The sequence below is a fragment of the Ammospiza caudacuta genome, chromosome 16, assembly GCF_027887145.1.
Source record: "Ammospiza caudacuta isolate bAmmCau1 chromosome 16, bAmmCau1.pri, whole genome shotgun sequence".
NCBI classification, from domain to species: domain Eukaryota; kingdom Metazoa; phylum Chordata; class Aves; order Passeriformes; family Passerellidae; genus Ammospiza; species Ammospiza caudacuta.
The window spans coordinates 1,160,539-1,302,069 of NC_080608.1; the positions used below are offsets into that span (position 1 = coordinate 1,160,539).

The 141,531-nt window shown below is 47.5% G+C and overlaps 3 protein-coding genes across 3 annotated transcripts in view; 1 reads left to right on the top strand and 2 right to left on the bottom strand.

Moving 5' to 3' along the window:
* The first annotated feature begins 1,971 nt into the window (after window positions 1–1,971).
* CTNNA1 (catenin alpha 1) lies at window positions 1,972–118,323 on the top strand. The gene is made up of 18 exons (XM_058815646.1): window positions 1,972–2,056; window positions 18,458–18,564; window positions 20,401–20,596; window positions 26,781–26,947; window positions 27,696–27,815; window positions 29,617–29,883; window positions 32,810–33,013; window positions 70,155–70,235; window positions 71,008–71,160; window positions 87,168–87,260; window positions 97,723–97,879; window positions 102,965–103,165; window positions 104,206–104,357; window positions 106,954–107,064; window positions 108,501–108,682; window positions 109,418–109,523; window positions 114,623–114,757; window positions 117,204–118,323. Exons 2-18 carry the CDS (start codon window positions 18,460–18,462, stop codon window positions 117,489–117,491), a joined length of 2,718 nt encoding a protein of 905 aa, XP_058671629.1. The 5' UTR covers window positions 1,972–2,056; window positions 18,458–18,459; the 3' UTR covers window positions 117,492–118,323.
* Window positions 59,671–62,733, bottom strand: LRRTM2 (leucine rich repeat transmembrane neuronal 2). Its single transcript, XM_058815647.1, has 2 exons — window positions 62,432–62,733; window positions 59,671–61,647 (listed from the first exon to the last, which is right to left on the bottom strand). Exons 1-2 carry the CDS (start codon window positions 62,459–62,461, stop codon window positions 60,547–60,549), a joined length of 1,131 nt encoding a protein of 376 aa, XP_058671630.1. The 5' UTR covers window positions 62,462–62,733; the 3' UTR covers window positions 59,671–60,546.
* Window positions 118,324–122,748: 4,425 nt separating the features above from the next.
* The window catches only part of SIL1 (SIL1 nucleotide exchange factor), a 311,506-nt gene continuing 292,723 nt past the window's right edge, over window positions 122,749–141,531 (bottom strand). The window contains exons 8-10 of the mRNA XM_058815385.1: window positions 127,079–127,175; window positions 124,884–125,048; window positions 122,749–123,190 (exon numbers count right to left, since the gene is read on the bottom strand). Coding sequence (XP_058671368.1) covers window positions 122,840–123,190; window positions 124,884–125,048; window positions 127,079–127,175 — 613 coding nt within the window. The 3' untranslated portion in view covers window positions 122,749–122,839. The remainder of the gene's footprint in view (window positions 123,191–124,883; window positions 125,049–127,078; window positions 127,176–141,531) is intronic.

Consider the following 141,531-nt stretch of genomic DNA (forward strand, 5'->3'; position numbering starts at 1 on the left):
TTTACTGAGAGTATGCTACAGACAGAAATGAGTAGTTTGGATCCCTGGTGCAATTGACACCAAATATTAATGGTTTGGTATAAGCAGGAAATACAATAAGGTTTAAAAAATCTGTTTTCCATGTCTTTCCATAGGAGAGTCTGTTTGTTGAGGCACTGAAGACCTGTATTTTTTTTTAATAACCTGTATCTCAGTTTCATAATTACAGATCTCACATTCTTTAGACTAATTTCACTCACTGACAAGGCTGGGCTCTTGATCCCTATTTTCTTCTTGGATTATAAAACAACAGTACTCTACTTCCTTGTCTTGGATCCCTTTCTTGGATTAAACCTGCAGGAAGGAAAAATGCAATCTAATTCCCTGCAGGATACAGTGTTCCTGCAGGAAAGGGTTGTAGGAATGTGGCAAAGATGGGAAACAGCCCTGCAAATGCCATTGAACCAGGATCTGGTTGAGGATCTGGAGGAAAGTCACAGTCCTGACCATGGTGTGGTCACCTGTGCTGTGACACTGACCTCGGGCCAGCCCCTCACTCGGTTACATACCTTGAATGAATCTTCCTTGTAGCTTACTCAATCTCTCTATTTTTTGCTTAATAACAAAGGATGGAGTGTGTAGATTAAGGTATCTCAGAACTGCTGGCAAATGAGTCATGAAATGCATTCAATTTATTCAGTTGTCTTTACAATCCAGTACAAGTGTAAGTTCTGTGGAGAGATTTGTATTAAAAACCATCTCAAAACACACCACAGAAAGTCCCAGAGTAATTTGTTGCAGTGTAAAAAATCACTCACTCTCACAACAGGCTCACTGAGACTTTTCAAAGAAAACTTTGAAACAAATTACCACATAAAGACAAGTTTCTCCACCTGCAGACCTGCCTCCGAAGGTCAAGGTTGGGTTCCCAAATCCTTCCTCTCTTCTTAGCGGGTTTCCTGTGGCCCTGCTTGTACCCCAGGATTTCCTCTCACCTGTAGTCTTGTTATTAGAGACATTCGGATGAAAACAAGGTTTTTCCTAAAAGCAGCAGCTCTCAGGAGGGTGAAAATATCTGGGTTTTCAAAACAAAACACCAATTCACAAACCCAGGGGGAACCCAGCTATAACTTTTCCTCTGTTTCCTTCAAACCCCTGCATCCATCACCTCCCTTCTCTCCAAAGACCCTCGGTATGCTGCGCTTCAGAGGACAAAGACAGATTTTAAGGTCGAATTTGTTGATTCTACCTCAAAAGCGGCATCCTAAGAGCCTGGGCTGGGGGCGGCCGGTGGAGGGCTGTAAAGGGAGGCTGCCCATGAAGCGAGGGGCCGAGCGGGACAGGGAGCTGTGCCGGGCTCCGCTGTGGGGCCTGGGCGGTTTCAGGGTGCCCTGCCCGGGCTGAGGGGGCCCCCCGGTCGTGCCCGGGGTGCGGGGTTCCGGCCGTGCCCGGTCCCGTTTCCGCCGTGCCCGGTCCCGTTCGGGGTGCGGGATTCCGGCCGTGCCCGGTCCCGTTCGGGGTGCGGGATTCCGGCCGTGCCCGGTCCCGTTCCCGCCGGGCCCGGTCCTGCCCGGGGTGCGGGGTTCCCGCCGTGCCCTGTGCCGTTCGGGGTGCGGGGTTCCGGCCGTGTCCGGTGCCGTTCGGGGTGCGGGGTTCCCGCCGTGCCCTGTGCCGTTCGGGGTGCGGGGTTCCGGCCGTGTCCGGTCCCGTTCGGGGTGCAGGGTTCCGGCCGTGCCCGGTCCCGTTCGGGGTGCAGGGTTCCGGCCGTGCCCGGTCCCGTTCGGGGTGCGGGGTTCCCGCCGTGCCCTGTGCCGTTCGGGGTGCAGGGTTCCGGCCGTGCCCGGTCCCGTTCGGGGTGCGGGGTTCCCGCCGTGCCCGGCCCTGTCCCCGCCGTCCCTCACCTGCGGGCGGGCGGTGCCGGCAGGGCGCGGGGGCGGCGCGGCGGGCGGTGCCGGGAAGAGCGGCCGGGCCGGGCGGGGAGGCGCCGGAAGAGCCCATTTCCTCCGCGGGACGGGACAAAGCGGCGGGGCCGAGCGCAGCCAGAGCGGCCGCCACCATCCAGCCCAGCTCTGCCCCGGTAAAGTTGCGGCTCTCGCACTTGGAAACTTTTGAGCGCCGGGCTGGGCCGTGGGCCGGGGCGGGGGGCGGAGGATGAGAGCGGAGCGGAGCGGGCCGCGCGTGGGGAGGGAGCCGGGCCCGGCCGGGGAGGCTGTGCTGCCCCGAGCGGCGGGGCCCGCGTGGGAGCGGGGCGGGCCCGCGGTGTTCGGGGCGGCCGAGCGCGTTCTGCCGGGGGAGCAGTGCGGCCGGGCCGCTCCCGGCGAAGTTTCGGTGCGGCGGGGCGGTGTCCAGGCCCCTCCCCGCGCGGCCGGGGCCGCCCCGGCGCCGCTCCCCGGCTGCGGGCAGGGCCGGGAGCCCCCTCTGAGCCCCCTGGGAGCGCTCCGTGCCTTTCGGACCCGCGGTCTGTCCGGGCGGCGCAGCCGGAGCCAGTCCCCCTCCAGCCCCGGCCGTGCTGCTGATCCCGTACACGGACAGCCGGGAGCACCCTGCCGCCCCGTCTGGCTCCGCCACGTTTTCTTACGCCCACCGCTAATCCCCTCCTGTGCTGGAAGGCGAGAGCCTCTCCTTCGCTGACAGAAAGTTTCGTGCTACTTTTCCCAAACAAAAAGCAGGGAGAGCGCATCCGCTCCTGGGTTCTGTACTCCCCCTGTGTCTGCTGCCTGTGGGCCTGGGGTCCCTGGGCAGCGTGGGTCTCCCGCCTGTTATTCATTGCTCCTACCAGTTCAGAACGCCTGAAATCTTTCAGGCGGAAAGTTTGCAGGAAAGTGTGTGTTCCAGTTGCGTTTAGTGAAGGATCAGATGCGCTCAAGGCACGGCTCCCTGTCTGTGTGCCCTTGGCTGCCAGCCGGGCCCAGGAGGAGTTTTCTGACGAGGGCCATCGATCGCCCCTCGCCCTGCGAGCGCGGCCTCAGCCCGGCTCTCGGGGCTGTGACCCCAGGCGTGTCTGGGCTATCTGTATTGAACTAGTCTGGAGCTCTCTGCTGCCCTTCCCCCTTTGTTTGGCTTTACCTATTGTTTTTTTGGGATGGGAGTTGAGCAGAAGGTGTTTTCTGGGTGCTTCAGTCACTTGTGCTCTGGTTACTGGTTTCCTGTGTTTTTCCTGCACTGGGAGTGGGAGAGGCTGCGCTCCTCAGTCCTGCTGGGGCTACAGCGGCTCTGGGGTTGTGTATTTCAGTCTCTGGGTTGGTTTGTAGGTAGGATTGTGTTGATGAAGGTTAAAGCCCAGCTCATTTTACACTAGGTGCAGCCTTTGCTCTGTCTTGGGGCACCAAGGCCACATTAAGTGTTTTGTTGTACTTATTTCACCCTTCTGAATCGAAACATGTTTAAAAGGACATACTTTGATGTTGAGTCACTGTTCATCATTTTCAAAGAAGCAGTTTCTTAAACATGAGGAAATGTTTTGACTTTTTGCAGCAGAAACAGACAAAGGTTTGGTAGGTTTTGTTTTTGGAAAGGCTTTGCCCTAACCTTTTCCATAACAAACAATGTGCCTTCATTCTTTACGTTTTTTTTCAGCCAGCTCTAATAATAGGCCTCTGCATCGGAGATTTAAAGTTTATACAAGGTGGCCGGGGGGAGTGCAGTGGGCAGAGATTAGAAATCCTGTGCTCAAATCGATGCTTTAAAATACAAATGTAAATACTTTCCTCAAATTGATTTTCAGGGTTTGAAACATCAGCATTTCTGTGCTGATATGTGTAAGGACAGACATTAATGTGTAGCTTCTTCGTAGGGCTTCTGTTGGTCTGATAAATTTAACTGGGAGATGTAATAGAAGAGTAATTTGTGGTTTTTTTCAGCAGCATGAATATCTTTTTCTGCAGCTGTAAGATCCAGAAACTGATCTTGCAAAGGAATCCACATTAAGTAGAAATGTTTATCAGTTGGAAATACATTTTTGTGGGACTTCAGGCCTACCTTGAGTTTACACCTGCTGTTACTGTTTAATTTCTAGATGACCTTTCTTATGCAGAGAATTATTTAAGATCACAGAAATACCCAGTGGCCAAACCAGCCTGCTGGTCATAGGTGGGCTGCTCTGGAGTGAGGGCCCTCGTGGTGCTTCTGTTCACCACTTGCTGGGTTCTGATTTACTGGTGCCTCTCAGCTCTGCTGGACACCAAAGGAAACATGATGAATAAAAGAGGACTGAGTGTCACTTGGTTAGGACAGTACTTCATGAGACAGTCACTCAGCATGATGATGAGTCACAGACTGGCTTGGGTTGAAAGAGACCTTAAAGCACTGGTTCCACTCTGCTGCCATGGGCAGGGACCCCTTTCCTGCCCCAACCCTGCACCTGCTCCCAGCCCTTCCACCCTGGCCTTGAATGCTTCCTGGGATGGGGCTTCCTGCGGCTGTGCCTCAGCTGACCTCACTCCAAAGCTTGTGCTGCTCAACTTGAGTGCTGAAAGTATGACCTTGAGGAGTGGGATCTGTTACTGCTCTGGGAATTCACCCGAACTGTTCTCCAGCTAGTCTGGAATAGCTCCATTCAGTGACTTTATAGCTCGTGTGTTGGTTAAACAGCATTGCAGCTTTAGAGAAAGTGCAGATGTTTGATAATTACTACTTTTAACTCCATACTATTTTAATCCAGCAAACGAGATTTAAAATAGAGCTACCACAAAATTGTATGCTAGCACCCTGACTGGATGAGCTCCTCTGGAAAGACGAGCACAGAGAGTGGCCTGCAAGCAGAACTGGCTGCAGATGGATTTACTGAGGAAATTTTGCACTAGGTGCAGCCTTTGCTCTGTCTCGGGGCCCAATTATTTGGTGAGGTGAAGGAGTGGCAGGAGGAATGAGGTCACTGCAACTGGAAGTGGGATTGTTCTCCATAAACTGAGACTCCTTATCTGGTAGTCAGGGTGAGATTGGGTGTAACTGATTTCTGGTGTGCAGAAGGTTAGTCCAGGCAAATCTGATACTTGAATATGATTCATAATTCCTTCTGACTGATGGATTTAAAGAGCCAGCTACCTTTTCTCTCAATATGATTACATATTTTTACTTGTTAATCCCAATGTACTACAGAAAACATCTGTTAGTCCTTTAATATGTGTTTATAAATATCTCTGGTGGAATTAGAGGAGTAACCTTTTTTTCTCCATGCTTTGTGAAGTGACAGAAATTATTCCATACACAGATCTAAACTAACACAGTTTGCAAAGTGCAATTCTCCCCTGGTCTGGAGTTCCCTTCTGATACAATTTCTCTAATTTATGAGACAACTACTTATTAATCAGTTAGACTCCCAAGAGCCTCTTCTGAAAGATTTTAAATTCAGGGATCAATGCCTGTATCCTGGGCTTACCCGAAGCTCTGTGGGCAGCAGACCAAGGGCAGGGATTCTCCACCTGCTCTCAGGTGAGACCCCACCTGCAGAGCTGCCCCAGCACAGGCAGGAGCTGGAGCTGCTGGGGCCAGGCCAGAGGAGGCTCCAGGATGATCCCAGGGATGGAGCAGCTCTGCTGGGAGGAAAGGCTGGCACAGCTGCCATTGTTCACCTGCACAGGAGAAAGCTCCAGGGAGAGCTCAAAGCTCCTTCCAGGGCCTAAAGGGACTCCAAGAGAGCTGGAGAGGGACTGGGGACAAAGGATGGAGGGACAAGACAAGGGAGAATGGCTTCATGCTGCCAGAGGGCAGGGATAGATGGGATATTGGGAAAAATTCTTGGCTGTGAGAGTGGGCAGGCCCTGGCACAGGGTGCCCAGAGCAGCTGTGGCTGCCCCTGGATCCCTGGCAGTGCCCAAGGCCAGGTTGGACATTGGGGCTTGGAGCAGCCTGGGACAGTGGAAGGTGTCCCTGCCATGGCAGGGGTGGAATGAGATGAGCTTTAAGGTCCCTCCCAAGCCAAACCATTCTCTGATAAACTCAGGGATAGAAAAACCAAACATGAGGCCAGCTATAGCTAAGGGAATAACCATTACCAAGGCAGAGAGTGGAACAGTGCCCATGAAGCCAAGCTGGAGGCCAGCTGGTTCTCTACTAGCTGTGTTTTAGTGCATGCAGTGGCACAAGAACAGATAAATGTTGATGTTACAGTCTGAGTGAGTGAAACTTCTGGTAGTCAGGGGCTTGAAGCAGACAGGGAACTGGCACCAGTGTGGCAGGTGGGATTGCACTGGGCATGGTGTGGGATCATCAGCTTGTGGTGTGCTGTTTTTCCCAAAGAACACCCAGTTTCTCAGCAATCAGTGCCCTATTATGGAATAGATCTGCATATGACTGCATATGCTAAAGAAGAATTTCTGTGTGGAGCTGATGTTGAGCAAATGAGAAGTTGATGTGGAGCAAATGAGATTGTGGTGCAAATTAGGGTAGAAGAGGGAGTTGGTTCACCCTGTTCTAAAGTAGCCGTCAATAGCTAGTTTAAGGAAGAGGCTGAAATTAATGAGCTTGGTAGGTGGGTGGGTGCTGAAGGATCAGGAGAAGAAAAATATAATGGGATTTTTTTTACCTGGATATTAACTGAGGGGAGATTGTAGGCCTTATAGTTCTGTCATTACCTTGTTCAGCAGAAGGTCGAGAGGACATTTAGGTAAATAATAAATTTGTGGCTTTTCATTTAAGTCAGTAGGGGTCAATGCTATGGGGAACATGTGGCCTTGGTGGCTTGTGTGGTTTTCTGTGCTCTGCCTTCCACTGCTGTTCCCACTTCTTCAAGGGCTCAGAGTTTTCATTCACTTTATTCTGGGCACTTGTAGAGGTGATATCTATGCAGATCTAAGGCTCTAGGGGGAAGATTCTTTTTCTATATCTTTCTCTGGTTGATACAACCCGAGCACAGGAGATCCACTTAAATAAATGGTCTGCACAAGGGCTGCACTAGCAATGTAGCTTTACAGAGCCTCAAAGGTCAGTTGAATTTTTCATGTAAACAGGGCTGAGCTGTGTGCCTATAAAACGGTGTTTAACCTGCGTAACACTGAGCAGGTCAGTATTCATCTTGGCAAAGTGCTCTTGAGATCTCCAGCTGAAGCTATAGGTGGGTAAATGTTTTTTTTAATTGACTGGAATATTGAATTCAGAGCCTGTGTTGTTGAACAGCAGAGGACAGAGCTGTGGTGTGCTCAGAAGCAAGAAGGTGAAAGTGGGTGTGAGTGCAACTAATCAAGATGTACAAGCTGCCAGTTTTTGCCCTCTTTCTTGCAAGTATGTCCTTGTAATGTACACTTGTAAAACTAATCTCTTTTAGCATGACTTAAAGACCTAGACAGTCTCACTGCTCAATGCTGAGGAGTTGCTTCTAGCCCTGGATAATTCATGATGGGCTGTGGATGTGTGTGCAAGTGACACATCTCATAATAACTACACTTACAAACCATAGCATTCATGCCAACCAGTACCTGTGTCCAGGTGTTTTGGAGTCTGTGCATCCTGAAATTTCAATTATTTATTGATTTCAAAGGTGAAAAGTAGAACAATGAGCTGTAAGTGGTGCACAGAGGGCTTGATGTGTTCTGATTGCTGTAGCTGAGAGGTCTGTCCTGCCGTGACCCTCATCAGGAGGTTTTGGTTGTACTGGTCCCATCAACTTTTTTTTAGCCTAGCCTTTGTCTAAGGCCCTAAGTTACGATCCCTTCTCCTGGTCTTGGCTGAGCTGACTGGTAGCAACAGCTGAACGAGGGAGTACAGCAGGAGCTCTGTTTGTTGCACTCTTGAGCAGCATCCTCTGGCTCTTGGATGCCTTTGTGGAGTGATGAATGTGCTAGGATGGGGTTTGGTGTCTCCCTCTGGTTCTCTGGTCATAATTACTAACCCCTGCCACTTTTCTTTTTACTGATCCCTGCAGTCATTTATCATCATTTATTTTCCCTCCCTCTTATCCTTCCCCACCTTTTTCCTGGGTCGTGGCAGTGTGTAAAGCCATCCCTAAAAGAGAAAGCAACAGGCAGGCAGTAAAACAAGCAATAAAACCACGAGAGAAGAGCAAACAAGTAGCATTGCTTCCCCAAGGTTCTCTGCCAGGGTCCAGCAGTTCCAGGAGCTTCCTGAGGCAGCAGCTGGAGCCTGGACTGGCTGTTGTGCCAATGTGCCAGGAGCCCACATGGCCTCTGGCTCTGGCAGTCCTGGCTGCAGGTGCAGAGCAGCTCTCCCATCATCGTGTTCAGCTGATGACTTCATGGCTTTTAAATTAGAAGCCTTGTGAGTTAAACAACTTCATACAAGCTACAAGTAAAATGAAAGATTTTTTTGGACTATTTCTTGAGTGAAAAGCAGGAATCTGGTTTGGCTCTGTGAGAGGCTCTGGAGTGGTTTAAATGCTTGTACAAAGTATGGCTTTGTAGTTCCTGCCGCTTCCACTCTTTGGAAGATGTGTTTAATTAGAAACCACTGCCCTTGCAGCTGGAAACACATTTCCTGAGTAATATTCAACAGTGCATCCTGAAAGTGGAGATGTAGAGAAGCCTTTTTGGACAGTGGGCACAGCCTGTGTTTGTTACTCCATGACACTTCACTGCTGCTGGAGTCCTCAGTCACAGCCCTCTGGCTTTGTACAGGTGTAGAGAAGAGTGCAGTAGGATTGTGAGCAGGGGATTTTCCCCTCTCTCCTAGCTGGGGTTTAGGGAGAAAAAATAATTACATAAAATCCAATAAGAGTAGCACAAAAAATAAAAAAGCTAGAGGGTTTATATGTAGCCAAACAGAATAATGTAGATTACTTGTGCAGGGTTCAAAGCTTATAACCTCAAGGAGAAAAAGTTAATTTCTGGTCTTTATGCATCAGTACTTTAGTGTCAGGTGTTCTCAGCTGGTTGTCTTAACCAGTTCTGTAAACTAAGTAAATTTGAATATGATTATTTGATTAACAGACTGTTATTGTGGACTTAGGGAAAAGTCAGTGGCTGTCAGTGAAAGATGCAGTGTTCAGCAGAACCAGAGGCAAAGTGCTGGTGCAAAGCCAATGGAACAGGATTTTTTAGCTCATCTGGTTTTTGTTCTGTAGGTTTGTCATGTTTCCTATTCCTGGGGGTGAAAAGAAAGGGTGGAGAGAGAAAAACGTGTCTTTAATCAGATGCGAGTTATACTTAGTAAATGGCTGTGTAACTACATTGTTTTTTTTTTCCCCAACAAGACTATCTAAGCAGTGACTCCTTTTTCTCAAACCTAGTTCCTTCTTGTTGCTTCTATGGAATGTGGGTGGGACAGTGTGGTTTTTTTTTTTTTTTAAACAGAAGTGGCTTTAATTGGTGATCTATCTGTGAAGGCAGTGACTCAAAAGGATTCCTGCCCAGGCAGGTCATGGTTAGCTCTGGCTACCATGCACAGTGGTGCACCCTTAGTGAGTTTGTGCTTGGCAGAAGTACAGGAACTCTGGGAAGCCTCCAAAAATGCATCACACCACTGTGTTTAATTTTACTATGACTTGCTTTGCTCTCCTGGAGAGGCTGTGAGGTTCTCACCAGTCAGTGCCCCAGCGTTCCAGTGTCTGCAGCCCTGAGGGGATGGGGTGTGGGAGCATCCTGCCTTAGTGCAGGCACTGAGAGGTGCTTCCCTCCTCCAGGCCATGCTTGTGCAGCCCATTCATGGACACTCTTTCTTTTGGGGTGTGTTTTTGTGAATTTCCCCTTCCCCCTCCCAAAGTCACAGCCGGAGCTGCAAGTTGAGAGTTGTCTGCGGGTGTGTGTGATGGTGCAACTCTTCTGTCAGAGGAACTCATTGTTTATAGCTGAGAGATGCTGCTGAAGGCTGCCCTGAGCATGAAGTGAACATCTCAGCCTCGTCACCTGTGGGTATTGTTACTTTTTTCTTTAAAAAAAACCTGCTTTGTAATTTTTATCTTAGACTGACAGCGTGTTCCTGAATCAAAGTGGAAGACTGCAAAAGGATTTCTGAAGTTTTCATAGGAAACTTAGAAAACATTTTACTTTGAAGAGTCTTCACACTCGTGTTCTCCTTTTGCTTCAGTGGGTGCTTGTAGTAAGTTTTGCAAAAGGAGAAAACTGGGAAACTTTTTCTATTCTTAAAATAGAGAAGTTTTCGTTACGTAGTCCTTAGTTGCTGCTGTGCTGAGCATGCAACTGAGAAAGAATATAGTATTTGGTCTCTAGTAATACAAGGGTGTCCATTTGCTCAATTTTAAAGTAAATTTTCATCAATCCCCTAATTATAGGCAGTCTTTTTTATTTCTTTTTTTTTCAGAACACGTGTGTCGGCTCCCACAGCTCCATTATTTGTGGACTCCTGACAGTTTTAAATTGCTAATGAAGGTGTAGATTTCGAAGATGTGGTCAGCTAAAAGCACTGAAGGGTATTGCATAACAACATATCAATTTAGGAATGAAAATGCAGTTTGAGTGGGGTCACATTCTGGTTATTTCTGACTCTTTAGCATAAACAGCACTTTTTATTACAGGTTGAGTGCTGAAGAAGATCAGAACAAAAATCCCTGGGTTTTCTTTTCCCTTTATTGCCAGCCATCAGTGAGGTTTTGCAGGCTAAGCAAGAATCAATTTTGCAGCTGTGGCAAATTCTTCTGCCAGCTGATAAAGTGGACTAATTTATAACAACCTTTTCCTTATTTAATGTGTAGTTGTGGCAAAAATTATCTTGTTAAAAGGTTGCCCCTTCTTGCATTCATTGTTAGCTTAAGGTTGGTAATTGGAACCTGTGCTGGTGTAGTTTGGGGTTTGAAGAGCCTTGCTCTGAAGCCACAGCCTAGTTATTATATCTGCACTGACTGTGTGTCCCTAGGGTCTGAAATGTGTGCTGTGGTTCAGAGAGTGCCAGAAAGCTGTTCTTTAGTTCTTTCTCAGTGATTTCAGGGAAGCTTCACGGAGTTTTCTGCCTCAAGAGTGGTGGAAAGAGGCACTGAGATTGGAAGGACTCCTGGTAGTTGAATTCAAGTGGTCCAGCAGATGCACAAGACCCTCTTGGGTTCTGACCTCCTGTCTCCAGGCTGAGCCCCCTTGTTGTGCTTCAGTGTGAACCTGCAGTGTGAGCCTACAGCTTCAGTGTGAGGGATGTGGCTGAGTAAGGGCTGGCTTTGGGAGGTTGAAGCTGCCATCACTGCAGGGATAAGCTCAGGAGAGATGTTGCTGTTTGCTTAAAATGCAGGTGTGGTGTCCTTCTGCATGGCCAGAGCCTTGCAGTGCTCACCCACAGAGCAGCTGAATACAGCAGGTACAGATCCCCTTGTTCTGATTTGGGAACTTATCTTTCATGGTGTTAGTGCAGGCCTTCAGCACAAAATGCACAAACATCCATGTGAAAGCAAAGTGAGTGGTTATTATTCACAACAGTAATAGCTTGCTGGTCATGGTACATCCTTTTTTTCCAAACGCCAAGTTTTGCAGCCAGAATATAAAAATTAATCTTACTGATAGAGGAGATTCTCTTTTTTAGAAAGAGCATGTGTCTTTCAAAGCACTGTTGATTCCCTGACAGTCTTCTTTATGGAGTTGGGATCATGCATGAGTTTGGAAACTGAAAACTGCGGAAATGAATTGAAAGTCTGGGATGAACCAGGCTATCCATTTGAATAGCCAAGTGGGTATAAGGCTGAGTTTGGCTCCTGTATTCTTTCAGGGTGTCATCCATGAACTGGAGCCTTAGTGTGACATAAATAAGTCACTAATTGCTTGTGCTGCCTGTGATTTGTCTTCCATGCACCTCCTTTCTAGATCCTTTGTAGTAAAACAATTCTATCAGGAAGGAAACGATCAGAGCTGAACACTTGCATAACTGGAGGCAAGAAGCTGCTGTTGGCACCAGCATCTCCCAAGCAAACATCATATTTGCCATTGTGCAATCTCTGCTGGGGTCCCAGGACCAGCAGTGAAGCTGTTTGTGCACAATGTGCCTTCATCCCTTAAGCAGCAGCTGAACCTGAGTGAAGGAGTGAAAACCTGGAGGGACAGAGCTTGTTCCTGGTTCTGACTGAAGATGAATGGCCTGAATCCCCAGCACTGTGACAGTCTGGAAGCTGCTAGGAGAGTGAGGCATCTTCATCTGCTGCTGTGCCCTCTGCCCACTCCCGTGTGGGCTGGGCTGGGCACTGCTGCCACAGGGAAAAGGTGAGGAGCTCCCTGTGGCTGCTGGCTCTGCTCAGAGACAGCACCCACACAGGAGAGAAAACAGCCAAGAATTTCATGGATTTTTGTAGGAGCACTGGATCAGGGTTCATCTCTCAATTCAGTAGCAAGTTCTAAGTGAGTGGAGACTAGAGAAGCATTTGTTTGTTTCTGGCTGTGTCAAGCTGTCTGATGAGTGTTTCAGATGCCTCTGTGGGTCTTCTCCACAAGAGCAGCAGAGAAAAATTTATGAAAGCAGATTTAGAGTCCTGGAACTGGGATGGCACTTGTGAAGAACAGGCTTATCTGAACCTGAATATTGTCTTTTTTCTTGGGTGATTACTGCAGTTTGTGGGGAAAAAACCCTAAACAAACCTGTAGCAAAGTTGAATATACTTGAGTGGAAGGAAATTCCATCAAGGAAAATGGTAATTGGTTTCTACAGAAGGTTGCTTTACTCAGTAAATTATTTCCCACTTCTTTTTCCATTATTTATATAGATACCACAATGGAAAGTTTAGTAAAATTGTATTCAATGAAAGCCAAGAGTTTGGGATGAGGTGGAGATGATCTTACCTTGACACCAAGCTGGACAAGGGCAGTGTATCTACTCACACTCAGAATGTGGAGGCACTCCAAAGTTTAGTGACACGGACACAAGCATTGCATCCCATCCCATCCCACCTGTGTCACCAAGACCTGGCTCTCATGAGACAGGTTCAACTCAAACTCATCCTGCACATACAAATAGGAGCTTTGCCACAATGTGACGCCTGAATTTGTATTAATACTTCAGACTGTGAAATTCTAGCAGTAAGGATTTCTCATGAGGTAGTACCTGCATGGTGTTTATGGTGGGGGACAGGATTTGGTAGCTGAGCAGATGGAGTGTAAGGTTGAAGACTATGTTAGAAGAGTGTCTCTGTTTTTCTTGTGTGTACTTGATGTTAAATAAAACCAGCTTAAATAAAGCCTGCTTAAATCCTTCTTGGAAAGCATCGCATACACCAAACATCCTTGACTTGCAGCTATTTGGCTGCTGAGTGTTGCTTTATTTGTGGAACAGGGCAGACAAATTAATTTGGAGACTGTGAAGGGAAAGAATGGAACTTTTTATTTTATGGATACTCCTAGTTATATGAAAAACCAGTTTTGAGTTGTCATTGGGCCATATGAAGTCCCAGCATGTGAGCTGAGTTTTACTGAAGTGTGCCTTAATCTCTTTGAAACCAAAACTGTTCTGAAGATTTGTGTTAATGGTATGTGTTAGATACCCAGCTCCTGAAGGTCTTTGCTCTCTCGTCTACCACCTTCAGCAGGGGTCAGGGATCCCTGCTGGTTGTCAGCTGGGTTGGGTATTTGGGTAACATGCCAAGCAAAAGGATTCCATTGGGAGCAAGGGGTCTGGTTCTCTTTCTGTCTGGAAGATAAAGCTGGGTCATTGTGTTGTGAATCCCACCAAGTTCCATCCCCAGGAGCTGGGTGATAGAGTCATTATGCAGCACAGAGTATCTAGAGATGGTCTGGAAGCATGGTAGCAGACCAGATTATCATTCAAAATGAGTGAGACATATGAGAGAAAGAAGCTGCAAAAAACTGCAGTGAAATGTCTCTTGGTGCTCCTGGGCACATCAGCCCTGCAGAATGGGGAACAGCTGAGGAGTCCAGGAAGGATGTTCAGATAGGGAATGTCCTCCCAGGTATAAAATGTTCCTGTCCCATGTTCTGTGTTAGGCATTTTGGCTAGCTCAGTGCTGGAATTCAGCATGTGGTCTGTTGTACCTGGCAAGGTCAGCTCCTCTCTGTGCCATTCAGACCATTCCTTGAATCCTGGCTTCTCTGAGAAATACCAAGACATCAGAGAGTGCAGCTAAAAGCTTTTAGAAAGCAGCCTGGCAGGAGAGATAAAATGTGAAGACTGACAGCAGATGTTATGTTACAGACTTTCAGGTAGCACAAGGTGGTGGGACTGAAGAACAGGAGATGGACAGTTACTTTTTGCTGTGTAACCCAAGAGATTTACCCCTGCCTGGAGGTAGGGTTACTGCAGGATGGTTTGGTACTGGGCAGATGGAATGGCCTCACTCAGTAATGCCTGAGATACAGCCAGCACTGCCTTCAGGTGTGTGTGGGAGTGCAACCTGGAAAAACAGGACCTGAGCACTCAGGCCTTTTTGTGATTCGTTGGGGTGCAGAGCTTGCTGTTCAAACTGTGCTCCTTCACGGGCTTTTGGAAAAGCCTTGGGTGCCTTCAGGGCATTTCTGCAAAGCAGCTGCAGAGCTGCATTCCTCTGCTTGCCAATATCTAAAAATTATTGCACGCCACTATTATGGAATTATGGCATCTGAAATTATTCCTAAAACTTGAATTACCAGTTTTTGAGAACATGCAGACCTACAGTTGTGGCTTTTGGAAGGAGCACTGTGTGCATCACCCTTGGTGTGCTCCTGGCAGCCCCAGCAGCTCAGAGGTCCCTCTGCTCATCCTTCTCTCCAAGCAGGGCTGGGGCCTGCCCTGGGGGGCACTTCAGAAGCAGAGCTCATCTCCATGCTGCTCCCTCCCTGTGCAGTCCCACTCCTCCATCAGGACAGGAACCTGGGAAGGGAAGTTTTAGTTACCAGCTCACTCTGAGACCAAGCTCCCTGCAGTGGCTCCTGCCTCTGCCACTGTGGGTCTGTTTGGGCAGGGAGAGGAGCAGTTGGATAGCAACAGTGGCTGGTTGAAGCAGAATGGAGACCTGTCCTTAATCTTTAGCTGTTGAGATCTTGACTGTAGAAAGCAAGCAAGAGCTGTCCAGGGGTGACTGTACTTGCAGATCATTGGCTGGAGCAGAGCTCTGAATGTGGCTCCTTTAAATCCCTGTGCTTCCCCTGCCCTCATGTCCTTGCCAGTGCCCTAAGCCCCCGGAAGACCCTGCATTACTACTGAAATCTCTATTGCAATAATGGGCACCATCATGAACAGGAAAATAACTCAAGGGGTTTGCAGTTAAAGGGCTGGGCTGGTGAGCATGGCTGGAGGTTGGAGCTTCACATGTCTGAGCATCAGATGTGTGGGGAGGGCATTCCTGCTCCTGCAGAAGCTCTGCTTCATTCTCAGTTTTCAGTGGCTCCTGGCTCAGCTTGACTGTGGCATCCAGCTTTGCCCTGTGTTCCCACTGCAGTGGCTTTGCCAAGGGTGCCAGCTGATGGTGCCATCTCCCTTGCCATAGTGGTGTGTGTGGTGGCACAGGGAGCCAGATGGGCATCTCAGCCCACCTTGCAAAAATGGATTTCTTTCCCTTCAGCCAAATCAGTCCTTCCCCATCTGGTTAATCGCTCAGGCGTGGGGAAAGCTGTGCCAGTACGGAGGGGGTGTGATGTGCAAACGGGAATGAGTTCCTGGAGGGGTGTGGGAGGATGAACGTTGGTCCTTAAGCAGCTTTTCTGCTGCTTATGAAACCACAGGCTGGGCAACCACAACTCCCTGTGCAGTGGTGTTGTTCTATATATTCCTGCACTTGAGATTCAGCGCCGCTCACTCTTCTGCCGTGTGGTCCGTGCTGCTTGGTCCCTGAAATTAGTGGGGCTGGGGCATGGGGAACATGTTCCACGTCAGTTGGGCTGTCCCAGCTGTCAAACCAGTGCTGCACTGCTCTGCTGCGGGTTCCTCTTGCAGAGGATGTCCTCTTTCCCTGTAGGTGTTGGAGTGACTGCACGGGGGTTGTGGTGTGCTCTCCAGGAGCTAAGGATTGAGCACTCTGCCCCACCATCCCATGAGGTGCTTTGCTACCTGTTCCATATTTCAATGCACTGAGGGAGAGCTTGAGCAGTCACAGGAAGAGTCAAATTCCAGAGAACTAGAGACAGTCACAGCCATGCTGTACCATGGCCCTGACAGTTGTCCTTTTATCCCCTAAACCCATCTCACCCCTGTGTTAGTAACCTATAGCCTGTTCCTGTGTTCTCCACAGGTTTAATTTCATTGAATAAACATATTTATTGCAATGTACAAGTGATATCCAAGCCCTTGCTGCCAACCAGGCTATTTGATACCAAGCTTTGCTTTTTAGATAAATTTCAATAGCACTGCTACTAAGTGGTTTTTATAGACCATTACTTTTGGCCAATTCATGAACTATCATACTAACGTGTTTTCAGATGAATTGCCTTTATTATCCTACTAATACAATTAGTGTATCTTCTCATGGTTACTTCATCCTGCACATTGTTTCTGCAAGAGGTGTAACAGCATTAACTTCATAGAAAAAGCCTTTCTTTAGAAACCTGTTGGGCTTTCCAGAGCCCTGGCTCTGTTTCTCAGAAACCACAAAGGTTGTCAGTGTATTTTTCTCGGCTTCTTACGTAGGAAGCATTTGTGCTGAGCTAATGGGGAGGGAATAAACCAGTGAAATTCCTTGTGAGGGGTGGGAAGCTACCTGGGGGTTAAGGGCATTTCACAGCATGCCCTGTGGCACAAGCCAGTAGGTGAGTGAAATAAAAAGAGGAGATGATTGAGAGAGGAGGTTAATTAGTGAGTTCACAGTGCTTAGGGGTTTCTGTCAGAGGTAGGGGAGGACAGGAGATGACCACCTTCCACCATCCTGTGGCTCCTTGGGGACTCTGGAGCTGCGAGCCTTGCCCTGCACCCACTGCTTTTTCAGTGCAAACCATCAGAAGGGTTACATGTATGCCAGCCTTGGTGGGCTCATTCTAGGCTCTCTCTTTTTAAGCTTTCAGCTTTTTAAGTTTTTCTCTCCCAGCAGTGTGGGCACTTGGAGTGTGGGTGTGGTGGAGAGCTGAGTGCAGCTGGGTGAATATTCCTGCCTTGCACCTTGTGAAGTTGTACTTCAGTGTGTCAGCTTTGGCCAGCAGTGCTGGAGTGAGTTCTCAGTCTGTGCTCTGATGCCCGTGGTGTGGGAGCCCTGGGCTGGCTGGGGAGCAGCTCTGAGCTCCTCCAGTGCCCCAGAGCTCTCATTGTGCCCTGGGAAACAAGCAGCCCCCCTGTGCACAATTAGCTCTTGGGGTCGGGAGAGAGCAGTTGGTTGTTGGTACGTGTTGTAAACATTGTTGGTTACCAAAATTAGTGCCTTGCCTCCTGCTTTTTAAAAATAACGGGATGTTGTGCTCGTCTGGCAGCTTGGGGACATCTGGTGCTGTCAGAGCAACGTGACTGCTGAGATGCTGTGCAGGCAATGCCCTGGCCAGAGAAGATTAAAAATATCAGCAAATAAGCTTTAAAATTATCTCAACAGTAGGTGTTTAGGAAGATGGGTGGACGGAGATTTAGGAAATCTATTTATCTTCCTGACTTTTTTAAAAATAAAGAGTTACAAATGTAGGTTTAGTCTAATCTTGAATTTTGAGGTTAGCCCAAAGCAGGAAGAGCTAGAATCTATTATGTCTGAAGTGATATGAATTGGTTTTATGGATTTCCAGTACTCTAAATCCATTTTTTAAACTGAAATTATTGTTCACTTTATTCTTTTGTTGTAATGTGCAGCATCATAGTGTTAATCCAGTGATTTGTTGTAGTTCCTTATTTTTAGTTCTATTTTTTTAGGCTGCTGGTTTCAACAGCTGAGCTATTTTAGTAGTTTCACTCAACTTTTCCCATAAGTATGTTTGCTGTTCCGTTGGGATGTTGATATAAAACTGTAACGGGAAGGAACGGCTCAGTGACAGCTTTGAACAGATCTCTTCATGCAAATCTGCTTTTCCCTCCTATGCAAATGTTAAGGAGAAGTGTAATAGATATGTAAGCTGTTAAGTATGAACCAGCTGGATTTTCTGGCTTTGTGAGGCTTATATTCACTCCTTTACCTTTGTATTCCCCAAAGGTGAGCTGGGTGAAAGGGGAGGGAGTGTGGGTTGGGTTAAACCTGGCTGCTGCTTTGCTAGGGCCTTTGGGCAGTGACTGGTGGAGCTGAGGAGGTGGGCAGCATCCAGAGCTGCTGGAGTCAGGGCTCCCTTCTGCTCCCCCAGGCCTTGGGCTGTGTCTGAGAGCTGGCCCTGGGAGGGAGGGGGTGCAAACTGAGCAGGGGCACCCAGATTCATGGGCAAAGTGCCCCCACTGCCTGTGGTGCTTCTTCATTGCTCAGGGAGCACCAGTGAGTGGCCCAGGCACTGCTGATCTTGCCATTGCTCTGATGAAACAGTGTGCCTTTGGGTAGGTTTGTGTGTGGGTTTATTTGCTTTTGGTTTTACTTTCTGACCAAAATGTGCAGGTAATATCTGTATATTGTAATAACATTTCCTCATGCTCATACCATTTGAATCAAAGCTGATGTTTCTGGAGATGCTGTAACTTACACTTACACTAAGTGGATGTTTTGTGCTTAACAGGTTGCATTTTAATTTATTTTTAAGATACATTAATACAAATTTTTATTGTTAATGCATCTCTTTTCTTCTGGCAGAAATGACTGCTGTCACTGCAGCCAACGTGAACTTCAAATGGGACCCCAAAAGCCTGGAGATAAGGACACTGGCAGTTGAAAGGCTGCTTGAGCCTCTTGTCACACAGGTAGGAACAAGATGGGGCAAAAAAACCAGTCATAAACATGATTGCCTGTTTTGGTGTTTTAATTAACTCACAAAGCTTAAATTCTAGGTGTACAAACTAAAAAGAAAAAAGTTTACAAGCAGTTTCTTTGCTCAGTTTCATTGCTCAGTTTACATGGCCATGAGTCCAGGGAGACTGTGCTGCTTCAGCACCTGATAAGACACAGTAGTTACTAACAGGCATTTCTGCACTTCTGATTGAAATAATGTTCCATGCCTATACTTTGTGCTGGATTTGTGAATAAAAACTTCTTTCTGTGTGGTATACATGCTGCAGTGGAAAGCACTGAAGAGCCCAGGAAGGCTGGAGTAAGTCTTGTAAATGGGAGTTGTGTGTTTTGGGTGTTTTGGAAATTTTTGGAAGAGACTTTCTAGGAGGTCTGGAAGAAAAGGTACACAAGAGACAGTTCACTTGTTGTCTTCAGCATTGTTTTCCTGGAATGTGAAATTTCTGAAATGACAGAACGAGCTGGACACAATTCCTGCTAAGTACATATGGGAATGATCAAATTTTGTTTCCAGTATTATCCCCTTTAGTCACCAAGCTGCTGTCTGTACCTGTGACTTGTTCCCTCTGGGTCCTCAAGTGGGCAGTTATCCAACTGATGAGGCTTTTTAGCTGAAGTTACTGATGGAGTCTTTGCTTAAGAGAAATGATCTTAATTTGGCAAACTTAACTGAGCAAACTTGTTCACAGGACCTTTTTCACCCATTGCAGTGTCTGTAACTTAGTCCTCAAGGAATAAGCACAACAGGCTGTACTGGCAATCCCCTGAATGATGTGACTGGCAAAATACAGAAGGAACTGGAGCAAATTGCCTTGTTGCAACTTGTTCTTTATTTGTAGAACACGATGAACTGAGAGTACCCAGTACAAATGCTCCCCATTAACCAACCACGATATTCCCAGCTGAAGGCTTTCCCTCTCTGCATCAGCCAGCTGGGAAGATGGATTCAGCTCTGAGGACCTTTATGTCAGCAGTCCTTGGGCTTTCCAGAGTAGTAATTTTTTTAGTGTTGTAATTTAATGTCCCTCTGTAGCAGCTTTGTGTGCATTTTCCAAGGCTTTCCAAAAGGGAGAGGAAAGAATAAGGCAAATGGAAGAAGGGTGTGTGGATATTGTGACATAAAGGGGATGGATCCTGATCCTGAGCTCAGGGAGTACCTGGGGGTCTCCTGGCCTCTGGTGATGACTCTGCTCCCTCCAGGGTTTCAGTCTAAGATGGACAGCTTGGAAATATTTGTTGATTGCAGGATGATTGTGAGAGTTCAGTTGGGTTTTTTTTAAGGAAATAATGAGCTCTACCAAGTCCTTTGCTCTGCTTTCAGCCCTTTGGCTATAGCACTGTTTGGACTGCAAAGATACTGTGTCTGTACATTTCTACTGGCACAGAATTCAATCTTGTCTGGGATCTCTTATGACTGGAGAGTTATCCCAAATTAATTATCCCCACCTTGGTTTCTTTTATGTGGTGCCAAAGAGCTCTGGCCTGTTACTGAGACTGCAGTTTATCAAAAATACAAATAGATCTCCATTCTTAAAGTCAACTTTTGAGGAGTGCTGCTTGTAAGAGAAATCTCTGAGCTGTTTAGTTGCATTTATTTTGCTCATCTAAAGAATCGAGAAGCACGGTAGTGTTTAAATGTGAAAAAACAGTCATTAGGTTAACTTCTGGAGCTGGCAATAGTGCAGGTATTAGCAATACACTGTCTAGGAAAAAATACATGTGGCCTTACTATCAAATGGCTAAACATTAAATTTGCTGTTGGGTTTTTTCCCTTCCATCTATTCCTTTAGGTAACAACACTGGTTAACACCAGCAACAAGGGCCCCTCCAATAAAAAGCGAGGCCGTTCTAAAAAGGCTCATGTCTTGGCTGCTTCAGTTGAACAAGCAACAGAGAATTTCCTGGAGAAAGGAGATAAAATTGCAAAGGAGAGCCAGTTCCTGAAGGAGGAGCTGGTGGCAGCTGTGGAAGATGTTCGCAAGCAAGGTAAGAGTGTGGATCTGGTGGCCTCTCAAACTGTGGCTCTTCAGAGCAAGTGGAACCATTCCCATTTCCCTTTGCTGCTCTTTCTAATGACTGTGCCTCTCAACTTGTGGGTTCTCAGCTTGCCTGGCTGGCATCCCTGAGCAGTAATGTAACTGCATAGGTCTGGAAACTGGATGGCCCAAGCAGAGATTAAGAAGAGAAGCAGAAGGGCTAATTCTTTGACGAGCATTTAAAAACTTCAGTTTAGGCTCAAAAGCGAATGTGCTCCCTGCAGCTCTGAATTTTATGGGACTACATCTGAAATATGTCAATAACTTCTTCAATATCTGACTGTATACAGACCAGCACTGTAGGAGGAAGAGCCAAGTGTTGACTCAACAAAGATGTGTTTCTTTGAATATGTAAAATGTAAACAACACCAAACAGAATGTGAAGACCTTGATTAAATATTCCAGGCTTCCTTCCTCACATCTAATGTTGATTTTTATAATTTTCTTTTTTACTTTCTTGGAGCAGACCTGCAAGAAAAGCCTATGGAGCTGACTTACTCTAAAATATGCACTAGTAAATATTGTTGCTCATAAATCATTTATCATTCTTCCAGTCATGAGTCTTTTCTATGCTTCAGTGAAACCCAGTCAACTGGTATTAATGGTGACGGCTGCTGCTGCAAAAAGGGGAAAACTCATTAGCATTAATTACTTGTTTGTAGCTGAAGTTGCAGAGTGGTGAAATATTAGTTGGAAATGGTTCTAAGTTCTGGATGAGGCTGGCTGATAGACCAAAGAAAGATCAAGGTAAGAAGGCTGCAATATAAGGGGCTAATTGAGTTGGCTTAATTTAACAACAACAAACAGCAGGAGAGCTCCCTTTGACTCCAGGCTTTAATTGCTGGTGCTCGACTGCTGCTCAGTTGAGAGTTTGTGCTCATCTGTGGGTGCCTCCAAATGGCTCAGTGGTGCTGGTGAGAGAGGGAACTCTGCTCAGCCCTTGGGACTGAGAACTTCCCTGAGCTGCATTGTAGCTGAATATTGCAGAGAGAGGCTGAGGGGAAGAGACTGATAAAAACCTTCCAGATGACCCATGTTTCTTGGCTCCTTCTTGGTTCTGAGACTGCACATAGGCTTGATGCCAAAACCTCCTTGCTCTGTTGGCTTTGACAGAGGAGGTGAAGCTCATAACTGAGAGGTGCTGGAGTGAAATAACTTCCCATCTAAATGTTGCTTCACTTCTTCCTCCCTTTTTGCTGTTTGCAGCTTGTGTGGATTCTGTGCCTGTTTCCTCAGGCTGGTGGGTCAATCTCCTGGACACAGGTGGTGCCCACCATCCTCTGTGGGGACACCATTGCAACACAGCCCAGGGTCAGAGCTGTGCCCCATCATGGGGTCAGGTTTAGCAGAGCAGCTTTTGGTGAGGAAATTCAAAGTCAAACCAGCCTTTGAGGAAAGGAGAAGCAAGTGGTAAAAATGAGCTGGAACAGAGGGGAGCGTTATTGCTGCCAGTGCCCAGGAGGATTGCAGTTCTCAGCAGTGCTAGTAACAGCAGGGAGATACAACCTCCCAAGGCATGTGGTTGTGTACACTCTGTGCACATCAGGAGCCTCCCCATATTGTGTCAGACCAGTTGAATCTGTGAACTGGAGAAACAAGGAAAGTGGGATGCAAAGCTTGTACGTGTGCTCAGCAAACATTTTGCAAAAAGGGCATGAGTGGAGAGGAGAATTTGGGTGTTGTGGTCAGCAGCAGGATGATGATGAGCTGGCAGTGGGATTATGGATATAGAGCACAATTAATCTTCAGTGGAGGACAGGAAAATAGCATTAATAATGCCTCTATTTAGAGTAGGGAGTGGTTTAGTTACCATAATAAAAAAAGATGAATGAATGTAGACAGGGATTATGAAGATGATTAGGACAATAGATAACTTGTCTCATCAGAGAAAATTAAAAAAAAATTTTTTAGCCTAGCGAGCAGAAGATTGAGAGAGTACATGATTTTAGTGAGCATGCTTGTTCATAAAATCCCATTTGTTTGGGGTAAAAACAAAGAACTGAAAAGAGCTATTTTGAATGAATAATAGCATGGCTGCCTACTAAATCAATGTAAGTGGATCTTCAAAGTCTTCTTGTTTTTTACAATGGAAGAATAAATTACAGCAAGCAAGTTAAAGAAATATCTTACAGTAAGATTCCTGGCCCTTTAAAGCTTTGTACTTTTGATTCCTTATAAAGTAATGAGGGTTTTGAGCAGAAAAGTGGAGATAAGGAATCAAAGTGTTCTTCAAAATAGATCCTGCTGTGGTTATTGAAAAGACTTAGTATTTGGAAAGCATTTGATGTGAACATCTTGAATTTCGGCATTGCTGTAGTGTTTGTTGAAGGCATTTCTGCCATCAGAGGTTTGCTGGGTAACAGAAGGTGCAGCACTGGTCCTGCCCAGCTCCTCTGGTGCTGTTGGGAGGGGTTTTGGGAGCTTCAGCCAGTCCCTTACCCAGGTACTTGGCACTGAGGCAGCTTCCAAACTGGGCTCAAGAGGAGATTTCTTGTGGGTCAGACTGGCAAGGCTGTTCCTGGTTCCCTGGAATGCTGATGGCTACAGCTCTTTGTCTCTGCATGTGAGCATGGGAATCCAGGGAATTCACTGTGCTCTCCTGCTGTTGTCTTCTATGGCAACTTTACATAACATACTAAAAATTAACACTTAACATTGAAAAGTCTAAGCCTGTGTTTAGGGTTTGAGGTAAGAGAAGGAATGAAGGCTTGGATGACTGAGGTTGCAAGTGCAGGGGAATGAACCAACTGATTCAGTTCTGTGTTCTTCTGCTTGGTTCTTCTAAGTGAAGGGTTCTTCAAAACTGAACAGTGAGATGAATTATGAAAGGGGAAAACAGTTTCTTCAATGTACATCATGGAGGATGTCTGGCTTAAGGATTTCCAAGGAGCAGGAGGAGGCCAGTTGTGGAACATCTTGAAGTTAAATACTGAATTCTTCTTGGAAAATTCAACTTCAGAATTCTGTTGTGACCAGTTAGCTAAATTTCTTAGAAAGGCACAATGAGTTCAGTTGGTTTCCTGCAACAAAGCTTTAGGAGTGTGCCACTTTGAAAAGCCATACCCTGAGGGAGCTCTGAGGTGGCTGTTGGCAAACTGTAGACGTGTTGTAGGCAGTGTATGGATTTGATTGAAGGCAAGATTAAGGAATTATCAGAAGCTTTTGTTGCCATGAGTATCAACTCCTGTGTTGATATGGCAAAAATTGGTGTGGGAGCAGAGTTAATGGTGCTGCCTGGAAGTGTTGTCACACCCTGTGGGCATGGGGGAAAGAGACTAGAAAATGGGAATTTTCTTTTGATGGATTGGAGTCTGACCATTTCTGAAATAGGCTTTGTTCCATTAGATTTAAGTGAATTGTTGGTGCTTTATTGACATGATCACAGGATGGCTATTGTTGCCTCTTCTTTTCTCAACTCTGTTTTATTTTCTTTCCCTTCTAATATCTAATGAAGATCTAAGGTTGTATTGGAAAAACAGACTACTCATGCAAGAATTTGTACCAGCTTTATAATCCAAGTCTCACAGTTGAAATCTTCTCCACTTTGTTACTTTAACTCTTAAAATCTTTCTTCCAGAGTGGTTGTGTTACCTGTGTTCAGTGTTGAAAAAGGGAAGATTGTGCTGGATCCCCTTGGAATTGCTGATGTGCACACACTATGCAGTTCCTGCATATTGAGGCCAGGCCAGAGTGCTCTCTTGCCCTTTGAATCCAGCTAAAAGAGCTACCCCAGGGTGCTTTCCCTTTATAAAAGAAGCCTGAAAGTCAGCTTCCCTTAATTGGCAGAAATGTATATATATGCAACAACTTTAAATATAATCTGCTTTTAATTTTGGGAAGCTGGTTATCTTTTGACACCCTGACAAGCTGTTTGAAACTCACTAAATCTTTAAAAATCTCATGTTAAAATAAAAGGGAATAGCATTTTATTTTAGGACTGGCTTGAAAGGTTGCAATTTAAGAGCTGGGTAGAGGATAATTTTGGCTTTTAACTTTGTTAGCAATTTCTGAGATTCACGTGAAGAAGTCGCCTCTTCAATAAGTTGTTTTAAATAGAAAATAAATGAAAACAATTATTTGGGAATTGAAAATGTGGTTATTTTATATATAAGTAAATAAGGAAGGAAAAATTTGTACTCTGTTTTGGTTCTGGCATATCACAGAATGGCCTGGATTGGAAGGGACCTTAAATCCACCCAGTCCCACCCCCTGCCATAGGCAGGGACACCTTCCACTATCCCAGGGTGCCCCAAGCCCCAGTGTCCAACCTGGCCTTAGATATTCCAGGGATCCAGGGGCAGCCACAGCTGCTCTGGGCACCCTGTGCCAGGGCCTGTCCACCCTCACAGGGAGGAATTCCCTCCCAATATCTCATCTAACCCTACTCTGTTTGAAGCCATTCCCTTTTATTGTGTTGCTTCATGCTTTTGTAAATAAATATCCTTAAATCCTGAGGTTGTCACTGTATTTCATACTTGTGGTGATGACTTTTATTATTAGCCTGTTCCAGAAGGAATAAAGAAAGGCTCATGTCAGCTGTGTTGGGGTTTTGTAATCTCCTGACTGTTTGAAGCTCACAGCATTGGTGGTACATCATCTCTCACCCACCTGGAAATCTGGAGTTCTTAACCTGTATTAAAGTAATGAGTTGTGTTCCCCAGAGCTGGGTAGGGGATACCTTTGGGTTGATACTCAGAGCTGGCCTGTATTTGGACAGAAGCTCTTTTGCTGTGTCCCAGTACAGAAGTAGCATATTTTTATCTTAAAATGTTATGTGGCACTTTTGGTTGTATTATTTAAGATGATAGAAGGGTGTTACATAGGGGGGAGCATTTGAACAAAGTTGAGTATCTTGGTGTGGTTGCTTGGGCAGGCTGGCAGCTGTGCTTGGGCTGAATTTAGCTGTGAAGGTGTAGAGTGCCTGGGTGGGGAGAACTTCCTGGGAAGATACTATGTATGGGCATGGTTAACCCCAGGCTCTCCAGCTGTTGGCATTTCTGAGCAGTTAAAAGTAAGCTGTTAAATAAGTGGAGCTTCCTGGGACTGCATCAGGCAGAGATTTTGGTGCAGCCCTTGCCCTGTTTGGTGTGGGGGGCTCCATGGGACTCACTGTCAGCTGTCACTTGTCAAGCGCTGGTGGAGGTTTTTTAGTCTCATCTGAGACAGGCTATTTTTATTTTGGCATTTGGCCACGTGGACACTTTCTCATACAGGTTTTTGGGAAGCCTCTGAAACAGCACCTAGCATCTGCTTTCTGGTCATCTCTTGCTGCCTGCAAATCCCTGACCCTGAGGCCCTACCATTTTCTAAACTAAGTCTTAGCTGTTCTCTCAGGGATTTCTCAGATGTAGAGAGATCCAAGGATAACAATGTGGATTCCAAAACTTACTGTTGTGTAGGAACTGTGGTGCTGGAAGCTGGTCCAAAAAGTGAGGGAGAAATCCAAAATTTACTCCTCTGATTATATGCAGGCATTACTTTCATGCTTTGTGAATGCCTTCTGGAGGAATTGCTCTAGCTGTGCAAAGTGGCCTTTGCTTTTCATAGTTAACCAATGGCATTGTTAGCATCTGAAACCCAAATTCTTTGCTCCTGCAGCAGATGCAGCCCCACAGGCTATGAAATGTTGAAGCATTTTACGAAGCGCTGCCTGGCTTTGAATTCCAACCAGGGCATATCCAGCCAGGTCATCGCTCCGAGTTGTTTACGGTCCCAGGAGCTGTGGCAGCTCACTGTGTGTTTACAGGGCTTTCTGCTGCTTTCTGCTTAACTCCTACACGCACACAAATCAAAGCTTTTGCTCAGACTTTGAAGGCGTCGGAGCTTGGGAAATAACTGCAGCCCTGCAAAGGCGTGCTGAATTCACCTCTCTAGAGAATTCTGGCACACTGAAACACCTGTACAAATGGAAATAAGGACCAAAGTGTGATTTCCCAGCCCTTCCTCCCTGTGTGAACCCCTCTGCCCCAATGCCGTGCAGTAGCTGTACTCAGAGGTAGCCACACGCAGCATTAACTGTCAGCCGTATGTCACAAAGGTTTTGTTTTAGAGACTCAGGTTGGCTTAGGAACCTTTCCAGCGGCTGATGGATGCTGTGTGATGCTGAAGGCAGCCCCTGCTGTGTCCCCATGCAGGTGACCTGATGAAGAGCGCCTCGGGGGAGTTTGCAGATGACCCCTGCTCGTCGGTGAAGCGCGGGAACATGGTGCGGGCGGCGCGCGCCCTGCTCTCCGCCGTCACCCGCCTGCTCATCCTGGCTGACATGGCCGACGTCTACAAGCTGCTCGTGCAGCTCAAAGTTGTAAGTGTGGGTTACACCTGCTCTGCCAGGTGCCCACTCTGTGTGTGACCCGTGGGGCCTGCACTGGCAGCAGCTTCTTTCTGCAGTGGGGGGCTCTGGGGGTTTTTGCTCTCAGCAGAATGTGTGCAGTGGGTGTGTGTCACTCACTTTTGTACTCGCTGTCAGTAGCTTTTGACATTGAGCTGCACTCTGTTCTGAACTTTTAGTACAAAAACTAACTGAGCCCTGGTCTGAAGCTGCAGGTGAGAGCCAGCCCTTTCATCTTACAGAATTTGGCTTTCTTATAACCAGTACTCCTTTGCAGCTGCTAGGGATGAGTAGCTTCAGCAGGCTAAATAAAAATGAAAGTGGACTACTGTTTGAGGAAGCCTTTCCTTCCCATGGGCAACAGGGTGGGCGAGTGGTTTGTGCAGAATTTGAAGTGAAATGACATTGGGTACTGGGTCTTCCTTTGCAAACAAGCTTTGAGGACTCTCCTTGTGCCCTTTGGCCACTGCTATGGCCCTGCCAGAGCCCTTGACTCCTTCATGTTCTTTCAGATGTGTGTTCCTGACTGTCTCTGATAGCTGCTGACTATGAAATAGTAGTTAAGCACTGTATCCTATTAGCCTTTAAAGTGTCTCTCTTGAAAAAATAACAGGGGGCAGGGGAAGATAGCTTTCTCTGACTGCCATGAATACATTCTGAACTACCTCCTGACCTGTGGACTGTATTGCTTAGAAAAATACGTGAATATATATTCTTTTAGGTGGAAGATGGGATCTTGAAACTAAGAAATGCTGGCACAGAGCAGGATTTGGGTATCCAGTACAAAGCCCTCAAACCAGAAGTGGACAAGCTTAACATCATGGCAGCCAAAAGACAACAGGTATAGTGTGGCCATTTTCTTCTGTATATTAATTCTTGTTTTTCTTTTTCAAAATACCTTGATGCTCTTGAAAAGTGCTTGTTCTGTTAATACTTTTCACTTTATTTTTTTTACTTTATTGCTGAGTACTTTATATTGTGCTCTGCCACGCTAAGGAACTGTGAGCTTGCCTGGTAAGCAAGGAAAGTGTGCTTGGCTGTAGGGTGCTGCTTCTGATGGAATTTGTTCATAGTAGCACTTGTAAATGTCAGTGTTTTAGTGCTTTAATGGCATGCTGCTGCCCAAAAGCTGCACTTGAGGACAGGAGCTGAGATGTGTCCCAGTCCTGGGGCACTGCCCACTAGACCCTGTTGCTGTTGTGGTTCATGCAGATGGACTGAACATGTCCATGTGCACAGAGGGCAAAATCCATGGCTGGGCACAGCTACAACTTCCTGAGGAAGTGAGTGGTGCTGCTCACTGGTCTTGCACTGAAATGTCCATTGGAGGAGGGGTTGAAACTCCTGTTTGTTGTGGGTATGTTCTGTGTTTGGATAGCTTGTGCTTAGCCTTAAATTGCGTGTGAAATTTGTTTTGTTCAACAGCACTGGTGTGACTCATTCTTGAGTAGTTAAGTTTTCAGAGGAAAGCAGAGGTGTGGGCAGTTTAAATTATCAGAAATAGCATAATTCTTTTAGAGCATTTTTTGCCTCTTTGTTCTGTAGATATGTACAAACCAAAACTGCTTATGCACCTCTGACACTGCTTGATTTTTTTTGCACAGATTTGTCTTAGAAAATAAGCTGGATACAGTCAAAAAGGGATTGTCAGTTGGTTATGTATCTCAAATCTGATTGTAGTAAATGGGAGTAGGGTTGTGATGGCAATGCAATAAATGCTGTAAAACTGCTTTGTGATGGATTGTTCCATACTATGGGAAGTGGTTGTACAAAATCTGTAAATCTCTGTGCCTGCTTGGAGTGCCCTCCCAGCTCAGCGTGTACCTTACAGAGGTCACCTATTGCCCATTCATTTTAGAGAGTCTGACAGAATTTTTTTCCCTTTTCTCAGTAAGGCAGTGCTTGTCTTCATTTTCACTGCCTCTTTGTTAGATTTAAGAGGTAATTTTGAAATGGTGCTGCTGCTAATAACTGTGGTTGTTCCTCCTTTTATAAACTTACTGCTTGTGCTGGACTCAGAGGCTTTATCTGATCATGGTGCTCTGTTCCAAAACAGAGGTGATGGTGCTTTAGAGAATTACAGCATAGAGTGTTTGGGAAAAGACTTATGGACTTGCTCACTAATCTTGAATTAGTGGTAATTACAGTCATTGGATTAATTTTGTCTCATTGGAGGTGAACAAGAAGTTGAATGAGATGATATATTTGTTCTTCTGAAATTAAGTACCTGAGTCTCTTGAGGAGCGTAAATGCCATCTCCTAGGTGTGATTAAAGAAAACATTCTAGTTGTGAGCCTGGGAGTTTAAATTAAAGATGATCTTGCTTCTTATCTGCGAGTGCAAGACAGGACAGCTTCTAAAATGCCGGTCCAATGCTGCAGAGGAACAAAAATCCAACGTCAGGTTTTGAATTGTGGTGTTGTGAGTCGCCCTGCGGTGGTGTTGTTTTTTTGGCTTTATGAAGCTGTCGTGTTTTGCAATTAGTTGAGCCCTTAAGGATGGGAATACTCAGCAGACGGATTTGAGCAGATTTGAGGCAAAGAACCTGCCTGTCTTTTGAAGATGCGGGGAGACAGTGCATGGATGTTGAACATGGGCAATAATCTCAAATGTTTTTTTTCCCCCTTTAATTTTCCTAACAGGAGCTGAAAGATGTGGGTCACCGCGATCAGATGGCGGCAGCCAGAGGAATCCTGCAGAAGAACGTGCCCATCCTGTACACGGCGTCCCAGGCCTGCCTGCAGCACCCCGACGTGGCTGCCTACAAGGCCAACAGGGACCTGATCTACAAGCAGCTGCAGCAGGCGGTCAGCGGCATCTCCAACGCCGCCCAGGCCACGGCCTCGGACGACGCTGCCCAGCAGCAGGGCGGGGGTGGAGAGCTGGCCTACGCCCTCAACAACTTCGATGTGAGTGGCTGGGCAAAACCCCTCCTGTTCCTTCACCTGCGTGCTTTTATTGATACTGCCTGGAAGATCATTTTCTATTGAAGTTGTAGGCAAAGTAGGCTTTTTTTAAAAAAGCCATTTTCCAAACTAGGGTTGATGGAATATAGAAAGTTACATATGTGGTTCTTGGTGATGGAAGGCTGTCAAGTTAAACTAGCTCTGAAATAGCAGCCTACTGCTACATTAGATGGTTTGTTTGAAATTGATTATTTCATAATATATTTATGTAATGTATTCTTGGAGGTGACAGAAGTGATTTATTAAAAGTGAATCATGTATTTGGGATTGCTGAAACTACCTCTTGAGAGGAACATGAAGTGGGAAGTTTTAATATGATCTTTGGTTGGAAATGAAGTCATTTCATACTGATAGGTTGTACTGATCTGTCATGTTCTTTATCTTGCATTCAGCACGTTGCTGAGGACAGCCATGCATTTTTACTGAGATCGCTTTCCTTTTGAAGCCAGAATTCGGTGTCTACCTGATTCAGCCTCTGAATTTTAAACACTGTAGCACTAACTTACTCTAGAACTATATTTAATATTGCAAAGCTATCACTGAAAAGGCATTTAATAGTTGTGGTTTTGCCAAATTTTCCTCACTTTCTCCTTTTTGCTCTTACCACTCTCGTTCCTCCCTTTCTGCCACGTGTATTTTGCCAGGATAAAGTTATGATTGAGTTCTCCCTGTGTCTGATGGGAAGCCTTTCCCTGGGATCTCTTGAGCAACAAGAGGATGTCATGGCAGTCTTGATCTTTGTGTCTGATTTTGTTTTGAGTTTGCCTTCCTGAAATTCCATCAGATGCTCAGGAAGCCTTCAAAGTGTGCCTCAGGTTAGCCCCTATGGGCTACAGATTCTCACAGGTGCCTGTGGGAGGGGAAGGCAGCCCTGAAGCAGCGGCACCGTCTCAGGGGCTGGCAGTGAGGAAACAATTCAGTGCAAGTTGGTGGAATGCTTGTACAGCTCAAGCCAGCTAATAGGCTGGCTGATAAATAACACTGTTTTACTACACAAACTCTCCAATATACAACTGCAGACTACTTTTTGAGTGTTGCAGTTCACATGAAGCTTTTTGAGCTTTTAATTCCACTTTGTGAGGCTCTCTAATAGCAGCAGTGCCTGATCAGCCGGCCAGCTTCACGATAGCTTTGTCTCATCCCTGCCAAAGGAGGCTGACAAAACAAATGTGTTGAGGTTCTTGGCAGATGTTATCCTTGCACTTCATTTCCTGCTACTGCTTGAGTGTTATTACACTCCTGTAATAGAGGCTTTGAGCACACGTGCCCTCAGATACTCCAGTGATGGTAAAATATGAAATGGCTACCAGACGATAACAAACCGATCGTTATCTCTTTTTGGTGGTGCAGTTCTGGAGTGGTAGCACACTGCATTGTATTAGCCAATGGCTAAAAGTTTCAGGAAGGAGGAGGAGGGAATGTGTTGGAGAGCACATGCCATGTTCTCATCCTGCTGTGATGGCTGCGTGGTTACTCTGTAGGGATATGAAATGTGCTGGCTGGCAGAAGAAGGTGGTTGTGACGTGGCTGCTGGGGTTAGTTTGAACACAAACTGGCTGAAAAATTTCCCATTTCAAAAAGCTTTGGGTCTTCTGCCCCTGAAATAACTGAGCCTAACCCTAAACAACCAACCAGACCCTGAAATGGCCAAATTATTTTTCTTTATTAAATTACAGACCTGTTTAAACAAATCACCTGAAAGGACTCAAAGGTGATAAATACTGTGCAGTTTCTTCCTGGGGAGCTTCCATGGGTGGTGGTGTTGGCCCCTTGAGAGCAGATGCATCAATGCTGCTGTTTCAGCCCTGAGTCTCTTGGTATGAGCTGTGCTTGCTAACACTCTGGCAAGAGAAACTTGTGGTAATTTTCTGCCGTGAAGAAATTGATTTCTGTGTGGTTTGAAACCTTTATGTTGATATTTCACTTGGAGAATTTTTGAGAACACAGTTCTATTTACCTGCTTAACACTGAAGAGAAGAAAGACTGCAAAGTAGGGCAACAGAACACAATATATAGAGTTAATTTTGGATGTTTGTTTTCTTGTTCATGATGGGATAATTGTATGTGACAAGTTAACTAGTGAAGGCCTGTCCAAATTGACATGTCATTAGGAAGAGTTCTGTACTTTGAACCTTATTTTTGCTGGCACATTTGATTTTTGCCATTCATGTAACAAGGCTTCCTATGGCCAAGTTTTGTTTAGCTGTCAAAGCAGCACAAGAAATGAGTAGCAATATAATCTGCTGGGAAACCTCTTAGTAATTTTACACAACTACTCATGAAAATCCTCCTCAGTGCCAAAATAGTGTTGTTTGCCTCTTAATGCCTGATCAGGGGGTTGCTCTAAGTGTTGGTTGTTTGCATGACTTAACAGTAATACACTGCTTTGATGCCTTAGAGTGGCTGCCTAGAACATAGGTTAGACAAGATTAAGAGAATAAAAGTGGGTATTTGTTGAAGGCCTTCAATAGATACACCTTGGGCAGTCAAAAGCCTCAGAGAGGGCTGCACCCAAGAAGGATGATGGTCGTGAATTTTTCTGGAAATTATATGTTTGGTCCATTTATATATCGGGCGTTAATCCTCCAGTTACAGTTTCAGGTAGTGAAGTAATTTACTCCAAGTTTGGCCCTCCCCTGCCCCAGTTCACTGTTATTTACATCTCTTATGGCCTGAGACAGTGAAATGTCTTTAAGTTTCAGGCCCAGAGAGGAATTGTCTGACCAAAATGTGAAGAAAGTAGCTGACACTGTATAAGGAGTTTAAGAGTTATACACTAAAGCACTACAGGATTTGAAAAGTGTAAAAGCTGAATCATAAGGCATCACTTGGGCTGGTGACTGATTTGCAGAACTGTTTCTCTTTCTAGAAACAAATCATCGTGGACCCCTCGACGTTCAGCGAGGAGCGGTTCCGGCCGTCCCTGGAGGAGCGGCTGGAGAGCATCATCAGCGGGGCAGCCCTGATGGCCGACTCGTCCTGCACGCGCGACGACCGCCGCGAGCGCATCGTGGCCGAGTGCAACGCCGTGCGCCAGGCCCTGCAGGACCTGCTCTCCGAGTACATGGGCAACGTGAGTACCCCGCTCTGCGGGCTCCCTTTGGGGCTGGAACTGCATGGGGTCAGCTAAAACATGGAATTGAAACTCTGAGTGCATGGGCAATGTCAGTACCCTGCTCTGTGGGCTCCCTTCGGGGTGTGACTGCATGGGGTCAGCTAAAACATAGAATTGAAACTCTGAGTGCGTGGGCAACGTGAGTACCCCGCTCTGTGGGCTCCCTTCGGGGTGTGACTCCATGGGGTCAGCTAAAACATGGAATTGAAGCCATGTCCCTCAAAGCTGGTTTGTTCTCCTGTACTTGGCACTAGTGAGGGCATGCCCTGAATGCTGTGTCCAGTTCTGGCCCCTCAGTTTGGGAAGGATGTTGAGATGCTCGAGTGCATCCAGAGGAGGCAACAAGGCTGGAAAGGGGCTGGGAGCACAAACCATGTGAGGAACAACTTGGGGAGGTGGGGGTGTTTAGGCTGGAGGAAACAAGACTTAGGGGTGCCCTCATCACTCTGCACAGCTCCTGAAAGGTGCCTGTGCTCAGGTGGGGTTGATCTCTTTCTCCAGGCAGCACTGACACAACCAGAGGACACCATCTTAAACTGAGTCAAGGGAAATTCAGGTTTGATATCAGGAAAAAGTTTTTCACAGAAAGAGTGGTGAAGTTCTGGAATGGCTGCCCAGGGAGGTGGTAGAGTCACCATCCCTGGATGTGTTTAAAAAAAGCCTGGATGTGGCACTGGGTGCCAGGGTTTAGTTGAGATGTTGGGTTGGACTTGATGATCTTGAGGGTCTCTTTGAACCTGGTGATTCTGTGAATTCCGTTTTGTCCCAAACAGAATTTGAGCAATAGCAAGTGGTCCTGAAAGGTTTGTCCTGAGGTGTGATGAAACCTTCTTAAATCACCAGTGATACTTACCTCAAAGCTGATCTCCAGTCTTCCAAACAAGTGTTGTCATCATAAAATGTTAATCCCATGGCACTCCTTCTAATTCTCTTTTATGACTGTTGACATGGTCAAGAGAAATTCAAACCTCGGTTTACATAAGGTAACTGGGCTTATGCAAAAAGTCCTACTTCACTTCTGTTGTCTCTTGGAAACTTTAACAGTCCCATCTTTGTAGCTGAAAGCATGAATTGTCAGAATCAAGTTGATTATTGTTGCTACTCGGTTTGAGTAGAAGTGATGTATGAAGTTAAATATGTAGTAGAAAATCTGAGAGCAGTTTGGTGTAAATATTGGGCTCAGAGCAGTTCTTTTCCAGTGTTTAGGCACTGAATGTGCACACAGTGTCTGAAGCCTGAGTATTTCCACACTTGGAGTGAGTGTCATGTCATGCAGATGAGCTTCTGCATTTGAGGGCATTATGGTGAAATATTGGACTTCCTTCCCGTCCACTGCCCCTTTGCTCTTGTTCCAGTGGGTTTTAAGCTGAAGAACTTGATGTGTTGAGAGGTGACATCAGGATATCGTAAGATTATAGATGAGACTATATATAATTGTTTAACTTCAATACTGTTAAAGCTGATTTCAGAAATAAAGTTGCAGAAATGGCAACAATTTAAGCAAACTTAGTGGCTTGTAGTGCTGTGGCAAGTAAAATTGTCTGAAGAAATCTTTATTGGGGGACTTGAGGTCTTATTTATGCTTTTGAACTTGTTTGAGGTGCAGCTGAGTTCAGAGTTACTTTTTTTAGGCAGTAACTCTTATTTCGGAACCTTGCTGCACTAGATACTTCACCTTCAAATCTTTTGGCCAAAGTGATTTCAACATAGAGCAAAACTGGTCCAGGGGCTGCCATGCATGGGTTGGGGTGGTGGAATTTGGAGAACAGATGCAGTGCGTGGTAGAGAGAAAGGAAAACAAGGATTTCTGTTTGCCAAAGAGAAGGGCAAAGTAATTGAACAAAACTGAAAGGCAAGTCTGATGTAGCCTGCGGGCTGAGCTAGGTATTCATGTAGTCTGTCTTAATTGCTTGTGAAAGTAGCTTGTGCTCAGCATTGACATTTTGTAGAACTTCAGACTGCAGCTGGGAAGCAAAGCATGAAGTTGTGCCACTCAAAACTCCTTTGAGCAGGGTATTTTATGAGTCTGTGAAGTATCAGCAATAATCCCTCAAATGTGCTGCTGGATTGGATGGAGCCCTGTCAGCAGGATTCCAAATGGAGCAGCCACCAAAGGGTAATTAAACATGTGCAGGAGGTAAATGCTCGGTCTTGCATGGAGGAGTTGGTGGCATTTGTCTCATTGAAAGTTGGTCAGATAGCCATGTGAGAGTGCAGAGCTTTGACTTCCTCTCACAGCAATGCCTGTCCTCCTCAGCCATGTGCTTTTGTCTCTGATAGGCAAGTTAAAGTAATCACGCTGAGATGGGAAGAATGTATTCCCTCTGTTATCTCCTTTGGCACATTGTGAAATTAGTGGAGCATACTGCATTTTTTAAAGTCACTGTTATGTTATGATTGTAGACAGTGTAGTTGGGGAAATGAGATTAGAAATTCAGTGAAATGGAGTGGAAAAAGCAATTGATAAATTATGGTGAAAATGTGGGATGGTGTGTAAAAATCCATACTGTAAACCCCTCTGTGATTAAGCTGAAGAATGACTAATAGTTGGGAATCTAAACAGTGAAAATGGTTTGATACATCTGCAGGAAGAGTAGGGATGTGCTGACTTAGAGTAGTGGCAGAGGAAATGTCATTTAATGTATATGTATGATATACCCACAGCTCCTGGGATGCTTTCCTTCAGTCTCCCTTTGAAGGAGGAAGTGAATTGGGCATTAAATCTGTTAATTGCACAGCACTTGCAGTGCATCGTAAATCCTATCCAAGTGCTAGAGTAAGAGGTATTTATTGGCCAAGTGTAAAAATTCAGAGCAGATTGGATGAGGAATAGACTGGAAAGGCTGAAGCACAGGACTGTCTTGAGACAGATTTCCTTTTTAACTTCAAATGCCTTCTCTTTGGTGACTTCCTCTGGCTTCTGGGCTTTCTTTCTGATCTCTGGCAATTGCAAGACTTTTCTAGGCAGTTTATAACTCAAAGTTTAGTGTTTTGGACTCAGAGTTTAACTGTTTCTCTGTGCCTGTCCTTGAAGGTCTGGAAGCATTGGCAGCTGTGTTATGGAGTGTGGCAGAAGTTTTTAGCTGAATAACGGGTTTTAGCAATAAACTGAATTGTAGGATCTCTTGACCCCCACTGCATCTGCTGGCAAGGTGATGAATCCTGTGATTATGCCCTTAAAAAAAGGGCAAGATTTGCTTTTTCAGTAGTTTGTTACAGAAGTTTGAATCCCCTTTTTCTTAGATTGGTGTGTGTATGATTTCCTTTTTCATCTAGTACAACTTCTTGCCATTTTCAAGAGCAGCTTGGTCAGACTAAATCTTGCACGTTAAGGCCAGCATTGTGTCAGACAGTGGTCAGTAGTGGGTCCTGCAAGCAGAAGGACAGAAGCAAAGGAGCTGTTTAATTTATCTTACCCCAAGTATCCCCCCAGTGTTGGCAGTCTGCAGCTCAGGCACTTCTGACCTTCTGGACTGCTCTTGGAAATGGCAAGAGAAGCTGTGGCCAGTGGCAGGAGCCTGTTTCTGTGGGTGGTAAGAGAGATGGGCTTTCATTACCTGCATCCACCAAATGTCATTGGCCACTTCCTGACCCAGCCTCTTGGTTTATAAGCTACATTCTTTGAAATCCCAGCTCTTCATCCCTTAATTGTAGCATCTCATTCTCTGGCTTTTCCCCCTCCTCTCCCACTTTGCCTGGGGAGAGCTGTTTTCCATTATGGCTTTTGCTCACTTCTCACAATTCCAACAGAAAATAGTTTCCCTTTTTAAACTTGCATTGCGGATCCCTCCTGGATTGAAATAGCATGGATGCCTATTTGCATTTAGGTTTTATTGCTTGTAGTAAGCTTGTTTCTTGCTGCTGGTGCTGAATGGCGGGGCTGGGAGGGGAAGGCCTAAATTCATTATTGATTCTGAGTAGCTTTGTGAAAGCAGATTATTCCAAGGTCTTGGTTCTGGGATCAACTGCCTGGAATGCAGCAAATTCAGCACATCAGTTGCAGCTGAGTTTGTAATATAACTCACAGATGGCAAGACCCAGATCTTTGTACCCAGATCTGTGGCTGTCAGGCATTCTTGGTGTGTATTTTATTAATTAAACAAAGAAATTTCAAAGCATATTTGAGTTTAGTTGAGCATTGATTCCAGGCTTAGGCAGGGCAAGAGGGCAGAGCAAAGCATCGAACAGAATGATGTTAAAATTAATAGTGCAATCAATGAAGAAGTTAGTAAGAAATATCAGAAAATACAATGGAAGCAGTCTTTAGGGTCTAACTCCATGGTCTTGTGTGGGTGCATGCTGACCTGTTGCAGTTTGCTCCAAGTAAAAAGGATGAAGCTGTGTATTTTTTGACACTGCTACCAGTTTATCCTGGCATTGCCTTTGCACTGGCAGCTGGTGAGATTCCTCTCCCACTGTAGGTACAGCCAACATCTCTGCTTTTCTGTTCTGTGCTACTCAGCTCTGCCTCAAAGTTAACATAACTCTAATAAAAACTACATGGATATCTAAACTACTGAAATGCATTAAAAAGTGCCCAGTGGGCTGACAGCTGAAAAATTTCTTTATTTTAGAAAGAAAATGTGTCACTGGCACAGGAATCCACAGACTTGATTGTGACAGGTGTGTGCTCTGTGCTCTAGCCCTCTGGGTGTCATTAGCACAGGACTTGGGCAGCTTGCCTTGCTGTCAGCTCTGTGTTACACATGGCGAGGGCTGGGTTTGGTGACTTTGAGGCCGAGCTTTGAAGGGGTTTGGGGTTCAGGGTAGAAAGCACAGGCCACGCCCTGGAAGTGTAACCAGCAGTTTCCAGTGTGCTCTCAGTGTGCTCTGAAGTTGCAGAAGACATCAGTTACCTGACTGATGTGTAAGACTGGAAATAAAAGCTTCCTTCAGCTTTTGACAGTCCATTTTTGCTGCCTGGTGCAGGAGCCCTGAGGGCTGGGGGCAGTGGGCTCCTTTCCATGGGCCAGCAGTGGTCGGAGGTGTCTTGCTCTGCTCAGTATGCACAAGGAAGTGCAGAGAGCTCTCATTTTCAGTCTATTCTGTACCCCATCAATTTCTAATGCATTCAGCTCCCCTTTCATGCACACACCAGTAACTCAGCCATGTACCAGCAGAAACATTGTCAGGAATTGTAGTTTGGTGAGTGCGGAATGCGGACCCGCAGCCCCATTGTGTACCACATGCTCTTGTACAATAAAATCCCTTGTTACTACATTTGGAAACGATAAATCATGTTACATAAAGTAGCCTGACAGGTCCCATTTCAATGGGAATTTTAATGCCTTCATATTAACATTCTGACTGTGTCCTTGACTGTCTGGATTGCATTAGAGGTGCTTGGCAGCAAATGGAGAAAAGCCATTGGGAGCTGGTTCAGAGCAAGCATTCCAGGCACACATCACTTCAGGATGGCTTTTTATTTTCCCTGGTTTCCATCTTCTCTTTGGCCTCAAGTGCTTGAGCACCACAGCAGGGTCTGGTTGGGGGTGGGGGTTGTGTTTCTGTTTGTTTTAGATTTTACCCTGACCTGTGCTGGTATGGCACAAATTCAGGGTGAGGGGGTGGCTGAGCCCAGGCTGTGGCCCTGCTCTGTCAGGGAACTCTGGCAGGCCAGCGTGGTTTGGATCTTGGGGTCTCCAGAGAAGGTCCCAACACTGCTGGGTTTGGACCTGGTGGACCCATAACTTGTTAAATGCTTGGTTTGCACCCTTGTGTCTGTGTTCAGTGCAGTTAGGGGAATGTAATGCTTCACACAAGGACTGTTTGCTCAACCTTAATTGCACTATTTTGCTTTTCTTTCCTAAGCTTCTCTGAACATCTCTGATGCTTGGAAAGTGATTGGGCAGGAAAGTGCCTGGCTTATCTATTCAATATCTGCTGGGAGAAATCATTTGTCTTCAGAACTACCAGCAAAGGATATTTCTACTCCAGACACACTTGCAATTTACAGAATGGAGATGTGTTTTCATGATGAATTTGCCTATTAATAATGTTGATCCACAGCTTTGTGTTCCTATCAAGGATCCAAGCTTGGAAAGGAACACGTGAATTTTCACATGACTCTGAAATTCATTTATAGCAAGTATCTATATACTGAAAGGGCTCTTGCATAGCCCTTTTAATGAAAGCATCTGTTTCTGTGGGAATAGATGTGAATTAAAATGGCACACTGATCTGTGTTGATGATAAAGATGCTGATAAAAATTCTGCCTTGAGATAATCTGCACTTTCTTTTTTAATATTGTTTGTCAGTTTAAGATGCCTGAATGCTGACGTGATGGATGTGCTTAGAAAGCCTGGATGGGTTTTCCTGTCATGGACTTTGCTGCTCAGTAGAGAGCTGTGCTGTTCTGCTGGGCCCTAATTTCCATAGACATTATTGCTTTGACAAAAATGCTGCTTTTAAAAACAGAACATTTCTGAAGTGATAGGAGTTTTAAGTTTAATGCTTATAGGCTGCCATAGAGTAAATATTTCAGCATCATTGGAGTTAAGCCAGATGAAGATGGTGAGAACTTCGCACTGTGTCAGTCAGGCATTTTTGGGCTACAGAATCAAGCTTCCAGCTATTCACCCAACACCATCCTGGTTTGGGACTTAGTGTGGGGTTTTCAGGAGATGTTCTGGCACCTTCTGTTTCTTAGGGAGTAATAAAAGCACTTATGGAATTTAAGAGAAGTTCTTAAGAGTCCAGCTCCTGCAAAGTTCTGTACACCTTGTGATCTCTGGGTTTTGAAGCTCTTCAGAGTCTTCCCTGCCTCCCCAGTGGTTTCCCTGAGCTTCTCCCAATGTTGATGTGGAGTTGCTGGTTTAGAGACCCCAAATAGCTTGGGGTGCCCAGCCCTAGAGGGGAGGGAGGGCAGCACATCTGGGCTGCAGCTGTGTGCCCTGGGAGGGGGCACAGGCCAGTGCAGCCACTGATGCCAATGGCACAGCTTGCAAGTCCTGGATGCTTTTCCAGACCCAAGACAGTTTTTGTGCTGTGCAGATGCATCTCTTAAAGAAGCATATGGCTGGCTGAGTGCCTCCTGAGAGAATCCCAGCAAGGCCCAGCACTCACACCTCAGGTCTGATTGCAGTAGGAGCCCAGGAGTCTCTGGAAGTCTTAAATCGCTGCTGTGCTCCATCCACTGCCTTCAGCCTTTACTGCTTGTTTGCAGAGCTGCCAGCAAGAACTCTCTTAAATTGAATAGATTTGACAGCAGCTGGGACTTGTTCTGAACTGCCTTGTACAGCAGAACTCACCCTTGCAGCCTTTCCACGCTTTGCAGCGTTTTTGTTACAAACTCTTAATGTATGTAAAAGAAGGAAGGTGGCTGCCCTCACTTACAGTGCTCACTGCAGGCAGCTGTGCAGCAGAGCTGAGCTCTAGTGCTGGCTCTGAGCAGGAATTGAGTCCTGTGGATACTCTGAGTGGCAGTGAAGGCTCCCATCCTACCTGGTCCCTTCTTTCCCCCCTCACCCTTTGCTTTTGTGTTGGTGAAACACCTGAGTTTTCCTTTGTCAGGCATGTGTCCATCTCCAATGTTAACACATTCTGATCTTCTAATAATGCATTATAAATCTCAGCCTTTCTTAATCTCATGTTGATCAAATAACAGTTAAGATTGATGCAGGCAAAACCTGCAGTACAAATGTACACCCTTGTTTGTGATATGGAGCTTGGCATTTTGCAGTGTTTTACTTTCCTTGAACTCTAAGTGCTTTTACATAAGTACACTAATGCTGTGCATGGATTCTGCCTTAACATTGTGGTTTATGGCTTAATTCATTTGAATTCTACTGTTTTGTAGGAAAATATTTGAACTTTATCTGTCTACATAAGATCAAATATGTAGTCACCCCTAATGCAACTGCATTTGGTGATACTTGAGTAGTCTCTCAAAGTCAAATTTGAGGAGTATGGATGGAATGGAGCATGTAAGTTTGCACAGTGACTGCTGATCTGTGGATAAACAGTCTTTTAGCCTCCAGCAGGATCATGCTCTCAGTGTGCAGAAGTATTACACACACAACTGGGCTTTTCAATTCCTCTCGTTGGAGGAAGGGCATGATGGAATTATTACAAAGCTGGAAGACCACAGTTCTTGTATTGCACACTTGACTCTCAAGTCCTCAACTTCTCCTGTTTCTTTTGCCTTGATCTAATACAAACTCTGGACTAAGTTCCATCTGCAGGATGGGATTCAGGAGATAATGAAGGGAGAGAAGAGGAACAGTCACTGTCCATGTACACATCTGTCCCTGTGGCTGTGTGGTGCCACTTGTCTCCTCTCCAGTGCTCCATGGCATGCAAAACCTGCTGTGCTCTTTCATTTTTTTTTTGCTTTCCAGTACCTCTTCATCTTTTTTACAAGCATTAGAGGTCTTGATGGAAACTGAGATATTCTCTTCTGGATGTAGTGTTTATTATCCAGACTCTGCTCTTGCTTAACCTGTTTTATCCTGTGTAAGAAAGCTGATGTTCTGTAATGCTCTTAATGTGTCCTGGAGCTTCAGACCTCCTTTGTCCCAGAAAGTCAACAGAATCAATACAGAATAATTAGCATTTGTGGCTTATCCAAATAGTGGCAGCCCTCTGGAATTTAAATAGAGGCAAAAGAGTGACTTAATCCTTCTCATGTCTGAGAAAAGGATGAGGCTTAAGCTGTATCTTGGGAAGCTGTTGAAATAGAGGAGAGAACTTTGGCTTCCTCCTGGCCTACACATTCCTTTAGTAGGAGGGATGGGAGTTAGAGGGGAAGCAGCAGAGCCAGCTTGTGTATGGCAGGGTTAAAAAACTGCTCAGGCTATCTGAAAACACTTCTTGACTTTGGAGACTGGATACTCACAAATTATTTTTGCTGAACAGGCATTCTAGAAGAGTAGTTTCCTTTCAATAAGAGCAGGAAGGCCAGAGGCTGTCAGGGCAGGACCTGCCTTGCAGAGGTGGGCTAAAAGGTGCATTTTTCTTAGCAGCAATTAAAAAAAAGCACTGGCATGGTGCCACAAAGGGAAAACCAGGGCATGTGCAAAATTAGCAGTAGGCAGTGAAGAATCAAACCCAGATGGTTCTGTGCTGGCTTTTCACAAATATCTGTGCCTTCCACAAATGGAGGGTGTTTTTCTTTATTGTGTGTGTCAGAGTGAATGCAAATATTGTGGGATGTGCAGCCACTCGTGGAGTGTTGACTCCACTGTGTTCTGGTAACCTCTGCCTGTCAAGAAGCAAGGCTTTTGCCATTCATTGGGTGCTCCACTGCTGCCATATGTGGCCAGAAGAGAAAAATTGCTTCTCAGCTCAGAATCTCTTTGATATGCCTGAGGTGCTGTCAGCTGTGGTTTGCTGAATATGATAACGTGAATTGACGTTATCAGTTACTGTCTGAAACCTGCAGAGTGATCTGGGGAAATGAAGCCTGCTGCTTGTCTGGAGGAAAGGCTCTGAGAACAGAAGGTTCTTGGTTGAGGATCAGCTCAATTTGTATCTTGAGAGTGAAGTCTGTGAGGCACAGAAAGTGTGAGTGACATGGGAGTGTGCGGGGGAGTGACTGGACAGGGATGAGGAGCATCTTGGGGATGCAGGTGCATCAGTCCTGGGTGCCATCACTGCTCCAGAGCATCCTTCTTGCTTGCCTCTCATCTGCTGGGTTTAGGGAATTTATTTTGACCTTGTATTTAAAGGATGGATTCCTTAAAACCAAAAACAACAACAACAAAAAAAAACCCACTAAACTAAACCATAAGGTACTTTTTTGTTGCCTTTGATTGATTTGAGTTTTGGAGTAAGGTTCCCACCTGCAGGTGTGGCAGGCATCTTCTTTAATATGATGACAGATGAAGATTTGGCCATGGGGCTGCACACAGGGGCTGTTTGGGGGAGTTGGAGCTCTGACTATCCTGAACTATTCAAGACTTCAAATAATCCTGATACTATTAAATTGCTTTTCATGTTGTCTTTATATATGAATACAGTTGCAAAATTTCTCCCCAAATTAAAATACATACAGAGATATTAAGGAATGCTGGAGATACTTCATCAATTTCTTCGAGACACCAATCTCATTATTTGCTTGAGACTTTAGCTATTTTTTTAGTTTATTTTCTTTTCTGATATTACCTGCAGCATTGGTATGTGATGCTTTAAAAAGCACCCGTTTGCTGAGAAGGAAGATAACCCTGGGACTTGTTTGTAGCACACTCATTCTGTCCTGTATCTGGTGTTGGAAGTTGATGGATGTTTTTCCTTTCAGGCTTCCCAGCAGATGAATTGCAGCTGTGAATGTCAGTGCTGCCCAAGTCAGATCCCTCCTTGTACATGCTGTCCCCATGGTTTTTAACCCAATACTCTACACTGCTTTTAAGTGTGCATTATTTTTATTCAAGTTCTCTTGACTAAACCCCAGAATTAATGCAATTAATTCTGCTTGCTTAGAGGTTGAGCAACTGGCTGCTTGATACTGCCCAGGTGGCTTCTGCATCTGTGGCTTCAGTCTCATTTCCCCCTTTTCCAAGGGTTTGTGTGTGGATCTCCCCCTCAGCACTCAGCCTCCTGCATTGTGGGAGGAGGGAGGAATGTGGGATGTGGGGCTGGCTTCCTCTTCCCTACTGTGCCTTTGAACCTCTCCTTTGAGGACTCTTATTGAGTCATTTTGGGGGAAGAAGGTGACTGGAGAGCTCTGATGTCAAATACAAAATAAGACTGCAGCCATATCACTTGATACTGTTCCCCTTAAATGCCAAATTGTGAATTTCCTTAGAGGCAGAATGAGTTTTGGGCATCTCTCCAGGAGTCAAAGAAACCAAATTCTAGAGGTCAGTGGACTGAAAAAAGCCAAGAAAACAAGAAGTTAATGCAGAAATAACTGAAGAGAAAGAAGCTGGAGGCCCCTCTGCCTTGTGCCTGGGCAGGTGACCCCTTTGGAGCTAATGGCCTACAAGATGGGCATGTTCCTTCCTGCAGGGCCCTTCCATTGGGGAAGGCAGGGTCCTCACCAGGCCATGGAGAAACTGATGTGCTTGTGAGGGTGGGTTTGCAGCTGTGGCTCTCTGGTAGCCACAGGTGAGGTGGGCTGCTGCTCCTCCCTCTGTGGTCAGTCACAGCTGTGCTCAGCCCAGGGGTGCTCAGGGACCTGCAGAGGGAGGTGAGGAGAGCCTGTCAGGAATGTGTTTGGAGAGAAAATGTGGTAATTATGCAAATCTGCCTGTCCTGTATACCACCACCACCCCCCAATGCTCTCATGAAGGCATTTTCACAGAGAATGTAAAACTGCCTTTTTGGTGGCAGATGCTGAATTCTCCAAACTTCCTCTAAATGTTTATCTCTGGTCAGTTTTGTAGTGCTGTGGAAACCTATTTCCTCCATGCCCCCAAGTTATGGGTATCCTTAGCTGGACTTGAGGAACTCCTTTTGTAACAGCAGGACTACCTCAAGTACACAGGGCACTTGTATTCCCTGGGAGTATTCCTGGTGTTGTTTCCAGTGGATTGATTATTTTATGCATTGTGTAAAGTTGCTCTATGACTTTGATTCTATTACTCACTCCTGGAGCAGTGCCTGTGTGCAGGGAAGGGTGCTTTCAGTGCTAGACTGCAGTGAAGTGTAGATTCACTTACAACTTATTTCTTGGTGTAAAACTGAATTTACCAGCTGGGTTTTTCAGATTACTGTCAGCTTAAGTGCCTTCAATCTCCAGCTTTTTCTGTGCCAGTTTTTGCAGTTCTGTGTATTAATTCTCTTTGTTTTGAATAGCTGTTGCTTTATCATCTATCTAATGCTAATTCAGATTGTGTATCTAATGATCTCTTTAGAAGTAGAAGCTGATACAATAAAAGTGTGAAATGTCTTGGCATCCCATAGCACTCAGCTTTGTTTTCCTTTCTTGTCCTGGATGCTGAGGTGATGCTGCCTTTCCCCTGCACCTCAGATGTGCTGAGTGTTCCTAAATGGTTTATTTCCTTTGACATTCACTTTCTTTTGAAGAAGGGCAGCCACTTCCTATGTGTCAGGCTTGTACTGGAATTCTAAATACTTTAATGCATTCTTATTATCTGCAAGGGTGGCTGGCTAATTAGTTAGCTCAGTAAATAATAGCTTGGTGGTGCCTCTGTGAGAAATGAAGGATGCACACCACGTTTCTGGGCTTTTCAATCCTCCACAGAGCCTGGGGGTCACTGGCTCTGGGTGACTGGAGGTGATGGGGATGAGGTTGGCTTGGTCTGAGTGCCCTCAGTGGGATCTCCCTCCTGGGCAGCCAGGGCTCCTTCTGAGTCCTTTTGTCTTCTCAGGGACTTCACCTGACTCCACACATGGTGATCCCACAGAGCTGCCCCAGCCCAGGCAGGAGCTGGAGCTGCTGGGGCCAGGCCAGAGGAGGCTCCAGGATGATCCCAGGGATGGAGCAGCTCTGCTGGGAGGAAAGGCTGGCACAGCTGCCATTGTTCACCTGCACAGGAGAAGCTTTGGGGGGAGCTCAGGGTGGCCTTGCAGGGCCTGAAGGAGCCCCAGGAAACCTGGAGAGAGACAATTGACAAGGGATGGAGGGACAGGGCACAGGGAATGGCTCCCACTGCCAGGGGCAGGGATGGATGGGATATTGGAAATGAGGAATTGTTCCCTGTGAGGGTGGGCAGGCCCTGGCACAGGGTGCCCAGAGCAGCTGTGGCTGCCCCTGGATCCCTGGCAGTGCCCAAGGCCAGGCTGGAGCACCTGGGACAGTGGGAGGTGTCCTTGCCATGGAGGGGTAAAATGAGATGATCTTTAAGCTCCCTTCCCACCCAGACCATTCTGGGATTCTGTGATGGAGAGGAAATTCTGCTGCTTTTGCTGCTGCCAAGGCTTGAGGTTCTTGACAATTAGTCAGCTTTTCCTGCTGTTCCTGGTTTCTAATGCCTGTTGCTTCCTTTCAAAGGCAACTTCATACCTACTTTTGTGTTGGTGTATTGCAGGTTAAGGCTGCTGAATCCCCCACCCTACAGGAAACACTTTTAAATCTGTAGCAAATTAAACCTATTTATACTTCTAATAATGAATAAAGGATACATTATTTCTAACTTTGAATGTCTTGTGACCATATTGATAGAATTGCTTTATTATCTGTTTCTCCAAGCTGTCTTGCCAGGAGTTAGGTGGCTTTATTCCCAGATTTATAATGCATTCTCTTCCTCTTGGAAAGGGCATATGCTGCCTTGGCTCACTCCTTTTGAGTTTTGCAGGGGTCTCTGTTGTTCCAATTTTAGTTCTATTTCTAAAGCCTTTTGCACACATGTAAAATTTGATAAAAACTACAATATCTCAAGGCTTTTGAATTACTGCAGGTGTAAACTTCAGCCTGCTTTTCGTGCTTCTGGATATATCTATTAATTCATGTAATCTACAAAGGAAAAACTTGAGATATTCCTTAGATAAGGTTACTAATTAACATAAAAAAGAAAAACCAAGCCTGTAAAAAAGCAGTTCCAGTCGTAGATTACCAGCCCCAGCAGTTCTCTGGTGGCTCCTGCCAGAAGTGGTTTGTCCCCCTGATTTGGTATTCTGAGACATTCCCCCATCCATCCTGCTTCTCCCATCTCACCAGGCATACTGGAAGTGAGATGAATTGACCTGTAGCCAAGCTTAACCAGCGTCACTCAGCAAAATCCCTCGGGAGGAAACAGCTGGAAGTGTTGACAGAACATTGGGCAGCCCCTGTTGAGGTGCTGTTGTCACTCAGAGCAGGCTCAGATCTCACCTGGCTGCACTTGCCTGGGGATCCAGCGTTATTCTGATCTGGGTGCTGCATGAAGGTTTAAACTCTAGGCTTAAAACTGAGCTTTTATCAGCAGCTGTGATCCACTGCAGGGCCTGTGGGGCTGTTGTGCTGTGCTGCTGTCCTGCTCCTTTTCCAGCACAGGTTCTGTGCTTCTGTCTGGGCTGGGGGCAGCTGCAGGCTGTGGGCCAGGAGGAGCAGCCTGGCTGGGAGTGCTGGAGTCCTAAACCCTGGCAGCTCTCAGCAGGGAGGGGCAGGAGCACAGGATTGCAAACTGCAGGAGAAGGATGCAGAATAACCCCTTTACGCTGGTTACACTCACCCCTGGGTGAGAGAGACAACTGCTCTGCCTCTGTGACATGGAACAGGAACTGCCCTGGTGTGGAGGGAGGGATGACCTGAGACGGGCTCAGGGGTCAGAGGATGCTGTTAATAACCCCAAGGTGTGGGGCTCCATCCCTGTGTGGGCCATTCCCCTGGGAGCTGGACTCTGATCCTTGTGGGCCCCTTCCAGCTCAGGATATTGTGTGACCTGAGTGTGCTGCTGGAAGTCAGGGCCTGCAGCTGCCTCTGAGCTCAGCTAAAAAACACCTGCAGGGTAAGAAGAAATAGAAACCTGAGCCATTTTGCAAAGGGTTTCAGGTACTTTTGCTTGGTTAATGCTGGGTTTGGTCTGGGTTGTAGAGCCTCAGCATCATGATGTGATGGAAAGTGGGGAAACTCAATTCCATGAAAAGCCAGGTTTAGCATGTGATGTATTATTGCCATTTTGGGTTTTCTTTTGCACTTTTAGGGAAAAGATGTATGTTGTTACAGGATGACTTTCTTGGCACCCTGGCACTTTCCTACCATTACGGATTTTAAAAATAGATATTTTTGCTTCAGTGGTAGAAATGTGCTGCAGAGGTGTAGAACCTTCGTGCTATATATCATAAAACATATGCTATTAACTTGCTAGATATGAGAATAAGCCTTAAGAGAACACTGGTAGATTGATCTGTTACCTAGAAGTGGTATAAAAGTAGTACAAAATGTTCGAGAATCTGTTGTTTTTTAGACCTGACAAACACCTCTCTTCATCCGTTCTCTTCCTCCTCCACACCACAGGTGCAAATAATAGTTTAAAAAAACTTTTTGCTGTTGCAATGATGTTTTTTTCCCTTCAAGAAATAATACATTGATAGCACTAGACAGTAACTTTAAAGGTTTGGTTTCATCATCACTTAAAAGAAGACTTAGAGGATCATAGAATATCCTGGCTTGGAAGAACCCACAAGGATTTCAATGCCCTGCCCAGACCCCCCAGCAATCCCCCTGTGCATCCCTGGTGCCCAAAGGCTGCTGGAGCTCTGGCAGCCTCAGGGCCGTGCCCATTCCCTGGGCAGTGTCAGCACCCTCTGGGGAAGAACCTTTCCCTGAGATCCAGCCTGAGCCTGAAAAAGCTCACATCAGGTGGCTTTCCTCAGTCAGCCAGGTGGGATGCCCTGTTGCAGAAGGAAATCAGGTTTGGTGAGCAGGACTTTCCCCTCTATAGCTGTGCTGGTTGTGACTGATGCCTCTGTCCTCCAGGTGTTTTTCAGCACCTCCCAGAATAACCTCCACAACTTCACCCAGCACTGAAGTGAGACTGACAGGCCTGTGGTTTCCGGGTCCTCCTCCTTGCCCTTCTTGAAAATCAGAACAATGTTCCCCAGCTTCCAGTCAGCTGGGACCTCTCCAGATTGCCAACACCACTCAAAAATCATCAAGAGAGGCTTTGTGATGATATCAGCAGCTCTTTGAGGATTCTTGGATGAATCCCATCAGACCCCTGTAGGTTTGTAGGGATCCAGCTGGAGCAGCAGATCCTGCATGGTTTCAGGGTCACTGGGAGCTGATCATTGTGACAATCATGGAGCTCCAGCTCAGGGCACTGGGACCCCCTTTGTCCATGATCCGTGTTGAAGACAGAGGCAAAGAATGCATTAAATCTCTGCCTTTCCCTGTCTGTGAGGTGATCCTCCTCATCCTGGAACACACTGAAGTCATCTCTGCACTGCCTTTTACCATTAATATCTTTATAAATTGTTATTATTCCCCAGTTCTGGCAGCTCCAGCTGAGCTTTGTCCACACAGATTTTCTGCCTGCAGTGGGGGGAGCAGCATCTCTGTGTTCTTCCCACATCACCTGACCCTGGTCTCACTGGGCACACTCCCTCCTCTTTATCCTCATTTCCAGCCTGGCCTTGGACACTTCCAGGGCTGGGACAGCTACATTTGGTTGTTCTTAGGATGTGAATTCTTACAAACCAGTCCCAGTGGTTTTAGCTGCTCCCGGTTTTGCCCTTGAGTGGGAATTCCAGACTGATTACTGGGATTAGGAATTGTTTTTAGCCTGCAGCAGTCCTGAAGCTTTTGGTCAATTGCCATTAAAGTTAAAAGATGCTATGAAATGTGGAGGAAGACCCATGTGCTCTCCCAATTTTTCTTTTTCATTAGGGAACAGACTGCAAGACTGAAATTGCAAATTATAACTCTCCTGTGAGAAAATAAGATTTTTTGAGGTTTTTTTAATATTAGTGAGGCGACTGGAAGTATGTGACTAACTTGAAATACTTAATTTGAAGACAGTGGTTTTGAAGACAGTGGTTTTGATAGCAGAGGTAAAGCAGGCCTCTCTTGATTATAACTGCATTACATAGAAAGTGACCAAACCACTTATCAGAATAAAAATCAGCCTGTGTACTTGCCTTGATAGAAATTATTTTAATAATCACCAAAAAAATCCTATTTTCTGCTCAGAAGGAATGTGGGTTTGATTTTTTTTCCTGGCTCAGCTCACTAAAACCTGTTCATGTTCTTTATCATATTTTTCACCTTGTGCCTGTGAACAATCTGGATCAAGTATGTGGACTTGTCATTTAATCCTAGTCCTGTCAGTAGTTAAAAACACTTCTCTTGCATAAGCAAATGGAGCAAACAGGATGGAGTAATTATAAAAAACCCCTTTTATAACTCCTTCCAAGAGTAAACTTTCCATTAAAAAGTTTAGGGCTTGTTTTGAGATTTGCTTTTGACTTTTAAATGTTTTTTGATTGATACCAGTTAATTCCCCAGGATCACTGATTGCATGTATTTCATAATGTGACGCAGGAAATCCACCTGAAATGTCTCTATTTTATATATATTTAATTAACTGGATATGTGTGTATAATTAATGCTTTAGAGGGATAGGGTGGTTAGGTTGTTTTGTTATTTGCATAAGCTCATATTTTTGGAGTGGTTTGCTGGTATTTTCCAGGCAGGATGGACTGGTTTTTGTTGTTGACTGTGCCAGCACAGCCTGAGGTTGGGGCAGTGGCAGTGAGCTGCTTCCTACAGTAGAGCTATATTTGCATGACAATTGCAATTGCTTTCTAAAGCTGATGATCACTTATTAATTTGCCTGATGAAGACTACTGGTTTTGAATAAATGGACAGTAAAAGTAGGTGTCAGAAAGTTCCTCTCTTGATGATGCAGCTTTATTGGGGCATATTCAAATGATGGAGTGCCCACTAAGAAGAAGGAAGCAGTCTGCAGCCGGGTGGCATCAGCTCATTTGAATGTGGCATAAACCTTTTTCATGTGTCTCTGGACACTCTCCTGGCACCCTTTGTCAAGTTAATTGTTGTCCATAGACAGCTCTAGGTATGAAGGGACAATATTCCTGGGATTTATCTGCTGGGTGCACTGGAGTCTGCCTGCTCCTTGTGTGTGTTTCCATTTGTCCCTGTGTTTGAGGGTGCGCTGTCAGACAGGAGGGGCTGGGGAAGGTGTGGAGCGCTCACAGCTCCGGCCGTGATCCCACGGCTGTGCCAGTGCTGTGTGCTCAGGAACCTCCTGCAGGGCCCTCCTGGGAAGGGACAGCTCTGAAGCAGGGGGGCAAGGACTTGGATTTCATTCCAGAAACACCTCTTGGGTGTGGAACAAAGCAATGGTTTTATCCAAGTGTCAAATTTGTCAATAAATATTTACACTGCTGACTAATCCAAAACTTGGCGTGGAAGAGGCACTGCAGTTTGTTCAGCAGCTTCCAGCACTGAGGGTGTTCTGAGTGGTCTGTAAATAACTGGAATTCCTTAGTCCTGCTGTTGTGTTGTTACAAAGTGAGCCCTCCGGGTGTTTGCTGAGTTTAGCTGGGGGTGGTGTTGTAGCTGGTCTGGAGACTCACTGGCAGGGAGGAATACCCGGCAAGGGCTCATTGCACCTGAGACATCGAGTCTGAGGCTTCGTAGGTTCCGTAAAGCATTGTCGTGGTTTGGCAAACCCAGCACAAGGGTGAACAGACAACTCCTAAAAGTTCAGTAGAAGGTGAACGAGCATCTCCTAGAAGTCACCAGTCAGAAGTATCTCGCTTTTGTTCTGTTCAGGAGCACAGTGTCATGTTAAAGATGCAGTACCTGCCAAAGCTCACTGGGTTGGTTTGTTTATTTTGGTTTCGTTTTCATTTGGTTGGTGTTGGGATTTTTCTGGTTCATCCCAATCAGATGTCTAACTTTAGCCTTTTTGGAAGTTTCTGGATGCTAACTGCAGGCAGAAGGCATCAGAAGACACAGCTCCCTTACTTCCAAGCTCCACAGCTGCCATGCTGCTAATGGATATCCCAGAGCTAAGCTGGTCGTCCACAGACAAGAATATAAAGTGGAGATGGCTTTTTCTGCCTGCCTGCCCTGTGGCTGTGGAATTCTTGAAGGCCTGGACCCTGCAGATACACCCTTGGTACCCAGAGAGCTTCCAGCTGTCGTTAGGGGCTCCCCAGCTTGGCTGCCTGTGCTCTGGTCAGCCTTGCAGTGGCTGCTGCTCCCCTGCGTGCTGAGCTCGGTGTTTGTCCTACCTGGGAGCAATTCCATCTATTTCCAGCTATTTCCATCTTCAGGACTCTCTGGAAAGCTTGAGGAGAATTTCTTTAACCTTTAAATTATTCAGGCAGAATTTCAAACAGCTGTTGCTGTTTGTGTGGGGATGTTGTGCTTCAGGGCTGGATGGGATCAATAAGTAGTTCCAGGTTTTTACTGGAGCATGTTGTCTTCTCCTGAGGACAGCAGAGATGGTGCTTTAATATCTCCTGCTCTTTAAGTCAGAGCTGTGTGCTTAGAGCTGGGGGCTTGCAGCATGGGCCTGCTGGGTGGTTTTCCCAAACTGGGGGCTTGTTCCTGGCTCACATCCTTTGGTAGGTGTGTGCTGAGGATGCTCAGTGCATGACCCCCTCTGGAGCAGCTGGGCTGCTTGGACAGCTGAAATTTGCCTTCCTCAAAGCAGAGGGTGTTAGCCAAGCTCTGAGAGTGGCTGCAGTGCAGGGAGTGTGGTTTTACCCCAGTGAAGTGCTGTGTGGTGCCTTCAGTGATGGAGCTGCCCTTGTAGCATTGTGTCCCTGCCCCTTTCCCATGCTCTCACTCCTTAGCACACTGTGTCATTATTAGCTTTACTAAGAGCTCTCTTAATTTTACAGGTTTGTTCTCTAAAGGAATTCAAACTTAAAGTGGTGCTAGGGTTGAAGCAATCCATTTGAGGGCAGAAATTGATAGTCCCAGCTAACAGCGCATGGCTTTAGAGGCAGAGGTTCTGGATGTGTGATGGATTATTTAGGAGTTAGTGGGAAAAGAGCAAATGCTTCCTAATAGGAACAGTTGCTGTAGGGCTGAGCTGGATTCCACATTAACACACTACTCAATATTTTTAGCTCTTTGCAAACATGTAAGTAAAACTACTTCTTGCAGGAAGATTTTCTGAATATTTTGTACACTTCATAAAGGATATTTCAAGTACTTTAGTGGTGATACAGTTAAGAGGTATCTTGGAAGAACCTTTCTGCTTGAAATGCATTTCCTGTATCTAATGCTATCTTTAATCTCATGTGGTCTCACAAAAACCTGTTCTGCCTATTAAATATGCAGTAAAGCTGTTCTGTTTGGTAGAAGATTGTATGTTTAAACAGCAGAAGTCCTCACTGCTCCTGTATTTTAAAATTAAAAATTCAGCTGCAACACTACTTCAGATTCAGAGCCATTAGAATGGATTTTTCAGATTTATTCTCGTGATTACAATACAGAAAATTAATTGCTTTTGACTGTAAAGAATTATGACTCATTCATTATTTAAGAACCTTCTTGATGGATGAACCTTTTCCACTTACTCCAAGACTTCTCATGAAATATGGCTGGATTTTTAACTGGTACAAAGCAGGATGCACCTCTGTCACACAGAGGCTGCACTGCCCATGCTGTGGGGAGGAAGGGGTGGAAGGAAAACCAGCAGCTCCTCTGTGTCCAGTTTGCTTGAGTATTCAGTGTGCAAGGAGGAGAGTCTGCTGGGGATAACAGGGAAGTTACTTCCATGGCACTTAAAAGAAATACCTTGGTTTTATAAAAGAAAGGTTGATTACTTCATTTAAACATCAATACCCTTTCATTTCGCTTGTGTGTGCACACTACAAGTGTTTGTGTTACGTACTGGGGAGAAGAAATTGGGTTTAACTCAAGGGATGTTCCCCTCTGGTCTTGGTTCAGCTTCTTCTCCTGGTTTTTATGCTTAAATGATTTTTGTGTGTGTTTAACTTTTGTCCTTTTAGAAAACTTAAAAGAAGTTGTTAAATTATAGACCTTGTGGATTAAAACCAGCTGAAGAGCTGAAATCAGGGTTTGGTTACTTGTCAGCACAGAAGAGTTTGCTCAGTGCCCTTAGAGTTGTGCATCACAAAAACAAACACGGGATTGTGCTGATAGGACATTTGTCACTTCTTTGTTTAATAGAATCACAGAATGGTTCGGGTGGGAAGGGACCTTTAAAATCACCCTAGTCCAGCCCCCTGCAATGAGTAGGAATAGCTTCAGGTAGATCAGGTCACCCCCAGCCCTGTCCAACTTGGCCTGGAGTGTTTCCAGGGAAGGAGCATCCCCCCCTCTCTGGGTAACCTGTCCCAGGGCTTCACCACCCTCACTGTAAAAAAAATTATCCCAGAATAAGACCCAGAGCATGTGAATCCTACGTCAAATATGGCAAATAGAGCTTTACCTCATTATAATAAAATTTCCTAAAATCTTCATGGTAATGAAGTTGTTAATTAGGTAACAATGATTTTGTAAAGCTTTTCCTTAAGAACAGATTACAGAAAATACTCAATCAGGGTTTTGTGGTGGGTGAACACTCTCTGAATCCTGTCCCTTACCTGGACATTCACTGCAGGAGGGAGCCAGGGTTTCCCAGTGCTGCAGTTTTCAGTTCATTTGTGCAATCCTCTCCAGTCAAATTCTTGAATCTCATTTTTTTTGCAGTTGTCTTAACAGAGCCTACATTTAAAAGTAAGTTGCTAGTGATGTTGACGTTTCCTTGTTCCTAATTGGATTTAAAAGTTTTGCATAATGTATTCAGAATACTGGTTTTTCTCTGAGGTTTGTTACCTTTGCTTGTGAGAAGAACTGGGTTTGTAGTTGTGAGATGCTTTTGCTTGTAAAATTAGTCTCTGAGAGTTTAAGAAAATAGATATATCATGTGCTGCTTTGAAATATTAGAAGGATTTGAGAGGCAGTTTGCCAACTGACATTTAAAACCCTTGAGAACTTGTTCCAGCCAAACCTTTTGATAAAAAAGTAAATGCAGCTACGGCTTAGTTACTAAAATGATTTTAGCTGGTGGTTCAGTGCATGTAATCATCTTGGAACATCCTGAGACTCGTTCTTTTGTTCAGTTCTCTGTCATGGCTTTTGGGCTGTGGCTGTGAGCTTGTCACTTCTCAAACCCAGAAATCCTTCCTGTGATACTGAGGCACAGTGGCTCTGAATGCTGTGGTGGCTCATGCAAAGAACACTTCCTTTACCTGGAGTGGTTTTGGGAACCTTCTGGAGGACTGTGGCTCAGAACTGATGGGCTGTCTCACTGTGTGACACCTCTGAGCCTTAGGGGCTGTTTGTCCATGCCACACTGCTGGCAGGGTGTTCCCGTTGGAAATGCCAGCTCCTGGCTGGCACAGGGACCCACAGGTGACCCTGGAGGTGTCCTGGGGACCAGGAAACACCCAGGGGCAGAGCCAGGCTGGGCCAGGCCTCTGCTGGTCCTGGTGCAGCTATTCAAGGGCCAGGAGTTTGGCTTTGGTTTGGTTTTCATTCAGTTTTTGTTAGTCAGGAGACACCTGGTTTGGGAAGAGCCCCGGCCACTGTGGTACAGCAGAAGGGTGTATTTTGCTCACTGTGGTACAACAGAAGGGGCTGGATTTGCTGTGACTGTGGCAAATGGCACAAACCTGACTCTTCTGCTTGGGACAGTGGGTGCAGACTGCTTTTAACATACCACGAAAGAGTGAGCTTTTGGTACCTCTGCTTGAAAAGGGAGGAAGAAAGAGGCAAATTCAGTTTTACAGTATACACAATTTTAATAACAAAATGCTTCTGTACACTGCACTTGTTTTACTCCATTACTCACACCCCCTCCCACCAGAAGTTGGCTCTTGAAACATAATTTAAACACAATGCATCTAGGACTCTCTGTAATCTTGGGTTGCTAAGCTGGTAGAATAGTTCACTTACTAGTGTTTTCATTAGTAAAAAGAAAAATGGAGTGGGTTTTGTTTGGCTTTTTACAAAGGAGTGGTTGGGAGATGGCAGGTGTAGCTTCTTGATGCTTACACAGGGGTGTACAACCTGCTTACACAGGGGTGTGCAGTGCTATTTCACCCCATCTGAGGGCTGACTATACCCCTCAAGGCTTCTGATACCTTTCCCTAGATGCCTCTCACAAGGCAGATTTTTACACAAGATGTGAAATGCTGAATTTCCAGCTGATTCTGAAATTATCTCTAAGCATCCTACTAACGTGGTGCCTTAAAAAGCAAAGCCCAGCACCAATTTTAGCATCTGGGACATTTGCAGTGGAGGAAGGTGTGGGGAGAGAGGAGCTGCTGCCTTTGGTTTCTGTTGTTTCCTTGCTTGTTCCTTTTGGGAGGGGAGGAGAAATACTGTATCCCCCTCTGAACTTGTTTAATTTTTATGGAAAACGTCATAAGAAAGATGAAATTCAGCTCCTGGGTAAGTTTCATAGGTCTGAACAGATGGATTTTGATAGCTCACAGATCACAAAATTAAATCAACTTTATTTCCATTAAAGTAGTACAGAAATTATCTTAGACACATTAAAAATAAGCGTGTAGTGCAGATTTCTGGTTTAAAGCCACGGGATGTGTCTGATTTTACAAGGTAGCAATAGGCCCTGTCTTGTAAGGGGGTAATGGGACAGAAGCTCAGATTTGCATGTGGCTTATCACTGAAAAATTGGATCATTTCTGCTTGGGGGAGAAACAAACAAAACCGAACACCAATGGAGCAGCATTCATTATGTTTCCATCTAATAGGGAACGGGAGCTCAGTGCAGAGGAGTACTTCAGCTGGAGACTGAGCACTCACCCATTTCACCCTTCATCGAGTCATTTTTACTTGTGTGCATTTAAACACTGATCTAATGCAGAGAGACTAACTGGGAGCATTAATTCAGCCTGTTCAGGAGAATGACTCAAAACCTGAACTAGTGCTGCTGGGTTTCCATTTCACTGACACAAGGGTGAGGAGCAGGGGAAGCTGCCTGGATATCAGCGAGGATGGAGGAGACCTTTGGATGGGATGAGGACCTCAAGAGCAGTACAAGAAATTCTGTTTCTAAAAGACCCAAAGACCTCTGAGGTTGTGCCTGGAGATGTTGAAGCACCTGTAAGCAGTGTAGGATCTGTACAAACCGAGGCTGTGCAGCAGAGATTGGGGAGGGCAGGTTAACAAGCTCCTGTCATCAGCCAGTGCTGGTACTGAAATATGATTAATTTAAACCAAATCATCCTGGTTCTTGTTCCATCAACAAAATAAATCAGGGACTGCTGAGTAGCACAATTATTCCAATCCCCTCCTTGCCTGGAAGAGTCACAAGCAATTGCAAATGGAAGACAGTAACTTTAAAATAAGAAATATTAACAGCCTCTGGCTGTGTCCTTGTGCAGAGCGATGGCTCTGCCTGGTGCTCGCTGTCCCTCCACAGGGAATTCAAGTTGACTTCACTGCTGCTGTTTGACATTCTGCGAGTTTTATGATACCTGTTACCCTAAATGTAATGTTTGCTGAATTGCTTTGCTTATGCCTGAAACCTGGCAACAAATGGGTTTGGAAATAGCAGCTGTAAACCAGAGCATTTGGGAGACTGGCTGTGGAGTGCAGAGAGGGAACAGGAGCAGTGCTGGGCTGTGCCTGCTGGCCTCCTGCTCTGCTGTGTGCAAGCCAAGCACTTGAGCACCAGTGGAAACTTGGGTGCCTGGGTGGGTGTGCTTGGACAGGCACTGCAACAGTGCTTTAATGCTTGGAAAACCACCATGAGTGGCAGGGATGGAGAAGAGGGTTAAATGCAGCATTGCTGGAGGATCTGCCTTTGCTTTTCCTGGGTGGAATGAAAAGCTCATAAAGATGGAGTGGGACAGAGCTGGGCTGTTGGGAAAGCACCTCCTCTGGAGGAACCTCAGCTCCTCATCAAGCAGCCACTTCTTGTTCCCCTGTGGAAGACTGAGGTGGTACCCCTTGCACTGTCTGACAGCCAGGGTTTCTGGGATTGCTTCCTGCAGACACAGCTGAGGCTGTCAGAGTTCAGTGGTGACATCTGATTGGGGATGGCAGCACAGCCAGATTATTTGGTTGCCAGAATAATTAAGAAGCTCAGTGATGACTTTGTCTGTGCTGGTACCCTGCAGCTGTAGGTGGAAGTCATCCCCGAGTGCCTCCTCCCCAGGCTCCCAGAGCTGGCCCTTGCCAGCCAGTGCAGGGTGAGGGGCAGCGATGCCCACTCAGTGCTCACTCACCTGCTCCTAGAGCAGCATCCTGGGCCTCGGGAGAGCTGTGAGCACTTAGTGATGGGAAGGAGCAAAGCAAATCTCCCTACAGTAGCTAAATACCCCTGGGGACCAATATGGGTTTGTATTTCTCAGCTTAGCTCTGGCCTTCTGCCTCACATGGGATTTAACCATCCAGAATATCTGCTCTTTGTCCACCTACCCCGCAGGATTTTTTGTAGTCAGTTAAAAGCAGTAATTAATTTCCATGAACAGGTGTAAATGGACTCAGTATTAACAGTAACAAGAGTTCAAAGATATCTCTATGGAAATCCATTAGGCTTCACTGGATCATCTCTTCCATTAAAGTACAGAGTCAAGGGAAGTAAACAAAATATTGGTTTTATATTAAGGGCACTGTATGTAAAAGTAAAATGTTGCAAATTAATATCTTCAAAACCAGCAATTGAAAAACCTTTATGTAAAATCTTACGAGAAGTTACTTATCTTGCTATAATTGCCTTGGACAAATTCATCTCACAAGAAAACATCAAACTGTTGTATAATTGCACCCTAAATACCTCACTAAGTGGCAATACAGAGAGAAAAGCAGAGTGAAATAGCAAACGGATTTTTGTGCAGTGGTTTTTCTGTTTAAAAAGTTTGCAGGATTGTTTAGTACATCACAATTAGCATACTGTAATTATGGATTTGGTCAAAGTATGGCAACACTGTGAGGAATTTCGTTTCTTCATCGGGGTGTGCTGGTAATTGTTTAACACTGCAGCATTGGACACAACACATTTTTTAGTTACACATACATGTATATATATATAAAATAATTCTCCATCCCTCTGAATCTTTTAGCTTTGGTTAGAATGTTTACAATATTTGAGCAGTTGACTTAAAAATAATGTAATCCTTTGCAGACCCCCCCTCACCCTCCCACCCTTGTGGCATCTGAGTACCACCATTGCTGCATAGATCTGCAAATATTTACATATAATTCCATAATAGAGTATAAATAGCAATATGGTACTTCTGGCTAAAGAAACCAAATTACCCCTTAGAATGAGGTGTATGTGTATATATATTTATATATGATTTTTTAAAAAGTCATACTAGTTTAGAGTCTGTCCCATATCGAGTAAGAAACAAAACATTTTTCAGTGAACTATTCTATAAACTAGTCATATTCTCCTAACTTATCAGAAGGGGTCTTTTTTTATCTTGAATTTTGGAAGAGGAGGACAAGTGAGAGCTTATATTACAGGGACTAATTCTGTCTCCAGAGAAACCAGTGGAGTTAGTGCATGAAAATAGCTTCCCAGCCAGAGGAAGCCTCAGCTGGGGGGGCAGCAGGGGGACAAAGAGAGGCTTCTTCCTTCCTTCCTTTCTTCCTTCCCTCTTCTCCTTAACCTTGCTGTTGATATTTGCTTTTAATTAAGAGAACCTTGCATTAAGGGTATTTACACATGAAAAGGTGCTGAAATGCTGTTTGTTCATCATCATTAAGTAATTAGCCTGAATTCATGAAAAGCATCATCAAGTGAAACCAGGGAGCTGAGGACTGAATGCACTTAATATTTCCAATCAATGCCAGCATGCTGAGCCTCTCTAAAGAAGCTGCAGTGCCAGTCTGGGGACACACGGAGGGCTGTCCTGCTCCTGGAGGGGTGTGTGCCCATCCTGCTTGGGGCTCTGTGTGTGTGCGTGTGTGTGTGTGTGTGTGCCCATCCTGCTTCAGGCTCTGTGTGTGTGGTGTGTGTGCCCATCCTGCTTGGAACTGTGTGTGTGTGTGCACATCCTGCATTAGACTCTGTATGTGTGTGTGTGTGCCCATCCTGCTTGGGGCTCTGTGTGTGTGTGTGTGTGTGTGCCCATCCTGCTTCAGGCTCTGTGTGTGTGGTGTGTGTGCCCATCCTGCTTGGAACTGTGTGTGTGTGTGTGTGTGCACATCCTGCATTAGACTCTGTATGTGTGTGTGTGTGCCCATCCTGTTTGGGGCTCTGTGTGTGTGCGTGTGTGTGCCCATCCTGCATCAGACTCTGTATGTGTGTGTGTGTGCCCATCCTGCTTGGGGCTCTGTGTGTGTGTGCCCATCCTGCTCCTGCGTGTGTGTGCCCATCCTGCCCGGGGCTGAGTGCTGCTCATCAGTGTGTGCCCATCTTGTTCCTCTGTGTGTGCCCATCCTGCCTGGAGCTGTGTATGCCTGTCCTGCCCATCCTGCTCTTGTGTGTGCCCATCCTGCCTGTGTGTGTGCCTTTGTGAACTGCTTCTTTCTGTGCCTGCTGTCCCTTTCAGCAAGCTGAGCCATGAACATGCACAGAGCAAAACTATTTCAGATAAATTCACCCCAATGCACTGAAATTCCCACCTGGACCCTTGTTGCTCTTTTTTTTTTTTTTTCCTTTTGTTTTCCCTCCCTTCCCTTACTGGAGTGAAATGCTCAGAGGAAGAAAATCTTCCTCCTGGGCTGCCTTTAAAGTGCCCAGAGCCAGCTGCAGTGTTTGGGATCCTCCAGCTGCAGTGGAACAAACGGAGCGCACGTCCCCCACAGATCCCTGCACAGATATCCAGTCTCCTTCCCCTAAGACTGTTTGCAGTAGAAAAAGTAGAATATGGAGACTCGGGTATAAATGTTTACACACAGTCATATAATTACATAACATGAAACATTTTACATAGTTTGAGGTGAGCATCTCTTTGACTTTTAAACATTAGGAGTGCAAGTTGAATGTAATCATTGCTTCTTTAACACTGAAAATATTATGGATTTATTTTTTAAAAAACTTAAAAATACTGCACCACTCCATAAACAATGTTTCCATTAAGTAGCTTGGAAAATTAGGCTTTATGTCAACATTTGTAAAAATTAGAATCTGATGTAGGTCCCTACAATTTTAAAGTAGGTTACTTATCTGATTTACTTTGTGATGGGCTGTAGGTATTATACTTCACATTCTTTATAGGGCAGCTGCTGGCACTTGCACTGTCCGTAGCCATTGATGATGATGAAGGGTCCTTCGTGGGTGGGTTCGTACTCATTATAGGGTCCTTGGTCTGACATATTGGCCATATGCAGCCGCGTTTGGGATCGGAGCTGCCTGTGGTTTTGAATCATTGAGCACTGCCTAATTCTTCTTAGTGTGGGAGGGCAGCACTTCCTGGAGATGAACACTATAAAAATGATAAAAAAGAAAGAAAACAATAAAGCCATTGTTCCTGTAATTACCCTCTGAGTGAAGATGACATTGTTTGGCTCAGGGAACTGTTCTTCGGTGGTAACGACCATGCCTGCTGTAGTTGGAATCTCTTTGTCTCCCACATGGAAATGAGAAGAGCTTATTCTTTTCGTGTACTCGGTAGTTGGAGCTGTGTACGGTGTCGTAGCCACAGGGGTAACCACAGTCGATAAATTCCAGCAAAGCTGAAAGCCATACACTGCATCCAGAATATCCTCTCCCTGGGTGTGGTCGGGGCTGTGGCAGAGGATGGCGTGCTCCCACCGACCTTGGAAGCCACTCAACCATGTGGCCAAGGCGCAGATCTTTGAGCTGCATTCCCACAGATTGCCGGAGAGGCCCACGGTGGTGAGGGATGTCAGTGAGCTCAGGATTTTGGAATCCAGAGTGGTGAGCTTGTTGTTATCCATGAGGAGGGTTTTAAGGTTAGGCATAGTTTCAAAGACGGTGAGGTCGATGGCTTTGATTTCGTTTCCAGTCAAATCGAGCTTTGCTAAGGTGCCCCAGGTCCACTCCATCCCACATGTCAAGTTGCTAATTTTGTTCCACTGCAAGAAGAGCGTGTGCAGGCTGCTCAGCCGGAGGAAGTGAGCAAAATTAATCTTTGTCAGCTGGTTGTGCTCTAGGTGAAGCTCCCTCAGCTTGATTAATCCTGCAAATCCATTGCGAGCCAAACTTCGCAAGCGATTTGTGCTCAAATCCAGGAATTCCAGGCTACGACAGTCCCAGAACAGGCGGACCGGGATGGTCCGCAGGGAGTTGGATCGCAAGTGCAAGGTCTGTAGCTTGCGAAGGCCGTAGAAGAGCTCGGGGTGCAGAGAGGATAACTGATTAAAAGAGAGGTCCAAATTCTGCAGGTTAAGCAGCTGGCTAAAAGTTGTGTTTGGCAAATGAAAGATTTTGTTGGAACTTAAGACTAATTCCTTAAGTTTATACAGTCCTTGAAAAGAATCTTCTCTGACTGTTGCAATTTGATTATGATCTAAGTGAAGCCAAGTAAGTTGACTGAAGCTTGCAAATTGATCCCTTTCAAGTTCAGTAATATAATTGTGCCTCAGTGACAAACCTAGCGAGCCCTTTTCAGTGGTGTTTGGCACTGAGTGAAACCCCTGAGAGTCACAGTAAAAGAGCAGCTTCTCACAGCGACATTTTGGTGGACAAGCCATGCCCAAGGCAGGCAGCATTTTTAAAACCATACTCATTGCATATAGTGCTGCCAGCATACGAGCCCCTAATGGCCACTTGAAATGTAAGCCTGCAGAATATAATTTAGGAAAACAACAAGATAGGATAGCCTTATCAGTACACTTGGAATATCACGGTGGAAGATTTCACTGCAGATAACATTGCCATGCATTTCCAACAAGCTAATTCTAAATGCAAGAAACAACTTACTACGACAAACCGAATACTTGGACATTACACTTAGGAGGAGTCTTTATCTCGATTACGGAGGGTTACAGTGGCGCTATCAGAAAACATTTTTTTCATAAGGTTCAGTGCAGAGCAATCAGCTTTAGCATCTTAACTGCTCCTTTAAAGCAGAGCTGTCATTCATTATACAAGGAACAGAGAAACACAGGAACTTACCCATTCTTTTGAGTACATTGGAGGGTGCATTCAGTCGTAGTTTGAGACTCAACGCCGTGAGTCTGTGAAAGGCTCTAATGTAAGACAGCCTTGAATAATTGACTGGGTTTAGTGTCCTTTGATATTAGTGCAAAATCCACGATGCTCTATTGGAATATTCCTTTTGAAATTGCTGCCTTGATCTCCTCTGACAGGTCTGCAATTTTTAAATCTTAACACAAGTTTTCGTCCTCCGTGGCTGCTCAGCTGGTTAATTGAAGCTCACGTTTTCATTTTCCGCAGCTGTGGCTTCCTTTAGTCCTAACTTGTTGATGGCAGATGGGTGGCTTATTGCTGAGAGAAGCTCCTGTAGTAGCATGAGTGCATTTACTGAAAAGCTTTTCAGGGAAGCGGTACAAGAATGGATTTGCTTATGCGCTGCGACCACACAGGGCTCTATATAGGCTGACGTCACCTGGTGACGTTCCTTTTGTTTGGGTTTTCCAGAAGCTTTGCTGTTTTAAAGCATTGTGCTGCATGCTGTGATCATGTTAAAGACCACTGATAGAGGGGGAAAAATCCCGCGGCAGGAGTCCTTGGTCCCCAGGACAGCAGGAGCAGGAGGGACTCGCAGCACCCTGCTGCCCCCACGTCTGCGCCGGCTCTGCTCAGCTGGGGTTAAAAGCAGCGCAGAGCGGCGGATGGAAGTGCCTGAGTGCTGCCTGCTCCCACTTTTCTGCTAAATCTCCCTGCATGAAAGGAACTTTTAGATGCAAAATGCGCAGAGTTTGAATAGAGGATGCTGGTCAGCACTGGCTTTCGTGGAGGTGAGAGGGATTGGGCAGCTCAGAGTGCTATGTGACAGCTGTGTGTGATGTGGTCCCTGCAGAAGTGCAGAGAGCAGTGCTGGAGCTGGAGCAGGAGTGTCAGGAAGTACAGCCCGGGAGCAGGGCACAGGGGCAGGCGCTTCAAGCCAGGAGAAATTTCTGGAAAAAGCAAAGCTTGCCTTAGGGCACAAGAAAAATTTAATTGGAATCCAGCTTGACAGTGTGCGGTTATGAAACTAGAAAATCTATTTTCTCCTCCCAAACGGTGGCTTTTTTACTTGCTTTTTCCTGGGCACTGGAGTGCAGGGTGGAAATGGTGAGATTGGCATTTCCAGTCGGGGCTCTGTGCGGTGCGAGGGCTTCCTTGTGGTCACCACAATGTCCTGCTGCGGAGTGTCCCCTCAGAGAGGGGGGACACCCCTCCAGGAGCCCCTGGCTGCGGGGTGGGTCTGTCACAGTTTTCCTGTGAGTTTGGGGCTGCAGAGCTGTGTGTGCTCCCCAGCCCCGCCGGGCTCTGGCTGGAGCGCGCACACGCAGCCAGGAGGAGGACAGTGGGCTCTCTTAGGGGCTGTTTGTTTGCTTTAAAGGTTCATTGCCCTTCATTATTCAGAGCAACCTCTCCTCTGGGACAGCTGGTACTGAAAGGTAAATGACCAGGTTCAGTTGATGTTTTTATATGATTTTAGGATGCATGTGCAGGTAAAGCCTTTGGAGCCACTGCTCTGGTCATAGCTCAGTGTAGGTGCAGGGAGGTGCTGATTTCCTGCTCCAGGCAACTTGGATAAGCTTTTTAAAAATTTTCTCCTTGAGATATAAAGCAACAATGGAGAGGAGGCACTTGAAAATGTTTGCTGTGTAGCAGCGAGGTATCACCTCTAACCTCCAAGATCATCTAGAATGAGCTGAGAATATAAAATTTCCCATGATGATGGAGGAGGATGAATTGTGTTTAAAATAAAATGGCTGTTTACCTTTGTCATTAAGTGTTGGTTCCTTGCTTTGGTTCCTTGGAGGTCATTGCTTAAAGCAAAACCTGCTATTCTCTGCCTGCTTGTCCCTTGGCTGTCCTGTGGTGGAATGGTGATGCTGCCTCTGGTGCCTCCTTTCTGGGATGGGCACACTTAAGGGGAGCACTGAGTGGAAAGTAAAGCAATGGAGAACATGAATGCACAAGAATAAAATCTCAAAAAACTCAAAAAAAGCTAAAGCAAAACAAATAAACCTTACCCTGAGCCCATCGGGAAAGTAGCATTCTTTAATCATGAAGCAAATTAGGAAATGTTAGATAAATTTCTTAAATTGCTCTGCCATAGTAAATGTTTTTACATTTGCTCCAGTGTGAAAGAAATCCATGCAAAGAAATTACATAAACTTATTTAAAGAGATTCTTCTTGTTTAATGTTGAGAGTACAAAGAGCTCAGGCTCAGCTCCAGCTGTCCAGTGGAACCTCAGCTCTGCAGCACCTGCAGAGGATTCTTGGAGCAGCTCTGTGCAACATCCTGATCGAAGGTGTTGGTTTTAATTCTAATAACATTTCAATATGTTACCATAACATTTAACAACAGCATTCCAAAGGGTATAATTAGAGGTCAACTGTCAGCTCTTTCCTTCTTCCCAGGAGGCTGAAATTAGGTATGGTTGGAAACATTTTGCCTTTTTGCATCAATATCTGCTGGTAGGTTCCTCCCACGTTAAGATTGTGTAATTTGGCATAGAGTTAAGAGTTAATGTTCGAACACGGTGAGTTGCTCCTTTTCTGAAGCTCTCCATTCTTTGGCCCTTAACCAAACAAGGGCTATTTAGCACCTTGCCAGCGAGTTTCCTGTTTAGGAAACTTAACGCGAACTTTATGGGTGCTTTTCTTAGCAAAACATGTTTTTATGTGCACTTGCTGTGAAATAACAGTTATTACCTCAAGTGTGCATCTCAGTCTCTGAAGTCTGGAACACTGCAGTAACATTTGTATTGCTCCTTGGGAGCTGCCTGGGGTGTCAGGGTGCAACAGACTGGGAATAAACCCCCAGAAAACTCAGGCAAATGCATTTCTTCTGAGCCTGAAGAGTCATTGCCCAGCATGAAAAGCCATGTCTGATGCCACCTGGGCACTTCTGCCACAGCAGGAACTTGATGGCAGCCTGAACCCTCATATGCAGTGTGGACAGAGGAATTGGCAGGAATAAGTTTGCTAGGACCAAGGGTTTTGAGGGCTTCTCACCTACCCCGCTCCTGGAGCAGCAACACAACTGGTTTTCCTGCTAAACCCATGCGCTGGGAAAGTAGAATTGCACCCTGAGGCGAGCGTTGTCATTTAGTTAGGCTGACATCTTGTGGAAGCCTTCCTAGTGTATTAAGAGCAGTGTACAAGCTAATTTTACTGGATGGAGATGTGGGGGCTGCATGGCTTTGCTGTGCTGGGGGCCTGGAGCTGCAGGTGAGGCTGCAGCAGGCGGGACAGGCAGCCCGTGTGTGGCACTGCCAGCAGCCCGTGTGTGGCACTGCCAGCTCGCCCTTCTGCCTGCAGGAGTGGCCGTGGGAATGATTGCTGGGCGTTAGCACCTCGGGACCATGGGAGGATTTGCTGCCTTTTGGCCAAAGGTTGTGTTTGTGCTGTGTCACAGGGCTGTGCAGCAGGAGGTGTGGCTGGAGTGTCACCATGTGTGCTCTGTCACTTGCATTCGCTGCTGTGGAAGCACTGAGCCCTAGTAGGGGACACACAAGACAAAGGCACATTGGAGGTGACCCAGCAGCAGAGATGTGCCCAGGGCTTCAGGCCAGCTGCAGAGTCCTTTGGGGCAGGGCAGTGGGAGGGATGGGCACTGAAGGTTGGGTGTCCTTGTCTTCATGGGAGCAAAGGGCACATGTGGTGGCAGAGCGTGGTGGCTGTCACCTCCCTGTCTGGCAGCTCTGTGCACCTGGCACTGGTAATTCCTCCTTGTACCAGGGTGAGTGCAAGTGCCACCCTTCCCCTCCCTGTGGTGCAGCCTGGCCGTGGGGAGGGATGTCAGGGTGGCAGTGCTGTGGCATGGCCAGCTGGGCAGGGGGACAGTGCAGGCAGCTTTATTGTCACTCAGGTTCTTGCTGAAGCCCGGGCAATGCCATGCAGCCCATTTGCTGTGCTGAGCTGTGCCTGGCTGTGGGAGATTCCTTCCTGCAGCAAACCAGGGCACAGTCCTGCTTCCTGCACTGGGATGTGAAAACACTGCTGGAATTGGCGTGGGTCACACCTCAGTGCTCACTGCCTGGCCTGGGCCAGCCCTGCTCTGGCTGGAGTTGGTTGGCAGCCCTGCTGTCACAGTGATGGAGGGCTGTGCCTGGTTATCCTCTGGACACCGAGTGAGCCTGGGTGGCAGGGCAGAAGCAAGCATGGGACACAATGCACCCGAGCACGGATGTCCAGTGTCCCCTGGCAGCAGAGCTCAGAGGTGGCACAGTGACACACAGTGACACACGGTGACACACGGTGACACACCGTGGCACTCTGCCTGCCCACAGGAAGGTGTGCCAAGCACTCACTTGTAGCTTACTCAGCGCCCATCATTAGCCAGCATGCTGCCTGTTGTACTGACAGCCCAGGAGTCAATTCCCAGACACCTGAAGCAGAAACCTCTCTGCCAGCCATCCCTTTTGGTGCTTGTGTGTGGGTGGAGGTGGCACAGTGGTGGCTCTCAGCAGTGCTGTATCTGGCTTACATCTGGGTGCTGATTTGGGAGGGGACATGGTGGGCTCTGCAGGGAAGGTGTGAGGTGCTGCTGAGCTGGAGGTACTGTCTCCCTCAATACCTCTGTGGGCTCAGTTTAACCCAAACTGATGATGAACCTTTAAGATTAACAGCAGATATTTGTGATATTTAGCTACAAAAGCATATCTTTGAGTAGCTGGTTACAGGACCTGGTCCTGTTGATCCTGGTGGAATGCACCACCACCACCATGCTCATGTACCTCTATAGATCAGTTGAGATTAGATTTTAACCTCTATAGCTATAGGAAAAGCTTGGGTCTGTCTTTTGCTTGTCTGAGTTCAGATGGCACACCTACAGCAGGAAGGCTTTGTGACAGAAATGATGATTCTGCTCCCCTCCCTGTGTACAAATCCCTTTTCTTTGCTTTGAGCATTAAAAGAGTCCCCTCTGGGGATGGTGGTGTGAGCTGGGACCGCAGGGATGTGACAGGGAATGTTTGTGGAGCTCTGCAAGGGGAGCAGCAATGGTGGGGGAAGAGCAGAGATGGAGTGGGGGTAACAAGCAATTTTTAACATCAATTCTATCCTCTTTGATAAAGATCTGATTTAATTTAAAGTAAATTTGCACCATGGCTAAATTTATTATCCATGATACTGGTCAGAGTTGGGATATCATACTGCAGAATGATTGACATGGTCATCATGACCCTATTAAATCTACTGAATCTATTAGCTGCTCTCTGGCTGCAGGGTTTGTGATTCCCTCAGCAGAGTTTTGTGCTGAATATCTAAAAATCCTATTAGAAATCTGAATATTTGGGCTTCACTCTTGTGAGTCCTCCTAATCCCGTGGATAGCAGGAGCTGCTGGTTGGGCTGCCTTGTCCTGCTGGGTCATTAGCTGGCTTCTCAGTGAAGGCTCACACCAGACATGAGCACCAGTTTTTAATGGTCAGACTAATTGGTTAGTGGAGCAAATTACCCAGAAGAGCTAAACTGGCACTTGGAGCCTTTAAAACATGATTTATTAGTTGAGAGAGGGAGCCCAGCTCAAAGAGGACTTTTGAACTGTAGGGTGGAACCAATGGGTAAAATTGCTGACTTGTGTGGCAGCCTGGACAGAGTGACAGTGCTGTGGTCAGGGGTGAGCCTCAGCATGTTTCTGTGCCCACGGGGGTTTGTGCTGCCATGGGCTGTCCATGTGTTCCACCAGCTCCTAATGGGTTTGTTTGGCACCACAGTGTTTATTATGCTAGGGGAAAAATGGTCAGGAAACTTCAGCTGGGCAAAACTCAACATTGTTGTCTCCAGGACCTTGGTTGGAATTGGCTGTGATGGTTAAGATGTGACAGCAGGGTGTGTGCACCCACTGAGGTGTCCTGGGTCTGTCCTGCTCTGCCCCCACTCAGCCCTAGCAAAGGATCCCAATTAGTGACTCCATGTGCTAAATCACCAGAGCTAAATTAGCAGGATGCTTTATCTTGCAGCCTTCTGAAGTAAATTCTGGTCATGCTCTTGACAAGCTCTTCTGTACTAAAACTTATGCATACCAGCAAGGTAGAAATAAACTGGAGCTGCCTTCCTAAAGGGGGGTTGGATTCTAACAGCTCTTTCTGTGCTAGGATGTGGTGTAGTTTCATAGGAACAGATGAGCAGTGAGAAATCAGCGCTGCTCAAGCTTTAATGTGCTTTGTTGGGGTGTTTTGCATAGTGGTCCATTAGTGGAGGCCATCTCTTGGTTTTCCTCTCATCCAGAAGGCATCTGGTGCTGTGCACCGAGGCTGTGGGCTGTGAAGCCAGGGACAGCAAAATGGAATTGATGGGTGGTATCGCCTCAAATCCCTGCTCCTGCTTCTTGTTAAAATGGTAATGTGGGAGCACCCAGGGAGAAGTAAAATGGCACTTCTTGGAACAGCTGAATGTTTGGCTTTCTGCATAATAGATGAGTATATATCTTAGATCCAAACATATTCCTGGGGAAAAAAACCCACTGTGTGGGGAGGGTGCTGTGGGTTCAGTAAAATGTTCACGTTGCTGTGGGTAAACAGGGGTGAAGCAGCTGCCACTGCAGGTTGGTGTCTTGGGGCAGTTGTGGCTGGGGCAGTGCCTGGTGGCAGCTTCTGGGGTCACCCCTGTTCCCCACAGGTGACACCCCTCTCTACTGCGACCAGCATGCCAGGGCCAGAGCCATTGCTCAGGGAGTCTTGTCTGTCATATCCCCTGAGCAGGGCAGCAGCAAAGTGTTGGGTAAATCAGTGCATTAATCTTCACTTTATTTAGAGCCTTCAGCTTTGATTTTTAAATGTAGAGCAAAAAGGGGGCCAGTACTGGGCTGCTGCAGGTCTGGCAGTGTCACAACAAGCTCCTGGGTTTAGCTCCAGTCACTTTTCAGTTACCTTTTGTGATGAGAATCAAATAACTTGATCATGGCGGTGACAAATCTTCAATAATTCATTACACTATAATGACATTACAACATCCTAACTCCCTCCCCCCCATTCTTTATTTCTGCTGTAGAGTGGACTTGATGTTTTAGATTCAAGGCTGTTCATCCAGATATTTCACACCAGCCTGTCACCTGGAGAATTGATACCTGGCATACACTCACTGCAGCACTGCTAAATGGTTTTTCTTCTCAACTGAATAATTATATTGATTGTGGCTTAGGACTTCAGAAATTGGATTGTGGTTGAATAAAGTGTGTTTTGAAACCCTAAATAAGCTATATTAAAGAGAAAAATCTCCTAGCAAAACCAGACCATCACCACTGTCTTATCTGACTCCTAATTTGTTAGAAATGAGGATATTTTTGACCCAATGTCTGATGGAAAAGGGAAGCTGCCCCTGCTGCTTGGCCCTTTGGCCTCTCTAACAACGGGGCTCAGGCGAAACGTGCAGGATCAAACCTTGGCAGCTCCCCACGGGTGGGCCTGGAGACTCACTTGAAATTTCACTCACTTTGAATGTCTTACCCAAAAAATGGTTTATAAGGATTTGACTTTTGATTCTGGGCTTTTGGCTGCCTGCTCAGGAGCAGTGTTGTGTGATCCCTGGGTGGGGTGTGTAGGGAGCAGTGCCTGCCTTATCGGGGAGGTGGAGACTCTACTGCCCGTGCCAGAATCACTCCACAAACCTCAAAAATAGAAACAGAAGCTTACTATATACTTGAAATGAATAACAACTGGTTTAACTTTGAGACCCTGGATACCTGTTTACCTCTTTGTCTGCTGTTTTCCAGGCTGGCCGTAAGGAAAGAAGTGATGCCCTGAACTCTGCCATTGATAAAATGACCAAGAAGACCAGAGACCTGCGCAGGCAGGTGAGGAGTGGTCAGAGGTGGTGCTGGCTGAGGCACAGGAGTGCAGTGCTGCCTTCTAGGCATGTGTTCCTGGTGGACAGTGGGTTTGCTGGCCTGTCTTCAGTGAATTAAAGGCCAGAAGCTTCCAGTGGGAAGCATGGTGTAATGTAATTCCCCGTTGATTCCCTGTGATACAGATGTTGGAGTCTTAATTATCCTCATGTCAAGAGAGATTAAAAAACCCAACCAAAGCCCCCCAAAAACAACTTTTACTTGATGGACTTGGAAGATAATCAGTGATATTTTACAGTCCTGGTGGTGTTCATCTCAACCTATTTTATTTGAGAACTGTATTTATGTAGCATCAGCTTTTTGTCTGTTTGGCTTTAAAACAATATATTCCCATTTTTGAGTAAGTGAGAATATGGATCAGGTTTGTTGAAAAATGTTTTTATTCTAGCAGAAAAATAAAAAAGTTAAATCAGTGTGTTGTTTAATCAGCTGAGGGAAAGCAGCAAATTTACTCAGACAAAACCAATATGAGCTGTTAAATCAATATTTGTGGCCAAACTGGTGACTTGCACTTCTATAACTAATCCATTTTTTAAGGAGATTTCATTTAAATTGAAGCAAAAAGTGTGTAGACAAGACTTAGTGCAGGGAAAGCCTTGGTCACACAAAGGAAAAAGGATCAGTGACAAAAGTAGTTTAAGCTGTATGTACTAATACAGTAAGAGGGAAACAGCAGTGGAACACTACTGAAGAATAACTCGTTCTTTTATTTTTATTTTAGCTCCGCAAAGCTGTTATGGACCATGTTTCAGACTCTTTTCTGGAAACAAATGTTCCTCTTTTAGTATTGATTGAAGCTGCCAAGAATGGGAATGAAAAAGAAGTTAAAGAATATGCCCAGGTTTTCCGTGAACATGCCAACAAATTGATTGAGGTAAGATGGTACAAATTAAAATTTAATTGTTACTAGTTAAATTAAGGCAAGACTAGGCAAAACAGGTTTCTCAATTCTGCTGAAGCACAAAGCAAATTCTGCAATAAATTTCCTTTTAAAAATTTTATTTGAATGAATTTAAACACAATTTAATATTTAAATAATTGAAAATGTAAGCTTATCAAAAGGAGCTGTTAAATAACCCATGTAGTTGCGGATATTACAATGTGAGTGCATGATAAAGGTTTTGTTACTTGGAGGTGGTCAGTTGGAGTAAGGGAGACAAGGGCATGATTGTCCTGCTGGACAGTTTGACCCATTGCTTTGAAGCCTGGAGGGGTTTTCTTTCCAGTAAAATCCCACTGAATATAAACAGGCCTTTTGTGTGAGGGCTTTCAGAATGAAGAGCTGCCCCTGTGTGTAAAGAGCAAACAGAACACTTGGAGTGACAGCACAACTGATGCCTGCCACCCCTCTGTAAGGAAAACCCAAAGGCTCTCCAGCTGGTGGAACTGCAGAGCAGAGCTCTGACTGGGGGGAAAACTAGATTAAATGGGACCAACATGTCTTAACTGGAATCCCAGGATCACTGAAGTTGGAAAATCCATGCCAGCCCATCGAGTCTTAATTGATCCCCTCCTTGTCCCCAGCCCAGAGCACTCAGTGCCACCTCCAGCCCTTCCTTGGACACCTCCAGGGATGGGCACTCCAGACCTCCCTGGGCAGCCCCTGCCAAGGCCTGAGCACCCTTTCCATGGGGAAATTCCTCCTGGTGCCCACCCTGTGCCCTGCCCCAGCCCGAGGCCATTCCCTCTTGTCCTCTCACTCACTACCTGGGAGAAGAGCCCGACCCTCACCTGGCTGCTCCTCCTGTCAGGAAGTTGCTCTCAGGGTTGTTCTGCCCTGCTGAGAGAAGCAATTTCCACGGCTGGTGCCTGCAGAGAGCAGCAGCAGAGCCTGCCCCTGTTCATGGATCCACCTGGGGACTCTGGGCCTCAATTTCCATGGGTGGTGCCTGCAGAGAGCAGCAGCAGAGCCTGCCCCTGTTCATGGATCCACTTGGGGACTCTGGGCCTCAATTTCCATGGGTGGTGCCTGCAGAGAGCAGCAGCAGAGCCTGCCCCTGTTCATGGATCCACCTGGGGACTCTGGGCCCCTCGCTGTTGCGTGAGAGTTCTGTGCCAGCTGATGCTGAATGGCACGGAACAAACAGCTATAGGTGTTGTTGGGGAAACATGCCACTAGGAATAAGTGTCAAAAACTCCTCCTGTGCTCTTCCAGGCTTTGAGGCTCTGGCTGGTTGTGCTGAACCTCAGCAGCTCCTCGTGAACAGTCCCAGGCTGCTTTGTGTGGTTCTGCTCTGTCTCTGTTTGATAGTGGGGTCCATGTGTCTCCAGGGCTTGTGGGGAATACTCACACAGCTGGGCACATTTAAATTGCTCAAGAATGAGACTGATCAGACATCAGTAAAAGTATCTTCTGACTTGCACAATGTATTTTTGGTAGGGTTCTGAGTGCACTTTGCAGCTGGCCCATAGTCCAGGGGGCATGAAGTTCATCCAGCTCTTTGGAGTTGCTGTCTAAGCAATGACAACCTTTTAATTCTTTGAAGGCATCCATTTTTCTCTTTTGGCTTGTCATGTTTCAGCATCAATGCTGTCCTCCTAGAGCTGCAAAGTTATTCTAATCTAAATTTTAAGTAACTGACGTTGTTCTGCAAAGCAGCATGTGGAAGAAAGGCAGGACTGCTGTGCCCTGCCTTGGCAGCAGGATACAGCCTTGGGAACACTTTGAAGTGGGTTTGCTCTAAAGCCTCCCTTCTTCGTGTTGCAAGCCTGATTTATCTAGAAAATTATTTTTAGGGCTTGTTTACAGTAGAAGTTGAATCATGTAACAATAGCAGTGCCTCTTCTGCCAGAGTTCTGCTACCTCCTCAGCAGATGTGTGGAATTTATTGGCATAATTAAAAGGAATAATTGTGCTGCTCTGTCCCTGAGCTTCTCCCCAGCCCTTGCCAGGTGAGCCCTTTCTCCCTGTCCCCTTGGAAGCCGTGTCCCACTGGAACAGCCACAGTTCCATCCTCACTGGCACTGGCCCTACCTGGTGTGCAAATGCCAAGCTGCAGAGGAGCTTTCCAGAGCCTCTGTACAGCCAGACTCTCTTGTCTTCCAAGGACTATTCCCCTGAAAGTAGACATTCAGCAATATTTTTGACTGACATCAAAAGCTCCTGCTAAAATGATATGCTGCTGCAACAGCTTTTTGAAGGCTTGGTTATTGCTTTTGCTGTCTGAAATGTAACTGTAGTTGTAGTGTAGCATGATGTAGATAGTTTATAAACCTCTTCCCTGAATGGAGATGGATTAATACATACACTTAGCTTGGACAGAAGGGAATAGTGCTCCTGCAAACCCTTTTTCCTGAGGGGCAGGAGAGCCACCAGCACTGTATGAAATGTCAGATTCCCTGTGCAGGAGGATGGCTTGGGGAGGGTTGCATTTGAAATGTCTTGTGCTGCTGCCAGAATGGAGGAGGATGTTTGCCAGTTCCCTCATGATTCTGCTCTTGGGCAGGAAACTCAGGAGAAACAACAAAAGATTGTGTAAGAACAGAGCTGAAGGTGTTTTGCCTGGTGAGATGGGCAGTGATTGCTCCTGCTGCTTTCAGGGGAGATGAGTGTGCAGGGGGTTTATCAGCACTGCCCTCACATGTGCTGCTGGGTGACTCAGGACACCAAATGTGCCCAACAGCTGCAGCACTGGGTGGAGCTGTGCTGTATCGTGCCCTGACAGGCTCCTGTGGTTTGGATGTAGAGGAGAGCATTGCCCTTCCTTCCCTTCTTCCCTTCCTTCCCGTTGGTGCTGAGTGGGGACAGGAAATGTGCAGGAGGTCCTGCTCTGCCCTGGGGAGCTCAGCCCATCCCCACTGCATTGCCGGGAGGGTTTGCTCCTTGGGTTAATGCCCCTGTGTCTGTGAGCTGGAGGAGTCAGTGAAGCAGCCCCTAGAGATATATAATGAGATAGATTTACTTGATTTCGTTTTTCACACTAAACTGTGGCAGGTGTTGGCCGGACAGGAGTGGCAGTGCTGGTTCTGCCCTGGCTGAGCACAGGGAGTTCTTGCTCCTGCAGTGCAGAGCTGTGTATGGGCCCTCCAAGTACCCATAAAGAGATGCAAGCACATGATTTGGGTAATTTCGTTTTGAAATGTTCCCTTCTTGGCAGCACAGCACTGTCTGCTTTTGTGGTTCCTAGCGCCCAGGCCGCCAAATTTGACCAAAAGGTGCAATAACCACAAAAAGCTGATTTGCCTGCTGGGTCTGTGTCTTGTAGAGAACCCATACCAAGAGTATCCATCCCAAAGGGCTCCCATCTAATTTGTTTCCCACACAGTAAAATCCTAACCCTTTTATCCTGCCTTTTGAAAACTGAAGAACACTAAAAGAGTAGAATGAGCCTTGTCTCAGTTGAATAATATGTTTCAAAGATAGCTTTCAAAATTGCTCTGTGCTAACAGACCATTAACTCTGGCTGGATTTGGTTAAAGGAGTTTAATTCAGGAATTGAGAAGCCAATTTCAATGTAACACACAAGAATAACAGAAAGGACAGCATTTGTGGAACCAGCCTAACAAAAAGTTAAATTCACTTGTAAACTATGGAAGTCTTCCCAATCTGCAGACTGTGAACAGCTAACTCCATTCCGGTGTTTTTTCCCACTGGGTGAGGCAGCCTTGGCTATCCAAGCTGGCTTTGCTGTTGAGGAAGGACAGCTTGGCCCTGGCACCCTTGGAGTGCCCGTTGCTGCCCAGGGGCTGTCCTGCAGTGCTGCCCATGGGCACTGATGGCACCGAGCTCCACGCTGGCTCTCTGTCCCTGCCAGGCTCTGAGCAGTGCTTGTGCTGAGCTGCCTTTGTGCTGCTCCCCGGGGATGCTGGGGCTGCTCCTGCACAGGGACAAAGCCAGACATGTTAAACAGAAACCTTTGCTGCGCTGTTGAATGCTTTAGAAAAGTAAAAATTAGCTTGTCAATTTGTCCCTGGTTACTCTGTGACACAGTGTAACTCCGGGGAGTTTTAATGGAAAAGTTTTTCATACATTAAGAGATTAGGAAATAAAAGGTAAATAAGGAGAGTGTCCGGGTTAAAATCCTCCAATTTGCTTGCTGAAGAATATTTTTGAGAATATACTTATAATTCCTTAAAAAGAACAAGTGATCTCTTCTTCCTCTGGAAACCACTACCCCTGTGTCAAACGTTTTTCTCAATATAAATTTTATTTTTAAGTTTTCTTCTTACCAAGAGAAATATTGGTAAAACCAAGGAGGCAAAAGCTCTCAATGGTGTTTCATAAGCATTGATTTTTTTTTCTAATTGCTTTAATTTATCTGAAAAGACTGCTCTGTGCCTTTTTTTAATGCACTGGGTTGCATCTTGCATATGGAGTGATGATTTTCTCATTTTCAGTGAAACCCATGAACAGATGCAGACGGCAAATTTATTTGCTTGGAAAGAATCACATTTGGGCACTTGCAGCTCCATAAGCTTTCTGTAGCCTCTTGCTCTGACATTTCCCCCTTCTGTTGCCCTCACTGTCTAGCCCGATGTCCTGGAGTCATTCTTCAGTCTAAAATCTAAAAATACCCCTCTCCCAAAGCCTGAAGCCTTGCACACTTGCTACATTTTTCTTGCAATTATCCTGATTTGCTCAGACTTGCAGCCTGTGTGTTCTTGGGAGAGTCTTAGCAGCTGCAGTTTTTTTACATGTGAAAAGCTTTTTAAAACGTGAAGTGGATAAAACATAGCTTGGATTTAAAACAAAACCTGGTTTTTGGAAGCACAGTGAAGGTCTTGGCTGTCCCCTGTTTGTTGTCACTTACCTGGGCACAGCCAGGTACCATTTATTGCAAACAAAGCATGGAATGGAAGAATCCAGCAGATCCAGAAGTTAATCTGCTCTGACAAGATTATCCTTTGTGTCTATCAGCCACCTGATTTCCAGAGTTTCCACTGAGTTTTCCAAACCTCTTTGGAGGTGGCTTTGCTCATTCTTGCAATGCTCTCCCCTCCTGCTGCCAGCTCAGGGGTCAGTCAGTGCTGCCAGGCAGGGCTGAGGTTCCTGGGGAACAAGACAAGCACTTGGCACCCAACCCAGATATTGACTTGGAGTGTTTTTCTGAATTTCATTAAATCTCAAAACCCAGCATTTTCCAGACTAGGGTCATTACCAGGGTACTTCAGCACCTATTTTTCCAGTATTCTCATTTACAGAGGGAAAAATATCTGCCAACTCAGGTTTGTCTTTTATTGCTTTTATTTTTAAGGTAATTTTGTATTACAAGGGAAATATCCTTGCACTGTGGTCTGGAGAAAAGAGGCAGAGTTATTTCCCATTTAAAATGGAGATCAAAATGAGCAAAATGTCTCTTCCAAAGCACAAGCACGTTTTCTGTAATTTGTCTATAGATAGCCTTGGCAGCAATTTAAAACTAATGTCTCCAATAAATGACCAGTGTAACTCTAATGTGCCCTCTAAAGTCTGACACTCTTCAACAGCCAATGCACTTTCCTGGTAAGTTCATTTTATTAGTCAACTAATTCATAAATAAATTAAATTCTTCTCGTAGAACATGCTTTCCGTACATTCATAATCAGAAAAGCAGGGAAGCCTCAGCAGAAAAATGTTCCTACATTTTTCAACAAAACTGGATATACAAATTTAATACATCATACATAAGTAAAGGCAAGTGACCTTTTAATAGGATAACTTCTGTTCTTGTAAGGTTATTTTTGAGGCCAATCTTCTAATGCTACACCAAATAATGTATGAAAGGGTTGGTAGGATGCTGGTAGAGTTTAAAAATGATGTTGGAAGAAGAATAAGAGACTTCAGGGTAATCTTTCTGTCCAGATTTCATTGTAAGTGCTCATGGGCAAGCCATGACAGTGAAACTGATGGGAGGGATGAAGGGATTGAATCCTCACAAATCTGGGCAGCCATTGGGCTGTCTGGAGACAATTTTTCTCTTTGGAAATCCTCATGGTTTGCTGCTACTCATGGAGGAGAGGCCACACCCCAGCCAGAGGGACAGTCACCTTGCTGTGTGACTGGGAAGGGCTTGCTCTGCACATCTGGGCCAAGGCACGTGGTGTGGAGGGGGTAGAATTTGGAGTTTGAATCAGTTTGGGGTTTGGAAGATATTAATGTGCTTTTTATTCCACTAGAAACTGCCCTGTGTTTGCTCTGTTCCTTTTACCTTTGGAAACAGAAGCTTTTTGGAAAGGGAAGTGTGTAAAAGAGGTCAGGAAGTGTGAGAACAGTTGGGTTTAGGTGGTGTTGACATGATGTCTTCAGAGGTAGCTGAAAAGCTATAGAGTCCTTTTATTTTCCAGGTATTTAAGTCTTAATTCCAACAGCATTTTTAAGTGGCTTTTTGGGTACAGTTTTTTATAGATGTGGCATAAACGTTTTAATTCTTGATATTTAACTAAAAGCTTTGATGCATGTCTGGATTTTCATCATCTTAGTCATTAGCAATATTGGATTATTAGTCATGTCATGTCATCAAGGAGGTGCCTGAAATCTGTGTGGAGCTCATTACTGACACTGTTTTGTCGTCTTCATGAAGAGCACAGTGTACTGACAATTACAGTTACACTGCCATGAACAGTTGTCTGAATCACCAAAAACTGGTTTAAGCAGCTAATAATAGGCACCAAGTTGGAAGCCTTTAGTCAGATCAGAAGGCAGCATGTTCTGAGTGCTGAGCAAACTGAGATGGGAGAGAAGAACAATTTCACAGAATTCCAGACTGGTTTGTGCTGGGAGGGACCTTAAAGCTCTTCCAGTTCCAACCCCCTGCCATGGCAGGGACACCTCCCACTGTCCCAGGCTGCTCCAATGTCCAGCCTGGCCATGGGCACTGCCAGGGATCCAGGGGCAGCCACAGCTGCTCTGGGCACCCTGTGCCAGGGCCTGCCCACCCTCACAGGGAACAATTCCCAATATCCCCAATATCGATCCCTGCCCTCTGGCAGTGGGAGCCATTCCCTGTGTCCTGTCCCTCCATCCCTTGTCCCCAGTCCCTCTCCAGCTCTCCTGGAGCCCCTTTAGACCCTGGAAGGGGCTCTGAGGTCTCTCCAGAGCCTTCTCTTCTCCCAGCTGAACACCCTCAGCTCTCCCAGCCTGTCTTCATTTCCACTTTGACAAACACAGAGACGTTTTTAGATAAGGATAATTATTTGGGTCCTGTCCAGATATCACTACTAGAAACACTTTTATTTTAAGGAAAGGTATTTGTGTTGCTAAGGAGCATCTCAGCTGAGGGTTTGCTCTGAAGGTTTCAGCTGAATCTGAGCTCTCCATCACACACCAGTGGTGTCATTGCTGTTGTGGTAGCTCAGATAGACTTATATAACTAACGTGGTTTGTGATTATAACAACATTTTAACACTTTAGCTTGTTTGTCTGAGGGAGGAATAGTTCCTGTGCCAGCAGTTACATCTGCTGCCACAGCTGCATCGACAAGGGGCACGGTGCCCGCGCCGCACACTGCTGTTCCTGTGGCAGCCCTGCTCTCCCTCTGGTCTGTACAGAGGATGATCCACCAGGCTGCAAATAAAGATATTGCTGCACTTTCCTGCTGTGGCTATGGTTTATGCTACAGATGTATTGATTCCCTTCAAACACCTCTTTTTTCTGTCTGATTGAAAACCTTTCCCATTAGCATGAGGGAAGGCGTCCCCATGCTGCCTTTGCTGCAGTGAATGGAGCCCAATCTGGTTTGTCCTGATGCACAAACTCTGGGATTGCCCAGCTGTGTGGAAAACTTCCCTTCTCTGTGAAACCCTGACAACACATGGGTGGCTCTCTGTTGTGGGAGAACATTTCCTCAGGGCATGGAAGGAGCTCACCAGTGTGGAGCAGTACCAGGACAACTGTACCTGGAATGGCACCAGGGAGCTGGAGAGGTGTTTGTAGACAGCTCTGGACAGGGTGAGAGGCAAGTGCAAAGCTGTATCCTGTAATCAGAATTTTAAACACAGAGGTCGAGCTAGAAATGTGAAAGTACTAAGATGTAATCCCAAGCAAAAGGTATTTCCCATGGAAAAGTATTTCCCATTGAAATACTGATTGCCTCAATTTAACAAGGAGCAGAAGGCGCACAATACCTTTATTTTCATACTTTTATATTAGTTAAAAGAGCATGGAGAGACAGAGCAAGGGGAAATGGCTTCCCACTGCTACAAGGCGGGGATAGATGGGATATTGAGAAGGAATTGTTCCCTGTGAGGGTGGGCAGGCCCTGGCACAGGGTGCCCAGAGCAGCTGTGGCTGCCCCTGGATCCCTGGCAGTGCCCAAGGCCAGGCTGGACACTGGGACTTACAGCAATCTGGGACAGTGGAAGGTGTTCCTGCCATGGCAGGGGGTGAGACTGAATGAGCTTTAAGGTCTCTCCCAGCCCAAACCAGTCTGGGATTCTGTGTCTCTGGTTTCTGTTGCCATCACTTAGCCTGTTGAAATAACAAACTGTGTGACCTCCATTCCTTATCTCCAAAATGCCAGCCCTTTGCTTGCCAGTTTTGTTCCAGCCAACTGAAACTTCCCCTCCTTGTGTTTATAACCAGTCTTGGAATGAAACTGTTCTCATCTTCGTGTGAGGCTGCAGAGCTCTGGAAATAGCAATTCTCTCAGTTTGGTCCTTCATTTTCCCCAGTGCTTTACGTCTGCAGTTTGTGTACATGTGCCTTGTTTTATTTAAAGACTTTTACTATTTTCAGTTAATACTTGGGGATTCTGTTGCCCACAACAAACTCTTGCAAGGTACCTACTGTGGAGCTGCAGCCACATGCTACTTAAGTCATAGAAAATCACAAAGCAGCTGACAGCATGACTCTGGTAACTCTCTGCACAGTCCCAGGGGATTTGATCTCTAGTCCTCTTGTATTAAAGAAATGGAGCTGTTTTGTGTAATTCCCAGTTAACTCTGCCTCTGCAAAATGAGGGGTTTGCAGGGTTAGAGTTAACACATGTATAGCTGTAACACTTCTCCCTCATGCAGCACCTGTTAGGGCTGGATGTTAAAATGCTCAGATTTGTCCTAAATATTGAGTGTAGTGTACAGGTGAATAAATAAATGTATGGACTTAGTAAATAATGAAAGTCTTTCTGGAGAGGGATGGGGATTACATAATCAACACATCTCTTCTGAGAGTCCTCACTTGCCATTAGTTTTGCCAGAAGAGTTGTTTCTGCAGATAAATTAATTTCCTGAGCTTTGACCAGTGTGAAGGGAATCAGGACAGGTCTTTTTTAACATGGAGGAGGAAGAAATTAGCTGTGCTCTGTTTGAATTTTTTGAGAATATCTAATACACTTTTCTTTAGCAAATTCCTAGGAGAAAAATGTTCAGTGGTTGCCTGTCCATTCTTTCTTTTTTTTTATTTTTTTGCTTTTAAAATGGGTGATTTTTTAAAGCTGCTTAAAAGTTGGAATTTGCATTCCCAGAGAAATTGTAAAATGTAAAGCAAAAAAAAATAGAACAAGCAGCTGAAGTTTTGAAGTTTAATCAGAAATGAAAATGCCAGGAACACCTTTGAAAAGCTTGGTTTCCGTGGCATTGAAATTCCCAAAGTATCTGTGTACACATGGATGTGGGTTTGTTATTTTTGTGTAAGAGTTTCTGAGCACCAGTTATGAGAGGATTCTGCTTAATGTTAAATTGAAAAGTTTCCTAGTGTAAGACAGTCAGAAAACTTCTTTCTGCAATGCTATTTTTACAACTGCAGGTTCAAACGAGAGTGTCCAGACTTGGAGAATTCAATTAGTGAGTGTTTGGCTCCTGCACAGGGATGTGTAATCCTGGGCTGTGGCAATGCTGGGTGGCAGGGCCAGCTCTGACAACATTCAATTATGCAACAATAAACACATTGCAGAGCCTTTCTGGGGCTGCACCAGCTCGGGGTGGCTGCAGCAGCGCCACTTCGGAGACTTTGCCTTCTTGAGTGCCTGAAGAAGGTGTCCTAAAAATCTGACCTGTAAACAAGGAGGAAAATCTGGGTGGTGTTTCTGTGAAGTCAGTCCAGGCACATAACTTTGAGGCTTTAACACATTTATTGTCAGCCTTTGAAATCCTTGAAAATCAAGTTTCAAAGTCCTAGAGATTATAATTCCTTTTTTTTCCCTGTTGCATCTTTTGTCTCTTGTTGGAAAAGCAATTCGCCAGTCCTTCAATAAAGAGTTCCCTTTGAAGTTGCTCTGCCGAAGCCAGGGAGTCTGGGCAAAGAGAAGGCAGAGCAAGTACAGAGCTGGAGCATTGTTACACAGAATGTTCTGAGTTGGAAGGGACCCACAAGGATCATAAAGTCCATCTCTTCACTGAATGGGGGTCAGACCCACAACCCTGGTGTTATTATTAGCTTTGCTGGGTTGTGTTCTGTAGTGTAATTTAAAAAGCTTAACACTGACCCCAGACTTGTGCAGTTGAGGCTGCTGCAGTTTTTTAATTGCTGGAAGACTTACCTTAGTCACGACCCGAACAAATTTGGAATTTAACAAAAAAACAAAATGTATTTCATGTGGAAAAGGTACAACCTCTGTCTTGTCAGGGGAGGTGGTTCTCTGCCACACATTGTTACTAATGGTAGAAAGAACAGCTTTAGAAATGTCAAGTTTTTCCTGATTTAAATATTAGTAAATTCTGAACAGTCAAAGTTAACTAGAATCTGAGATGGAATCATTCTGTGACAGATGGTACAATATTTTTTTAATATTGGAGTTACACCTTCTTACTAATAACATATTCCCAGCTGACCCTTTGGCCTGAGGTAACATCTGCTCCTCAAAAGGAGCAACTTAAGTTATGCCTCCTCCAAAGGCAAAAAACCTAAATGAAAAAATTTAAGTTGGAGAAGCCCTCTGAGACCCTTGAGTCCAGCTGTTTCCCCAGCACTGCCAAGGCCACCACTAAACCCTGTCACCAAGTGCCACATCCGCATGGCTTTGAAATCCCTTCAGGGATGGTAACTCCACCCCTGCTTTGGGTAGCTCTGCCAGGGTTTGACAGTGCTTGCAGTGAAGAATCTTTCTCTGAAATCCACCCTGGGCCTGCCCTGGCCCAGCCTGAGGCCGTTCCCTCTGCTCCTGTCCCTGTTCCCTGGAGCACAGCCCGACCCCCCCGGCTGTCCCCTCCTGGCAGGAGCTGTGCAGAGCCACAAGGGCCCCCTGAGCCTCCTTTGCTCCAGGCTGAGCCCCTGCCCAGCTCCCTCAGCCTCTCCTGGGGCTCCAGCCCCTTCCTAGCTCCGTTCCCTGCCCTGGACACGCTCCAGCCCCTGCAGGGCTCTGTGGCCATGAGGGCCCAGAACAGGACACAGCCCTCGAGGTGCCCCAGCAGTGCCAGCACAGGGGACAGGCCCTGCCCTTGTTCTGCTGCCACCCCAATGCTGGCACAGCCCAGGGGCCATTGGCCTCTGGCAGCCCTGGGCTCATGTCCAGCCACTGGCACAGCACCCCCAGGCCTTTCCTGCTGGACACTTCCCAGCCTGGAGCATCCCTGGGGTTGTTGTGATCCCAGGGCAGGACCCAGCACCTGGCCTGGTTGAACCCCATACAGCTGGCCTCAGCCCATGGATCCCAGCCTGTCCAGATCCCTCTGCAGAGCCCTCCAGCAGATGCACACTCCTGCCCAGTGTGGTGCTGTCTGTGCAGTTACTGAGGCTGCCCTCCATCCCCTCATCCAGTTCACCAACAGAGACATCAAACAGGGCTGGCCCAGTGCTGAGCCCCGGGAACCCCACTGGTGACTGGCCTGGATTTAGGGCCATTCACCTCCCCAGTTGTGCCAACACCAGAGCCACTCACCTCAAATCATCTTGCAGTGTGCTGATGTCATCACTGAGAACAATGAGAGTTGAGTTTCAGAAACTGCTCAGGGCATGGACGGCCCTTTCCAGACAAGCCTGCCCAGCTGTTCCGCTTGGCACCGTGAGGTCCCTGCACTGCACTTGTCACTGGGGGGGAATTTAAGCTCATTCCTCTAAATACCAGCAGCTGCTTGGGGTCTGCCCTGCCTTGTGGGGTTTGAGAAGCCATCTCTGGGCCGTGGCTGTAGGCTCTGAACAGAGAGAACCTTGAAATCTACTTTAAATCAGTGTGTCAGCAGTGAGAGGTGCCTGAGCCGTGCGCGGCTGCGGGCTGTCTTCATTCTCACTGTATTTTTAACTTTTTTCAAGAGATTGCTCGTTGTGCTGATTACATTATTTGCAGTGGTTTTGTCTCCTTTGATGCCTGTGCCAGTAGTGCTTATGTAAAGGGACTTGATGATATTGAATGGTAAGAATGAACAAATGCAGCAGGAATTCAATTGCTATTTTGCTCTCAAGCACAAGTGTTCTTCTTTCTAAATCAAGTCTGACCAGTTACTATGTCAGTCAGCTGCTTTTGTTGGAGACATGGAGAAACTATTTAATTCACATTTGATTTAAAGGAAATTTTTGTTCCCTTGAGGTGCATTATTTAATTTAGAAGTTTTGGAAATGTATGATTTCCAAGTGCTCTGTGGGCTTTGAAAGAGTTGATCTTCATCTCAGCTACAAAATCCAATGTATTATGGGTATGTGCCAAATAACTGGCCAGCACTACCCTATCCTCTGAAGAGAGAGGGAGTTGGAAGTTATTTGTGAGATCACCCAGGAATTATTGATGATGACTCCTTTCAGATACTTTTAAAATTAAATTTCTTAATCCTGCAGCCATCCACCTCAACTGGTACATGCAATTTCAGAATTCATGTTATAGAGCACCTGATAATTACTGACAGTTTAAAATACCTCACTGTTACGTCATTTACAACTTGATTAATTAGTAGACACAGCTCTTCTTAAATTCCAAATTTTAAGAGGCTTGTGAGTGTTTTCCAGTAGTTAGACAGAGCCTTCCCATGGGTGCAGTAAAGGCTGCACTGCTGTAAATTTACAGCCCTGTCTGCAGCACTCTGAAGTCATCTCAGCTGCTGCCACGTCTGTGCCTCGCTCTGATGTTCAGCAGAGAGTTTGCAGGGAAGTTTGTGTGCTGATCTGGCAGAGGAAGCCCCTGCCAGAGCGAGTAGCTGGCTGTTGGATGAGCGTGCTGAAATGAAGGGCTGAGCTCTGGAGGCGCAGCCTGGGATGGGATGTGGCAGCCAACAGTTGGATTGTCTTAAACTGCCAAAGACCCTCAGTCAGGGAAGCACACACGCTTCTTTCATGAGCGCTGGCAGTGCCAGTCGGGCGCTTTCTAAAGAAGAATTGCCATCAGTTGGGTATTCAGAAGAAAAATGACTGTTCAAAAATGACTGTGCAAAAAAGCAAATTTTCATTATACCACGGTGGGGACACTCCATTATTAACTTCTTTGCCTCTCTGTGTTCAGACAGAGCAGGGTTTCTGTGCGCTTGATTCATCACACTTGGCTTGAGAGACAGCACAACATCTCCAGATATTGGAGAGGCTGATTTTGTGGTGCTTCAATGTCGCTTTTATTCTGCCCCTACTCAATAGAGCTTTGTGTTCTCCTGGCTCCTAGAGGTTGTAATGCTGCTGTGGAGGCAGGAATGATGGGGAAATATGGACCATAAAAAATATTGGCAAACTGGTGTTTCTCAAAAATATGACCTGTGCTTAAACCAACAGCAAAATCTTTATTTGACTTTTAAATCATGGCATCTGATTGTCTTTTGATTCTTGTGAGCCTCTAAACAAAAGCATGATGTACTTTTATGTTATCCCAGGAGCTCGCTGGGAACTAGGGATTCAAGGCATGGCAGATATACAGGAAAATTCCCCAGAGTTCAGACACAGCCCCCATGTGAGAGGGTGTTCAGGGCCAGCTGTTTGCTGTGGTGTTTGCAGAGGGCAGGGCTGGAGCTGTTCAGGGGTGCGGGCAGAGAGGAGGAGCACAGAGCCCTGGCTCAGCTGGGCCCTGCCTGCAGCACAGAGCTGGGCACATCCTGCAATTCACCCCTGCACGTGTAGGGCTTGAATCCAAACACAGGTGGAAGAGAAACTTCAGGAGCAGGACACAAATATTCCTGAGGGCTGGCAGGGTTTCCTCTGTGTTGTTGATGCTGCTCAGTCTTTCTCTCAACTTCAGTTTGTTTTCCTCCAAATAAGTGCTGGCACATCTGTTTTCTTGCTTGTTCTGTGCTGGAAACACCTCTCCTCCTGACACCCCTGCTTTCCATCTTCTATAAGTTGGCTTGGAGCTGGAGGGAGGAAGAGGCCCTGTACTGTACAGTGGGAACTTGATTTTATTTCCCCAAATTGATAATGGGATTGATGAAAACTGCTGTTCCAGTGTAATGGGACGTGCTTGATGATTTGCAGGACAGTAATGTATTCTGTGTGGGAACATCTGCCATGAGGGAAGGGCTTGGGGAGGGGGAAAAGCATGTGGTAGAGCTGCAGATACTACTTCAAAATTACTTACATGAATGCAAAGAATAGTTTAATTAAAGGCAGAATGCAAATTCCTCAGCTTATAGAGAAAAGTATCTGGAGAAATCTGGTTCAGCGATGTTACTGAGCATCTGCTGGCTCCTGGAGATGCTTTTATGGCATATTTACAGGGGGCTTAGCAGGTTGCTCAGCCTCTGGAAGGACAGTACTCAGTGTTCGTCTCAGTTCACTTGCTGCTATTTTTACAGCTTTCTGTGTTCAAATGGCTCAGAATAACATGCTTGTCATTCACCTGTCAGCTGAGAAATGTAACTTATTTCAGACTTCCTTCCCCTGAGAGTAGCTTTGGGATGAGGAATATCTTCAATTACCAAAAAATTCTGTGCTGTCCCCATCCTCTGTGCTCTGAAAAAGCAGATGTTTACAGAGCTCCCTGCTTCAGGCTGACCTAGCTAAGGGTGATGCTGTGTAGCAGGTCAAGGTTGTGGAGTGAAGTTTTTAGCATCACAAGAGATCCTTTCAAATTTTGGAGGCCTGTGGATGCATCATGGGGATCTCCTGTACTGGTTTAATTTGATGGATTGCAGCAGAGGAGGGCTGGTAGAACACTGCCAGGCCTTACCTGACCCCTCCTGTCACACAGGGGCCCTCATGGAGCACCAGCAAACCAGCTCAGCTCTCTGGGGTTCTGCTGTGTCTCCCTGCTGGGACTGGGCTGTTAAACTGACTGCAGCTGCTGCCAGTGCTGCTCTTTAGCATCACCCTGATCATGGCTGGCAGGGGTTCTGCCCTGTTTGACTGGCTGGGGGTCAGAGCTGGAGCTGCTGGAGCCCAGAACCCCCCGAGCCCTGGGCTGAGCCCACAGCAGGGCAGGGGGGATTCTGTCCCTGTGTCCCTGTGCTCAGGTGATTTCCCACCTGCAGAGCTGCCCCAGCACAGGCAGGAGCTGGAGCTGCTGGGGCCAGGCCAGAGGAGGCTCCAGGATGATCCCAGGGATGGAGCAGCTCTGCTGGGAGGAAAGGCTGGCACAGCTGCCATTGTTCACCTGCACAGGAGAAGCTTTGGGGGGAGCTCAGGGTGAAGGAGCCCCAGGAAACCTGGAGAGAGACAATTGACAAGGGATGGAGGGACAGGACACAGGGGCAGGGATGGATGTGATATTGGGAATGAGGAATTGTTCCCTGTGAGGGTGGGCAGGCCCTGGCACAGGGTGCCCAGAGCAGCTGTGGCTGCCCCTGGATCCCTGGTAGTGCCCAAGGCCAGGCTGGAGCACCTGGGACAGTGGGAGGTGTCCCTGCCATGGCAGGGGGAGGAATAGGATGGGCTTTCAGGTCACTTCCAACCCAAACCAGTCTGGGATTCCATGATCCACAGTGTTACAATTTTATGTCTACAGAAGGAACAGGTGCCATTAGTGGTTTCAGAGCTCTTTAGAACAGAACAAATGTGGAATCTTTTTGTTCCATGATGGGTAACTGGTCAGTGGTCACTGTTGGGATTAGGCAAAAGTTTTCTCCAGAAGGAAATAACCCCCAATTCTAACAGCTGTGCTTTGTTTTCTCCCCCCTCTGACACAGGTTGCCAACTTGGCCTGCTCCATCTCCAACAACGAGGAGGGTGTGAAGCTGGTCCGGATGTCAGCCAGCCAGCTGGAGGCCCTGTGTCCCCAGGTGAGGAGACAAACCCCAACCTGCTGCTGCTGCTTAGGGCTGCTCTGCTGTCACAGTGGCTGTGTCTTGCTGCAGAACTTGATTTTTTCCCTTAGTACATGCAGAGGATGAAATGCAGCATAGGCATCAAGACTTAGGAACTTTAAACTTCATGGCAAAGGGATCCCTGATGTGAAAGGGTCGTTTTTATGTCACAGCTCTAATTCCATTTGGCCAGGACATTCCAGTAACCTGCAGTCAGTAAATGTGAGAAGCTTCAGTGGTATCCTGTGCACATCTGTGCTGCAGGAAGGTGCTTTGTGAAGGTGCTAGCACTGCTCCTGGGCATGCTGTAAGATGAATTATAAAATACTATTTTTGCCTGAGTAGAATATAAATATGCCAAATAATCTTCCCGATGGAGTAGGATGAGAGGAAGTTGGCTGTGTGTGAACAGTGTGAGCCTGGCTGAGACTACCTTTTAATTAATAACTTTTTAATGGAAACAAGGAAATTAAGTTTATATAAGCACTAGACTATCCTCTTCCTTCTTGACAGCCTGGTGTTTTAAATGTCAACAACTAGATACTTGGATGAACCCCTGAAGACTGCAGGGTGCTGTTGATTTGTGTAATTTACATTTTTTAAAGCAACAGGAAATTCAGATCTAAAACATCCAAATAAGTGGTTGTTGCTAAGGAGGAACTAACAGAAAATATGTGCTCAGAAAAATTGGCAAAATGACATTTTATGAAAATAAAGTGTATTGTCTCAGGATTCCTTGGAATTTCTTCAGGTTTTCCCATCTGTATCGGTGTTTTTAATCAAAAGGAAGAGGGGTGTTCACCTGTACCCACCCCAGCAGGAGGGGATTTGGAGGGAATAGGTGAAGGCAGTGTGAGGAGCAGGACTGGTTTGCCTTTTGTATGACCTGCAGGTAACTGTGCTGTTAACCAGGTGAAGAGAGGTCCCTGAACATAAAGCCTAAAACGTTAAATCCTAACATTCAGTCCTAATCCTTTGGGCATCCTGGGGTGTCTCTCTGTGCTCCCACTCCTGCATTGGGCTGAGCCGTTCCCTGCCCCTGCCCTGGGGTGAGGGCTGTGCACGGCTGCTGAAACCAAAGGTCAGGTTCTGCAGTTGGAACAAAGCATGTGGAAGAAAAAGCTTTTAGAAATCCATCTTCCCTGATAGGAGGGCTTGCTCTTTCCTGAAGGAGCCAACTAGGCTGATGTAAGTTTTTTTTAGTTATCTCCCAGAATATGGGTGTCTAACGCAGGGTGTTCCAAACAAATGCTGCTGCTTTGAAAATAATCATCTGAAGAAAGTTAGGTTCTCTTTGAATCAAAATGTTTCTGGTGCTTGTCCAAGTCTGTGGGGGTGTTTTCCTCCCCCCATTGCTGAAATTGTGTGTATTTCAGACTCTTCTATCTTTGCTTTTCCAACAACTAACTGCCTATTTAAATAAATCCACTCCTGGATAAAATAAGCACGGTGGTAGTCAGCATGAAATAATGACCCAGCTGTAGTCACCAGTGTAGCCACATCTCCTGAAGTGCAGCTGTTAACCTTTGACTGGGGATTATGGACAATATATTTAACACACATTGGAGGCTCTGAGTATCTATAAATGCACAAGGGCTTTAACTGATGGATTTTGGCTTTACAAAGGTCACATCTCTGAACTTCCAAGCCTACAGTTGAGATGCTCCTCTGCACAGTCTTGCCTTAATTTCAGGGTCGTCACCAAGAGATTAGTAAATGACACTGTAGATGTTCATAGCAGTTGAAAGAGTGCTTTTATATTACATTACATGCTCTTGGGTTGATTCTTTAATGCTCTAAGAGTATTTAAACATGTTGTGAATCCTGAGAGATAATTAGGGGCACTTGTCTAAGCTGTTTTACAAATGGCATCTGTGTTTTCTGGTAACAATGGCTCGTCTGGTGCCAGTGCAAGCAGCACAGCTCTCCATCCTCCTCCTCCTCCTCAGCTGCCTTCCTCAGCTTGTCCCCAAACCTCGGGTATTCTCTAAAAGATTCTCAATATCAAGAACAGCAAAGTGAGATTTTATTTCCTTTTCTAGACAATTTATTTTGCAGTTTATTCCTAATGAGGTTCACAGCTACTTCTTGAATCCTCTTAGGTGGCTGTGCTGAACAAATGTGTGCATTAGGCATAAGATACAGGATAACCCAACATTATATGCCCTATATGTTTTTAGAGGGGTTTTTTTTTGGCTCAGATGGTATTTTTCCAGGAAGATGCTGGATTCAGAATGAGTCAAGTCAATCAGTAATTGCAATAGTCCCAGAAACGTCAAGCTATCAAGAGCACACAGAAATACAATGTATGAAATGTAATTCAAAGTATTGCTGTGCTTGAAAGATGAAGCTGAAATTTAATGCACTTGAGTCCCAGGTAACCTCTTTAGTAGTTTATCTGAGTAGAAGCCATTCTGGGAGTAGGGAATTCCTGGTTAAAGAATGATTTCTGCAGAAATCAATCTGTAGAGTTAATTATAAAAGCTGTAGCTCAAATAGAGCCATAATTCGCTCCCTTGCCATCAGGATCCATTGAACTGGCAGCAGGAGGAAGGAACATGCAACTCTCAAGTTGCCTGGGGAAAACCTGGAAGTTTTGTTGGTATTGACAAGCAGTCAGTCGTTGCCACTGTCACCCTTGGGCTCAGACCTCTTCAGGTTTAAAATTTTCTTTGAGGAAAAAGGAAATGCGGAAAAATTTTCATCAAAAGGTTTCTACAGAAACAAGCAGTCAATTTATTTAGCGTGGTTTTGTTCCTGGAAATCAGCTCTTCCTCAGGAGTAACATCATCCTTCCTGCTTGTGGGTCCCCAGCCAATTAGCACAGAAATTAATGTGAAGTTGAAGACTTAATGGGATATTTAGAGCTCCCTTCGAGGGTGCAGGAGGAGCTGTTGGGATGAGCTGTGCCAGAGTAGCCAGCTGGGTGATTTTAGTCTGGGTTTACAGGGCAGAAATAAGGCAGCTTCAGAGGGTCACTGTGTTTTCTTCCTCAAGCCCTGACTCACCAGCCTGCCTGAATTCTTTCTTTTGAGAATTGCTGGGATTCTGTGTGTGGGAGGAGCCAGCTTTGTCCAGCACCTCACAGGAGTTCCCTCAGCCCTGCCTGGATGGGTGCTGGGAACAAGCCAGACTGGAGGGGGTTAAGGTGCAGGAGCAAAGTTCTCCATCACTACAGTTAAATCTAAAAAAAATCCTTAAACTGTCTTTCTTAATGGAAATGGAAAATTACTGCTGTGAAATGCTTGGAATAGCTGCCTGTGCCTGCCTTTGCCTCGCAGAGCAGAGGGGAAGTTTTCTTTGCCTTCTCACTGAACACAGAGCTTGCCAGTGGTGAGTTAGGGAAAGGTTTTGTTTATCTCGACTCAGGAGCCTGGATCCTCTCCTCGCTCCCAGCTCTGGCGGCTGCGCTGTCTCCAGGAAGGGAAGGACTTGCTTTGGGAGCCTGCAAAGGCTGTTTTGTAACAGCATCTTGCATTAAAGATGCCTGGGAAAAGAGCTGAAACCATTGGAGTGTTTCTGATCATCCAGGCTGTAGGTGTTAGAAACCAGCAGTGAGAATGCCCCAGCTCAGCTCCTGAGAGGAGGAATTGCTCCAGCCTTTGATGTGACAGTCTGCTATGACTTGAGCTCCTTTTTTACCAGCTATGCATTGATTTGCTTGGTCTTTGCAGCCTCCATGAAGTTCATCTGTAGACTCCTACCCAAACTGCAGTCAGGCTGAGAGGTGTAAGAAATGTCTGTGGGATAGAGTTCCCATCAGGCTGGGTGTTTGCCTCTGCCAGCCAAAGCTGGAGCCCATTGCCCTGGAGTCTGAGCATCTCCTGGGAGGTGCCTGCAGGACACACAGGACCTGTTCCCCTGTGAAAGGCAGGGCTTGGGGCCTTTGTCCACCCCAGCCCAAAGAGCTCATCCTCCACAGAAGCTTTGAGGCCCCCAGGCAGGACAGGTCCTTCCCAGCCCCCTTTGTACCTGCTGGGGTGTGCTTGGAATTGCTCGCCACGCACACGCCTCACCCATCAAACTGACTCCAGAGAATTCTTGGATTAAATTACATTTTTAATAAAAATAAATTGGCTCTTCTCATATTAACATCTTGTTTTAATAACTGCTTGTTCACATCCTTCTATTCCAATTTTGAACTGCTTGAAAAGCCATTTGCTGCTTATAGATTTCTGATGAGGCAGATGGCTCATATGTGATCACACCTACTGACACAGAAACAAAATACCAAAGCAGAAGGAATCCCATGGAGAGTTCCAGAAACTTTTGTTTAAAAGTTGGAGTACCTTAGAGAAATAAAAAACCCTGCAGACCACCCCTCAAATCAATCAAACCCAAATGTGACCAGCAGACTTTGTTCTCTTTGAGTCCCCAGTCACCACCAATTTCCTGGTGGCTGTTGGAGAAGGAGAGAAATTCATTTTTCTTGCAGTAAAGACTTAACATCAAACAATTGTCCCCTTTTTTCATCTCTTTGAAAGACTGTCAGATTTTTTGAATGTTCTAACGAGCAGATCTGTCTCCAGACTGTTTAATTGCAGGTGCTTGAAACATTTTATTGGCATTGAGTAGAAGTGCTTTTATTAAAAACTTAACACTTGGACTGCAGATTTACATCACCCAGGCTCACTGGGAAGAACTGCCAGCACTGGCCGAGGCTGACCAGAAAAGCAACAATTTTAGAAATTCAAACAGTTACTGGTGCATGAAAATAAGCCAAGAGCAGGAAGAGGATTCAGTTCTGTAGAAAGAAGTGTGTGAGTAAGAGCCCTTTGTTTCATCACAGGCACAGGATCTGGGGAGCACAATGGTGGAACAGCTTCCAGGAAAGAAACAAAGTCCCTGAGACCCCCAAAGTTTCAGCATTTGAAGCCAGATAAATGCAGAATGGAGCAAGATAAATGGCACCAAAATTCTTGCAGCTTCTACTTGGACTGGCATTACAAAATCAGTCCTCAGCTCCTAATGAAAATGCTTTCTTCATGGATGGGGAAATTGATAGGATAATTATCTATACACAGAATGGAAATAGTCTTTATAGCAAATACTTCTGTGACAGAACATGCTGGGCTGGAGAAGAGCTTTGTGCTGAGGGGAGCACCTCCCCTATGGAGCCAGGCTGGGAGAGCTGGGAATGTTCAGCCTGGACAAGTTTGTGGTGAGACCTCAGAGCCCCTGCCAGCATCTGAAGGGGCTGCAAGGAACCTGGAGAGGGACTCTGCATCAGGAATTGTACCCCAGTGCCAGAGGGCAGGGATGGATGGGATATTGGGAATGAGGAATTGTTCCCTGGCAGGGTGGGCAGGCCCTGGCACAGGGTGCCCAGAGCAGCTGTGGCTGCCCCTGCATCCCTGGCAGTGCCCAAGGCCAGGCTGGACAGTGGGGCTGGAGCCACCTGGTCTAGTTGAAGGTGTCCCTGCCATTGGAAAGAGATGAGCTTTAGGGCCCTTTCCAGCCCAGACCATTCTGTGGTTCTGAGTTACTCAGTGTGGATCTGTGGGCGTTCCAGCAGTGGCACAGGACAGTGAATATCTGCAGAGATCCCTGCAGTCACTCCGCGTAACTCGCAGGAAAGGAAAGTGCTCAAAGTGCCTTTTGTACATGGGAACAAAGAATTGGAAATCAAAGGAAACTTTTCCTTCCTCTTTCGGTGCATCAGCCTCTGTTCATTGCTGGTCACTGCCATTAGAGCTTCTGAGAGTGTAAAACAATCTGCTGTGTGTTTTGCTCCCAGGCATTTCAGCTCATCAGAGCCTGCAGAGTGCTTTTTGCTGTACTCCAGTACGTGGAGGGCTGGCACACACAGATGTGGGCATGCAAACCTGCCTGGGATGTGACTGGGAGTGACTGCAACATCCTCCTCAAAAACCATTTTTAACACTTGGAGCAAAATGCAGTGAGGAGCAGGGAAGGGCATGAGCAGGGTGAGAGCTGCAGGCAGCTCTGGCATCTTGTGTATGTAAAGTTAAATTATGAGGAGCTTCTGATGAACCGCCAGGAAGCAAGCCATGCTTTCTTTATTATAGGAAAATATGGGATTAAAATCCACCTGGGCAAGGGCAGAGAGGCTTGGTGGGCTTCTTTTCATATACCCTGAGTAAAACTGATTTCACATCCCCACTGGGGCACTGTCTGTGTGTGCCACGTGTTCCTCTGCCCCTGGGATGAGAGCTGATAGATGGGGGCTTGTTTTATTAGATTTTTCTTTTTACAAATGCAAAGTATCCTGGATCTATAGGCCACAAAGCTACTTTCCAACTCATTATCCAAATGCCACAAGAAATCTGGTGAGTCAAGATCTTTATATAAACCCCAAGCCCAAGTGAGTTATTTAGGAACTGCAGATGTTTTCGTTGTAAAGCAGTGGTGTGTAGTGAGGGGAGAGGGCTGGGGGTTCACCTCAGAGCTTCTGAAACTGAAAAACTCCTTGTTGGGGCACAGTAACATCCTAAATCAATCCTAGGAATCAAGGAAAAGCCAAACCAGCTGCAGGAAGAACATTCTCCTGAAAGGAGCAAAAGCTTCTTACCAAAAGGACTGAGGCAAAAAACAAGAAGTGCTTAAATCACTGAAATGGGTGTGGGTCACTCATGGTGTGCACTGAGTAAGATACAACAGGTTGGGATTGCAGTGCAAATAGCTGGGTGATAGTGTTCCTCTCCCAAGTGATGTTTCTTCCTTTGGCCATGCCAGCCAAGTATTCAAAATTGTTCTTTGTAAGAACACCACCACATGGAAGAGCTTCCTTCTGGCCTCTCTGACTTTCAGCTGGGGTGCTATAAAGCTGAGGCTGGATGCCATCCTAAATTTAGCCTAAAAGAACTAATTGTGGCTGACCCAGTGGCTGTAATTTACCCACAGGTTTGTCAGAGGTTCAGGTGTTTTCTGGCCAGAATAGCTGAGCTTTTTGAGAGAGCTCCTGGACCAAGCAGCTGCAGTGTTGTAACCCAGGCAGGAGTCACTGCAGAGCCCTGCCCTGCCAAGGGGGAAGGACACAGCCCCTCTGACATCTGTGCTTTCAACAGGGAACACAAAACCAGGGAAAAGCAGCAGCTTGCTCCCATGGAAGCGATGGGAAGAGGACTCAAGGTGCAGATTGAGACATCCATTCCAATCTTTGGGATGCTGAGCCTCCCCAGGTGCTGGCAAGCCCTGGCTGCTGCCACGAGAAGCTGAGAGGTGCAGGGGAGAGGCTCCAAGGAACTCTCTGGAAGTGTGATACGGAGTGTGGAGCTGTCTGACTCCAACACTGCAACTGCTACATGAAACAAAGCACCGATAAAAATAGTGTGTTTTCTTGCCATGCTTCATTTCCTTCTGGATAGGCTCAAAATGTCCCTGTTTGATTCTTTTCTTTGTACAACTTCAGTGAGTCATTGTGATCACAGCGCTCTGGCAGCATCTTGAAAAGCTCTGAAATACAAAATATTTCCCTGAAATTGCCAAGTGTTTTACATGGAAGTGGCTACATTTCAGATAGTCCGGTCATGATCTTCCTGGCTTTTAACTCTGTCTGTCTCCATCCTGTGAGAGTTACTGATATTTTAAAGTAGTTGCCCAATGTTTTATGTGCTTTGGAGAAAGAAAGTGTATTGCGGTCCATCCCTTCCCCCAAAAAAGTGTTTCCTCCTCCCCCTGAAAGTGTTTATTTTTAGATAATAAAGGGATCATAGTCCTGCTAAGTACACAGCCTGTTTAAGATCCAGCATCCCGGTCATTTTCCCACGTCTCTCTAAGCATCTGTTGGAAAATAAATCAATCACTCTGTGCTGGATACCAGAGTATATTCCCTGGAACAGATCACATGCAGGGTGTTGTCAGTGATCCCTGGGACAGTTCCTCAGCAGAGGTGTGAGACAGGTGCAGGAGGATTTGCTCAGTTGAATGCTGAACTCTCCACAGAGTGATGGCTTTTATCACCCCTGCTAAAGCTGCCTGTTGTGGCCACTTTGCACATGGAGATATGGAATGTGTGCTATAAAAAGAGATTGCTGAGCTGTGTCTGCTGCCCTGAATTTCTCCCTGAGCACACTCACACCTGTATGGCTCTCCTGAGCTGTGGGTTTGTCTTTAGCTCCACAGTGACCATGAATAACCTTTGATATCCCCACCAGGTTTCCTCATCTCCAGCACTGCTGGCTGCTTCCCTACTGCAGGAATGTCTGTCTGAGAGAGAGCAACACTGTTTTTGCTTGATCATTTTTATAAAATACATTCACCATGGCCATGCATTTTTGCTGCAATGTATAAAAAATGCACTTTTTCTGGTTGAACAAGCTTTCTATTGAGAAGAGGGTGATGCTGTGCCTCCTGTGCTTGGATTTGGTGAGGACACTCAGTTAGAGGCTGTGGAGCAGTTGCAGAGCCCTGTATGTGTGACAGCTCTGCTGTTACCTGTGACGAGGTGCTGAACATGGGCAGCTGGGCTTGACATGCACTGTTGGCAAAGATTAATTGTGCAGGCAGCTGCTGTGGCCAGACAAACATCTCGCAGGAACCCAGGCCATATGTTCCTGCAGCATTAATGCTGCCCTGTCGCAGTGCTTACAGGATATTTTATATCTGATATGGGCCAAGGCAGGTTGGGAAAAGCAGAGGAAATGTCCTGACCCTTGGTATCGCCTCGCCACCATCTCTGTCTCTGCAGTGACAGTTTCTAACAGGATAGAAGTGGGAGCAGATTTCTAGAGCATTGTCTGGTTTATCTCTCCTGTTTCCAGGACACTTGTTCAGATTCATCTTCATGAAATCTTGGATATCTAGATTTTGATTGATAGGTGGTTAATTCATTACATCCATCAGACTGGGAGGAGAGGTGGCAGTGGCTGGACTGCAAATCAGGGCTCTTGAGCAGCTGAGCACATGTTTGCCTCTCTAAAACTTCTATTTGATTTTAAAATTCTAAACTTCATTTTCTTGGGTGTTGCAAGACTTTTTGGGGGTTTTCAGGACTTTCAGTTCCATGAGTGAGGGTGGCAGAGCAGCAGGGACCGTGACTGGCATCAGGGACATTCCAAAGGCACATCCTGACTCCTGCCAGTGCCATGGAGGTGTCACCCTGGGCTGGCTGGAGGAGCAAAGAAGCCCTTGGTGGTGGCTGGGACAGGGACAGTGCTGTTCCTCCAGTGTTCATCCCCACAGACCCTGAGCAGATGCTGCTCAGGTGCTGCTGCTTGTGTTGGTCACTGTCACCAAACCCACGGAGCTGGGCTGGGTTTGAGATCCAGACCTGCAGCCCCAGCTCCAGAGGCAGCGTGGGGAGCAGCCCAGCCCTTGTGTGGATTCTCCTGTCTCTGCTAACTCCTGCCATTCCTCTGGTGAAGCAGCCTCCTCCTCCTGCCTGATTCACTCTGTCCCAGTACATTTGACATCACCATCATTTCCATGTTCAGTGAGTTATATATTTTTTTAAATGCTTTGTGACACTTGTAAATGAAGCAGGTAGAGAAAGTAGATTTTGGAAAAGCGGGAACATCTGGTGCTTGCATGTTTTGGTCGACAAGTTGGTGAAATTAATACAGTCCTAAAGTGGAGAAGAAAAATGACACCTTGAAGTTGTGAGTTAATTAGCTCTGACTCCCAGGTGCTTGGGAGCAGGGCTGGGATTGTCACGCTCTGACTGAGGATGGCTCCTCACTCCTGGCTCCTCTCCAGGTCATTCTGCTGCAGCAGGAGCAGGACCAGGCTGTTGAGATTGGTTTCTCCCCACATTCAAACAGGCTTTTGTGGTTGTTTAAATGACCAATGAGTGGACACAGCATAAGCTCTGTGACCCAGCAGCACCTGTAGCATTTGTTCTGCTAAGAAAAATTAGGAGCTGGTGTAAATTCTGGTTTTGGGGCTTGAAGAAAATTAGGAGAGGGTATTCAGAAGAAGTGTCTCCTGGTCGCTGGCTTATCTGGCTTGTTCACAGCCACAGCAGAAGTCTGAAGTCTTTACAACAATTGCTGGCAAGATCCAGAGTAAACCTGCAAGGAAAACTGATAAATCAAAATTTAGCTTTAATTTTGTATTTGCATATTGTTTCTACTTCAGTCTGTATAAGATTAATCCCTTTTTGACCTTTTTACTGAGGTTTTGGCAAGTAGCAAATGCAGCCTTGAGTGTACAAAATGTCATCCTGTCTAAAATACTTAACAACACAGCCTGCACTGGGAAAGCAACACCTTGTTACCACGAGCTGCTAAAGACAGGTGAAACCAGCTCTTGTGAAAACTTGCCGAGTGATTTTGCTTCTAATAACTACCCATAATAAACATGGAAGCAGGTATGAGTTGGATATGAGAGCAACAAAATTAAACACTTCTGTGTTTAAACATTGAGTTCCTCAAAACTTATTAAACTTGCTTTGTCTGCTGCTGAGTTCATTGGATAAACACACAGGAGGTAATAATTTTGTTGGGATATGTTTTAAAAATCCAGAGGTGTTTTACAGGTTATCAATGCTGCACTGGCTCTGGCTGCTAAGCCCCAGAGCAAGCTGGCTCAGGAGAACATGGATCTGTTCAAGGAGCAGTGGGAGAGGCAGGTGCGCGTGCTGACGGATGCCGTGGATGACATCACTTCCATCGACGACTTCCTGGCTGTCTCAGGTAATCAGGGCCTGGCTGAGCCATAATCACCCTCCTCAGAGCTCAGTCCTGCTCAGGGGTGCTTTGGACACGTGTTCTGGAGTCTGTGAGGCTTTGGAAGGGATGGTGTTGTCACACCTCACCTGGGATCACACTGTGCCCACCGAGGTGGGAAAGTGCAGCAGGAGGTCTGGTTTCAAGGAGAAGACACTTTATGTCCCAAGGTTTGGAATTGCTGGCTCAACTAAGGATGAATTGCCATTTAGCTGCTGTAGACAAGGCTCACCAGTAACTCAGGGGGAAATAGAACATGTTTATGTCCAAGGTAGGAACTAGCAGAAAAAATGATCCCTCAGGTCACCTTAGACTGCCATGTAAACAAAATTGAATATCAAACTGTGGTTGTACAAGTTAATTAAAATAAAACTGTTCATACCATGTCAGCTTTAGTAAAGTTTTAAGAGTTTTTAAAAGAGATTGGATCGTTATAATAGATTAATAATTACATTTGGCAAAGTACTTGCCAAGATAATCCGTTTTATCAGTATCTTGATAAAGACCCACAATCAGCTGCTGTGACCTAAAAATAATGGGAGCATTTTTATTTCCACATCCTTTAATTGTGCTCTAGTTAGAGGACATGGAAATGTAACCATGTGAATTGTGTCTGCAGTGGTGTTCACAAATCACCTCTGCAAGCTGGGATTCTAATTTCCGTGGTGCAGGCAGGTTTGGGCATCTGAAGTGACTTAAAACCTCAAGTTGTAAAGAGTGATTTCACAGGAGGATGTGTGGAGTCAGAAGTACCAAGTGAACATAGGTAGAAAATGTAGATGAGGAATTAAGGCCCTGAATTAAGAGGCAGTATTTTTTTTAATTATTAAGAAAAACCAAACAAAGGCCCAAGTGGTGTTCCTGTGATGAGTCACCTGCATTGTCATACACACTCTATTGTGGCTCCCTGGGTTCTCTTTGCAATGAGTGAGCATTAAGTTCTGGGGCAGTTCAGTGTCCGAGCTCGCTGTATCCTTGGGTGCTCCCTGGGCAGCAGCAGCTGGAATTGCACAGCTGGGAGGAGCTTTGGGGAAATCTCTGCAGAGGGAATTGTGTGCTGAGGTTTGAGGCTCCACTTGAAGCTTTCTCACAAGTGTGCAAACATGTGAGAAAGAAAAGCTGGGAGTCCATACAAACACAGCCTATGTGGAGCTGCCAAAGCACTTTCCTTCCCGTGTAGTCCAGGTTTAGCACCACAAGACTCAAGGGAGTTGTGGGCAGGACAACTCTGTCTTCTGCAGGGATGCAGGTTAGTACAGAACTGGAAGTTTTGGCTAAATAACCAAATCTATTGCATGGCTGTACTCTCAGGAGCTTGGCAGTAAGCAGAGAAAGTTTCTTTCCTGGAGTGGTGGCACATTGACTCAGGAGAGTTGACCTCAAGTGAGTGCTTACCACCAAAATGGAGCCAAGGAGATGTAGTTTGAGACAACTCCAGATATTCAAGTGCATTCAGTAATTATTTTTATGTGTGTCTTATCGAAGAGATGTAGAAAAAATTAAAGCAATAAATACTCTTAAAGTATTATTTGTTTGAACTTTGATAAATGTTTTCCATATAATGCCACGACTCCAATTCATCTGCTAGAAGTCTGAGCTTCTCTTTGGATAAAGTCATGGCAAGCATGATTTATATCAAGTGCTGTTTGGGGTTATTAGAATGTTTGTATCAGTTACTAACTGGGATGTAAGCAGAATGTAAAGGAGTTCTTGTGAGTGCATATATAAATATGTATGTAAGCCATCCCACATCCCTACTGTGTGGTGTACTGAAGTAAAGTCTTCACCATTCAGCTCATGCTACAGAATTGTATCAATTATCCACAAGTAAAGGCTTGATGAAAGAGATGCTGGGTTTAGGTAACAGCAGAACATCATAGAAGAAGGATCTTCAGTACACAGGGCCCAGGTGAGCTTGCAGTGACAGCACTTCCACAGGTACAGAAGCAGAAGGGCCCTGTTGAGTTGGGGCAGGGTCTGGGGAAGGCTCACTGTCAGGATGGGAGGTGGATGGCACAGGAGCCCTGTGGCCTAGAGATGTCTGTGTGCCTCCAGCCATGAGTGATGTGCAGCTCAGGGAGCTCCAGCATCAGAGGTGCTATCTCCTGAGCAATCCTTGACAGATTTTTCTCATTTAAGCTGGTGTTAGTTGTTCTTTCGACCATTATAAACTGCTGGCACCTCCATCATCCTGTGCAAAGATTCACAGCTGAAATGTGCTCCCTGTGAAGAACCTCCTTGTTTTGCACTGTCGCCTGTTTGCTTCATTTGATGCCCCTACTTGTACTAAAGATGGTGAAAAGGTTTTTTCCCCCTTCTGTCTCTTGTTGTTTGCAAACGTGCAGAGTTCTGCCATGCACTTTGTCAGTCATCACTTCCCTGACTGCAGAGTCTCTGCCTCTTTCATTATTCCTCATTTCAAAGCTCTCCTGTACCTTCTGTAATTCTTATCTCTCTTATCAGTGCCTTCCCAAAGCACTCTGGGTGTGTTGGTGTGCCCACTATCTCTGTTCTTTAGAGCAGTTGCTGATAGCACCATGTAATTGTCAAATTCAATGTTCTGGAATTACCTGAATCTCCTTTGAAACCCTCTTTAAAACCATTCCATTTGCTGCCTTCTGTTCCTCTGCTGCTGACAGAGGTTTATGCCACAGATTGCCCATCTCAGTGGAGCTGTTTTTTTCTGAAGAGCCTCCCAGTGAATATTAGCAGGTTGAACACTGTATTTACAAGAGTGTGAAGTCCCCAGTGCTTGCTCCATGTGCTGCCTGGCCTGGCTCCTGCAGTGCCCCTTGGCAGCAGAGGTTCAGCATGGAAATGGTTCTGAGACCTTCCACAGGAGGTGCAGCAGAGAAGCACAGCTGTGTTTATGAACCTGGGGCTTCATCTCCCGACTGTTCCTCTTTGGTTTTGATCTCCTGTAGCCCTCAGACTCCCTCAGAAGCTGCTGGGGTTGTTTGGAAAAGCATTGCTTCATCCCTTTAATGTGGAGGTGGGTGGAGGTGGAAGGTGTTTGGTGGGAGTGGATTGAGGATTGACAGTCGTGGGTGACTTTTTATTCTGTAGCTTTTCACAATTTAATGTATTTCCTTGTTTGGTCTAAAAATCATTTCTATGGAAAAAATACCTTTCCTTTTACCTTGTTGCCCAACCACACCATTTTCCCTGTAGCCATTTTGGTGGGACAAGTCCCTTGGCTGTTGTCTGTGCTGTGCTGTGTTGCTGTGGGATGTTTCTCCTGCTCAGCAGGAGGACAGGGGGGTTTGGATGTGGGACAGCCTTCTCCCATCCCCAGAGGTGCTGGTGGGGAGCCCATGCTCTGTGTGCCCGTGGGATGGGGAGCACTGGGGTATTTACAAGGACTCTGCACAGTGTTGGATCTTATCTGTTATCATCCAGCTGGAAAATATCTCCAGAACAGATAGACCTGACAGTCCTGCACTTCCTTGGGCCCTTTGCAAGCTGCCCTGTGGGTTATCTCCCTCTAGAAGGGACTTCCTGGCCACTTCACATCTGCAAAAGGCATTAAATGATCAGCAGACATTTAAATATTCACCTTCATTTGGTCCATGCCTTTTATTAAAGTTCAGATAATCCAAAGAGGCTTTTAAATGGTCTGTGGCTTAATTTATTCATTTAGGAATTGAAGCAATAAACAGTCTGTGTTTTGGCCTGGCGCCGAAGCTTTTTCTTTGGGCTCTTGCAGCTCCCAGGGCTGTCTCTTCTCTGAATACCCTCTGTGCTTGCCGTGGCTCCTGTGCCTGCTCACTGACTTGTCAAATCACTAATGAACCTGCTCTTTGCTCTCTCAGGGCCACATCCTGCCCTCAGCTGAACCTGCTCAGGCTGAGTTGCTTCAGAGGGATTTCACAAGTGTAATTTTTGCCCAGGTTACTTACTGAAGTCTCACAATATTGCACCTGGCTGTGTTAATTTTATGTAAATCAGGCGTAACTTCTCGCAGCAATCCTTTCAGGCAATTCCTCCAAATCCTCTCCCAGCCAGCACTATGAGCTTCTTGTCTCTACAAACTCTTGCAAAATGGCTCTTTTACTACCTGCAGAGGGAATAAAAGCCACTTGCACGGGTTGGCAGCGTAGAAAGATTAAGTCAATGGTAATTAACACTGGAAACTATTTTAAGTGACAGAGCAGAAATGTTTCCAAGTTGGTTTCTCACCAGGCAGCCCAAATGCTGGTGTTGGATGATGATACCGAAACATTAGTCCTGGTACATTAAAGAGTTCTCTAGCAGAGTTTGGAAGTCTGTATTAACAGTTTGGGAGATCTTTAGGGTAGATTTCCATAAATAAAGGTCCCAATTTCTTAAGGCATCTTCAGAAAACTCTTAAAACGTTTTCCCCATTTTGGGCTTCTTGTACTCAATGAATAGGGATATATCTCTTCACAAAACTAGAAAAAGTATATTTAAAAAGCTAATTGCAAACAGAGGTCTTGCTTTTATTTTTTTGTTTGTTTTCTGAACAGCCAGTGAGTGCTGTGTGGCTGGAATGCTTTCCACATTATTCACTGCATACATTATGTGTCTCAGATGGGAATGGGCGACTGACGGTGTAATGTGCTCTGATGGAATGTGTGTGGCTGTAGGAAAACACTCTGGAGGAAGCTGGAAACATGCACCAAGTGTCTGTTGGAGTGTTGAGGGGAGTAGGTGTGGTGCTGGGGAGGTGCCCATCACCCCACGTGCACTGGCAGGGGAGTGGTTTGCAGGTATTTGAAATAAGGGCTGAGGCAGTCCAGGGGAGAAATATGGAAAGGAACCAGGGGAGAGCTCAGCAGAACTCAGCTTTCGTTTTGGTAAAATCGAGTACAAACAGGGGCAGGAAGTGTGGAAGCCAATTGTGAATGGATTGATGGCTTTTTGACACCTTCTGTGGAAGGGCAGCTCTTTGCTGGTTGTGACCTTCACATTAATGCTTGACAGCATCTCCATGGAGCTTCTGTAGAGCAGGTCCCACCCTGAACAATTGCCACGCTGATGACTGTGACAGAAACGACATTACCATCTAAATCCTTCTTCTTTTACCTCCAGAGAATCACATTTTAGAAGATGTAAACAAATGCGTCATCGCTCTCCAAGAGAAGGACGTGGACGGCTTGGACCGCACAGCCGGCGCCATCCGGGGCCGCGCCGCCCGCGTCATCCACGTGGTCACCTCGGAGATGGACAACTACGAGCCTGGAGTGTACACGGAGAAGGTGCTGGAGGCAACCAAGCTACTGTCCAACACAGGTAAGGGTCGCTCGCTCCCAGGAGCCCTGAGTTGCTGTTGCTGGAAAGCTTGTGGGCAGCTGGGTACCCGTGTACCTGTGAAATCTGTTAGACTCAATTTGCTGTAACGCAAATTAGTGGGAGTTGTTTGCAAAACTGTTGCAAAGTGAGAAGTGTGATTTTGCTGTGTTGTCTGGCTTAAAGCTCAGCTGTGCACAAGGTGTCCCTGAGTGTGCTCGCTGTCATGGACTGGGCTGTGGGAAGCAAAAACACTGGGAATGAGTCCCAGGCGTGAGTGAAGGCTTGGAAGTTGTGCTGTGTTCATCTTGCAGTATTGCAACAGGCTCTGCAGCTGTTCCGGGTCCAGAAGGAAGATCACATTCCCCCAGCAGAATAAATTTAGGGTAATAATTAGGGTAAATTTTGTAAAGTATCTTGAGAGCTGTTGGAAGAGCACTGTAGGCTGTAGTGCCCCACACCTAAACACCAAATCAGGGTGTTCCCTGTGCACTACTGCTGACTTCCATAAGGGTGAGGGGTGATTCTGGCTCCTTCAGTGCCAGCCACTCGTTGCTTTAATTTTGCTTTAATTACTTTGATGAAGAATCAAGGGTGACACTGAAGAAACAGCAGACTCTAACTGGTTCTGGCATGTTCTTCCTGGGGCACCATGAGTCACTGAAATGCAGCAGTGCAACCTGCCCCCTTCCAGTGCTTTTTAAACTTGAGTGTCCTGATGGTAGCACGACTTCTTTCCCCCCAAAACATCTGCAGGGAACATCAAACAAACAATATTTGATCCCATAGTTTCTAGGAGCTTCCCCAGGTGTTTTCTCCTTGTCCAGTAGAAGGGTGTGATAAACTTCACTGTCCAAGTGGAAAACACCAAAGAGCAGCAGCGTAAGCAGAAACAGGGCTGGATTATGACTTCACCTCCTGTACCAAATGTTGTGATTTCAGTGGAAGGACTGCACATGTTCCAGGACAGTTAGGAGCAGGGCAGGAGTGGGCAGCAGAGGGTGGCTGGGGTGGCACTGACCGGCTCTGTGCTCTGGCTGCAGTCATGCCGCGCTTCACGGAGCAGGTGGAAGCTGCAGTGGAAGCGCTGAGCTCCGACCCTGCCCAGCCCATGGACGAGAACGAGTTCATCGACGCCTCGCGGCTCGTGTACGACGGCATCCGCGACATCAGGAAAGCCGTGCTGATGATCCGGGTGAGCACAACTTCCCACAGCCTTCCCTGCCTCTGTTCGACTGACAGCGCCGGGATAATGGAGAGCAGGCAGGAGAACATTTTCATTTAGCTCCTATTAACATTCAGAGTCTTCAAATGTGCTAATCGCTGTGGAGCACTTGAGCGGTGCCTTTGGATTCAGATTCATTAACCAGATCTGAGCATCGATGATGGCCCGAGTTGTGATGCTAAATACCCTTCATGCATCTTTTGTAATCTCATGGTAATGCCTGGCTCGTTAATGTGCTAAAATCAGTGACCTTTCAGTTAACAACAGCAAATTAATTCAGAACTATAGATGCTTGTTGATGGTTTGGAGCTTAGAAATAAAACCTAATAGCTCTTCATTAAGTAAATTTTGAGAATTAATGTTAGTTAGTCAAAAGGAAGCTGAGATGAGTTCAGTCTGTAGTTGGTAGAGCATGTAATTTGTTAATTGGCTAACCTGGGTAAACAGGGCAGCTCACAGAGGCCTTGACTCCTGTGTGCTTGCAGTCGGTGTGACTTGGGAGCCCTCATTTCTGGCAGACACAGAAGGGTGCAGTTGGTTGAAGGGATGCAGTAAAGGAAGTTCTGGTTGCAGCTCATCCATGGATCTATTTCTTGTATCTTACTGGGGCAAAAATGGGCAGGAGCCAGATATAAAAAAGACAAATATAGGGGGTTTATTCCTTTTTCCTTCTTTTCATTATATTTCTTTGACTCTGAGAAACTGTCTTGGTCTTTCATACTGGTGACCATGGCAGATGCAGCTTGTTGGTCAGTAAATCAAGAATTGTACAGCCCCAGAAGATATTACAGTAACCATTGCAGTGGCATCTTCCATGTTTGCTGCTTAAAGAAAGGATCAGATGAAAAACCAGGAGAAAAGCTGACAACCACATCTGTGCTCCCCATGGAATTTTTTTCAGACAAGCTCAGGATTTATAGACAGCCAGTGGTAGTTGAGGATATCCCTGCCTGCTGAAGCCCTTGTTAGTCAGGACAGGGAGCTGGGAGTGCCAGTGGGCAGCAGTTACCCAGGCTGGCAGTGCCAGGAACGCTGAGGTTTGCCCTGTGCCACCCTCCAGGGCCAGGGAGCCACAGCTCCACTGCCAGCAGCCAACAGCAGCTCCCTGGCCACACAGCAGGCACCTAGAAGGAAGTTAAAATATTAGCACTTGTTGTCCAGAGAGTTTATTTTGGGATAAAAGAGCCATCCAAATCTCTCCAGGGCTTGGTGTAATCCTGCTCACAGGGGCTCATTCCCTTCAGCTTTGTCCAGAGGCTCTTGCTCCTTACAGGGACCAGCAGGAGAAGCCACTGCAACACCTCATTTTTGTGTTTATGCAGGGTATTTTCAAAACTACCATCTCACTATATCTGTATTTATTGAAGAGAAGTTCTTCCCCCCTCTCTGCTGCCCAGGCTCATCACCCCAGAGGAGTTTCTGTCCTTGGTGGCACTTGAAAGGCAGAGTTACACTTTGTGTGTCCCTGGGCTTTGGGAGGATGGGCAGAGGGGAGTCACAGACACAATCATGTACAGCAGAACTGTTTTCTTTATGCTATTTCTTTTTTTTTTTTTTTTTTAATATTGATACACTGAGCTACTTCTTACTGTGTGTCCCTCTGCTGATGTTGTGGGTATACCCTGTTCTCCAGGGCCTGGAGAAGAGGCTGAAATACCCAAAGTCTTGATTGTCACCCTACTCACCTTTGCTTTTTGGCAATTATTTTGTATGTCCATCTCTATTTTCACTGTATCACAAAGTGTCTGTAGTGGAAGACAAGTCTGTGAAATTCAAATAATAGGGAAAAAATCTAAAGAACAGGGACTTTATTTGCATCTTATCTGTTAATCACAATTTATTGCATCTATCAGTTCTTTGTTGACCTAGCTCTGGAGAATTGTCGTGAAGTGCCACTTTAGCAAAGATGTAGTATTTTGACAAACATGCTGTTTAAACTTGATAAGCTTTATAAAAAGTTTGCCTGCTACAGACTGGCAGTAGCAAAAATAAATCCTAGGCAAGCAGGAACTAGGTCAGATGTGTTTAGCCTACAGCATAAAAGCTGGCCCTTACTAGCTGAAATTTTTCAGCTTTTCCCAAGGGATAAGGATAAATTTTGAGATATTTTATCTGTTGTTAATTTAGTCAATGCTTTGATTCATAATTGTGCTGAAGACACTGTCTGTGCTTCTGAACCAGCCCTTAGAGCTGTGTGTAATTCCAGCTTCAGCATCTCAAGTGAAGCTTTTACATTTAATCAACTTGCAAATGCACTGCTCGCTTTGCAAGAACTTTTTTCTGTCTTTCAGATGCTGAGTGCATTAATGTCCTAACAAATCTCAGCTGTTTAGTGACTGCTGTGTGATTCTGGGATCCCTATGGTGTTTAACAGGAGCAGTCAAGCACATAAAATCACACGTGTTCAGAGCTGGATACAGTCCCTGTATTTACCTTTTTGTTGAAAACATGGAATAATTTTTACCCCCACTGATTTCCATTCTCTCTGCTTGAAAAATAATATTCTTGTTGGTTTCCAGAGCCATGAAATCTGTAGTTTGACTCTGCTTGAATGCTTTTTCCTCAGACTCCTGAAGAGCTGGATGATTCTGACTTTGAGACCGAGGATTTTGACGTCCGCAGCAGAACCAGCATCCAGACTGAGGATGATCAGCTCATTGCTGGACAGAGTGCAAGGGTAAGGCACAAATCTCAGCTTTATCCAAGTGTGATCTGCCTTCAAGAAACACTTCAGCTTGCTTTGAAAACCTAGGTTAAATTTAGGGGGGGGATGATAAAAATGCTGGATCAGAAAACTGGCATTTTTTGTTTCCAGCATTCTCCTGGAAAGGAGGTTGAGTGAAATGCAGTTGGTCTGATGGATGTGAGAAATGTCTGTGGTTTATTTTGGGTATTCTGAAAGATCAAAGTCCTTTTAGTACCAAGAAACTACATCACATTTTGATATCACAGACATTGTAGTCGAGTGAGCTTCTGCAGGAGGCAGATCACTCATTGGATTAATGTTATTTTCAACAGACAAACATTAACTTTATGAGAAAAAAATCTTCCCAAAATGTGGCCTCACACACGTGCTGGTGTGTTTGGTCACTGAGCATTTATCAAGACAACATTGAGAGGAACTCAGAAATGAAATCATTTCAACTAACTGCATTTCCTATGACTCAAAAATGAAAGCATTGATAGGCAATATATAATCATTAAGAGGTGAAGCCCTAAAATCAGTGCATTGAAGGAAGACCAGGCCTTACCTATTGCTTTTATTTGACACAGCCCCTCTGGATCAATAACAATTTACACTCTTGGGAAAGTGCCATGGCAGACTTTATGTGGAGGCTCTTCCTGCCAGGCAAGAAGTGGCCAGACCTTATTTATCAAACCTGGGCCACGTTGGCTTGGGAATTTCACCAGCTGGGAGTGTTTTTATGCTCCCCTCCCTTGCACAAGCACTTTCTATGCCTGGACCCTCACCCCCTTCTATTTAAATGCAGACATTGCTCATTTGCCTCTTAGCACAGCTGCTGCCAGAGAATTTTTAGTACCAAAGGTTCCTTTTTGCCTGCTCCTGGAGGCATCTGTGCTCCCAGTATTTATGAAGGCAAGGCCATGGAGTCTTACACAGGCTATAAACCCAGTCTGAGAGATTTTATTTGGGAGTAAGCACATACTCTTTATTTTCACTTACTCTTTCCTCAGCAGACATGTTTCAAAAGAGTACAGCTAGCTTTTTGCAGGGAAGAGACTGGTAATATTTCTTATTATCCTCAATACCCAAGTGGAACTTAATTTTAAAACGTTGAAATTTTCTGTAAAAGACAAGTACTCCTTCTTCATGCAGTTTTATTTTGAGGGATGGTAATATGTGGCAAATTTGTTTGGAGTCTTAACAGCTTTATCATGCAAAGGACAATATTTTAAGTGTCAACTTGTATTTCTGGGCACTTTTTCTTTAAAAAGAGTATAAACTTTGATTCAAAATGTAAAGCCTCTAGGTAGAGGATTGCTATTAAAGTTTTATCCCCCATCTACATGACTGAAATTGGTTATTAGTGAAATGTTCCAAAAAGCCTCTACAAGGCAGCAGGAGGCCATGTGAGAAAACTTCTCTTCCAGGCTATCATGGCTCAGCTCCCTCAAGAGCAGAAAGCCAAGATTGCTGAGCAGGTCGCCAGCTTCCAGGAGGAAAAGAGTAAATTGGATGCTGAAGTGTCAAAATGGGATGACAGTGGCAATGACATCATTGTCCTGGCCAAGCAGATGTGTATGATCATGATGGAAATGACAGACTTCACCAGGTGAGGCTTTTTAATTTGTGCTCACTCCCAGCTGCCTGGGCTGCTGGGCTTTCAATGAGACACGGTGCAAGTTCTCCTAAGAGTCTCACTTCTTATAATCTCTTTTAAATGGTGCCCTGTTCCAGCTGCATATTAACTGGGGAGATGCATTATTGTGTAGTGGCTGGGTGGTAATAACTGTTTAAATTGATCTACAGATACACAGCAGTTATTGCCTGTCTTTCTTTCTTTCTTTCTTAAGGGTGATTCTTATCCCCAGGAATATATATATATATATATATATATTTGCTCAGTTCTTTACAGCATTAAATTCTATGGGCTTCTCAATATTGCCATACTGCAGAAATAGTTCCTAGTACAGTTACTGGCAGAGGAAAGAGAGGGTTTTTGATGCCTTTTGAAATTAATTTACCAGATTTTTTATAACGCTGTTTTTTAAACTTCATGTTCCATTCCATAAAAATTGCAAATCCGTCTTCTAAAATGTTATCTCTTATCATCATTAAACTGCTGAAAGCAGTAAAATTTAAGATGTTTTTATTCCTGGATTTAAGCTAAATGTGGGGAAGAGCAGAAAGGGGGTAACTCTTGGAAATGAAGGTGCTGTAATAACTGCTCCAGCCTTTGGGTGGGGAGTCACTGCCAGCACAGTGTGGGACAGAATGAGGAAAGGGACCCAGAATTCACTGCTGTGGTTTCCTGGTGCTAGGAGGGAGCGTGTGCTCTGTTTTGCAGGGGAAAAGGTCCTCTGAAGAACACGTCAGATGTGATCAGTGCAGCCAAGAAGATCGCAGAGGCCGGGTCCAGGATGGACAAGCTGGGCCGGACCATTGCTGACCACGTGAGTCACAGTCCTGGAGCCTCCAGCTCCAGGGAGCAGGAGATCTGTCAGTACTGCTGATGAACAGATGAAAATGTGTTGGCTTTTGGGGTCTTTAACTGATTTTTCAGATCTGCTGCTAGGAAATTCTGTTCTCTCTGTTCTTTCCAGCTGCTCTCCTGCCTCCCTGAGCAGTGACACAGCAGCTCCTTGGCTGGAATCAGGCTCCTGGCATTTTGTGCCAGCCCTGCTTAGGTCACACAGAGCCGGGGCAGAGCAGGACCAGGCTGGGCTCACAGCACACCCAGAGCACTCCTGGTGCTTCCCAAAGCTCAGACTGCAGGGACAGCCCCTGCACAGGGGCACCTGGCCTGTTGCACCACCTTTAATCCTGGCTCTGAGGCAGCTTTGTAAGATCAAAAATTTTCAGCTGCTCCTCAGGCTGAGTGGGGAGACTGTCAGAGCTCTCTGGTGTTTTTCACTCCAGAGCTGATGAGGGCTTGGAGCAAGGCCTGCAGGGACCTGAGCATGGCTGTGCTGTCCCAGTGCTGGGCAGGAATTCTCACAGGACTGAATGAGCATGGCCAGCTCAGGGATTATTTATGCAATGCCTGTCCTGAGCCACTTAGAAACTGGGCCAAGCAAGAGCACCTTTGGCCTCAGCCCACACCCAAATAGCAGGGAAACATCAACATTCGTAATAATATTCCACCTTCAAGAGAGACTCTGAAATGCAAGGAGGTTAAGTCTGAGATCATGGGCTAAACTTTGTTTTCCCAGTTGTCACTTGCTTTCCAGGCCTTTTCAGGATGGAAATTTGTGTACTATAAGGTTTTCACTGAACCAGTGTCACTTTGAAAGTAAATCATTGCAGTGCAGGACTCTCTCTTAATGTTGCATTCAGAGGTGCTTGTCTACACCCTCCTTTATTAATGATGCAGTGAGAAATGTTCAATGGGGAGATAAATTTGATAAGTGTTTTTTCAAATGGCTTTCCTTGCTACAGCACTTTGACAGCCTTGTTTCTGCAAGAACCAGGTGTGCTGCTGGTGTAGGTAAATGAAGCAAGGAGCAGTTTGTGTTCAAGGTCTCAGGGGAGCTTGGGCTGAAGGTTTACAATGCCTTGTCTTTTTTTTTCATTCACATGTTTTATGCAAAGTTGGTATATGGTTTTCTGTACCAAGCCATTTCAAAATATAAAAGAAAACTACTTTCAGTAGCAGTAAGGTCCTTAAAAATGTAACAGATTAAGCACATGTTTGAAGATAAATATGAGCAGCACTGTACAGTTAGTCATTTTGACAAGAATATAGCTTTTTCCTGACTCCATACTCTGCTAATACTTTGAGCCTGCATATTTCATTAGATGTGCTTCCATACTCTTTAGAAACATGTTAATGTGGAGCAGAGTGACAGCTACAGAGCAGGAGCAGCTCCTGGTTCCTGCTGCCCCTGCCCCTGGAGGAAGGAGCACAGGGAGGGGCTGTGTCCTGTGCTGGGTGACAGCAGAGCTGTGACCCCTCAGTCAGTGTGCCAGCAGCTCCCAGCCTGCCATCAGGCCCTTCTGCAGCACATTCCTCTGGAGCTCCCAGAGCTGCTGTCCCAGGAATTCCCTGGCTGTTGGGATCAGTTCTGCCATCAGCTGCAGGTGCTCCCCGAGGTTTCCATCCCTCACTCCAAGCAGCTGCTGCTTGCTGGGAGCAGGGGAATATGAACAGTTATGAGCGCAACACAGATGACAATGATTTGCAGCAAGGGTTCTCTCTATTATTTATTTTTTCAGTGTCAGAACACCTACAAAGCCAAAGGTTTTTTTCCTTCTGTGGCGGTGGGAGGCCGAGGTTACATCAGTTCTGTATCAGTTCTGATTCACCCCATGAGAAGCAGCTGGGTCAGGGTAGGGGGTGCCCACTTCCAGTGAAAGGCTCCAGCAGCCTCGTGCTGGGGACACTGGTCCCTGCTGGGGGCTGGGGTGGGGACCCTGGGCACAGGCTGGTGGCAGCTGCTGACACAGGGGGTCAGTGACATCCCCCCAGGGAGCTGCCTCCCCAAAACAGCTGCTGGCAGCTCCTGCTGGGCCCAGAGGTCACCCAGGGCTGAGGGGCATTTCTTGGGAATTCCTGGTGCAGCAGGGCCCATTCCCAAGGGAGAGGCAGTGGGAGGAAGGGGCTCTGGGGTTGCTGGCTCTCCCCTGCGGCCACTGGGGATGGTCTGTGTCCATGAGCACACACCAGCAGGGCTCTGCTGTCTTCCCCTGCCCCTTTTCTCTGCAAAAACAGGGAAAATGGTGATCCTGCTTCTCTGCAGGCTCAGCTGGGCTGGCAGGAACTGAAAGTGGGGGTGTTTGCTGTGTCTGGGATGGAGCCTGGATTTGACCTTAGCTTTTGCCAGTAACCTTCCCTGAGTCTGTGGCAGCAGCTCGGTTTGGGGGCTTTGGGAAGGTGGGGTGGCCCCCAACACGTTCATTTCCATCTGCACTGCACTCCCTGCTGGGCTGTGCTGTGTCTGTGAGAACCCATCCATCTCTGCAGATGGGGGTTCTGGCTGTGGGTTAGTCCAGTAATGTCATCATTCTGTTCAAATTGTTGCCTTTTGGGTTTTTGATTTTTATCTGAGTGCTTCTACCTAGGAAAGGACAGGGCTCCTGCAGGCACCCGCAGTGCCTTTTGTTGATGCTCTTTTTTATCTCGTGTTACATCTCCATTTAAACCTCATCTGTCTTTGAGCTGAGTCCTCGATCCTGCCTGCAGAAATAGCACACACAGGAGAGGATCTGGGTTTCCATCTCACACTGCATTGATGCACACAGCCCAGTGATGATTCCTATTCCACGAAGGTTTTGCTGCCTTCCTCAGCTGATGGTGAACGTGCAGCAGCCTCCTGCCTTGAGAGGCTTTCCTTGAAGGGTTTCACAGCCCCACAGAGGAGCTGGAATTGTTGAGCCATCCCCTGATGTGCTGTACTGGGCATTTGTCAGCCCTGAGCCCCTGCACTGCTGTGTTAGATGAGCTCTTTGGGAGATGGAGAGCAGTTTCCAAAATGGTAATTTGGGCTTTTCATTAGCTCTTTGGCCAGGGCTATTTGTGGACTTGCTCTTAAACATCTTGTAGTGCTGACTAATATTGATTAGCTTAAAAAATTAACCTGCAAGCTTTGCTGCTTTGTTAGGCAGGGCTTCACTGCACTGATGGAAGCTGCGTGCCCACGTTGAGAGTTGCAATTACTTTGGGTGTTCCATCATTTTCCTTGGGACTAAGAAGGTGGTTTGATGTCTGTGGTGGGGTCAGATGCCCATAAAGCCATGGAGATCTCCCAGTGCAGTGCCCCTGTGTGTGTGTGAGCTCTGTGGACACATCACTGCAGCACCTGAGTCACCTCTGCTCAGCACAGAGACCATTTTGCCTTACAAAACCCTCTTGTTCTGGCCTTGGAAAAAAACAAATGTATGTGTTAGTGTCCTTTCACTGCAGAGGGAAATGCCTGTTCTGGCAGACTGAGTGCTGTTGGGAAGGAAATGCTCCTCCATGTGAGTGGGGCCATGTTTGCACATCCCTGTGTGTGCACCATGATCTGCTCCTCTTTTATACAAAGAAAAGAGCTTCTGCTTCCATCTCACAGCTAAGGAGAGAAGGTCTGCAGGGAGAATCAGGGCTCAGAGCCTGCTGCTCACAGACAGGAGGGGATTTTTACCCTGCCCTCAGAGGGGAGGAGAGGCTGCATGGCCAATGCAACAACCCTCAGCTGGAGTGAGGCATTAGGTGCCACATTGAAGATTAATCTTTCAGTCATGCCATGCCCATTATGCATCTTCATCAGATGGTCCATTGCACAGGATCAGGGTCTTAGGTAAAATGGGATTTTGCTGTGAACAGGGGTGTGTGGAAAAGAGCTCCTAAATCACTCTGGATGGCCTGCAGCTGTCCAGAGGCTGGAGATCCCTGCAGGGTGTAGTCCTGTCCCTGGATAATGCTGGGTGAATTCCACTGCTCCAGTTGAAACAGTGCTGGGCACAGTGCAGCCTGCCTTGGAGCAGGAGATGAGGATCAGTGGGAGGCTGGTGGTGGTTCTGTCCAGGAGGCCTGTGGGTGCTGGGTGGGGAGATGAGATGATGAGTGGCCATTTCCATGGAACAGGAGCTGTCTGTGGGGTACAAGTGATGCTTCTCTGGGGTTCAGAGCAGGGCTTAAGCAACGTGGGGTGTGACCCAGTGTGATGTAAATCACATGGATGTGAAGCTGTAGGTGTTGTGTGTGTGAGCATGTGGGGTGCCCCTGGGCTGAGGTGGCCCATGGGGGAGCTGCTGCTGGCACCCCACTGTTGCTGTAAAGGGGCTGCAGGGCTGCTGAGAGCAGCAGAACCCTTCCCACAGCCTTTGTGTCCTACAGAGCCTGCTCTGGACCGTGGCTGCTCCTCAGCTGGGCTCCCCTCTGCTCTGGAAATCCAGCCTGAGCCTGGCTCATCCGTGGCTCATTCTTCAGTTCTGTCCCAGAAAATGCCACCCTCCCAAACTGCACAGAGGACTCCTGCAGAGCCCTTTGTGCAAAGCTGAAAAAGTTACATTTCTCTTACGGATGAGTGCTGCAGCAAGCACCTTAAATGTCATTTTGTGCCTGGTGAGGAACCTGCTTTTCCCACTGCTACAAGATGGGAGCAGAAGTCAGGAAAATCTCTGTTTGCTGCATGTAACTGAGTTGCTGTTGGGTTTATCATTTTTGAGCTTGGAATACTTAAGACTGAGAATTGAGGAAGGACTTGGTAACACCTGCTAGCTGCAGCTGGGGATCTTGGGTGTCAGACCATTGCTGCTGTGTCCTGTGCAGTACAGGAAGGACCTTCCACAGCTGACAGACCTGCTCTGGGGAGGGTAAATGGTCCTCCTTCTCTTCCTCTGCCTTCTGTTCCTCCTCTGTCTCCTCCTTGGGAGGGCTGCTGAAGGGCAGTGGAAGGAGCCTGTGCAGTGATGCCCCTGCTCATGGCTGCTGGGCTTAGGTGCCTCTGTCTCAAAGCCCGGGCTCAGCAGGGAGGGAGGGAGGGCAGCGCTGTCCCAGCCCATCCCCTGCCCCAGGGGAGGTGCCTGGAGTGTGTCTGGCTGTGCCCAACCCTGCCCCTGTCACCCACAGTGCCCGGACTCGGCGTGCAAGCAGGACCTGCTGGCCTACCTGCAGCGCATCGCGCTCTACTGCCACCAGCTCAACATCTGCAGCAAGGTCAAGGCCGAGGTGCAGAACCTGGGCGGGGAGCTCGTCGTCTCGGGGGTACGTACAGCACACCTGCCTCAGGCAGCTCTGCTCCCACAGGTTATTCATGTGAGCTTTTGTGTTCAGCCCCATGGAACACAGACTGGAGATGCTGGAGCATTCCAAATTTGTGTTGCTGCCTCGCTGTTCTGGGGAGCAACGCTTGCTGGGAAAATACAGACTTCACATGTCCTTATTCAACAGTGTTTGTAGACAGATTCACTTCACCTCTGTGTGATCTGTTTTCCAGACTGCTTTTCACTCTTAGTGAGGTTTAAGTCACCTTATCAGCACAGTCAAACCTGCCCCACATCTCTGCACAGCCTTGGAACATGCTGGGGTCCTGCAACACTCCAGAGGTGTTAATATTTCAGGATGGCTGTGCCCTGAAGAGTGCAGGGATTTTTAGTGGCTGCTCTGGTTTCTGACAGCTGGAAGCTGCTCCAGGCCAGCTTGCTTCCTTATTCCAGCCATTACTTTGCAAATAATTTTTTTTCACTGTAGTTCATGAAATGCTGCCTCCTAAGAGGATTCTGTGTGGCAGATATTTGGGGGGAGGGAAGTGGAGCTAAATCCTTAATTTCTTCTGGCATACTCTACCTTGCCCTGCATAGGCACGTTTGGTCACTTCTGGTGCTTTTGCCCAGCCATGTCAGGACTGAGGAAGGAGGTTGGAAGAAGAGACAGAATTGGCCCTTGGACAGTCCAGAATTGCTCCCTGAGCAGCAAATGGAGAAACTTCCCACATTCTGCCATTTTGATACCACAGAATCATGGAACAGTTTGGGTTGGAAGAGACCTTAAAACTCATCCAGTGCCACCCCCCTGCCATGGCAGGGACACCTTCCACTGTCCCAGGCTGCTCCAAGCCCTGTCCAGCCTGGCCTTGGACACTTCCAGGGATCCAGGGGCAGCCACAGCTTCTCTGGACATCCTCTACCACTGATACTTTCCAGTGAAACCCTGTTTGATATCTCAATTGCTTAAACTTAGTAGCACAGATTTTCCCCAAAAACCAGGGAGAGCTGTGGAAGGAGAGCTTTGGGGCAGCAGCAGCAGCAGGAGCAGTCAGCAATAGATATCCCTGCACAAACTGAGCCCATCTGGGGGTGATGGGGCTGTGCTGCCCCCCCTGCTGCCTTTCCAGCCCCCAGAGCAGCTCCAGGGGCTGTGGTGGGATGTGCTGCTGTTCATGTTCATGGCAGGCTGAAGGCATGGTGCTGTCAAAGCAGGAGATGTGTTACTGTGCAGCAGTAGTACTCCAGGGCTTCACTGCAGTTACTCAGTGCCTCCAGGATTTACATCCCCCTGCCATAAATCAGTGATAGCACGGCCTGGCATCTGTAGCCTGATCTCCTGGTTTTATCCCTTCTCCTTGAGCCTGTCCACTGGGGCTGAGGGCTGCCAGCAGCAGTGTTGAGCTCCATGGGATAATCAGATGAAGACCTCAGCCAGTGCAGAGGCATCACCACTCTGAAAGGAAGGTTCTGTGCAGTGTTGATGCCCTGTCCCTGCACCCCAGCGCTGTGAGAGCAGAGCAGGGCCCAGGAGGGCAGAGCTGGCACCTGCAGGGTCTGTCAGGTCATTCAGAAAAGCACCTCCCTGCTCTCCTGGCCTTGAATGATTCCTGCTGCTGTGAGGATTCCTGGAGACACTTCAGCACAGCGGTTTCCAGGCTCATGAGGAGGAGGGGAGAGCACAGAGGCTTTGCCAGAGGATCTGAGGTGCCATGGTAGCAATTGGGGCACAGTAGGGTAGAAGGGAGGGGACAGTGCCCTAGAAAGGCACCAGAACCAAACCCTGCCCCAGATCAAAGCCCTGTCCCAGCCCATTTGGCCTGGGCAAGCTGGGGATCCCACCCAGAGCAGGACACTGGCCCCTGGGGAAGGGGATCCCAGCTGAGGTCACCACAGTGCTCCTCCCCTCTCTCTTCCACCCAGCCCTGGTCTCAGCTCTTTGTCCCTGCTGTGTCCTACAGCTTTGACAAATTCATGTTTTTCCTTGTTTTGATGCTCTTGTAAATCAGGAGCCAGCTGGGAAAGAGCTCCAGGCCTGGCTGTGATGCAGTTGTGTTCCTTCCTTCCCAATACAATTTAGTATTCTAGAGCGATTTAAATATTTATTATCAGTGATTAAGATATTACTACAGCTTTATTAATCTCATTAGAGAATAAGCAACTATTAAATCTTAGTCATAAAAGCAAAGGGCAGAATACAAATGTTTCCAATTGCCGTTGATGTGGAAAATGCATACAGGGGGGCAGACCCTGCTTTTGTGTTGGTGGCACAAGTCAGCTTTGGAACCACTGAGCATCCAAAAAAACCCTGCCTCAAACTGGGGGCCTCAGGTTTCAAAGGAAAAATATAAATCAGTTTTCAAGTGGTTTTACCCCAGGCCTGTGGTGCTGTCAGTGTAAGGCTGTGTTTGGGGGTTCCATGGTGGTAACTGTGTGTCCCTTGGCAGGTGGACAGTGCCATGTCCCTGATCCAGGCAGCCAAGAACCTGATGAACGCCGTGGTGCAGACGGTCAAGGCCTCCTACGTGGCGTCCACCAAGTACCAGAAGTCCCAGGGCATGGCCTCCCTCAACCTCCCGGCCGTCTCCTGGAAGATGAAGGCTCCAGAGAAGAAACCCCTGGTCAAGAGGGAGAAACAGGACGAGACCCAGACAAAAATCAAGAGGGCATCCCAGAAGAAGCACGTGAACCCCGTGCAGGCCCTCAGCGAGTTCAAGGCCATGGAGAGTATCTAGAGGAGAGCTCTGGCTCGGGGGTGTTTTTCTCTAGCCCACTACTGCTACTTCCAGAACTCTACTTGTAATACCCTAAAGATTTTTCAAAAATTTACTATTCCTCCAAATGTATTTACTTAATATAATTTTGATAACTTGGTTTAGATTACCTGGGGAGATACTTAAATTTCTAAGTCCTATCAGTATATCTTCAGCCTGCAGAAGTGTGGTAATTTAGATGGCTTTTAGATTACAGGGGTGGATTTCTAGCTGGAAACTGGTTTTTATAATCTTGCTTTAAATGAAATATTCTATAACCAAAGAGGATTTTACAGTAACACTAACGGTTAACACTAATACTCGATCGTGATACCCAGAGACTCAGTTTATCATGGTGATCAAGAGAAAAAAATAGATTTTTTACTAAAAAAAAAATTAATGAAAGTATTGTATGTGATAGTGTATCTCTGCTGTGGGGGTGGAGAGGGAGCAAGATCAGAGGAGTTTGACATTGCAGCAGGCACCGGCTGTGTGAGCACAACTGGAAAACAGCTGGAAAAGCGCTACACCCGTGCCTGGGCCGGGCTTTGCTGAGGATCGTGTTTGGAGCTGGGCTCGGTGCTGCCCTGGGGCCGCGGTGCTGCTTTCCCTGGGCTGCCCCGGAGCGCTCTGGGGTTCCCTTGTGCTCCTGGCACCGCTCCGGAGCTGCCGGGGGAGCCCCGGGGCCGATCCCTGCGGGAACCTCCCCCGGCGGGGGCGGCCCATGGCTCCGTGACACGGACGGGAATGTAATGCCTGGTTACCAATTACTAATGTATTTTGCTGCGGGACACTAATAAAGTTGCTTTTCCCAGCTGGTGCATTGTGGTGCTGTGAATGGAGCTGGGCCCAGCCCGCCCATCGCCCCCCCTCTCGCCATTCAGATGCAAATCAGCTTTGTGCTCATTCCTCATAATTGCTCTGCATCCCGCCTTGGGCTTCCAGAGGCACCCAGGAAATCGTGTTTGCTCAGGCTGCAATTTAGACTGTACATTATTTGTGATAACTATAGCTACAAGGTATAATTTCACTGTCTTATTTAAATTTTATGAATTTCAGCGTGTTTCACACGTCCCAGTCGAGTGGAGTGCAGGGAAGTGGTGCCTGCACGGGGCAGCACCGTGGTGCCTATTCCTGTGGAGCTGGAAAAGCCTGGGCTGGAGTCAACGTCTAAAATGCAGCTCCATTTTAGAGCTGAACCTTGGCACTGAAATGTTATAATTTTATTTATCTCAATCAGCTCATAATTTACTGTATTAAGGTTATTGCTGTCATGTTACTGTAATGCTGATCATAATTAAGCTAAATAGTTTTTGAGATATTTTTGCCAAATGTATTATGTTTTCAAGCATTTTAGCCTCTTGAGTACAGCTATTAAACAGTGGAACGATAGGATATTTTCATACACCCTTAACGTGTAAACAGGCTCAGAGGGGGAGCTGTGCTCCACTGTCGTTTGGGGGTTAACAGGCTATAGGTCTTCTTTTAGAGATAATTATTAACTGAATTTATACAATAGAGATTTTTTTCCTCTTGGTATTATCTTAAAGGTGACATTCCCTGAGCTGTTTAGGGAGTACATCCAATGCCTCTCACCAGTACAATCTATTAATGCACTTTAAAAAATAATCCTTATTAAGATTGTGCAGACAAGTTTACGCTTATTTATCTTTTAAACACATCTTCGTTTAATTTGTGCTACAAACACTGAGTACCAAGAAATTAAAAGTGGTTCCCCTGGTGAGAGCTACAGCCCCAGGGGTGCAGGAGCAGCAGGAACGCCATGGGGACAGGAGGCCAAAAAACCTCAACTCACATTTCCTTTGTACCCAAGAATTGCTCCTCTGGGAATTGCGTTTGGGTTTGGAGCAGAGAAGGGCATCGAGGTGAATCATTATTGGTGTAACGCTTAATTGCTCCGTTCAGAAGTGCAGCAGACACCACCTGTCCCCTTAGAACAGGGGGGATTTTGTGTCATGAAATCCCAGTTTCCCAGTTTAGCTGGGGACGTGGTGGTGACACCGGGGCTGGGGAGCGGCAGATCCCGGGGCAGGGCAGTTCCTCATCCCGGCCCCTCCGGGCTGTTCGGCACCGGCACCAGACCCGGGTGGTTTTTCAGGAGTTCCAAACCCAAAAGCGCCGATCCCGAGTCAGGGAATTCCAGCCCTGCGTGTGAAAGCGGCGCTGGAGACGCGGCCCGGCGAGGGGGTCCGGCCGCCAGCGAAGCTGTGACTTTATTAGGGAGCCAATTGGAGAGAATTACAGTAATTACTGCTCCATGTAATTAAGCGCTGGGGAAGAGCTCGTGCTGTCGCTCTCGCTGCCGGAGGACGATGCTCGGCTCGGGAGGGAGCGAACGGGCGGGGAGAGCTCCGGGGGTGAGCGAGGAGCCAAACCCCACCTGCCCAATTCCCGGCCCTCCGTGGAGGTCGGGGGACCCGCCGTGGCTTTGGGCAGGGAAGGGCTGTAGGATTCCCCTCCCTACCCGGCAGCTCCCCACGGCTACTCCCCAGGCACCGCCTGGAACACGCCGGAGTACTTGCTAGAGGGGTTTTGGGGGGTTTTGCAGTGATGTGAAGATTTTTGGGTTTGCGGTTTTTTGCAGTGCAATGGGACAGCAGCTTTGCTGGGTCCGTGCCAGAGCCCGGCAGACCTGGCAGTGCAGGGATCTCAGGAAGATGAACCCACATTATCTTCTAAAGTGTATTAGTGAAACCACATTAAATCCTCAGGAGATACGTCTTATTCCAGATTTCAAGTGTTCTTAATTCAATTCCGCGGTGAATGGAGCCACGTTGAATTTATGCCGCTTTAATTGTGTGTGAAGTTTCCGTGCCACGATTTAATGGCCGTTAATGAGCGCCTTTCCCACTCCGCGCTCTGGCTGCTCCCAGCGCCTTTGGGATGTGTCGGGAGCGGGGCCGGGGCACCCCGAGCTGTGTTTGCTTACACGGGTGCTGGGTCCCAACCAGGCCACGGCAGCCAAACCTCAAACACAAAACTGAGGAGATCAGAGAGGGTGAGGAGGGACGAGTGCGTTCAAAACCCCGACAAAGGGGTGAGAAAAGGAAAAATCCATCAAGGCACATCAGCTGCTGCAGTGCTGAGGGCCCAGGCGCCGCCTGTGCTGCGGATGGTGAGGGCTGGGGAGTGTCCCAGGGAGACCCAGCCCGCGGGCTCTGCCCTGCTCTGAGCCACTCCCTGCCTAAAGGGTGCCCGGGTTCCGAGAGCTCAGGCTGGGCCAGCACAGCCCTCCCGGTGCTCTGGTGGGTGCAGGGGAAGGAGTGGGAGCTGGTCCTGGCCTGGCCACCTGTGTGACTGCAGCGCTTAACGCCTGATCCCCTCTTGAAGCTGGAGCAATAGGGGGGCCCTGTTAGCTCCAGAATTGAGTATGGAAGTGCCCATCCCAGACCTGCACTGGGAGGGGGTCTGGTGAGCCCTACTCAAGGTTTCGATCTGCCCCAGGATCCCCAACCCCGGGCCCCTCCAGCCCTGCAGGAATTTGGGGGATTCTCTGCACAGGGTCTGGGGCAGGACTGGCCCTGGCCCTGCCAGGGGAGGAGCAGGCAGCTGCAACAGCCCTGTCATTACCCCGGGCTGTGGACCAGCAGTGCCATTTGGGACACAAAGCTGTCATTAGTGGGAACACCGGCCTGGGCTGGCATTTTTGGCCAGGGAAAGCAGCCCAGGCCTCGCCTGCACTTCTCTGTGACCCTCTGGGGACATATGGCCACGCACACAGAGGAATGGGCAGCAGCCCCAAGGCTGAGCCTTGGCCAGGGCTGCCCATGGCACAGCTCTTGGTGCTTCCCAATGTTCCATGGCCGTCACCACCTCCCCAGGCCACCACCCATCTACACTGCCAGTGCTTGGACATGACCCCTGAGACCTGCAGGAGCTGCAGAGAGGGGGTGCCTACAGCCCAGGGGTTCCCTCTGGCCACCCCTTTTGGGCTCCTGACCCCCCTGCAGGGCTGGAGCCCTTCGGGCAGGGGGACTCAGGGTGTGGGTGTGGGGTCCCTGAGGCCAGCACTGCCCAAGACCTCACACAGCCTCTGCCCCAAATGTGCCCTGCCAGGGCCCCGTGCCTCAGGAGCAGCACTGCCAAGAAATTGTTATTTGTTATCACTTTTTGGCCTCCTCTGCGTGTCACCTGCGTCCTCGGCTGTGTCACCCTGCCGGTGTGTGCAGGAAACAGCCCAAGGGGGTCACCAGGACCTTCCTGGGCACTTCCTGCTGCCATCCCAGGGCTGGCAGTGAGTGGCACTGACCAGGAGCCATCACCTGCTCCCTCCTGAGCTGCCCTGGAGGCCCATGGGCACCTTTCCAGCACCAGGGCCAGCACAGGCATCCCCAGTGAGCCCCTGCTCAAAAACTTGTCAGGTTTAAGACTTAAAGGAAGAGCAAGTGGGGCTTTGGGGTTGGACAGGGAGGGCTGCTGGTGGTTTTCTGCCTGACTCATTCCCTAAGGAGGTGTTAGACAATCCCCACCTTAAATGCAGCTGTGACACAGTGACACAAAGCTAGTCAGGGGCTGAAAAATCCCTGTGCTGATCCCCTCCAGTTCTGCTGGATCCCTGATTCACCTGGCACCACTCCAGAGGCTTGGGTTTCCAGCAGAAAAGCCCCTTCCCGTGGTTGTCCTGGCTGTTACCATCAGATTTAATTTTTTTTTAAACCTACAAAGCCTTAGCAAGGCTGGCTGGAAAATGCATTTCAGATAAAAATAGAAAAAAAAAAGTTAATGCCAGCAAAACAGCCTGAAACCCCAAAAAGAGAAAGATCAAAAATTAGTTATAATTAGCCCTGCTACTTAACAGTGACAAGTGACACACTGTACAAGGGAGCCTCAAATATTTGAGCACAAAGCCTGGTGGTTCCAGGGTCATGGGTGTGGATGGATCTGGTGGCATTTGTGCCCATCCCTGGTGGTGGCAGACCCCTGCAAGGGCTGGGAGTGGAAGGGACCAGCTGGGCTCTGCCAGGCCTGGAGGAAGTGCAGGGATTCAAACATTCAAACATCCCCTCCTGGGAGTGACACAAGCATGGCTCCCCTGGGAACACTGCTTGTTCCCTTTGTGCAAATCCCAAATTCCCCAGCTGAGCCGCAGCTTGTTCCCTCCACTGTGCACCTCTGTTCTTCCAGCAGTATGCCACGAAATCAAGACATTCCCCACACCCCAATGTATTTTAGTAACAAAGTTGCTGGCACACAGTGTGGGATCTCATTTAGTCCAGCAGTTTATTCCAAAGTGCACCTGCAACAAAAAGTCTGGCCATCCAAACTTGCTGTCACCCTGAATTCCCTGGAATTGGACAGAGCCCCCAGGTTCACCTCAGTTCCTGGATGATGGTGTTAATGGAGCCCAGGAGCTCCCTGAAGTAGCCATCCTTGTCCCCTTCCCTCTGCTCCTGGGCTGCCAGCTCCTCGTACTCGCTGCGCAGGAGGCTGAGGGTGGTGCCCAGGGCGGGGTCCCCCCGGTAGTGCTCCCTGCAGAAGGCCACCAGCACCCCCACCAGCTTGAGGACCTTCTCACGGGTGTCGTGCTCGGGCATGGCCAGCAGATTGGGCACCAGGGCACACCAGCCCTGCTCCACCACCGCCGGCACCAGCCTGACCTGCTGGTACTGCTGGATTTTCTCCTCCATCTGCTCTCCGTGCTGGGAGTCCTCAAGCAGCATCTGTGGGAAGTGGTGGAACACAGATTAACGTCCCTGTCAGAGGAAACTACTCCCAGGAGGTGACACAGCAGAGGAGGATGTATGTCCTGTACCACCTGCTATGGATGGGGACTTGCCACAGAATACCAGCCCCAGGTTGTGTCCTGGCTCCCTGGCCACAGGGACTGTTTTTCCACCCTGGAGAACTCCCAGGGACTGGGGGTTTCTGTGTCACACAGCCTGGGAGGGGACTCAGGGGCAGGAAACTCAGCAAGACTTGTAAAGTCTTTGGTCTGATGCTTTTTCCTGCTGACAGGTGCCTGGAGCACCTAATGAACATCATCACTTGGCTCCATGCTGCTCCTTCCAGAGATGGGATCTCAGTCTCCTCCAGCCACAGCCAGACCTTCCCCTGCCAGCCTGGTCCAGAAAACCCCAGTACTGAAATTCTGCAGGGGGCTGGATCCCTTACAGCAAGAGAGCCCAGCCCAGAGGGGCAAGGGGGCCAGGGAGAGGAGGGAAACTCTCCCACACCACCCTGTGAGCCTTTTGGTGGAGAGGCTGCTGATAGCATGAGATTTCCAGACAGGGACTTGGAAGGACAACACCAAGGAGACCTCCCCTCTCCTGGTCCTCTTGAGAGCTGCCTGCTGAAGTGCAGGCAGGATTTGGAGTGAAAGGGAAGGAATGTGGCAGAAGGAGGCATTCAGAGCCCCAGTGACTCCTGTTTTGCGCTGAGAGCTGCCAGGGTGCTTTATGATTCCAAACCAATCCATCTGACAGTCACCCAGCCCATCCCAAACCTGCTACCCCAGCTTGGAGCAGCCCCCCAGCACCCAGGGTACAGCACTCCCAATCCAAAGAGCAGCTAAAAATTGTTGTTTTAACATAAACCTGAGAATCTGCCAGGCTGTGCTTGCCCCAGACCCACAGAGGTAGGAACAGATGGGGCTGCCGGAGGGGAGAGCTGGGAAATGGGCAGCAGGATCAAATGGGAATGGTTTGAGTCAAAATGCCCTTGTCTGCTCCTTTCCCATGGAGCTGACAGGATCATGTTAGAGTCAGCACCTGATAAGATTTCAGACCTGCTAAAATAATTTGCACCTTTACAAAGTCTCCTGGAAAATAACTGATTTAACAGAGAGGTGCTGCTCTGCCGTGCCTGCAACCCAGGTATTAGAGCAGCCATAATCCGCAGGGCAAATTGGCCATAAACCGAGCCAGAGTGGATTTAATTCCCATTCTCTGGAGTCAGGGAAACACACAGACTGAACAACAAGCCATGGCAAGGAAAGACAGGCTTTAAACTGACACTTACAGCAGTAATCCAGGGTATTTGAAAATAAAACAACGTGGCAGGCTGGGCTCCAGCAAGGGACGTGCAGCAGGCAAAGCAGGCAAAGCTGGCCTGTCCCCTGGCCTTGGCTGGACACCACAGCCCAGGGCCAGCATTCCCTATTTGTGTCCTCTGTGTCCTGCTGTTTAAACACCCTCAGGAGGAAATGGTGGCAGTGACTTGAAGAGAAACAAAGGTTTCAGCTCCTCTAGGAATCCCCAGGCACTGGTGTGGTGTTGGCCAAGGGGCTGAAGGGGACTCATTCCCACTGATGCTGGGATGACTCCTCCTCATCCTTGTCCTGTGAGGATTTTCAGGCCTGGCTGGGTTTGGGGGTGAAGGTGGGGAGTGTCTGGCCAATGCTACCCCAGTTCTCACCTTCTCCATGATGAGGTCGTAGAGCAGTGTCACCACACGGACATGGAGGGGCTCCATCCCCTTCTGCCGGAAGAGGCTCCTGAGCACCTGGAGGCCGCCCAGCTTGAGGAACTGCTGCTGAGCGTAGGGGAAGTGCCTCAGCATGGAGGACAAAGCAAAGAGAGCCTGGTGGAGAAAGAGAGGACAATCAGCAAGGTGGCCATGGCCGCTCCATGTGGCACGGCCCCTCTTGATGGCACCCCAGGGGGACAGCAGAAACACACTCCAGTTCATCTGTGCAGAGCTCCAAGGAAAATGCATCCCAACCTCTCCTTGCTGAGGGACATCTCCAGCAGTCCTGTTTGCAATCCCAATCCTCCCCAGCACTGTGAGGCTGCCAAATCGTGGGTACTTCATCCAAACCCCAGCCTGGGCTGTCACTGAGGAGCCTGCACCCTGACAGTCCCAACCCCATCACTTCTCCATGTTCACCCCCACAATGGGGTGAGGAGTGTCCAGCACCACCCAGATGATCCCCACGAGGTGGTTTGGATGCCAGGGGTGATGTCCCCACAGCCCCACAGTCAGAGGACAAGGCCGTGTCAGGGTGCAGCCCCACAGTCAGAGGACAAGGTGATGTCCCCGGCTCAGGCCGTGTCAGGGTGCAGCCCCACAGCCTTTAGCCAGAGCCCAGCAGCCCGCGGTGCCGCAGGGCTCGGCTCGGAGCCGAGGAGGCGCTGAGGGGCCAGCCCAGCGCTGCCGTCAGCCCGGCTGCTGTGCCAGGCAGGGACGGCCGCGCCGCCCGGGGCAGGGTTCGCGCTGCTCGCCTCGGCCTCCCCGCTCCCCACACGGGGCCGGGCCGCGCCCGCTCCGCACGGACAGATCCGAGCTGACAGCCGCGTCTTCCCCGCTCCCGTTTGTTTCTATTTTCCATTTTCCGCGTTGCTGCTGGTGAATTTGAGATGCTGCTGTCTCCCTTTTGAATCGTAGGCCAGAGGACGGCGGAGGGAAGGAATGCACTTTTGGCCTCGCTGCCGTGCAGGGCTGCGAGCACCGGGGCGGAAAAACCATCGGAGCGGGAGCCCGGGGCTGCGGCCCTGTGCAGGAACGGGCTGGGCCACCAGCCTGCCCTTGGGATCCAGTCTGGAGACACAGGACACTGCACACAGCATGGAACTGGGAATTAAAACCTCTGTCCTCCTGGAAAAGAGGGTTCAACCCTTGCAGGGTCTTGTACAGTTCTATGTGAACATGGACAATACTGACCACCCCTCTCGTTTCTGCAGGGGCTGCCAGCACGATGCACTCAGGTTGACTGGAATGAACTATTCTGGTTCACAGCAGAGCTGTGAGAGCCCCTGCAGCCCAGCCATCCCAAAAGGAGCTCTGGGTTGAGCCACGGGCACTCCTGGGAGGAGTTTCTGAGCATGGAGCATCCCATGGGATCTCCTCACATCCATGGCCAAATGCAACGCGGTTCCACAGCTTTCTCCTGTGCCTTTCACTTGCTGGAAAACTCTTACCAGGGTTAAAGGGGAACATATTTTAGGGAACTCGTTACAGGTGAATGGAAGAGCCAGAGGTCTCCCCACCCTGCTGGACCCCTCATGCAGGAGGTCCCTGTAGAAAACCAGGCTGGGGTTTGGGAGCAGCCAGGTGGTGTTGCAGAGGTGGCATCACACACTAAAGTGAGGGTAATGGGATCTCATGCTCCAGGGAATACAGCAGGGAGGGAGGGAGGGAGGGGGCGAGGAAGCCCCCAGCCCGATGGACAGCGCTGCACATTTGGCTTGGGGCTCTTGGTGCTGCTCCTTGCTCCAAAGCCTCTGCCAAAGGCAGGACACAGGGCTGGCTGCAGCAATTACCTCCTCAAATGTCAGCTCCTGTGTTTGTCAGCCTGTGATGGCTGTGCTGCCCTGGGGACCCTCTCCTGTGCCCCCCAGAACTGTGGCACTGTGCTGTCCCCACTGGCTGGCAGAGCCACTGTGAGTGCCGCTGCTGGCACTGGGGGGACACCCACAGAGCCAGGGGAGTGCAGGCTCCACCGGTGCTGCTGGGGTGGTTTGGTACCCAGGGCCCCCCTTCTGCACCCCTGAGAGTGAAGCCCACCCAACGTGGGATCCCACACTGTTCAGATGTCCCTGATGTCCTGAGAGTGTTTACACAGAGTTCAGCACAATCCCAGCTTTGCCCAGAGGTGCAGCCCCACTCCTCACCTTCTTCCTGACAGGCAGGGGCTGTTCTGTGGCCAGGATAACCAGGAGCTTCTGCAGGGCACCCCCCTCGATGGCTTCAATCTGCACTTTGGGGTTGCTGCAGGGATGAAAGCAAAAGGCAGGTCACCAACAGAGTGGGGCACAGCAAGGTGGGAGACACCCTGGTCTGGCTTGTGCCAGCACTGGGGTGGCAGCAGGACCAGGACAATGATTGTCCCCTCTGCTGGCACTGCTGGGGCACCTCGAGGGCTGTGTCCTGTTCTGGGCCCTCATGGCCACAGAGCCCTGCAGGGGCTGGAGCGTGTCCAGGGCAGGGAACGGAGCTGGGAAGGGGCTGGAGCCCCAGGAGAGGCTGAGGGAGCTGGGCAGGGGCTCAGCCTGGAGCAAAGGAGGCTCAGGGGGCCCTTGTGGCTCTGCACAGCTCCTGCCAGGAGGGGACAGCCGGGGGGGGTCGGGCTGTGCTCCAGGGAACAGGGACAGGAGCAGAGGGAACGGCCTCAGGCTGGGCCAGGGCAGGCCCAGGGTGGGCACAGCAGGAATTTCCCCATGGAAAGGGGGCTCGGGGATTGGCAGGGGCTGCCCAGGGGGGTTTGGAGTGCCCATCCCTGGAGGTGTCCCAGGAAGGGCTGGAGGTGGCACTGAGTGCTCTGGGCTGGGGACAAGGCGGGGATCAGGCACGGTTTGGACTCGATGCTCTGGGGAGGGATTTTCCGACTTCAGTGGTTCTATTTAATTATATTCCCACCTCACACTGGACATGAACAAAGGTCAATCCAGCCTGATCCCAAAACAAAATCCCCCAGCTCCCACCAACGCTGGCTCATGGTTATGGAGAAGGTACAAATTGTGCAGCCACCTCAAACACACCTGAAATGAAGGCAGCAGGGGTGGGGAGGGCACACTGGGTCATCTGGGCTTTCCCACCATACCCCCCATCCCACCTGGCTTCCCCTGGCAAGGAGCCCTCCCCTGTGGCTCCCTGGTTCCATGAATCCTCTCAGTCCACATGACATCCACTCCTGAAGAGCTCTGAAGAGCCTTTGTATTCCAGTTCCTGCTTCTCCCTGTCCTTGCTTGCTGCCAGCGTGCTGATCACCCACACACCTCTCACAGCAAGAGCTCCTCTCCAAGGACTACTGTGGATAAATCCACCCTCTTGCCTGCCAGGACAGGCTGAAACATCAGGTCAGGATTTCAGCAGCTGCCCAAGGACAGACAGACACACAGACAGACCGTTCCTCCCATCCACACTGACACATTGCAAGCCCACTTCCAGTGCATCTTGGGAGGTGGTGGAGCCATCAGACACTGCAGGCTCCTCCTTGGCAGGGCTTTCAGAGCCAGGGCACAGTGTGCCAGCTATCTGATCCCTGATCCCAGAGCTCTCCCACTCCAGGGGCAGCTCCACTCTCCAGCCTTTGCTGGCTCTGCGCCGTGCCAGACAGAGGTCATGGCCCTGCTACAGCACCCGCTGCTCCCACGGAGCTGCTGCAGCAGCCACGGCCCAGCCCCTCCAAGAAATGAGAGACACAGAGGCAGGCACAGTCATAAAGAAACAAAACCAGAGACAAATGGAGCTGGGCAAGGAGCAGCTTGGAGTTAAAATCATTGCTCAGAGCAAATCTGGTGTGGTACTTCCCAGCTGGCAATACCAGGCTCACCTAAGGGTAAGAAAAGGGCATTTGTTGAAAGCCACCCTTGATTTCTCCTTCCTCACCCACTTGCTGCAGCAGACATCCAGGCACAGCCATGGCACAGGCACCCTGCAAAGGTGGGGGCATCTGTGATCCTGCCCAAACAGGGCAGGAGGGAGAAAGAACAAACCCAGGAGCTCCAGGATCCTCCTGCACATGAGATTTTCACAGCACAATTCTCAGACCCCCATGTACCAGCCCTGCAGCATCCCTGGAAGCAAACCAGCTTCTGCAGTGCCTGGGTCAGGTGGGACCTGACACATCCACCATGAGGAGCCCATCCCCAACCTCCCCATGCAGGAGGTGCAGAAGCAGGATGCCATTTTCCACCCCAATATGTTGTGCAATGATCCATTGATGGCATCTCTGAATGGGCTGGGGACTGATTTAGAGAGTCAACAGAGGCAAACAGCACAAGCCCTAAAACTTCACCTGTCCCCAGGCCACTCCTGGGCCCAAGGCCCAGCTCACAACTGGGGCTCTCATTCATCTCCAGCCAAACCTGCAGCCATAGCCATGGTCCCAACAGCATGTGTCCAAAAACCTCATCCCATTTCATGTGCAAGTCCCTCTGGGCAATGGAGACCAGAGCAAGTGCAGAAGCAGCTTGCAGGAAGGCACTTTGCTGAGTAGAAGTGCACTGAAAGGACAATCCCCTGGGCTGGAGACCTCCTGATGCCATTCAAGGAGAAGGGCACATTTGGGATATCCAAGCTCTTTCGTCACATCTCTCTAAAATAAATAATAAAAACTCTTACAGCAGGAGACACGACTGAGAAATTGGTATGCCTTTAATACTTGGCTGGTCACCTGGAGGATTTGATCTAATTAAAATCTCTGAACCATGGAGCTTTTGCCAAGGAGCAGCTCAGGAGGTGAGGGAGCCTTCCTGGCTGGTGGGTCTGCCGCTCGCTTCTCAATGCTCCTGTTGCTCTGTCACTGCTATCAATGGTCCTGGCTTCAAGCTAACAAAAAAGCTTGTTTAAAGGTTTGGAAAACTCAGCAGAGATCTGTACAAATTACACTGTCAAGCCCAGGGAAAAGCAGCCTGAACAAAATAAACACAATGAGACAGACTGTGGAGCGCTCGCATGGGAAATTCAGCCGTGCTAATCTGTTAATGGAGACAGGATGGTGGCATCTGCAACAAAATTCACTGAAACAGGAGTCTGAGGCTGGGACAGGGCTGGGCCAGCCTATGGTGCAGTGATGGCACACGTTTGGGTGTGCTGCACTGGTGAGATTAACCAGCCCCCATCCCAGGGGAGGAACAGCCACAGGCTGCAGGGACTCAACAGCAGCCCCATGCAGCTTCCCAGAAGAGACCCCTGAGTGCTGAACAGCCCCAGTGAGCCCTGGGGGCCCAGCCTGGCTGTGGGGTCACAGCACATCCCCTCTCGATGTGACCCTGGCTGCACACCTCAGCTCCTTGTGCCTCCCAGCCATGCTGCCCACATTCTATGCATTTTCACTGGCAGCTCCTGGCATGGAAGCAGTTTCCACTTTGCAGACGAAGGGAAGGGGTTTTTCACGACTACTCTCTGCTAAGAGACACCCTTGTTCCACTCCTCCTAGGACGACCCCAAGTGCACAAATTTAGGAGAGACTTCTCAAAGTTTTTGCAGACTGCACATGCGGGTGTGGGAAGACTGAAAAGCAGCAACACAGCCCTGAGGCGACAGCAGCTCTGGAGTTAGGTGGGAACTTACAATAAGGCAGCAAAATTAGATTTAAATTAAAAAAAAAAAAGAAAGCAAGCCAAGTGGTGCAGAGGGACCTGGAGACTTGGAGGCACAGAGCAGGGCAGGCAGGCAAATGCCCTCATCTCTACTGCTCTGACAAGGACACACAGAGAATATTTATTTCATGGCCTGCTTGTTGCAGAAACTGCATGAGACCTTGGGAAAGAATGGGTGACCTCCTCTCCTGGGCATCCTGCTGAAACCAGGTGTGGAAGGACCAAGCAGGGGTGTGGAAGGGAGTGGGATGGAGGGGCTGCCCCTGCCTGGGCTGGCACAGGCTCCTCCTGCCCTGGCATCTCCCCAGGCACAGGGAGCCGAGGCTGCAGAGCTGAGCTCTGATGAAAGCCCCGGTGCTGGTGCAAAGGCATGATAATCACCAGGCTAGACGGGGCTTAATGGGTCTCTTCTCTGCTCAGAACCAGCCTCTGCGGTGCCACCTGGGAAATCAAAGCCAGGGATCAAAGTCTGTAAGTCTGTGAAACAGCCTAAAAAATTTAGTGTAGTCTATTTAGCTTGTGCTGTAACCTGAGGATCAGAAACAGGCAGCGAGGTAGCATTGCTTACCTTGCCCTTCCCTTCCCTTCCCTTCCCTTCCCTTCCCTTCCCTTCCCTTCCCTTCCCTTCCCTTCCCTTCCCTTCCCTTCCCTTCCCTTCCCTTTCCCTGGTTTTCAGTCCAAAATCTGTTAATGGATAAAACAAGAGCGAACCAGCAGGGCTGAAATGTGCCTTGTCTGGCTCCTGGGGCTCTCAAACCCTCACACCTGGGTCACACTTTGACAGGCAATAGAAAAGGTCGTTTCCGTGAGCCCTAGAAACAAAGCAACACAACCAGGGTCACACTTGAAAAGGCCAATGACTTCTTCATCCTTCTCAGTGTTTGGAGGGTTTCTGACAGTTCTTGTAAGCACAGTCATGTTAAAATTATTTGACAAATAATAGATAGAGAGATAAAACAGATCATTACCGTGTCAGTAATTCCAGCCCGAACTAGAGCTGCAAATCTGAGACTGAACAAGGGCAGAAAAGAGAGGCAGGGTGATCAGCAGCTCGTTAATACTTGCATGACTGGATTTCAGATCACAGGTTTAAGAATAAAAAAAATAAAAGCATTCAAACAGTTCAAGTGAGAAGCGACACATAAGGAGAACACGGCTTCCTTCTGCATTCCAAGCTCTGGCTATGAACTATTCCTGTGGGAAATGGCCATGGAGCAGCTGCAGTGAGCCAGATGGCTCTGATTCCATGACTTCCCAGGTATCCACATCTCCTTCCAAACTTCCTAGCTTCCTTCCTAAGAGAATAATAACTGGGACAACTCCATATCAACAGCCCTGCAGCCTCCTCACCCTCCAAAATGACCCCCTGGCTCTGCCAGGAAATGACACTTAAGCACAGGGTGGGTGAATCCCTTCCAGAACACACATTTAACTGAGGTTTTCCACAGTCCCAAGCTATGGAAAAGGACATTTGCATGCACAATATGAGATACAGGATAATAATAAAATAGCCCCAATGTCACCAGGGCTGCCTGTGACTATTGGAGGGAGAAGGAGGAGGAATGAGGCACAGTCACCCCCAAAGCCTCCCCCAAGGGCCACATGCAGCAGAACTGGCCTAAAAATCCTCTTCTCCAAGCACCAGCTCAGACCTGAGTTTATCACAGACAAAGGCCTTCAGAGATACGACTTAAGGAGATTAAAAACCACCCAGAAAAATGGAGCCCTAAGTCGTTACACCGATCAAATACAGCGGAGAAGAAAGCAGGGGTGAGGGGGGAAAACCTGACAAAAGAAAAACTAGGTTTCAATAGGCAACACAATACAACAATTTCATATGAAAGATGTGAAGCATGAAAGAGATGTTAGATGTTCAAAAGCCCAGAATATAGGAGAGATATAAAAAAATCCCCAAGAAGATGAAAATCTCCACTTCAATGCAATGCTGCCTTCTCACTTTCTACCAAGCCAGGCGCTCGCCGCCGTGGCGGGGGAGCAGCGGCGTCCCTGGGAGAGCACCACGGCTGCCTGTGACATCCTGCATTACAGGGACACAGCACAGCCTTTAATGAGCAATTAGGTTATGGAGTATTTGTTGCTAAGAGGAGAACAGAACTGCAGAGAAGAAAATGGAGCTGAGTATGTGGCTCTGTGATTCTGATGGGCTCATGTGATACTCAAAGCTGGGAGCATGAATCATCCCAGAGATGCAGGAGCAGCGTGGAAGGCACCTGGGGAAAGCTGGGGGAGCCTTGGCTTGGCTTCCAACTACATATCTGTGTCCCAGGCAAGAGAGAGGCGAACTTCTTGTGAGCCCTCCAGCATCCCCTCTGAAAGCAGGAGGGCTGTAACATGCCAATGGAGAGCCCCAGGCTCCCTGGGAGCACAGTGACATGGGGTTTAACTGCGAACACGCTGCTCCCAGCCACACCATGGACATGGGAATTACCTCCTGCGAGCTCCTGGCCCTTTGCAGTCACAACAGAGCTGGAAGTGCAGAGCTTGGTGTGGTCAGGAGCCACTGGGAGCCCTGGACTCACTGGGACCCTGCAGGGAGCAGACCCAGCTCACCTGAGCCCAGGCAGGGCAAGTTAAGTGTTTAGAACAGGAAAAAATCCGAGGAGCTGTGATGCCCTAATGCAGCATAACAGATGGATAATTAGATTTATACAAAGAGCTGTAAAAGAAAGTAATTAAATAAAAATACAGAATAACAAATCTGCTGCAGCAAGACACCTTGTAGGGCTGCAGAAAGACTTTGCAGCTGGGACCCAACATTCCAGGTGTGGGATGCAGGAGCTGGGGCACTTGTGTGAACCAGCAGAATCAACGAGTCACCCAAAGCACAGAGAAAGCAGTGGGAATGTGGGGACTGAGTTGAGGCCCCTCCTCTTCCTCACCTCTCTAGGGAGCAGAGTAGAGTGAACACCAACTCTGGCAGTAAAATCTCAGGTGCCAGAACAAAACAAATCACACCAGATTGTTCTGCTGAACAAATACAAACAACAAACTGACTGGCTCTATTTATAGCCATAGGGAAAAATGGTCCCACAAAAACAGACAGGAGATCACACACAGCCCCAAAGCGAGCCCAGGCTGGAATCTCACTGCCCCGGCAGGAATGAGGCCTCCAAGAACACCCCCAGAGCCCTTCTTTTTTCCTGACCCTTGGCTTTGCCAGCTCTGAGCTGTATTTCAGTGCCAGCACGAGCCCCTGGCTCCAAGGACACCAGCGTTGTCACTGACCCTCACTGGGCTGCTCCAGGGGGGATTTGCACCTGGAACTCCCACCAGGACAAGGGTGGGTGCAGCTTCAAGAGCCTGAGCTGACAGCTCAGCTTCTATGGGTTTAGTCAACAACCCACAGACTATTTTATGACAAAATACAAAGGTTTGGGGATTTTCAGGATGATTGCCACCCCCATGTCAGCACCATCAAGGTCAGCCTGGCTTCTCTGTTCTGATGGTGAAGGATGGGTTGTGCAGGCCACTCTGAGGGTTTGTCACCCCTCTGTGACACAGGGGCTGGATTAGGTGACTCATGTCCCACCTGCAGTGGTCACAGGAGTGGAGTGAGCTCTCTTCCAGCTCAGTGTGGCGAATGATTGGTTCTTTAGGTAGGTACAGGCAAGTGCTCCTCAGTGCATGGAGAAAGGCATCCCAGGAAATCCCCCCAGTGTTCAATCACCCAAACTGATGCTTTGTTTCTGAGGGTAAATCAGCCTTATGGCTCTATGTGCCACACTTACAAAACACTCCCCATGGATTCCTGAAAGCCTGGTATTTACTGTAGGTCAGACAGAGATCGGTGCCGGGGGATGGGCTATGTTTCATCAGAGGCTACATTAATAAAAATGAGGAGATGCTCTACAAGCGTGAGCAGAAGTCATTTATTTCTGTGCCATTTTAGCCAGAGCCCTCAAAAATTGTGTTGATTTCTTTTTTAAAAAATCCCAACACAGCAAGAAACAAGAACAATAGTGCAGGATTAATACCACGGCCTCGAGCTCATCCCATGTTGTTCATCACAGAGCCTTCAAAGCACCCCCTGATTTATAGACGGGGAGACTGAAATGCTCCCAGGAGCGTTGGCAGCCGCCTCAGGGTGCGAGTGCGAGTGCTGGCTCCTGCCTCCCTGCTCCTCCTCTTCCTCACATTCCCGTTCTCTGCACGCCTCCACCCTCCTGGCTCCGGATCTGAAGTGGCCCAGGATGGTGGCAGAACACCCAAGGTCCTTCCCAGCCCTTCGCTGCTGCTGCAGGACCCCCAAGGAGCCCCTCAGACCCCGCAGTGGGGCAGCTTTGCACAGAATTCTCCCCCTGAGCATGCTGAATCACTCTGGGCATCATTCCAGGCACGCCAAGTCACTCGGATATTTCAACAAAACCTATTCACACGCCTTAGGTGAGATGAAAACACTGCAAAAAGCTGCCTGAAAGCAGCACAAGAGCCTCGCTCCGAACGCTCCCGCTCTCCGGTGCCGATGTGACACATCCCACTAATCATCCTGAGAGATGCTAAAGGGGGCCCAAGGCTGAGGCTTTCCATTGTTCCTCGCTTTATTTGTTTGCTTGCTCATTTGAGCTGATTTTTCTTTAAGACAAGTGCTAATAATATCAAAAACCCGAGGAAGCCTTTGCCTGGCGCTTTCCTGCTGGGAATGCCAGCGGAGCGCAGGCACTCCGCAGCTCTTCCCGAGACACAAAGTGAAGTGTGAGAACAGGCATTTCACTCCTCTCCCTTGCAGCAGCAGCTCGGCGCAGCTCTGTCCTATTTTAACCCTGCCATCTGCTCGCAGCTCCTCCCGTCCCCGGGCGGGCAGAGCAGCTCCATCGGAGCCTCCCTGCGCTCCCACCCGCCCGGCTCCGGCCGTGCCCCGGGTACCACGGCGGGACGGAGGGACGGATGCTCCTTAAACACCCATCCACTCATCACTCCCGAGCCTTGGCAGGCCAGGGAAGATGCTGGATCTACCCCACTGCCGTGTCACTCTGGCTCTTCCCGGTCCCAGCGGGTTTAATGGTGCTATTAGAATCGTTTTAGTTGATAAAAGTAGATTTGTTTCACTGAGTCATGACTCAAAACCAAGACTTTGCTCCATTTACAAAAGCAAATCACCATCTTGCACATGCCAAGCACAGATTTCAGCTCCGAAAGTGAAGCCTGGGGAGTGTTTCCAGCCAGAGGGAGAATGGAAAACTGCATCTGCAAGAGCTAGGAAACATTTTTCTCATTTATCTCGTTTTGATAAACAGAGAGGATATCCTGTGGAATACCAGCTCCTGAAGAAACCTGATTAACTCATTCTACATCAAGCGACTTAATCATGGATTAATAGAGGGGAGAGCAACAGCAGGAGATGCCACGGGACCAGGGACTGCAACACAACCCACGGATAATTCCAGCCAGTTCCTAGGTGGGAAGCCCTCGAGGAAAACTTGGGAGCCACAGAAAGCACCAGCAATTCTTTCTGCTTTCTGATTCATCCCTACTCACCCACCCACATGCCACGGCAGAGGAGGCTGTAACTGCTACATTTAGGATGACATTTAAAAATCAAGGTTGTGCTGCTGATGGTCATTAAAAATCCCACAGCGTTTTTCAGAAACAAGTGGGTACTCACATCAGTGTCCCTGCCAAGTATCAGCACAGCAGTCATTTTTTTCTAGCAACTTCAGTTAAAAGATAAAAGAAAATTGTGCCCACCTATAATTACTGTTATTACTGTTGCTGTTGGTTTTTAAACATTCACTATATACCTTTACATTTCCTAAATACAAATTAAGAAAACATTCCTCCAAACCTTTCCAAGTGTCAGATTCATCTCTATTAACATCAGACAGCTACAATTAAGACTTCCAGCCCATAAAAGCTGCCTGGACTCCCTCAGTAACAGTCTCTGGAGACCCCATGTCTGTTTTTCCATGGGACTTGCCCTGGCTAATCCAGAGAGGCAAATCCACTGCCCAGAGCTTTAGGGTCACTCTAAAGGGGGCTGCACCTGTTCTGAAAAGCATCTGAGAAATTCAAGGTCAGCACAGCAAGCAGAAAAGATGATTTGTCTAATGGGAGATGGGGCTGCCTTTGACTCCTGCCTTAGCTGGAATGATTTGCCTGTTGGAAGATTCCCTGTCCCTGGCTGGATAGCCAGCTCAGGTGGAAACTCGTGTAGGAGCACTGAAGCTGGGTGACACAGATCCCATCTTCAGAGACAGGGTGAAGGAAACACTTATGAATGCCTGAATCAAGCTCTCAAAGAGCCAAGATGATCGAGGTAGTTAACAAAATACAGGAATAACTCAAAGGATTCATATGCAGGTGTAAGAAACAAGGCCATGGCAGGTACCAGAGCTGAACTGGGTGCTCAGGGAGAGTGGGAGCAGGGAGAGGAGCACTTCCAGAAGGGAAGATTGTGCATAAAAGATGCAATGGAATAAGATAATTATGCAGGAAGAAGAGAATGTCAGCAATGTGCCCTACATCACTGATGGATGGAGAGAGCTGATACCTTGACAAAGAAAGCCAACGTGCCAATTAAGATTTAATGACCCTGAAGGCAAAGACAAAAAGCCCTCCTTTGCCACAGTGGAGGAGGGAGTGGACAGAAAGCCTCAGCCTGGCAAGGGAAAGGTTAGGAAAAGCCCAAAAGATCATGAGATGAACACCACCTCTGCAAGGGGGAGCATCCAGGCAGGTTCTGCCAGGCAGGAGAGAAGGGCTCCATCCCTAGGGCAGAAAAAGCTCCGAGAGCTGAGCGTGGCTGCGGAAGCTGAGCTGCCTGCATCCAGGAACAGCTTGAAGGTGAAGGAGGAAGCGGGTTCAATTCATTCCACACTCTGGAACTGTGGAAAGACATACGCCAGGCAAATGTGAGTTGTGATGATCACTTCCCACTGCTAGACTCTGCTAGGAGGGGACAGGGAGGTGACACAACCAGGAGTTCACACATGTGCTGCGAAGGCGCAGGAGCAGCCAGGGCTTGCCAGTAATTGCTGGGGTGTAAAAGCCAGGCTGACTGCAGCCTCGTAAACAGACCTGGCTGTGCCTCCCCATGGCTCTGCTGCCCACGGGTCTGCCAGGACCAGAGTGCACACCACAGGGCTGCCAGGGGGGACTGGGTGCTGTCTCTGCCTTCAGAAGCTTCAGGAAATCACTCCAGAAATCACTGGTCCTGCACCAATGCTTCTTGCCCAGCTGGATGGCAGCAGAAGCAGCCTGTGCTGAGGTGGGGCAGAGCATCTCCAAGCTGAGTCCATCAGCAGGACTCAGACTGAGCCTGGGCCATGCACACCATGGAGGTGGCCACGGCCTCCAGCTGACCACACAAACCCTGCAGGAGGGGGCTGAGGAGCCACGTGCTGTGTGATGAGTGAGGACATGAGTGCAGCGTGCTCCTCTGGCCAGCCCCTGGGCTGTGACACGCTGGCCTCTTCCCAAGCCGAGCCGCCGCTGCCTCCCGCTGACAACATCCACGACTGATTTGTGGCAATGACATCAGCGCCCACAAACATCCTGCCCTTCCTCACATCCTGCCCTTCCTGCTCTCCCAGCAGCAAGGACACCAGCCTGCCACGAGGCCAGGGCGGAGGAGCACAGCTGGGCTGGCTCCCACCTCACCCCACGGCTGGTGGCACCCAATGGCACCAGCACAGCACAGTGACACCTTCCCTATGCTGGGCAGTGCAGAGTCCAGGTCACAGCACTTGTGGGTGATGTCTGGAAACCATCACCCCATGGAGAACAGCCATCACACTGACCTACCTCCTTTCCATTCTCTGCCTGTTGTGCAGAAGCAAGAAAAATCCTCTGCTTGATCTCAATCAGGCGTTTTTAAATTCCACAGTGGATAGCAGCTATTCCATGGATTCACCTCCACTCTGGAGACAGGCTGAAAGAGGTGGAGGGGAGAATGGAATGCTCTGAGGAAACCTCAGAGCCCCTTCCACTGCCTAGAAGGCTCCAGGAGAGCTGGAGAGGGACTTTGGACTAAGGCCTGGAGTGACAGGACAAGGGGTAATGGCTTCACACTGATGCGGCAGGGTTAGATGGGATATTGGGAAGAAAATGAGACCCTTGCACAAGGTTCCCAGAGCAGCTGTGTCTGCCCCTGGATCCCTGGCAGTGTCCCAGGCCAGGTTGGACACTGGGGCTTGGAGCTGCCTGGGACAGTGGAAGGTGTCCCATCCATGGCAGGGGGTGGAGAATGGGATTGGCTTTAAGGTCCCTTCCAACCCAAACCATTCTGGGATTCTGTGATTCTCCTCTCCCAAGAGGGCTGAGTGCCCAGAGGAGCTGGAGACAGACCAGTCCTCATGTTGGGAAGCAGGACTTGGACAGGCTTGGTTTAAGTCCATCTTGCAGAACCATTATGTTCAGTTCCAGTTCCCTTTCTTTTCTGTGTGTTCACTGTGAATTCCCCAAATGCAGCACAATCTTTCAGCATTCCTGCCATGGGATGAATCTGGGCATGTTCCCAGGCCTCACTCGCTGCTCCCTGTTTATGTCCTTCACGCTGTGCTGTGACAGCCCATGCCACAGGATGCCTTGGACAATCTGGGCCACACATTTATGGCCGTGGACCTCTGTGGTTCACAGCACAAATTTGGGAACCCACAGCTGACCATGGACACATCACTCATTCTTGAAATGTAGGCCACAAAGCTACTTTAGTTCTGCTTTTGCTTGTAAATCAAGGGCTTACATATGTAATTGGCCCAACCTTAAGAGCAAACAACAGCAGTGGTAGCACCGTGCCAGCAATTATTCATGCCTGTAATAAACGGCTGTAAAATTGAAAGCCAGCCTTTAAAAATCTGGCTCCTCACTGCACAAACAACAAAAACTCATTTGCAAGGCTTGGCCAGGGGAGTTTTTAATTTGGGGAGAGAGATTGAGGTGGGTGAGGATTTATTTTTTCTCTTTTCATTCTCTAAAAACACTATTCATGCCCACGTTTAGGTCACGGATTACCCTGGCTACATTTCAGCACTGTGGAATAAACCCAGTGAGAGGCACAGGGGACAAATCTGCCCTCTGCATTCCAAGAGCAGGGCCCTGGGAGCAGGCACAGCTGATCCCCTTCCCCTGGCACGTGGGAGCAGTGAATCCTTTGCAGCCCTTCCTGCCTCCTGCTGAGCCAGCAGCGAGCCCGCAGATGAGCCACCATCCCTGGGGAAGGCACAGCCACAGCAAACCCCGTGCTGCTGTTCCACACCAGGACAGGGATGCTGAGCCTTGCACAGGTCCTGCCAGTTAACAAGAGCATCCTGGCTGATAAATCACTCCTCAGGGTCAAGCAGCAAACATCTCTCTGTCTCTTGTGCCCTCTTTAACCAACCGTGGCTGCCATGCAGCGCTCCTGGACTTGCAGGGGCAAAGGTCTGATGAGATCTATTCCTTCTGCACATTTCTCACCCACAACGCCAGAGCAACTCCTTCTCTTCTAGCAACTCTTCAGAGCAACTCTTCTAGCACGTGGCTGAAAATCTCCTTGGTGGTGCCGAGCAATGGCACCAGAGCTGATCCCTGCTCCCAGCACGAGTAGGTTTTTCCCACTCCAGCAGCAAATGACAGTAGCAGGCACCTTCCACATGCTCTGGACAAGATTAGAAGGTCTGAGGCACTGACAGACTTCCTTACTAGGGAATCAGCCGTTTTACATCCTCCTTTGGCATTTCTGGTTGGCTTCCTCCTGCTTTAAGCAGTGCCAGAGCACGAATGGAAGAGCTCTGTGAGGACTGCTCTCCCTCTCCGCTGTGGAAAGCTTCCCTCGTCAGAAATCCCCTCTAACTACCAAGTTTCAGTTTCTTCTGAAGGAAGCCGCATTCATCACAGTTCAGAAGGGACCTTTTGGCCTAATCCCCACTAGAAAAACTGCCAAACTGATCCTCCCATCACACAATTAGCAGCCACGGAGACTTTGCTACACCGGGCGATGCGGTGCTGCTATGACAACAGGAACGGGAGCCTCGTTAAGGGTCTCATCGAGAGGGATAACGAGCAATCACGGCTCCGAGAGGAGCAGGAATCAATGGGAGCTGTTGATACCAGCGCGTTTTGCTGCATCGGGCCAGGTACTCGGGAGCCCTGGAAGCCTGACTCGCATTGTTACGGCACGGTCGCCGCGAGTACAACTTGTGAGGACAGGCAGATTCCTGGGGAGTAGAGATGAATATTCATGAAGGAGCTCAGTTTGGGAGAGGAAATGAATCAAGTGTGACAAATGCCGCCTATTAGGAAAAGAGGGTGGCGTCTATTTTTAGTGGAGTTAAGCAAACATTAAAGCTCACTCTCTAAGAACTCCAAATAATACCACTCCCTGCTCTGCCTCCCCATCGGCAGATAAGAATTTAGCAGCACGTTCCCACCAGCCAAAACCCGCTCGCCTCAACAGAACTTTTCCGATTTAGCCCCCGTGAGTGTTTTATAAAAATACAAATTTTAATCTCTCATCTGCATAGGAAGATGTAACGGCTTCCACCAGGATTTATTTTTTCCCCCCCTTCTCCAGCATCATAAGGCTTGAAGGAACCTTTTTAAGACGGAAGAAAACGCTGCATTGAAATCTCCTAAAAGAGCACTCACGCGGAGCTGTAATCACTTCAGATGCACAGAATTATCAGGAGGAGAAAATTCATCTCACTTAGAATCAAGCCCCAATTTGAAGCAGAAAGGAAGAGGCTTGGTTTGCCACCGTGCCAAGCACTCAGACTTTTCACTGAAGTCAAAGAAGCTACAGCTGCTCTGAGCCATTGAAAATCATGCCCAGAATCTCTAGCGAAACTTGTTTGCAGAGATGGCAGCAGGCTGATAAGGATGTTGACTATTCCAAATAGACCCATGTTATTTTATATTTTTAGAGATACTTAGTCTGCCTATTATTATTATGAAGCAGAGGTGGAGTATTTACTGCCCTTTTCTAGAAATCTGCACAAATGCTGCTTTTCAGCAGGCTCCTCTGTTCTTCTGCTGAACGTTCCTTCTTTTACTTTTCAGGCTTATAAATGTCCAGTTAAGGAAGA

Coding starts and splice junctions, on each gene's coding strand:
- CTNNA1 (XM_058815646.1), top strand. CDS start 18,460: ATGACTGCTGTCACTGCAGCCAACGTGAACTTCAAATGGGACCCCAAA. Junction 109,524..114,622: donor GCCGGACCATTGCTGACCAC/GTGAGTCACAGT, acceptor TGTCACCCACAG/TGCCCGGACTCGGCGTGCAA. Junction 114,758..117,203: donor GGGAGCTCGTCGTCTCGGGG/GTACGTACAGCA, acceptor GTCCCTTGGCAG/GTGGACAGTGCCATGTCCCT.
- LRRTM2 (XM_058815647.1), bottom strand. CDS start 62,461: ATGCACCCTCCAATGTACTCAAAAGAATGG. Junction 61,648..62,431: donor CAATGTACTCAAAAGAATGG/GTAAGTTCCTGT, acceptor CTGCACCCCGAG/CTCTTCTACGGCCTTCGCAA.